Raw genomic sequence first — 144,179 nt, 5'->3', positions numbered from 1 at the left:
AGGTCTGTTCTGTTTTCTGATGGAAGCTGGTGCTGCCTCGGTGCCAGTGGTAGCCATGTGTTGGTTATATGCAACCAACCTGTCTGCATGCTAGACACGCCGGACCTGCACCTGGAGTTATGGTCTGGGGTGCGATTTCGTATGACAGCAGGAGCACTCTCGAGGCTATCCCACACACCGTGACCGCAAAACTGTGCGTCCTTCTGGTGAGGCAACCTGTAGTGCTGCCATTTCAAGAGGTGTTTTCCAACAGGATAACGCTTGCTCACATACTACTTTTCTAACCCAACATGCTGTACAGAATGCAGACATGTTGCTTTGGCCTGCTCGATTACCAGGTTGTCTCGAATCGAGAACATAAGGTACGTAGTCGCACGACAACTCCAGCGACATCCACACACACCTTTACCCGTCCACACATTGACCGACCAAGTGCAGCAGACATGGAACTCCTCCCACAAACTGACATCTGGTGCCTATACAACGCAATGCATGCGAGTTTGCATGCTTGCATTCAACGTTCTCCAATTACACCGGTTATTAATGTACCATCAATTCACATTTGCAATGACTTACTCCGCACTTACGTTAATCTACGGTCTTGTAAGGTTAACCATCTATATATATTACCTAGACAAATGTACTCCAGAAATTTCATTACACTGCATTAATTATTTTTTGGTGTCGCGATTTTTTCTCACCAGAGTAGTTCTATAACCAAAGTGTTTTTTCTCTCTAGTACTCTAACAGTGTCTGCTTTTTGAGGATTTGATAAATTTCATTTATTCTGTAACTGATAGGTCACTGGGCTAGCAGGACAGAGCGGATGCGGTTATATTTGTGGAAAGGGCCAAAATAGGTTACTGTCAGTTGCATTCAACATATAAACTTGATTTCTTAAAACACACAATCACACAAAAAATGGTTCAAATGGCTCTGAGCACTATGGGACTTAGCTGCTGTGGTCATCAGTCCCCTAGAACTTAGAACTACTTAAACCTAACTAACCTAAGGACGTTTCCAGAATGAGATTTTCACTCTGCAGCGGAGTGTGCGCTGATATGAAACTTCCTGGCAGATTAAAACTGTGTGACCGACCGAGACTCGAACTCGGGACCTTTGCCTTTCGCGGGCAAGTGCTCTACCATCTGAGCTTCGGTAGCTCAGATGGTAGAGCACTTGCCCGCGAAAGGCAAAGGTCCCGAGTTCGAGTCTCGGTCGGTCACACAGTTTTAATCTGCCAGGAAGTTTCATAACCTAAGGACGTCACACACATCCATGCCCGAGGCAGGATTCGAACTTGCGACCGTAGCGGTCGCGCGGTTCCAGACTGAAGCGCCTAGAACCGCTCGGCCACAACGGCCGGTACAATCACACAAGCAAGAATCAAAACTCTCAAGGATTTAACGAAAGACCTCCTTTGATTTAATTTAGATCGAAAATCCAAGGCATAAGGCCTAAGCAAGGAACTCAGGTACGGGAGTTCTTCTGGAGGTTTCAATTCTCCAGAATTTTTTTTTTTATCTTCAATATAAATAGGCTGAAAGCCTTAGCTTGAATTCTTCCCACAGAACTCGGCTGAAGGCCTCACATTAATCAAGAACAGTGTTACGGCTTAAGGTAGAGACAAAGATTTTGAATGTTTAATCTAAATACTCTGAAACCTCGGTTGAAGGCCGCATATCAGCAAAACAATTTAATGGCTTAAGGCCTAGGAAGAAGAACTTTCAATCTGGAAAGGCTGAAGGCCTTATCTTAAAATATTTCCTGTAAAACTCGGCTGAAGGTCTCATGTTAAAGAATAACAATCTTATGACTTAAGGGCAAGACATAGATTTTAAATTTTTAATTTAAGAGAGATTAAAACGCAGCCGAAGGCCACACACCATGCAGAATACAATTTTACAGCTTAACGCCTAAAGGGAAGAGCTTCTAAATTTCAACTAAAATAGGCTAAAGGCTTTATCCTAAAATGCTTCACATAACTCTCTGCTGAAGGCCACATACGAAACACAGACAATCTGATGGTTTAAAGCCCAGACAAAGAAATTTCAAATTTTTAATTTAAGCTGGAAAACTCGGCTGAGGGCCACATAAAAACTAGAAAATATTTCTTATGGCTTAAGGCCTGGACAAAATTTATTTAACTTTTGGTTTGAAGAAGCTGAAAACTCGGCTGAAGGCCACGTACCAACTTGAAACCAATTTACGGCTGAAGACCTAGGCACAAGGAATTTTCAGTTTTAATTTTGAAAGGCTGAAACTCGTCTGAAGGCCAGATACCAAACAAGAAACAATTTATTTACGGCTTAAGGCCTCAGAAGAAAAGCCTTGCAATTTTAATAAGTTAAAGCTCGATGAAGGCCACACGCAGTACTTAAGACTAAAAAGGAAATCACTATGTAAAACACAAGGAGCGGCGCTCAGAAGGTTCCAAGGATCGGCCTGGGAAAGTAACACTAAAGAACGTTTACGTGAGACGGGCAGCCAGACCGACAACCTCTTAATCAGAAGGCAACCCAACTGAAAGCCAGCTGACAAACCAACCAGCAAGATCAGTTCTGCTCCACCCGACTAGCAAAACGACAACAAGATGTCAATAGCACAACGTTCTGGATACTGGTGCCCGATCCAGCCAGGTCAGGATAAACGCCCAAAACTACCAACAACACCTCAGCTGTCAAACTACACGCCATGCTGGACAGCATCAACATGACAAGGAAAATACAATGCTAAAAACAATGTCAACAACCAGGGCAGGTCACCGGAATGTCAACGGCCACAACACAGAAGATACTGCTGGTACACTTCATTAATGAAGGAATGAATTAAGTTAAACACCACACAGGAAGACGGCTGCAATTCTAGCCGACTTCAATGCACACACGTTGTTGCTCGAGGAAATCTCCCAGAAAGCGACAACCAGGATCAAACGAAGAGATATGATAGCAGTTGAGGCTTGGTAGTAGGTTAAGTGAGCACTCAACTTTAGTGTCGAGGCTCGGTGGACGACGAACTTCACAACCCTCGCAAGATGCGCCTCACAACTCCAACCGCCATGCACGCCGCCAGCATCTCTGGTCTGACTACGCGCCACGGAGACTTCCTCGCTGCTCTGCCCCAACCGACCGACTGCCTCACACACGGAACGGTCAAAAGACCAAATACACGTCGGCCGATGAGACGACCGACCTTACGACCAACCAACGGTCGTTCCTGCTCCAGTCTCCTTCCGTCGGACAGTGCATGTGTGTCCCCAGCGGTCAGCAAGTACTGTCTGTCAGCACCTCACTGGTGCTCCGTCCCCGACTCTGCTCCGTCCCCGACTGCACTCCTGGTCCGTCTCCAACTGACTTCCAGACACACGACGGCCTGGAAATACTATCGGTCGCTCCAGAGATGGTACGACAGTGCGCTTATCGATAAGCGCTGCTACTGCCACTCATGGGCAAGTAAGGTCAAAGTTAGTGACGCCAGTAAATGGAAAAAGAAAACGAGGCGGCGGTACCGTAAAAGAAGATGACAAACAATAAATGGCATGAACACGAGCAGCGCACGGCTCAGTAACTTTGTGGTTGGATGCCCTTACTGCAGCCACAGTGTTCAAGGTGACATAAGAAAGGGAGGTAGACTGCGACCTCTGTCTGTGAATCGTGTAAACTTTGTTCTGTGTGTTGTAATTTAACTGTTTGTGGTGGGACCTATTCTCTGAGGCTGAAAGTGAGGACCACCTCAGAATTTGCCTAAACGAACGTGGCACACCGCCTAAAAACGACGCTCAGGTTGGCCGGTCTACCAATCCACGGTCGATGACCTGCGACGTTGGTTCGATCTAGATGTGGCTCTCATCCAAACCTCCAGATGTCAGACACTTATACCGGTACCAAACGTTGTGTGTCGATGGAGAATCAACCAAAACACCGATTTACTTTATGCTGTGTGCTGTCATCCAGTAGAAGATGCGTAAGCGGTAATTAAAAGTAACGTCAGAACTATGGATTATATGCAGACCGTATCATGTGAGTCATAAATGCGGAGAAGTTTGGTAGTTGAGTTGGTAGAGCATCAGATTGTTGTGCGAAAGGTCATGAGTTCGAAAAGCACTGCCTTTTCTTTCTTTCTTTCTTTTTTAACAGATTAAGCGTGAAATTGTTATATGGGAGAACCAAACAATGGAAAATCCAGGATTGAATGTAACAGTATTGTGAAATAGTGTGGTCTCAGTCGGCTGAGACTGCAGTCATGTGTGTGTGTGAATTGCGTTTGTGTGTGTGTGTGTGTGTATGTGTGTGTTTGCCGTCCAATTCTGAGGAAGGCCTTACTTGCTGAAGGCTAGTGTGTTGTGCCTATCTGCGACACAGCATCTCCGCTATATGTTGAGTAGCAACTTTCTTTAACAATATTGTTATAAGGGAGAATTTTTTTCTGTCACGTAAAAGGAAGTTTCTGAGTTTGTATCAATGTTCTATTGGCAGTCCGCTGTCGTTTCATTGGTTGAAAGTAGCAAACCTACGAAGGGAAAGCAGACTGCCAAAAGAACATTGCTACAAACTCTGAAACGCCCTTTTACATGGCAGAAAAATGTTCTCCGATGCAACATTTTCGCGCGTAATCTGTTAAAAAAAATCGCCATCTGTAGGTTTTGAATTCGTGACCTTAGTACTACGATCTGACGTTCTACCAACTCACCTACCATAGATCTCTATAGTCACAGCTCACAGATACGATTTGGATATACTACGTAGCTCTGGTGTTCCTTTGAATTACCGTTTACGCATCTCCTACTGAACGACAGAACACTGCACGAACTAAATCGGTGTTTTGGTTGATGCTCTGTCAACACACAATATTTGGTACCGATCTGGGTCTCTGACATCTGGAGGTTTGGGTGTCAGCTTCCGGTCTTTAGAAGTCCGCATGGTACGCGTTACGCTATACGAGCAGGTCAGTTACGTAACCATACTATAGCCTAATTAGTATTTATTTATGTCCCCTGGCCATCTTATCCTGATGAGGTTCTTTGAAGAGGGTGTTCGAATTGCACCCGATCGACCAACTCCAGACGTATTTCTCTCTTTTTATTTTCTCCACAGATTCAAATTTACTATCAATTTTGCTTCCTTTTAGCCATATTCTAAGTGTCGCAATCTCACGTATAGGCCGGCCGCGGTGGTCTAGCGGTTCTAGGCGCGCAGTCCGGAACCGCGCGACTGCTACGGTCGCAGGTTCGAATCCTGCCTCGGGCATGGATGTGTGTGATGTCCTTAGGTTAGTTAGGTTTAAGTAGTTCTAAGTTCTAGGGGACTGATGACCACAGATGTTAAGTCCCATAGTGCTCAGAGCCATTTGAACCATTTGAACCTCACGTATAGTAATATAACGCGCCACACAATTAAAGGAATACTTTTTCGCCGCGCGGGATTAGCCGAGTGGTCTTGGGCGCTGCAGTCGCGGACTGTGCGGCTGGTCCCGGCGGAGGTTCGAGTCCTCCCTCGGGCATGGGTGTGTGTGTTTGTTCTTAGGATAATTTAGGTTAAGTAGTGTGTAAACTTAAGGACTGATGACATTAGCAATTAAGTCCCATAAGATTTCACACACATTTGAACATTTTGAACAATACTTTTTCGAAACACCATACTTGTCTCCCATTGTGACGCAGAAGTTTGAAATTTGGCTCAAAGGTGCATACAACTTTCCCCTGTAGTGATACAAAAGTGTTGCGACATACGATTTCTCCTTCGAGCTCAGCGGCGCTTCAGACAGCAAGACGGTGACAGAGGCGAAAAAACGGCCAGAGCGCAGTAGTTAATGCGAGCTTTAAATGGGTAATGTTGTCACATTGACTCGAAATTCCATCACTATTCTGTTCAACGCAACCATGGACATATCACTCAACGGGGAGGTGGTCACTCTCCCTCTTCTCCACATTTCGCTCCTTCTTCTGACGCCTCTGTGATGGAGGTCAGAACCAGGATGCCGAACGTTGAAATCACGCTGTTCTGTTGTGGATAGCCGAAGAAAATATTTCAGACACACCGCTGCTCAGAATCTACAAGTCCGCAAAGTGATGAGGAACAGGGCGACGATCTTGACAATCTTTGACACAGAAAAATGAAATGACCCTATGGCATGTTTTGCGCCGTACACTTCTGTTCATCCGTAATAGAATCTATTGCCTGTACTTTTTTTGCAATTTGGATCTTATCATTAGCCAAATGGTTTTGTTCCACTATCATTGAGGTAACAACACCAACAATAGACTCTAGTTTAGATAATATATCTAGAATTTAACATTGTAAGAATTACGCAACAGAGAATTCATTTGTGATTTCAGGTTCTTTAGTTAATGTCTCATCAGCTTCGGACCTGTAAGTTCAGTTCGATTATGTACATTCATCTTAACATCAAGATAAGGTTCACATTTGAAAGAGAGATAATCCCTCGTACCCGTATTAATCACTAGGCAAAATCAATGAAGGGAGCTTTATGTTAATTAATATGTGCGTAAAACACTTACAGTTCAAATTGCACAAAAAGGGAAAAGAAAGAATCTGGAACCACCATTTTGAACAATCGAACATATGTGCTACACATTCCATTGGGATGAAAAATCTACAGTTAATAAAATTCTGCATTTAATTATTTCTGCTATTTGCTAACACCACTAAAGCAAAATTTCTAAAGCTAACCCTCAGTGCAAAATTTGCTGCGGTAAATTTCAAGAAAAATATTTTTTTTTGTAATGATCTTGCTTTTAGTATACATCGGAAGGTGCAATTAATTTTCATTTTCTTTCCGTCTGAATTTTTCATTCGGCTTGTCTTGTTTTTCGCCCACATTTTTGTTCCGTGCATCAAAAATTATGGTCATATGTTAGTGAACTAAAAAAATATTTCATAGTATAGTTCAACCGACTAACATTAATTTGCAGTCTAAGAAACATTTACATGTCCTTTCACTCACGTTGTCAGTATATAACATACCTTCTTTCTTTCTTCGCATGTTATTATTTGGTTCTTTTAATTCCTTCAATTAAACTTATCTTTATTCTCTCATGACCACGATGAAACCGTTTCTCTGGCTTGGAACGAGGAATATTATAAACAAATTTACATCGTCGAGGATAGGAGCTCGGGAACAAAAATCTGAATATGGATTAATAATGTACGGATGTCACTCAACAGATTTCAGTTATTATCTTTGGTTTATTATTTACCTCTCCTCACATGTATGTGATTAGATATTAATAATTTCTTATAAATATTTGCTCTTAATGGCGGGTTATTGTTTCCATTCATTAAATTACTATTACACTGCAAAATAAAATACTTGGTGCAGCCAAGCGAAATTCAGATGCCTTCCTAGCTACACAAAAAGCTGAGGAAAAGCATGTCAAGCCATAACAGTCATGTAGAATATCAACAAGGAGAGACTACTGATATCGCATTATTACCGACACATCACAGAGAGGGTTACTACACGCAATAATCAATTTGGGCACACAGAGGCGCCAAATTATGGACACAGCAGAAATACAGAGAATACAGGACTCCAGTGGCCGTATTTCTCCAGGCAGCAGCTCTGTTATGAGTCGAGGTGAAGAAACCAGTATGGCAGCATAACAAGCACAGGCCAGGCGCACATCAACAATGCTCATTTTTAGAGCAGAGGTATGCACAATCTGCCGGCGACCTACAACGAACAGAGACCTATGTTGGTCCACTGTAAACCCGTCTAGCTGTCTACAAGCTTCTATATTGCTGCAAGTCACACCCTGCAGACTTGGACGCTGTTGGCTGCAGCACCGCCATCTATGCTGAATCCGTGGGGTAGAACTTAGGCACCTTCGACTAGTGGGCCACATGATGGCCCAAGCAGAGCCTGGATGTGCAACAGCTGTTCCACCATTGCAAGGGCGAAGAGTCTCCCAGCTGCCCGCCTCTGCACATGTGGGCAGACTCCGCTGCTGCTGTCTGCCTTTCCTGTCCAGAGGCCACAGCATGAATCACCTTGTCATGGCGTGCCCTGTGCATTGCTGTCCATCTGCCACTGGCAGAGTAGCTGCCATGCAGTGGAGGAACCACCACCTCAGTGGCCTCAGTCACCTCTGCCACATTGCCGCAACAGTAGGGGCCACATGTTGACATTAGCGCCATCCTAGCTGGGTGTCCACTTCTACTACCCTGCTGCACCTCACTGCAATGTTGGACAATGAAAATTTGGTTCTTTAATGCTGTTTTACTAATGCACTTTGGGTATAAGACAGGCATCCACTCACCAAGCCATTACTCACCCATATGGTGGTCCATCAGCATCCTGATCTCGACATGCCCATAACCGTCGTCCAGTGTACACTGAGGTGACATAAGTCATGGGATAGCGGTATACGCATTTACAGATGGCGGTAGTATTGCGTACACATGGGATAAAATGGCAGTGCATCGGCGAAACTGACGTTTTTACTCAGGCGATTCATACGAAAGGTGCCCGACGTGATTATGGCTGTATAACAGAATTAACAGACTCTGAACGCGGAATGGTAGGTGGAGCTAGACGCATGGCACATTCGATTTCTAAAATCGTTGGGGAATTCAACATTCAGAGATCCGCAGTGTCAAGAGTGAGCCAAGAATAGTAAATTTCAGGCATTACCTCTCAATTCGGTCAATGGTAGTGGCCAACGGCCGTCGCTTAACGACAGAGAGCAGCAGCATTTGCATATAGTTGTCAGTGCCGACAGTAGCCGAGCGGTCTAGGGCGTCTTGCCACGGTCCGGGTGGCTGCCCCCGTCGGAGGTTCGAGTCCTCCCTCGGCCATGGGTGTGTGTGTCGTCCATAGTATCAGTCAGTTTAAGTTAGATTAAGTAGTGTGTAGGCTTAGGGAACGATGACCTCAGCAGTTTGGTCCCATAAGATTTTACCACAAATTTACAAATTTTTTCAGTGCTGACAGACAGGCAACACTGCGTGAAATAACGGCAGAAATCGATGTGGGGCATGTGACGAATGTATGCATTAGGACGGTACTGCGAAATATGACGTTTATGGGCTATGGAAGCAGACAGCCGACGCGAGTGCCTTTGCTAAGAGCACGACATCATCTGCAGCGCCTCTCCTGGGCGCATGGCCATATCAGTTGGACCCTAGACGACTGGAAAACCGTGGCTTGATCAGATGAGTCCCGATTTCAGATTGTAAGAGCTGATGGTAGGGTTCGAGTGTGGCGCAGACCCCATGAAACCATGGAGCCAAGTTGTCAACAAGGAACTCTGGAAGCTGGTAGTGGCTCTATAATGGTGTGGGCTGTGGTCCCCTGGTCCAACTGAACCTGTCATTGACGGGGCGTAGAATATAGCCGACGTCCCGCTGTGCTACAAGGCTGCCGCAGATGACAGCCGAAGTGGTCCTGGTGTGAAAGGAAATGGCAGACCAGACGATCACTCTGGTTGTGAGGTGGAATGACACCGCGATATAGAATTCAGACACACTTCCTGTCATTGCAAGAAGCCGAGATAAGCAGATCAAGCAGTAACAGATGGGCAGAATTTCAACTAGGAGAGTCCACTAGTAGCCAGGCCAGGCAGATCGAGGCTCGAAACTACAGACACAGCAGAAAGATGGCGTGTCCACAGCTCAGATTGCTTGATTTCTCCATACCCAGGCCGCAGCTCTGTTAAGAGTGTAAGTAAGGAACCAGTATGTTAGCATAACAAGCACAGGCCAGGCCAGTGAAAATATTACTCACTTCAGTAGAAGTATGCACAGCCTGCCAGCGAGCTGCAACGAGTGGGGGTCTATGTCTACTCGCCGTCTAGCCGTTCTAGCAGTTCACAAGCTTCCAGGTAGCTCCAAGTCACACCCTGGTCTTGGATGCTGAGCCCAATGTGGGGAGAGGGGGTGGGGTGGGAACTGGGCACCTTTGGCCAGCTGGCCGCTTGGCGGCCTCGAGCAAAAACCTGGACGTGCAGCCTCTCTTCCTCCCTCCTATGCTCCTGTGGGCACATTCTGCTGCTGCTGACTGACTTCTTCCATCCTCTGCTGCTGCTGGCTGCCTCTCCTGTCCAGAAGCCACATCGTGAATCTGCACACCACGGCGAGCTCTGTGCAATGATCTCTAGCTGCTGCTGGGCACGGTAGCTGACATTTTCCAGTTGAGCCGCCACCTCTGCGGTGCTGGCTGCACCTCCCGCAACAACATGGCCCTGTGTTGACTTCAGCACGTTCCTAGCTGCGTGCTACTGCCCTGCTGCCACAGGTGGCCTGGAACGTTGTCACATCATCTGTGTGTTGTTGGACAATAAATATTTGGTTCTTAACGTTGTTTTCATACCGCCCATCAGATGTCAGACAGGCATCCGCTCACCAAGCGACGCCTTTGTTGGTCGTTGTTGTTCAGTCAGAAACTGGGCTCATCACTGAAGACAACTCCACTCCAGACAATGAGATTCCAGATCGAAGACATGTCTGAAGACGCTCCAGACAGCCGGGGGGTACCAACCTGAGTTTCTCCCGCCATACGGCAGACAACCAAGAGTGATGGTCTGGTGTGCTATTTCTTTTCATAGTAGAACCTCTTTGGTTGTCATCCGTGGCACTCGACGATATTCAATCATCTCGTGGTTCTGACGATCTAACGCTCCAAATGTACAGAATTTGGCACAGTATCTCTCAGGAAGACATCCAACGACTGTATCAATGTCAAGCCGAAGGGTGATAGTCCATCAGTATCCTTACCACAACCTGCCCACAAGTGCCACCCAACATAACGTCCGAAGCCGCTGGTCTTTATATTCCTGTTAAAGGTGGACGAGTAGACAGATGCATCTTAACCGTTTGTATGGTGTACTAGGACTAAGTGTCTTCGTTCATGGTCCTCATCCTTGAAAAGAGGAACGTGTAAAAAAAGATACCCAAGTATGAACTATATCATGATGCGTGTCCTACGTAATCATAGATTGTATCCTAATCATTGCCAATAGCTTTATTTATTTCAAAATTTCTGATTTGATTCGTATCCAGTTCGGGGCAAAGTAAAGGTCAAATATGCTCATTGACATAGCTTTATTTATTTATGAATTAATGATTTGGTTCATAACCACGTCATCGACAGAAAGAAAAGAGATATTACATCACGTTTTTTTAGCTACCTCCATACAGAGGGTGTTCGACTGCGGCCGTGGCGAGAGCATTCTCCAGATATCCATTGAAAACACTGATCTGCGAAACACCTGCAGGCCACCACTCGCCAACCACTGCAACTGATGAACTGCGGTGGCGTGACGTATCTGTATCTGTCATTCAAGCTAAGTTTGATTTGATACCCGCCAACATTAGAGCCACTGTTGCTGCCATAGTTAGCAGAGTTGGCAGCCCTGTGTACAAAATTCCTCACCCTGTGTGCCCTGAAATCCCCAAAAAATTAATCAAGTATTCTTCCTATTGTACTGTACAACAAGTAAACATTCGTTTAGTGCTAACCTTCACTGTATGACAAGGCGCACTAATTTGTTGTATCGAATGTGATCCACTTCCATTATGCATTATTTCCTTTTATCTTCAACAAGTAGAATGATAATTTGCGTAAATATTTCATTTATATCATCTGCTTTTATCATGCCAGCAATTAAATACTTCAGTTTATGCAAGTCATTCTTCTCTATGGTACATCGGTATCTTGTGTATGTTTCGCTTTGTTCATTATCACATTACTACAGTGATACGTAATGCGCCAGTAATAAATATCACATCATTTTCTTATCGAAATGGCTTTATCGCGAGATATCATCACACAGAGTTTGATAGCGGTTATTCTGATCAGGTTTATGAAATCAGATGTTGTCTCCTAAGGCGCGCCACGTCACATAATCAAACACGTGCTTCATCGAGGAAGAAAGTGAAGTGTAACGATTAAAATCGCTATGAGCACTCTTTTTAAGGAAATAAATTAACTGAAATGTGCACTCAAGTTCGGCAGCTCCCGTAAGTCTGAAGATGAGACTGGGTGCACCAGTTGCGAGGAATGGAAAAGCTCGTATATCAGGCCCTGTTTTCACCAGCATGATTATTACGGCTTTTTGAATCACAGCAAAATGGATTTTATATTTTTATTAAGGTAATCGACCTACCAGTTCATGAGATTAGCAAGTATGCAGCAATTTAGAACATTATAAGCAAAAATAATATTGGAATGAGTTATCCATTTGTAATCTTACAAAACAGGACTACAACATTCTTATTTCCACCGCTTATACAGCTCGGTAATGACGGCAAAGAATGTGTATGTTGTACAGTTACTAATTTTCAGTGGACAAGAATTCCCGTTTCGTGATTATCTATCTTCTATGCTTCAACTAACGGTGTGGCGAAATTCATCCAATGCAAATCTCAGACTGTCCGTGGATTTGCCTGTTAGAAGTACGTGCTGTGCGAGTGTGCAAACACCAAAGGAAGAACTTCGCCTGACTGCGCTGTAGTCGAGTATTGTCATTTAATTGTTAAAAAATAAGACGTATTTTTATGTGTATTTAATTTCATTTCCTGTTTTGATTTTGAATTGCTTACAAGTTGCTTTCACTGTAAACGATCAGACTTGTTTGTCGAGTTCGCTGTTTGTTTTCTTTGGTTTGTCAAACAAGCGTGCAGACGTAGAAACGAATTTTATCGAACTTAACCTCACATTTGAGGCAACTCTTCCATTTTGTAGTGGTTGCATCACCAAGTATTTTGAGACAAGTGAAAATGACTACCAGCACAGACAAGTCATTTCTTACATTAACTTCAATGCCGTGTATAAATAACAAGAAAACAACATGCTGGTCCAGCGAATGATTGAAACTGTGAGATAAATGTGTTCATGAAAACCTAAAAGAAATATTATCCACAGAAATTAGTGACTGCATAAACTCTCACTGAACGGACAGTCAAACTTTTAATAATTTGTTAGAGTTTCTTCGTCCCTGTACTGTAAAAGACACACTCATGGAAATGTTATTCCACTGTATCAACGATTCTCTGCAATGTAAAGAATACTAAAATAAAAAAAAACAACCAAATCGCAACAAATTAATTCAAAATAACCAAAACAATACTGTAGCGGTTTTCGAACATGTAAAATTTTTCTCCTGAATTGCACTTTGTCCATTCAGTGACCTTATTATGGAAACACGAGAAGCAATTAACTAAGTATTTAAAAAAGCAATGGTTGTATGTCGTGAGTAGAATATTATTTTGTTTTAGGTTCCGTTGGGCCCACAGAAAAGTATTCGTCATTATAAGACACAATGAAAAAGAATGCTCCAAACCTAGCTGCAATGAAGTAATATATTTTATCAAATATTTTAAATGACAGGTCTGCTTCGGCTTATTGCCATTATGAAATGACGTCTAGTTGGAAGTGACGACCATATTGCATCTGTAGTAAATCTTTTGTGTCATGTCTTGGTAAGTATATTACTTATTGTAGTTATGAAACGTAAAAGTAGGTTTTTTGTCAGATATTTTGACAATTCAGTTTGGACAATTCTTTACTACGATGCTATACGCTAACTTTCAAAATTGAACTGTCAAAAGATCCGTCAAAAACTTATTTTTGCTTTTTGTAATTATAAAAAGTAATACACTAACCAAGACCTGATAGAAAAAAATATGCTGTAGATGCAATACGGCCGTCTTTTCCAACTAGATGTCACTTGATAATGGCAACAAGCCGAAACACGCCTGACGTGTAAAATATTTTAAAAAGTATATTAACGTATTGCAGCTACTTTTGGAACATTCGTTTTCACTATTGTTTCTCTTTGCATATTCCTCTGTTATACTGGGTTGGGTGAGACACCTACCATTTTCGTACTGGCCTTTTATCTTTTATTCCTGCGCCGGCCGGTGTGTCCGAGCGGTTCGAGGCGCTTCAGTCTGGTACCGCGCGACAGCTACGGTCGCAGGTTCGAATCCTGCCTCGGGCATGGATGTTTGATATCCTTAGGTTAGTTGGGTTTACGTAGTTCTAAGTTCTAGGGGACTGATGACCTCAGATGTTAAGTCCCATAGTGCTCAGAGCCATTTTTTATTCCTGCCCATGCCAATGGCCTTGTCACAGTGGTAACACAGGCTCCCGTCATCACCAAAAAGAAGCTCTGTCGGGGTAGGCTAGGACTTGGATGGGTGACCATTCGGTCTGCCGAGTGCTGTTGGCAAGCGGAGTACACTCAGCTCTTACGAGGCCAATTGAAGAGCTACTTGACTGAGAAGTGGCGGCTCGTTTCACGAAAACTTACAACGGATGGGAGAGCCATGTGCTGACCTCACACCCTTCCATATCCGCATCCAGTGACACCTATAGGCTGAGGATGACAATGCGCTTGGTCAGTACCGTTAGGGTCTTCTGAGACGTGTTTAGTATATATCCTTCCTCCCCTTCCCCCTCCTTCTCCCCCCTGTCCCTCCCCATACAGGTCACTTGGGCTGTTATTCAGTGTTTTTTCGAACTTTTATCGCCATAACATATCAGCCAAGACGACTGCCAGATATTTTTACAAGGTAGCCATAACATAATTGGTATAATCTATGACTCAATATGGCTGCCACAATAAAACATAGCTGACACTATGACGTCACATGGACATAGTCCAGTAGAAAAACGATGAGATGTTAAAAAAAATCCATGTGAGACAGCTTGCACATTGCATGGTCTATTTATGTAGGAACGTTTCTGAGCCTCTCCAGACATGTATGTAGCTGTATTGAGCTACAAACAGACTGCAGGCATCACCAGAAATGTCATAGCTATAAAATAGCACGAAGTTTAAAAAATGAAAAACTGTTTCCTTGTCAAAAATAATTTTTAGTGTTATTTGTCATGAGTCAGAAACTTTTTATATTCCTCAAAAAAACATAGCCGCCGTAAGGAGTTTGTGCTTGCTCCAGAACCAGGAGTGCAATATTTAACAATTTAAACCATTAAGCAAGCGTTTTGACACCTCAGGATACACCGCCACAGGGAGCTGAGAATGCACACTCTCCAGATGCATTTCGGAAGCTAAGTTAGACGTTATTATGGCAAGCCATTGCATTTGACCCACATACAGACAAAACTTCACGATATAACTGTAAGCAATTTAGACGTTATGCCAACAAGAATCGTACTGTCTCGCGCATTTCAACTTTGCAGTACATTTCCAGTTGCGGCACATTCAACTCCCACACTGTGTTTTGTCCGAACCGCAACAGAACTGTCTCTGCAGGAAAGCTCTCTTCTGACCATGCGCCACTCTTGTTGCACAATGGTCCTGGCGTCGGACGACGTGTATAACTTACTTTCTGTAGTGTGCTCCTACCAGTGTTCTCCAGTGCAAGTCACAAACATTCTGGAGCCGAGTGCATGCCTCAAATAGCCCAAGTCTGTGTTGAGCTATAACCAGTTACACCCACGCAATTCTCAATTTTTTTGTGTGTATCTGTTGTGATTATAATGCTCACACCGAATCTTGAGCATTGTGGCTAACACTCTTAAGAATTTCAATGTCAATACAATTTCACATCAATAATCACCTATTCCCAGCATGAAATGAAAATTGGTCACATCGTATTGCTATTTTGGCGCTTCATGGTATTTCGTGTATCTTGATGTCACTTCACTACTACCCGGTGTAGGTTTTAAATACTTCTGTACGTAAGGCAATGTTATATGTACAACAGTACGCTCTCATTCTCTGACAAATAGGTGTCTCGTGGATTCAGTTCGCAGCCAGGGGGTGTAGTATGTATTTTCTTCGCTGCTGAATGGAATATCTCTCAGATTCCATGCAGAATTTGCAGTTGACTTGGCCTCTCTTTTAACCATAATATAGCGTAGACTTCTTGAACAAAAGAAAGTGCCGAGTTGTTGGAAGAAAGCATAATGTAGAAAAAGTGATCCACAAAAGTACCGGTCGGTGTCATTAACATTCGTCAATTATCGAATTCAAAGACTGGAAACTAACTTTAAATATTCGGAAATGTAAAACTCAGAATACCTATAATTACAACGTCTATGAACCACAACGAATCACTCAACTCAAGCAAAAAACTGGCTGCAACATCTTTGTAGAGAGACGAAATGGAATGGTCCCATAACATAACTCATGTGTTTGAAATGTAAAATTGATAGGATACTGGTAAAATATAGTCAGTCTACAAATGAGACTGCTTACAACAATTTTTTGACCTTGAATTATGTAGAAGTGTGTGGTACCCATAGCAAATAGGATTAACATTGTCATACTGTTTTCTGGTATGTAATTTCGTCGCTCAAACGTTTTGTATTGAGTATGAACATGCGCTACGAGTTTATGACATTTGGAGAACTATTGTCGCTCACGAACTATGTCAATTTGACAGTCATGCGACTTGATGCTCCTTTACACACTTTGCTTAGTTGACATAGGAACATACTTCATATTATTAATATTGTTTTGAATAGATCCTGTTGCTTGTGAGGAACGTATTTCGTCAGTGGGATCTGATCTTCGGGATCTAAAGTGAAATTAAAATTTAACATTCCGGAGCTTCATTGTTATACACAGACAGAAGTGGTAGATCATGAAGTATCCGTCATATATCAAACATTTTGGAGATATTCTTCACGTAGCAGAATTAAATTACTGAACTATCATTCCATTAGGACCTCATGTCCGTCATCAACACCAGTATGAGTTGGAACTCCCAAGGACACGAATAAAGTCTAGTATTCGTTCTGGAAGTAAACAGCTTCTGAATGTCATTGAGAAATTTCTAACTAACAGACACTGTGTCAGGGCATAAGGCTGCTGGCTGAAGGATAGTATGAAAGTAAACGTCTTCCTATAACATAATGGATATGCTCTATGGGTAACAAATCAGGGGATCAGGTAGACCAGTCGAGGGTCCGTACATTCGAAAAGCATCTGTGATACGAACAGAGGGGTCTCACATTGTCTTACTGGATTATGCTACACTACTGTTTGGAAAAAGTGAAACCCAGAGGCAGAGAGATGTGACTGGAAATTCAGTACGGTGTAGCATCACCACGTGCTGCAATCAAAACCGCTAGAAATCTTGGTATGGTATGTATTCAAAGAGTGCTTGAACATGCTGCTGGGGAGTACTCCATCACACGGTTTGCAGGCTCATCCACAAAGCATCAACAGTGGCTGCAGGAGGACCTGAACGAACAACCTGCTAACCGACCATATCCCAGACATGTTCGATGGGTGACATGTCAGGCGAATGGACAGGCCAGGGAAGCAGTGGCATCCAACGTTCTTCGAAGAAGACTTGCACATTCCACGCCACATGCGGATAGGTGTTGTCCTGCTGAAATATCGCATGTGTTAATGCCTGCAGGAGCGGCAGTGCCTCGAGTAGTAAAACCTCCCTGATGTAGCGGCAGCTCTTCAGATTGCCCTCAAGCTGTAGGATTCGAGATGGCGTGTTATAAGCAATGGCACTCCAAATCATTGTACTTGGCGTTTGTCTGCTACACTGACCAACACTATAGTCTGCTCGACTGCGTTCATCATAGTGGCGTTGAAGGCGTAAGCAGCCGTTGAAACACGTATGTAACGTAGCAGCGATGGTGAGGCATGATAAAATCTTTGACCAGAGAGCCTTTTATCGTAGTTAGTCTGCGCTTGACCGCGCGAGAGTTGCGAGCAGCAGTCTGTCGATAACAGTAGCTCACTTCAGTTGCGTCCAGTAGTCGGTCAGTAGTCGTCGTGTAGTACAGTTGCGAGCAGTCTGTCAGTGGGCAGTCTGTGAGCAGGGCAGTATGTCCGTAGTAGCAGCCCAGTGCAGTTGTGTGTGAGGAGTCGGCGAGCGTCGACATGGCATTCTGGTCAAGATGCTGAATGAGGTATATTGTTAATTAAGGTAATCATCAGATAATGTAAAGTTTATTTATTGTAATTAATTTCCAACAAATGCCCCAATAATAATTTTGATTTCAAAGCAATTTTTTTACAAAAAAATATCATTTAATTAAACCAACGATTTCCTTCCATTTCCCTTAAAGAAAAGTTTCAGTTAAATTTAAAAAAAAAAAAAATATTATTTGCAATGCAGTTCCTCCAAGCCGTGGCTAACAATAAGAGCAGAAGTTTGACAAGCAGTTTCAATGAGGTAAGAAATTAATTCTGATTTTTGCACAAGGGCCAAAGACCGATATTTCGGTTTAATTGAATTTTCATTGTCACTGAAGTTTCATTAGCACTGAATTGTTTTTCATCATTTTCGTGACAGCTTATACTTTCAGTCAGATTACGATTGGGGAGGTTACACTTGGCTCCCATTTATTATTATATTTTTTATTTAAATATTTTTGTGAGGACAATATTGCTTCTTGGCTCCTATTCATTTTATATTTCTGTCTTTTTAAATTTTTGTGGGGAGGTTACACTTGGCGACCCTGGTCCAGGATCGTATTTCGTTGAGAGTCTTTTGAAAAACAGTCAGATATCTGCTCTTATTTGCTTAGATATAATTAGGATTTGGCGCAACACTTTTACTAATCTTGTGACTTTCTTTCTACAGGTCAACGGCAATTCGTTGTTCTGTTGTATTTGTGTGTTGCTTTTGCATTGTGCTTATTTCTGTTTTTGAACAATTGTGACTACTGTAAAAATGCCGCGAAAGACTGTGAATAGTGTATCGCGAGGTATTATGAATGAAATTACCGACTCAAACAACTTTACCGATAGGACATGTGACACGCAGTGTAATGATGACAATCCTGCGTTCACTAACAATCAGTGCATTACAACCACTAATGATGACTTTTATCTTAATGATGAACAAACGAACTCAATTGTCTCGTCTGTTAATTTGACGACAATTGATGACGCGGGACGCTCTATTGTAATGAGCGCTGCCGAGCTTAACACACCCGATTTGGAAAATTCAAGTAACGTACAGACAAATTTTTTTAATGAAAATGAACAAGGTACACAAAGTACGCCGGAGTTATTTAATTCCGAAATAGTGAATGAGAGTGTACATTTGACAGGGAAAGCTTTTTGTGAACCAAAGAATGACCAAATGGTCACACAAAACGTGACAATTGCATGTACTCCATCACAGAGTACTGAGAATGCAACAGCTACTTTAGGTTTGGATCAATTTATGACAATAATGCTACAGTTTAAGAACGAACTTGGTGTAGATATCAAACAACAGAGTGAGAAAACAGACAACAATTTCAGACAACAGAGTGAAGATTTCAGACAACTTAGGGAAGATAACAAACAAGATAACGAAAAACTCAAACAATACTTAAATGAAAAATTAGACGACAATTCCAGACAGTTAAATGAAAAATTAGACGACAATTCCAGACAGCTTAGTGAACAAATTAGAGCCGTTGCCGCGCAGTGTCATGACACTAAGGAACAGTTGCGCGAGGAAATTGAGGCTAGCTCAAAGAAAAGTAGCGAAGAAATTAGGTCTGTTGCGCAAGAATTAAGGGAAATGCAAACAGTCGCAACAGAAACACTTAGAGTGGAAATTAGTACAGTCGCTAAACAATGCTCTGAAAAAGCTACACAACTACGCGACGAGTTTAAAGCAATGACAGCAGAACTTTCGCGCACAATGGATGAAAAGATCGACGCGAAATTCGACCAACAGAACACTCAGATTGACGAACGCTTTAATCTTCACATACAAAACAGTGATACGCGTTTCCGCAAATTTATTCAGGATCAAAATAAAGTCAAACGTCAAGTCATGGAAACAATCACTGCTCAAAGACAAGAAGACAAACGTAAAATGTTTGCGAAGGCAAAAACGTATGTAGACAATAATATTGCTACAGTGTCAGACAAAATTAATACCATAGAACAGTTGAACGCGGAATTACGTGATGAAATTTCTGATCTTAAATCAAAAACAGATACACACACAGTAAATATTCAAACAGTGACAGACAGATTCGAACAATTAGAACTAACACAAGATTGCGATGTCATCAAAGCTGATGTTAAAAAACTGAGCGAAACTACGCGTAAGTTGCAAAAACAGATTAATGCGTACGATTCTAAAACCGATGAGCAGGTAAAAATACTGACTGAAAAATGTGATGAATTGGCCAGTCGTATTGACGTTATAGAAAGTAGTAATGACAATAAGTCAGATGATACTGCAGCGGTTTCATTTAACCAAACACCTGAATTTCAAAATTTACAGCAGACAATTAATGAGATCGATTCGTCTAATAACATGTTGCGCAAAAAATTGTCGAGTTTACAACAAGAAGTAACAGAGATGAAAAGTATTTCAGTTAATAACACATCACAGCAGACGCCACTTTGCGAACATTTGTCAGACTTACGCAGCGTGTATAATGTGAGCAATTTACAGCAACTACGCGACTTAAAATCCGAAAAGCCACGCGACTTAAAATCTGAAAAGCTACGCAACTTGAAATCCGAAATGACACAGACGAACAGATTCACACACAAACCTGAACGTGTTATCAAACTGAGTGACGAGAACGTAGATTTCGAGCAATTTGCATTTGTAAGAAAATCTGAGGAATTTAATAATGACAGAACACAGGTACACGCTTTGAGCTGTATACGACAATTTGTTTTTATGCTTTCACCGCTATTGCCTGTAATGCAGAAGCTAGCTTTGAACCAGATGCGACAATTTATTTTTGTATTTACAACAGCATTACCTATAATGAAGAAACTAGAATTAACTTGGATACAACTATTTGCTTTTGAATTTATACCGCAATTGCCTGTAACGCAAAAGCCAAAATTTATTTGCAGTGCGTAAAAGACCTCAGGGGATTCATTACGCTTTAATGAATATGTGCCGTAGCGAGCATAGGGCCCCGAGCTGTAGTAGTGCTGTTTCATCTTTAGTTTTCTGCACTGCCGCCTTTTCTTCTACTATCCTTTATATCTATCAAAACTGCTCTTTAACTATTGCTCTATCTAGGATTAAGAATATGTAAAGAAAACCCGATGTGACAAATTTTTAGCGAATGTGACAATTTTCATTAGGCACTCCAGAATCACGAGAACTTAAATAACAGATAAAAATCGTAATCATCAGTATGTGTAAAATTAACAGCAAACGCATTTTTTGGTAACAATAGACGTTTTCCACCACAATAACATCAAAACCAGCCGGTTAGCATACCTAACCAACAATGGAATGCACAAGGTCAACCTAACTTTAATGTTTCGCCGCGTTTCCAACAAATAGTAACGCACGGCAGCAAGGAAATAACTACGTACAAAGAAGACAGTATTTCAATTCCTATCGCAATGCACCGTATAGGAATGACTTTCACGACAGACGTAAAAACAATGAGCATAATTACCAACATACGTTTAATAACAGTCGGTCTTACCAGCAACAAAATAATCAACAAGAACATATTCTCATGAATGAACCCGACAGTAGATATCATCCAGAGCGTAACACGTCTGGAAGAAGTAATAGAACGGTTCAAATAGTAGAAATGCCGTAGAATCCTCCTAATAATAATAACACGTCAGATAGAATCTGACTAGATACTGTACAGGACGCATCTTCCAATAACACAAGCACTACCTTTGACACGCAAAATGTTGTTCACGAAAATGTAATTACTTTTGATGACATCAGAGACACTCTTTTGCAGGAAAGACCAGTTGTTCAGAAATCCATTTCACATCCTGTTATCGAAATTAAAATTGGATCATCGAAATTTTCAGCAGTAATCGATTCCGGATCACCTATATCAGTAATAAATGAAGAAACTTTTAACGAGTGTAACAAAGAGAATACGTATCCGACATTACCATTAGGCAAAACAAAAGTGAAAGGAGCAGTACCGAGTAAAGGAGTAGACGTTAAATTACAGACGCATTTATCATTTTGTATTGCAGGTCATACTTTTCACTCTAATTTTTGGATTGTTCCTTTATTGACAACAGACGTAATTTTAGGTACGAATTTTCTGGTACAACACGACGCAGTTATTGATTTTCAGAATTCTTATTTAATGGTGAAGGATGAAAATATACAATTTGCTATAGAATTTCAGCACTCACTATCTGCGGAAGAGCAAACAATTAATCGCACAGAGGTCATTTCCGCGTCACATAACATAGACTGTAATCCCACATTGTTCACGGATACGTACGTACACAACTATAATACTCCAGACGAAGCTGACTACGACGTTATACAGATGATTTCTGATAAGGTTAAAGAGAGCAGTGCAACTACACACAACGAACGAACGCAATTACACGAAATTCTTTTACAGCAAGCTCCAGTTTTCGACAACATTCCTGGTACTATGTCCGGATTTATGTATGAATTTCAAGTCAAACAGCACGACACATTTAAAGCAAAGCATTATCCCATTCCGTATATTCATAGAGAACAGGATAAAAAGGAATTGCAGGATATGCTTGACCAAGGAATTATAGAACCGGCAGTTAGTCCATACATAAACCCGCTACATATTGTTAAGAAAAAAGATGGCTCACTTCGCCTCGTACTTGATTCAAACAAATAGTAACGCATGGCAGCAAAGAAATAACTACGTACAGATAACAGACTATTTCAACTCGTATCGCAATGCGCCGTATAGAAATTACTATCATGACAGACGTAAAAAAAATGATGAGCACAATTTTCAGCGTACATTTAATAACAGTCGATCTCATGAGCAGCAACAACATCAGCAACAACAAATAATCATGAATGAAACAGACAATAGGTGTCATCCATAGCGTAACACGTCAGTAAGAAATAACAGAACAGTTCATATAGTGGATATGTCACAACATTCTCCCGTAAATAATAACACATACGATAGATTTTAACCAGATACAGCACAGATTGCATATTACAGTAACGCAAACATTACTTTTGACACGCAGAATTTTGTTCACGAGAATGTTATTTGAAACATGCTCTGTTGAATGCACCACTTTTATCGCACCCAGATCTTATTAGAAATTTTTCCATTGCCACCGACAGTTCCAACACCGCTTTAGGCGTACACATTTTCCAGGAAATTGAAGAAGATGGCTCTACAGTAATTAAAAACATCGCGTTTGCAAGTGCATTCTGTCACCTGCTGAACGAAATTATTCTGTTACAGAACTTGAAACATTATGTGTTGTATGGGCTTTTACGAGATTTCGGCACTTTCTTTATGGCAGACACACCACCGTTTACACAGACCACAGAGCGATACAATTTTTACTTTCGGCTAAATTCACTCACGACAGATTAAGCAGATGGAAACTTTATTTACAGGAATTTAATTTTACAATAGTTCACATTCCCGGCACACAAAATGTTATAGCAGACGCACTATCGCGTTCTCTCAGCAACAATCAGCAAGACGTAGCAACCAACTTCTGCAAAACAAATTTCAGTGTCATGTACATTCAGCAAGTTGCATTTGAAAATTTTATTTCATCGTCATTACAGGACATAGCACAAGAACAAAACAAAGACAACGTGTGGAAAGAAATTAAACACCTTTGGCAAGATAGGAATAATGTTACGATTAGAAACCATTACACTGTACGCAATGACATTCTGTTTCGCCGCTCTCATCCTGACAGCAACAATTGGTTATTATGCATTCCTGACGAACTGGTTAACAAATTAATATGGTACACTCATTTAAGTTACGCACATTACGGAGCACGAAAATGTTTTCTTATACTGAGACAGAACTGTTTTTTTACCAACATGGAGAAACGTATACGACGAGTTTTAGCGTCTTGTAAAATTTGCCAGAAAGCTAAATCAGACACCACTTCACATATTCCTCCATTATATCCCATTATACCTGTTAAATTAAGACATATGGCCGCAGTAGACATTTTTGGTCAAATTCCGAGAACTAACAGAGGTTTTTGCTACATCTTTGTCGCTGTTGAACTCACTTCGAAATTTGTTACTTTCACTCCATTACGCAAAGCTACTGCTAAAACTGTTTCGAAAGCATTTGTAAAACATTTTCTATTTCATGTAGGGCATGTGATGAAAGTAATTTCTGACAATGGATCTCAATTTCGTTCTGGCATATGGACACGTATGTTACGAGCTAGAAACATTTCTCCGATTTATATATCCAAGTACCATGCTTCTTCGAACCCGTGTGAAAGATTAATGAAAGAAATTGGTAAGCTGTGCCGAATATACTGCCACAAAAGACATATTGATTGGGATACACACATACTCTCATTCCAAGATGTAATTAATTCCATTCCAAATGAATCCACTATGCTATCTCCATCTGTTATACTGAAAAACGTTGAGCCACCAAACAAAATTAAAGAATTAGTAAACTTCCCTAAATGTCGTCGACTAAGACACCACGAAATAATTGACATTGCGCTGAACAACATCAAACGTGCCGCAGAGCGCCGGAGAAGACAGCATAAACAGGTTTGTACACGCCGCGCCTTTCACGTTGGACAGAAGATATTAGTGCGTACACACTATTTATCCAGCAAATTAAAAGGTAAGTGCAGTAAATTTGAACTACTATACGCAGGTCCATATCGGATTCGCAGCATTCCTCATCCCAATGTTGTACACGTCGAAACTTTGAGAACCAGAAAATCGAAAGGCAATCACCATATCTCAAACATTAAACCGTTTATTGAGTGAAACCACTTTACGATGTAACATGCTATGATGCCATTTACTTATGCAATTATATTCACATGACTAATTACTGATGATTATCGTATTTTTTCTTGGCAAGTGCCCGGCAAGGTAAGGTTAGCAGGTCGTTTTTCTTGTCGTTGCACATCAGACCGTGCACATTTTCCATTTTTTTGTGTATATGATTGTACTCCAGTTTTGTTTGTATGTATTGTGAAATAGTTAAGATATAACGCACACCAGTTGACTTTGACATTTGTTGCCCTATGACACCTCAAGATCGTGACTGTTTCACATTTTTGCTGCTGCATTGTGATATTCTCTGTACATTTTGGCTTTGAACAATGTCAATGTCTTTGACATATTACGTTTTCTGTCATGTTATGCTGTATGGTTAATTATGTTACCATAAACCAGTCATTATCTAGTGGGTATATGATTTAAATGCAAGACATTAATCTTTGTTCATCAATTTCAGAAAGAAATGATGCGTGTAAGAAATAAATCCAACAGAAATGGGAATTTCACCTACAGAATAAACGAAAGAAGATGCAATAACTTTATGAGGAAGAGTAAATGGATCAGGATTAACAAGCATTGACAAGAATATACTATGCTCATCGTAGAATAGCAGTCTTAACTAATTTTTTCTTTCAGAATACAAGGTGATTGATGCAGGCTGTCAGACAGAACTACACATCTTAGTTTTAGTGATGAAATATGCAAGAGATAAGGATTAGTTGTGTAATGAGTAATGAAGTGATTTTTTTTGCAGATGATAATGAATGCTGATGAATAATGATGAAGAATATGCTACTATGAATAATGAAGTTTTTCTTTACAGGTGATGATAATAATGAAGTTATGATGATATGGATAATGAAGTGATGGATAATGAAGTTTTTTTTTTCTCTTTACAGATGAGGATAATGTTGAAGTTATATTTAGGCTATGTAGTTATTTAAGTATTTGTTGCAGTTTGTTTTGACAGCAGGTGTTATATTGCATAGTAGGATGACGGAAAGTTTTGGAAAGGACAGCTATGGAACACATTTTTATACACATTTCACTACCTGTTAATTCGAAGTTCACTACTTTTCAGCATAGTGTGCATTTCTTCTTTCAGGTCAATAATCCATTTTGTATTTTTTCCAGGAGAAGCTTTTCATGATACTTACTAAACCTGTTACTTATTATACCTGTTCTAGTACTTGCATTTTTATTTTTTACCCATTTGTGTTTATCATTTATAAATGTGATCACATATACTGCCTTGTTACATAACCTTGCTACAGCTGACTCATGACGAATGACGTTAACTATCCTCATTTGCAGCAATAGGTCAAAAGCAAATAGTGTTATGCCTCAGCAATTAATTATCGATCCCAACGCAATGCATTGCTAACAAAAAAATGTATTACCAGTCCCAAATAGTGATACCAGTTTGAGAAAGTTCTGAGTAATGCTGAACAGCAATGAATAATATGTCACTTGGAAAATGATTGATTAATTATGCTATGCTTTGTAATTGGAAATGAATGCGATTGTTTCATAATGCTTTGTAATTAGGAAAAAGCTAATGATTCTTACTATATTGAAATGACAAATGATTAATTAACTATGCCATACTTTTTAACTGGAAAGGAATGTGATTGTTTAATAATGCTTGTAATTAGGAGAAGGCTAATGATTAATACCATATTGGAATGACAAATAATTAATTAACTATGCTATACTTTGTAACTGGAAAAGAATGTGATTCTTACTATATTGAAATGACAAATGATGCTATGCTTTGTAATTAGAAGAAGGCTAATGATTCTTAATTATGCTTTGTAACTGGAAAAGAATGCGACTGTTTAATAATGCTTTGTAATTAGGAGAAGGCTAGTGATTCTTACTATATATTGAAATGACAAATGATTAACTATGCTTTATAATTGGAAATGAATGCGATTGTTTAATAATGCTTTGTAATTAGGAAAAAGCTAATGATTCTTACTATATTGAAATGACAAATGATTAATTAACTATGCCATACTTTGTAACTGAAAAGGAATGTGATTGTTTAATAATGCTTGTAATTAGGAGAAGGCTAATGATTAATACTATATTGGAATGACAAATGATTAATTAACTATGCTATACTTTGTAACTGGAAAAGAATGCGATTATTTAATAATGCTTTGTAACTAGGAAAAGAAGGCTACTGATTCTATGTAAAACAATTAATGAACATTTTTCTGTAATACTACATACATGGTACAGAAATGTTCAATAACTGGGCTATGAATGCCGCAAACTACTAATGAAGAATGGTATGTGACTTAATGTCCTTCACCTTATGAGCTAACTACCCTGAATTACTGCAATGTCCATTTGTCCTGTCTATCCTAGTGATCATGGAGCACTATCTTTGGTTTTGCACTAATTCTACGTTGGTGTACCTTGTAAGAGCGTGGTGTTGACACGACATGCTGTCGACCACCGTGAGCGATGAAGACGTTATTATGGTCCCACTGTTTGGTGTACCTAATGTACTGCCAAAATGAAAACATGGAACATTACTACGACAGTTCAGTGTCTTGGCTACGCTGATAAATTCTGATGGGAAAAGAACTTCAAATTGTGTCACTTGGTGTTGTACTTCTGTGGAAAGATATGGACTTTCAGAACAGCTGTGTGCAATCTAAAGTGCTACAACCATGATGCAATCCTTCCCTTTCCTATCCTAATTCTTGTCACATAGTGAAAATAATTTTTTTGCTAACATCATTTATGTTCATGGGTTATACATTTTAGATTTGCTGAACTCCAGTGCGAGTACACTTATGTCACTTGTCGATATGATTTTTTTTTTGCCATTATGTTTATTTGTTGTGAAAATGCTAAAGACATTTTTCGATTTGTTCTGAAGTACAGTATATGTGCACTCTTGTCTTTTATTTTGATGATATGTTCTGAACTACAGTGCATGTGCACTAATGTTATGTGTTAATATGTTTTCTTCTGAACTTCAGTGCCTGTGCACTTTTCTCATTTTTCAATATGATTTGTACTCATTCTGTATATTCAATACTTCAGTGCGTATGCACTTATGTCATTTGTTACTCATTGTATATACATTTCGTCATTTGCTAATATGTTCTCAACTCCAGTGCGAGTACACTCATGTCACTTATCAACACGATTTTCTGCCATTCTGTTTATTTGTTCTGAAAATGCTAAAGAATTTTTTCAGTACATGTGCACTTTGTTTTCTGTCAAATAATTTGTATATACAGTTTTCTGATTTACTGCTATGTTTTGTACTCACATCCTGTCTTTGTCTGATATATTTTGTACTCGGTGCGTGTGCACCACATTTAATTTATGCACTACATTTGAATATTCTGTAAATTGTAAAAATTGATTAATTAAAAAACAAAAAATTTCTTGCGATGGCAAGTCCAAATGACTCACCATCGCTGCCAAATTTTTGCCCCCCCCCCCCCCCCCCCCCGCCCAGTGGAGGGTTATGAAACACGTATGTAACGTAGCAGCGATGGTGAGGCATGATAAAATCTTTGACCAGAGAGCCTTTTATCGTAGTTAGTCTGCGCTTGACCGCGCGAGAGTTGCGAGCAGCAGTCTGTCGATAACAGTAGCTCACTTCAGTTGCGTCCAGTAGTCGGTCAGTAGTCGTCGTGTAGTACAGTTGCGAGCAGTCTGTCAGTGGGCAGTCTGTGAGCAGGGCAGTATGTCCGTAGTAGCAGCCCAGTGCAGTTGTGTGTGAGGAGTCGGCGAGCGTCGACATGGCATTCTGGTCAAGATGCTGAATGAGGTATATTGTTAATTAAGGTAATCATCAGATAATGTAAAGTTTATTTATTGTAATTAATTTCCAACAAATGCCCCAATAATAATTTTGATTTCAAAGCAATTTTTTTACAAAAAAAATATCATTTAATTAAACCAACGATTTCCTTCCATTTCCCTTAAAGAAAAGTTTCAGTTAAATTAAAAAAAAAAAATATTATTTGCAATGCAGTTCCTCCAAGCCGTGGCTAACAATAAGAGCAGAAGTTTGACAAGCAGTTTCAATGAGGTAAGAAATTAATTCTGATTTTTGCACAAGGGCCAAAGACCGATATTTCGGTTTAATTGAATTTTCATTGTCACTGAAGTTTCATTAGCACTGAATTGTTTTTCATCATTTTCGTGACAGCTTATACTTTCAGTCAGATTACGATTGGGGAGGTTACACTTGGCTCCCATTTATTATTATATTTTTTATTTAAATATTTTTGTGAGGACAATATTGCTTCTTGGCTCCTATTCATTTTATATTTCTGTCTTTTTAAATTTTTGTGGGGAGGTTACACCGTCACTGTAAAACAAGTTGAAGTGGGATTCGTCCGAAAACACTACATTTTGCCACTCAGCACACTAGTGTTGGCGTTCACGTGCAATCTGCAGCGTTGGTGGGTTCTGGTCGATGGAAACTGACGCAATGGAATCCGTGCTCTCAGTACAGCCCACAGAAGGCAGCGTCGAACCGTCGACACAAACATGTCCACACCCGTTGCAGTGCTCCAACGTCGCGACAACTCTATGGGCGAAGCTGTTTTGTCCGTAATGACCAAGCGGACAAGATGGCGGTCATGTCGTGCTGTGGTCACACTATGTCGTCCAGTACCCTGCCGGCGCTGTGTACAGCTCTCTTCTGTCCACTAGGTCCACATACGTCTCACTGTAGAAGCAGCGTGCTCTGTACGAGCCATAACGTCACGGAACAACAGATCCGCCTCCCAGAGATCAATCACTCTACATCGTTTGAACGCACTCGCATGACTTAGTAGCGCTTGGTTACACGTTTTCACTTTGTATGACGGCTCTGCACTGCGTCTGAGAATTGCGTAACAATGACGTGCCCATGACGTGCCAATGACGTGAACGCCACCTGTCTGCCATTTAAATCACTTTTTATGGTTCCACTGTTCTACACGTCCTCTTAACGCGACGTGTTGCAGCGGACCATTGCTTCTGAGCGTTTCACTTATTACAAACAGTAATGCGTGCCATACCCTGGTCGTGTATGGTATGACAACAGAGTTTAACATACCTGCCATATACTGGCGAGTATTCAGTTTTCATGGAACAGTTACCAAATCAGTCATATCCATTAGCTTCCCACACTATGATTTAAGGAGTTAGAGTGGTAATGGTCTCGAGAACCGCTACTTCCCGTGACCTTTGACCAGGTCGTCCATGGACACGTTAGTGACAATCTGTCGGTAGCGAGGCTCACAGCTGTTCACTACAGAATGCCACTCAGTGTCCAGTTGACTCCGGCTGTACGACATACACATGTCTGTTATATGTGTTATAATATCAGCAGCAAATGACTCAGTGCAACTCTCGATACCAATCCCGGTTTGGTGGCGACATTATGCCAGTAACCTCTTTCCGATTTCAACCGCGTCGAGGTTGCGGGAAGTTGGTATGGAATGTATTCAAAGAGCACTTGAATATGCTACTGGGTAGTACTTTATCACACGCTTTGCAGGCGCATCCACAAAGCATCGACAATGGCTGCAGGAGGACCTGAACGAACAACCTGCTGTCCGATCATATCCCAGACATGTTCGACGGGTGACACGTCAGGCGAATGGGCAGGCCAGGGAAGCAGCGGCATTCAACGTTCCTCGAAGAAGGCTTGCACATTCATCACCACATTCAGTTGGGTGTTGTCCTGCTGAAATATGGCATGTGGAAATGCCCGCCGCAGGAGGAGCAGTGCCTCGGGCAGTAAAACCAGTAAAGAGGGTATTCAAATATTGCTCTGCTCTGCACGTTATGTAATCTCACAGCCCACGAATATATCTGGTGAGGGGCTGCCGAGAAACTGATATGCCACTCCTCTCTTGCCTCTGCGATAGCTCAACTATGACATGCAGTTGAAGCTCCATGGAATTTATCTCTACTACATGTAGTATTGAATGTCATGTAGTGAAATATTCCAATTTAAAGTACATAATACCGATAACTTAACGTTACTCAAGCGTAGCAGGAAATCTGATTTGTCATTGCATTATGACAATGATATGCAGTTCATTGGGAATAACATATCATTGCCATCATCTTGCCTTTATCGCGAGATAGAAACGCTTCTAGAAAAAATTATTGAACACTTTGTTGTCTCTTGACACACATTATATCAGATATACAGGGTGAATCACCTAAACTTCCACCGTAGATATTGCGAAAATGGAAAGTGCTATTGATGTGCGATTTTCATACAATGGATTGATACAGAAAAATATCTTTCGTGCAACACACATTTTGTAAATGGAACAATGCCAGTTGACGTAAACAGACTAAAAGTGGGATGGATTAGAAAGTCAGTGGTTTTTGTTGCATGATTCTAGTGCGAGTCCCTTACGAGGCATCGTATTTTGAAAATTGTCACACTGACACTTGCTTGTGCTATTCAACCTGCGTAGCTGTTAGGTACAGTGCTGCTATGTTCGCTTACTGTGTGCCTGTCTGAGTACATTGCGACTTTCTAGGCAGTTAGTGTGCGACAGGCCAAGTAGTAGGTCGTAAGCGGACGATGGGACTTACCAATGCAGAAAAGCCCAACATGCTCACAGAGTATGGAGAGTGTAGGAAAAATACAGTTCGTTCTTGTACGTTGTATGCAGCAAGCTATCCCAATAGATGTCAACTTTCTCGGCAATTATTTGTCAAGTTCTTCGACCAGGTACATGAAAGAGGTAACGTAACACCAACACACTGTAACAGAAGGAATGAAGTGACGACAGAAGAAGGGGGAATTAACGTTCTTGCTGCTGTTTCAGCTGATCCGCATGTTATCTCCTGCACAGTCCCATGAGGAAGTGACATGGGTCAGGCAAGTGTCCTTCGCATTCTCCATCGACATAGGGTCCAACCCTGTCACATGCCTCTCCATCAAGAGCTGCATGGAAAGGGCTATGAGACTCGTATTACCCTCTGTACATGGGCTTTAAAACAAAATACTCCAGATGCACCACGTATCTTGTTTATTGATGAAGGAACATTTACCAATCATGGCCAGGTAAACCACTATTGGTCTGCTGACAAGCCCCATTGGCTTCGACAGTTGGAAGGTCACCATCCCAGGAGCGTAAACGTGTGGTGTGGGATAGTGAACCATCAGTTCAAAGGCTTATTATAGATGGGCCCTGAACGTGCACAAATATCGCAGCCTACTCGGACATATCTTAGAAGACATTTCTCTGCAGACTAGGAGGAAACTGTTGTATCAACGCGATAGCTGTCCAGCCCACAGAGCACTAAGTACTACAGCATGTCTTCATGAATTGTTTCCAAATCGTTGTATTGGATGTAGAGGATCTGTACCTCGGCCAGACCATTCCCCGGGTTTGACACCTGCAGACTTTTTCTGTGGGAAAAGCTGAAAGACGCTGTCTACAAGGACATATCAACTACAACTGATGTTTTGCAACGACGTATTACTGCAGCCTGCTAGGACATCTCGGCAGAATTGCTAGCACATGTGCGGCAATCGTTCCATACCAAACTGGGAGCATGTATTACCTCTGCTGGTGGTCATTTTGAACACAACCTATAATGGTCAGTTGTCTCGTTACTGGTCAGAATCCACATAACTAGTGCATGCATTTGTGTTGTTCTTTAGTGTGTGCCAGCACAGGTATTGTACAAGCGTCGGTGTGATAGGTTTTCAAAATACGGTAGCTCATCAACTACTTACACTAGATTCCTGCAACAAACATGACTGACATTGTCATTTACCCTGCTTTCAGTTCGTTAACGTCAATAGGCATTGTTTCATTTAAAAAAGTATATGTTTGCACAAAAAATAACTTTCTAAGTGTTATTGATTGTTCATTGGCTAACAATACAAGTCCGTGACTACCAGTCCATTTTGTGAAAACCACACATCAATAGCACTTTCCATTTCAGCAAAATTTGCGGTGCAAATGTTAGATGATCCACCCTGTATACTGTATGCGTAATGAAGTATTTGAATTAAAGTTCAAGTGAACATGATTTGTAAGGTGGTGTACGAATCAAATGTTCACTAGAGTATGGCAACACTTTTTTTAAAGAGAAGGTTATGTGTTCAGATTACAAGGGAAAAAGTGTTCCATATTTATTCAGGTTACAGTACTTGTCAAAACGAGAAAGAAGAGATAGATATGACCAGAATCAAATACTTGTTGATATATCGACCGTTTTTTTCCTGTGATAGCCATGAAGTCCGTTGACGTTACAAGAGGTGCTCGGTGTTGTTACCACTCAGTCTTGCCGCGGGGGGTAGCCGCGCGGTCTGGGGCGTCTTGCCACGGTCCGGGCGGCTGCCCCCGTCGGAGGTCCGAGTCCTCCCTCGGGCATGGATGTGTGTGTTGTCCTTAGCGTAAGTTAGTTTAAGTGAGATTAAGTAGTGTGTAGGCTTAGGGACTGATGACCTCAGCAGTTTGGTCCCTTAAGAATTCACACACACACTCAGTCTTAGACATATTCCAGGTCTCCTTCTCAAGGATACACAAAATTATGCGAACAAACCCGGCTGCCCTCGGATTTGGTCACATCCAGGGGACACCCGCCGGCCGCGGTGGCCGAGCGGTTCTAGGCGCTTCAGTCCGGAACCGCGCGTCTGCTACGGTCGGAGGTTCGAATCCAGCCTCAGGCATGGATGTGTGCGATGGCCTTAGGTTGGTTAGGTTTAAGTAGTTCTAAGTTCTAGGGGATTATGACCTCAGATGTTAAGTCTCATAGTGCTCAGAGCCATTTGAACCATTTTTGGGATACTCGATGGATGTGGAATACACCAAAGTCTTTTCATGTCCCAACAGCCAGATATCTTCTATACTTATAATAAATCCGTAAAGCCGCCGTGTCTGCCTGTTTGTCCTTGAATAAACTAATCTCCAAAACTACTTGGCGAATTTTCAGGGCGTTTTCGCAGGTAACTTGAACATAGTTTGGGACACCGTATAGGCTTTAGTTCACCAAAATCGGATCACGAAAAAAAGATATCGTGATTTAAAGTTTTACTAAAACTTTCTTATCTGTCTGTCTGTCTGAACACTCTGATCTCTAAAACTACTAGACATTTTTATGGGGTTTTCTCTGATTAACTTCAGCCTAGTTAGGGGCTATATTTAATCAAAAGTCGGATCACGAAAATAAAGAGATATGCATACATATTATAAAAATGTGTCTAATGTATGTATGTATGTTCCACATCTCCTCCGCAAACAATGGTCCTATTTCAACCAGACATGATACAAATGGTTCAAATGGCTCTGAGCACTATGGGACTTAATATCTGAGGTCATCAGCCCCCTAGAACTTAGAACTACTTAAACCTAACTAACCTAAGGACATCACACACATCCATACCCGATGCAGGATTCGAACCTGCGACCGTAGACGTCGCACGGTTCCAGACTAATGCGCCTAGAACAGCTCGGCCACTCCAGCCGGCACATGGTACACTTGTTACTTATTGTCTGGAAAGAATCGCTGTGGGGGCAAGACCAACCTACCTATGAAAAAGGGGTGGGGTGAAAAAGGAGTGTAGGCCAAATCGCGCCAATACCCAGATTTTATTCAACCAGTATTTCAGAATGAGAGCACTTACAGACTTGCAACACACCTAACACATAATTTCAAACCTTTACGAAACTTTTCCCCCTGAATGTAGCTGCAAAATTATATCTATGTGCGAAATGTACTTCAGGATGAATGACGTCATAAACACTGAGATGTATGGAAAACTGCCATATCATGCATGACATTTAAATTTATTATTATTAAACTGCTGAACCGATTTCGATGGAATTTCGAAAGGAGACAGATTGTACCCTGATGTAGAACATAGGCTACTATAGATAGTGTGTAGTACAAGATAATTACCGATTTTAAGACTTTTACGAGAGTTAGGGTAAAATATTTACTCTTTGAAAAAGCTATTTGCTGTTTGATTTTTGAACTTTATCATTTTTGTGTATGGCGCGCAGTTAAAGATGTATGAGGGAAGGAGAAGATGGACAGAGAGAGGGGGAGGAGTTTGAGAAAAGGAAGAGGAAGTGTTGGAGAGAATCAGAGGGAGAAGGAGGTAGGCAGAGAAAGGGGGAGCAGCAGATGGAGAGAGAGATAGGGGCAGGCGGAGATGGCCAGATAGTTGGGGAGGGGGGTGCATAGAGAAAAGGGGAGAAGGAGATGAGCAGAGAAGGTTGCACAGGAGATTGTAATAGAGAGGGGGAAGCAGGAAATGGACAGATACAATTGAAATAAATACAGGGCAATGTCCAGTACTCAGCTAGTCAAAGGAATGAAACTAACTCACTCGTAAAATGAGCATACTATAAAGATTTCATGGAGTGGCATTGTCTCAACGCAGCACATTTGTCGCAAAATGAACGAAGAATTTCAGCAGGGAACCAACCAGAAAAGGGTTGTAAATTCGGAAACACTATTCTTCTCCCGGACATGGCCGACAGAGCTTCCTGGCGAACGTCACCGAGTGAATGTGGTACATTTTTTCTTCTATTAGTCGATCACAATATTATTGAATATAGGAGTGAGGATGCTTCAGTCAGTTTACTGTGAGTTTTTATCGTGATATTTCCTGGGAAGATGCTGAACCACTTCACAGTATATGCACAACTGTCTTGATATCATTCACAATTCTTTGCGCTTTCCTTTGTCACCACTGTAACTTGTTTACTATAACGTCTCTGCTTGTTTCTAGTAATGGCCACTGGAGGCCAAGTGCAATACTATCGTGGCCGGGTAGTGCTTGTCGGCTGGAAGTTGTCAACACAGACTAGGCTTCCTTCAGCTTAGTTGCTTGTTCCGACCACAGCCAGTTTCTGATGCTGCATGGTCGAACGAATAATATGTCGGAATTCTCAGGAGCTATTCGTGTGGGGTCATTGGGATCCTGTATAGTGTTGAGTACGGCCTTACTAAACAGATTCATGCCATAGTCGCATAAGAGTCGCGAGATCCTGACCAATATAGACAGCAAATCAAAGAACAATAAGCTAAATTTTAATAAGCTAAGTGTCCGTAGGCCATGAGCTTTTCTCTGACAGAGAAGACTTGCGCTAGTTGCCACTTTTCCTTCTTACACGAGGCATACCATGATCTCAAACAGCGTTCAGATGATTTTCCTTATATACAGTGCTATTAATAAGTATCTCGGGGGTCAGACGACGACTGCGTGAAAACCACAAGACACAAAGAAAAATGACTCTTTCCAGTAGGCAGCGCATCTCCCCACATTTCGATTCGTAATACAGGCAATGATGTAGTTGCAGATAGCAGCACTACGGGGCAGGCATTTCAGAACATGTACACTAATCATCCATATTGTTGCATCAAAATAGTTCGTGTTGTGTACAACTTCATACACGATAGTAAGGAGAGGAGGACTACAGAGTGCTGTGGCTACTGTTGTCAAAGGAAAGCTGGACAGGAGCAGAAATGGTTAGTGAGCAGGTTAACACAGCAAACAGAAGATTTACTTAACTTGTGTTTCTCCAAACGAACGAAGACTCATTACAAAAAAAAAAAGTTCAAATCTGTGTGAATTCCTAAGGGAACAAACTGCTGAGGCCACCCGTCCCTAGACTTGCACACTACTTAAACTAACTTAATGCTAAGAACAACACACACGCACCCATGCCCGAGGGCGGACTCGAACCTCCGGCAGAGCGGCCGCGCAATCCGTGTCATTGCGCCTCAAACCGTTCGGTCAGACTCATTGTAAGTAGGCTGTTTATGTTTTCTTATTGGCAACGTTACATAGCGCTCTGTGTGAGAATCACTGGCTGTGCTGTGTGCAGTCTGTGGCTAGTTTGCATTGTTGTCTGCCATTGTAGTGTTGGGCAGCGGCAGCTGGATGTGAACAGCGCGTAGCGTTGGGCAGTTGGAGGTGAGCCGCCAGCAGTGGTGGATGTGGGGAGAGAGATGGCGGAGTTTTGTAATTTGTCATGAACTGCTACATATATTATGACTATTAAGGTAAATACATTGTTTGTTCTCTATTAATATCTTTCATTTGCGAACTATCCCTATCAGTAGTTAGTGCCTTCCGTAGTTTGAATCTTTTATTTAGCTGGCAGTAGTGGCGCTCGCTGTATTGCAGTAGTTCGAGTAATGAAGATTTTTGTGAGGTAAGTGATTTCTGAAAGGTATAGTTTAATGTTAGTCAGGGCCATTCTTTTGTAGGGATTTTTGAAAGTCAGATTGCGTTGCGCTAAAAATATTGGGTATGTCAGTTTAAGCACAGTCTTGTATAATTGTATAAAGGGGACGTTTCATATCATCAAAAATAATACAGTAACAAACATCGCAGTGCAGAGCTGCTGGAAATGCGGCTCAGCGGGTGCGCACCACTGCGTCCGCCAGATCCTGCACAACCGCTGTTGATGGCTAACGGAAACGTGCGATTCTATAGAGGAGTCCAAACAAATGTATCCACTGTTTAAAAGTGCATAACTGGAAAACTAACTGACGGAGTTGTCTCTTTTTTGGTAGTGTAATAGTTTGTAGTTCCGGCAATCGCCACACAAGCGTTGTATTGCGTTGTTTTGTCAGATGACAGTCGCTAGATAGTCAGTGTTTTGTTCTTAGTTGCATCTGGTTACTCGAGTAAACATGGCTGGCGCAAGGCTTACATTCGATGAAAGGAAGTCAGTTTTGAAGTGGTATTTTAAGTACGAAAACATTAATGAGGTTCAATGGCAATGGCGAAATGAGTATCAAACAGAGCCATCGACACGTTTAACGAATCGTCGCATTCGAGACAAATTTGAAGCCGAAGGCTGTGTTAAAGATGTACGCAAACAACGATCTGGACGACCTGCAACAGTAACAAGTCCAGCTAACTCCCGTCGTGTGTTACGACAATTCACTCGCTCACCACAGACGTCTGTGAGACAGTGTGCCCGTGAAGCTGGAGTGAGTCGCTAAAGTGTTCGGCGAATTTTGAAGACAGCAAACTGGAAGTGCTACATCCCTCGATTGCTACGCGCAATGAACGAGGACGACCCAGATCGCAGAATGGAGTACTGTGAGTGGTTTACTAACATGGTGCGCAACGATGAAGAGTTTGCAGAGATGATTGTGTAGTCTGATGAGACACAGTTCAAACTCAATGGTACAGTAAATCGCCACAATTGCATCTACTGGGCCGCCGAAAAGCCGAACGTCCTAGTAGATAAAGCCGTGAATTTGCCAGGAGTAAATGTGTGGTGTGGGTTGTCTTATCGGGACTTGACTGGGCCATTTTTCTTTGACGGCACAGTTACCGGTGAGGTGTATCTTCAGGAGCTTCAGACATCCCATCCGAGACTTGTATGGAGATGGAAGAGTTCACTTTCAACAAGATGGTGCCCCAGCCCACTACCAAAATCGTGTTAGGGAGTGTCTCGACGAAGATCTACCAGGAAGATGGATAGGTCGTAGAGGTGCTGTGGAATATCCACCACGTTCCCCAGACCTAACTCCTCTGGACCTTTACCTGTGGGGAACACTAAAGGAAGTCGTTTATTGACAAAAGCTACTCACATTGGATGTAACTTCGAGAATCCATCGTACATTCATGTGCAAATATCCAACTGAACACGTTGCAGTCAGCAGTTAGTGCTGCAGTTCGGCGGCATCGTTTGTGTGTGGATGTTAATGGTGACCATTTCGAACACCCGCAGTGATATCTTTAAGTTGTACTTTAAGCTACACTTTCACCAAAAATCAGACAACTCCGTTAATTAGTTTACAAGTTATGGACTGTTAAACAGTGGATACACTTTTTTGGACCCCTCTGTATTATCAATTGTAGAACGCCAGTGGGGTGGTATCGACATATGATGCCACAGTTCACACCAGCTGAGAAGCTCTCAAGAACAGATTTTCAAATTCAGCTGCTGTTGTTGTGACTTCCCAGGCAGCAGCATCAGCGATTTCAGTGAATTGCAAACACGTACTGACTTGAAACTTCCTGGCAGATTAAAACTGTGTGCCCGACCGAGACTCGAACTCGGGACCTTTGCTTTTCGCGGGCAAGTGCTCTACCAACTGAGCTACCGAAGCACGACTCACGCCCGGTACTCACAGCTTTACTTCTGCCAGTATCTCGTCTCCCACCTTCCAAACTTCACACAAGCTCTCCTGTGAACCTTGCAGAACTAGCACTCCTGAAAGAAAGGATATTGCGGAGACATGGCTTAGCCACAGCCTGGGGGATGTTTCCAGAATGAGATTTTCACTCTGCAGCGGAGTGTTCGCTGATATGAAACTTCCTGGCAGATTAAAACTGTGTGCCCGACCGAGACTCGAACTGGGGACCTTTGCCTTTCGCGGGCACGTGCTCTACCAACTGAGTTACCGAAGCAGGAGAGCTTCTGAAAAGTTTGGAAGGTGGGAGACGAGATACTGGCAGAAGTAAAGCTGTGAGTAGAGGCCGTAAGTCGTGTTTCGGTAGCTCAGTTGGTAGAGCACTTGCCCGCGAAAGGCAAAGGTCCCGAGTTCGAGTCTCGGTCGGATACACAGTTTTAATCTGCCAGGAAGTTTCATATCAGCGCACACTCCGCTGCAGAGTGAAAATCTCATTCTGGAAACATACTGACTTTTTCACTGTCATAAACGATGCGTATATTGAGCACCTCAGTGTGCGCCAATAACTTGGAGAAATGCTCTATGCAGTAATATGTGTCTGTTTCCTGTATATGATGTAGTTTATGTGCAGTCATCTTCTGCAACCCTGGAGGTACTTACAGATTACCCTCCATGTAGACCATTAGTAATAAATGTTATATTTAACATATGACTAAAGTGTCCACAGTGTGTCTCTTCTCAAGATTCCTTTCCTGAGGCAAATTTTTACTGAAACTTATTTTGATATATCGCTTATTTTTCCATCTCAGTTGCACAATATTATTATTATTATTATTTTTACAGCATGTGGCTTCATCTTCAGATTTATTGAGTTGCGTCAGCAACCCGTTATGACTGTATCGGAGGTACACATTAGAATACACAGTGTCCTCTAGCAGAGATTCAGCTTTCATATGGTGAATGAGGGACACATCTCGTATTAACGTCCATTAATAGGTGTCCAGATACTTTTGACTAGATAGTGTATACAGTCGAGACACTCACTGCTGTGAAAGTTGCTGCCATCTGAAAGTTGAAGACACACCAGCGCTCCTAGGGGAAGAATGCCAGTCTTAACGACATATGTGCCATAAGATTAATATTTGTTTTTACATCTTTTCCTTCTTAATTTACGAAATAGTTTTTGTATCTATAGAGGGCGTGACAACGCCACGAACTATCACTGTTGGCACAAATATAAATATACTGTAAGCAGGCTGTTTAGGTTTTTATGTTGGTAACGCCATGTAGCGCTCTATATGAAAATCACTGACTGTGCTGTGTGAAGTCTGTGGCTGGTCTGCATTGTTGTAATATTGCTATTGTAGTGTTGGGCAGTTAGATGTGAACAGCGCGTAGCGTTGCGCAGTTGGAGGTGAGCCGCCAGCAGTGGTGGATGTGGGGAGAGAGATGGCGGAGTTTTGAGAGCGGATGATCTGGACGTGTGTCCATTAGAGACAGTAAATTAGTAAGAGTGTATGTCATGAACTGATATATATATATATATATATATATATATATATATATATATATATATATGACACGTTTTGACCCTGTGGCTTCATCTTCAGATCTATTGAGTTGCGTCAGCAACCCGTTATGACTATATCGGAGGTACACATTAGAATACACAGTGTCCTCTAGCAGAGTGTTCAAAAGTCATTATATATATATATATATATATATATATATATAATGACTTTTGAACACTATTAAGGTAAATACATTGTTTGTTCTCTATCAAAATCTTTCATTTGATAACTATGCCTATCAGTAGTTAGTGACTTCAGTAGTTAGAATCTTTTATTTAGTTGGCAGTATTGGCGCTCGCTGTATTGCAATAGTTCGAGTAACGAAGATTTTTGTGAGGTAAGTGATTCGTGAAAGGTATAGGTTATTGTTAGTCAGGGCCATTCTTTTGTAGGGATTATTGAAAGTCAGATTGCGTTGCGCTAAAAATATTGTGTGTCAGTTTAGTGATGATCAGAATAAGAAAAGAGAGAAATGTCTGAGTACGTTCAGTTTTGCTCATAACGTAAGAGGTTTATCAGCACAGTAATTCATTAATTTTTCTAAGGGGACGTTCAATACCAGCCGACAGTGGCTTGAATACAAAGCTGGGGAGGTGAACACCAGACGAGGAAACGGAACTCGACGAAAGAATCCGTTTACAGTGGAGCACAGAACTTGAAGTCAGGGTAAAGACGTGGAAGGAGGTAAACACCAAACGCAACCACTGTGAGCGACTTAACAACTAAGATGTCAGAAACAGAGCACACTGTGAAGCAAGAACCTGGTCCGAAGTAGTTGAAAATTCTACCAAGCACATACGCCATTCATTCCTTTCCCACTGTCCATTTTCTCTTTCAGTTTTTCTTATCGAATGAGTTGTCGCTGTGGTAAGACACGGGGTTTGTATTTGTGATGGTAATTCAAATCCCAATGCGCCATCTAGATTCATATTCCTGTTATTTCCCTAAATCACCTAACTCATACGTCAGGATGATTCCTTTGAAAGGAAATGGTCGATTTCCCTCCTGATACTTCTCCAATTCGAGCTTGTATTCGGTCTCTAATTTTTCTTCAGGGATGTTTAAAGTCACATTTGCAGGATGGGCACTGATATACTGCAAAAACGTAGATATAAGCTGAGGATATAAATAAAAAATTACTTAAGGTATTAATTAGTATAAGCGGTTGTATCAATTGTAGCGTACAACCGCTGAAACATTAGAATAATTACGTAGTTCAGTTGTCTTGCCAGCAGCTTTTTTATTGTTGGAGCGGCCCAAGTCGGGTGCCTATCTGCCATCACTGGAGATAATTAATTGATACACCGCCATTACTCTGTTTTATTGAGACGCAATCTCAGTAGGCGTACTCACAGTTACACACAGCAATGTAAGTGTATATGTAATTTAATTTAGTATAATATTTTGTGAATACAGTGATATTATTTAATCTTGTGTTTCATTTATGTTGCAAGCTATTGTTCCAGTTAAACGGCGTCTTGGTATGGCTGAAGGTTCCGTGTTACAAACTTTATGGATAGTCCAGCACGAGCCAAAACTTTGGAATTATTCAATCTGTGAAGTCCGATGAAGAAATATCTTCAGAAGAGTCACTCACGGTCAAACTTACAATGAGCGGACCTTACGCAAAAAGCTATTGTCAAGCTCCCAAAGTTTGTATTATGCACCGTTAAATAATTTATACTCTGATCACATACTACTATCATTATCTATTATTCTTTATCTGTTTTATGACATTCTCAAACCAGACCGGAAAAGTCGATAAACAAAACTGGCGACTTCGTGGCATGGTCTTTTATCGTATTTGCTACATTGTTTTTCTTTGTTGCATGGATAATGGGATCATATCTGACGAGCGACTGCCATTGAATATTTGTAAAGACGAAACAAAAAGACGAACTATTGAAAGTGTTGATGAAACCTAGAATCTACACTTCATACTTGGATCCAAGGTAAGACATCAAATTTTTACAATAGAATGCTAGTCCAATGGCTTTCAGTAATTGTAGCTTGATTCCTAGCTTTGTCAAAATTTTCCGTAACCGTAGCAGCCATTTTTGCGCAAGATCCTGTATTCGAAATTATTTTTGTCACACAGTTTATTACAAAAATACAGTCATACCATTCCACAAAATGGCCGAATTGTTTCATGAGCACTGTAAAATGGCAAGCAGCCATTAATGTTAATTATTTCACCATTATTGGAATTCTTGCCTCGTTAAGCTGACATTGGTGCTATAACAAATTCAAATTCTCAAACGTGTTTAAAATTTTTTATTGCAATATACATTACATATACCATGGTGGTAAAACGTAAACAATTAGCAAAAATGGAACACGACAGAAAACAGATGCAAACCGAATCGGACTTGGACATTGAACAAAATAGTGACAATGACTTAGAGTTGTCTCCAATCGTAACGAAAAATCAGCTGTTAACACGCCTAGTGAGGAAATTTCGTAAATATGCCGACCTCTAGTGAAGTAACTACATCCAGATGAAAGCCCATTCTTGTCCATGACGTCCTGTCAAACAACATGGCGAGGGCAGAGCAGTTTCGGTTGACAAATATTGCCAGTATGTCTGACGCTATTATCAAGCAAATGACTGAAAAAAAGACATTGACGAACGCATGACAATTTTAGAAACGCGACATGATGAGATTTAAGGCTGAATTAAGAGCACTAAAAACTTGTAATGACACTTTGTGTGAAAGAGTAAACGAGATTAACACGAGACTGAGCGGCCAAGTGCCCGAACTTGACTAAAAATTTTCCGAATAGAGCTATTCAAACTGAAGTCAAATATTTAAACGCAAATTGCGAAGCTGTTGCCACTCAAGTCGAATCTTATCCGTCAGTTCATGACTCAATAAAAAGACTCATTACTGTAATTGAAGGCAAAGTTAACATCATGGGTAAACAACTTACATGTAAACTGCAATTACACACTCACAACCATTTTGCTAACTTAAATAAAGAATTTCATGACTGGTTTGATCAGAAAAATAAATATTTTGACCAATGTATAGAGGAAACATTACCGATGGTTGTGCACGACGCCGTAGCCGAATTTGTCAAAAATACACTACTGGCCATTACAATTGCTACACCAAGAAGAATGCAGATGATAAACGGGTATTCATTACACAAAAATATTGTACGAGAACTGACATATCATTACATTTTCACGCAATTTGGGTGCATAGATCCTGAGAATTCAGTACCCAGAACAACCACCTCTGGCCGTAATAACGGCCTTGATACGCCTGGGCATTGAGTCAAACAGAGCTTGGATGCCGTGTACAGGTACAGCTTCCCAAGCAGATTCAACACGATATCACAGTTCATCAAGAATAGTGACTGGCGTATTGTGACGAGCCAGTTGCTCGGCCACCATTGGCCAGACGTTTTCAATTGGTGAGAGATCTGGAGAATGTGCTGGCCAGGGCAGCAGTCGAACATTTTCTGTATACAGAAAGGCCCGTACAGGACCTGCAACATGCGGTCGTGCATAATCCTGCTGAAATGTAGGGTTTCGCAGGGATCGAATGAAGGGTAGAGCCACGGGTCGTAACACATCTGAAATGTAACGTCCACTGTTCAAAGTGCCGTCAATGTGAACAAGAGGTGACCGAGACGTGTAACCAATGGCACCCCATACCACCACGCCGGGTGATACACCAGTATGGCGATGACGAATACACGCTTCCAATGTGCGTTCACCGCGATGTCGCCAAACACGGATGCGACCATCATGATGCTGTAAACAGAACCTGGATTCATCCGAAAACATGACGTTTTGCCATTCGTGCACCCAGGTTCGTCGTTGAGTTCACCATCGCAGGCGCTCCTGTCTGTGATGCAGCGTCAAGGGAAACCGCAGTCATGGTCTCCGAGCTGATAGTCCATGCTGCTGCAAACGTCGTCGAACTGTTCGTGCAGATGGTTGTTGTCTTGCAGACGTCCCCATCTGTTGACTCAGGGATCGACACGTGGCTGCACAATCCGTTACAGCCCTGCGGATAAGATGCCTGTCTTTTCGACTGCTAGTGATACGAGGCCGTTGGGATCCAGCACGGCGTTCCGTATTACCCTCCTGAACCCACCGATTCCATATTCTGCTAACAATCATTGGATCTCGACCAACGCGAGCAGCAATGTCGCGATACGATAAATCGCAATCGCAATAGGTTACAGTCCGACCTTTATCAAAGTCGGAAACGTGATGGTACGCATTTCTCCTCCGTACACTAGGCATCACAACAACGTTTCACCAGGCAACGGCGGCCCACTGCTGTTTGTGTATGAGAAATCGGTTCGAAACTTTCATGTCAGCACGTTGTAGGTGTCGCCACCGGTGCCAACCTTGTGTGAATGCTCTGAAAAGCTAATCATTTGCATATCACAGCATCTCCTTCCTGTCGGTTACATTTCGTGTCTGTAGCACGTCACCTTCGTGGTGTAGCAATTTTAATGGCCAGTAGTGTAACAAACATGTCGAAGCTTAGGCAGCTCAATCCATCACAGTACAAGACGAACAACTAAGAGATGACATACAACCGGAGTGTAGTAATGCTAATAATCAAAATGCTCGCTTTGGTAATGAAAACAGATACATGAATGACACGTATCCTCCGTACACAACACACACCTCACAGCAATAACAGTACACGCCAGTAAACCTAGTAATCGTGACATTTATGGACAGTGCATTCCTTTCCATTCACCAGCCGATCACTACACTAACTACAGTGAAAGCAATCGATATTATAATGACAATGAAGAAGGAAGTCTGATTAAACATCGGCAATTTCAATCTTTCATCCCAGAAAAATTGGAAATTTGTGCTAAGGTCGGATGGTACCAAACTACTGAGGTCATCGGTCCCTAAGCTTGCACACTACTTAATCTAACTTTAATTTACGCTAAGGACAACACACACGCCCATGCCCGAGGGAGGACTCGAACCTTCGACGAGGGGAGCCGCGCGGGCCGTGACGTGGCACCTGAGACCGCGCGGCTACCCCGCGCTGCTTTATCCCAGAAAAACGTACTGTACATCCTGTAATTTTTCTGAAAGCTCTTAGAAATGCGTTCCCGAGAGCATGGAGTGACCGAAAAAGAATTTCTTACGTTGTAGGTTACATCCAGGTTGACGCAGCTGTCTGGGCATATAGTGAAGCGTGACATACGAGCCATTTGAAAGAGCTTCCTTGGCCAAATTTTGGTCGCGGTCGGTACAACAACGTCATAGGCAACAGATTGTGGATCCAGGGCCTTTCAATGCAAAAAAAGGCAATTTGCACCGATGTTTTGAGAAATATTTGAATATGGGACACTTTCTTGAAGAACCTGTAAGTACGCGCGATATACTCCGCGCACTGAAAGCCAGATCGCCATTTAACATTAAAGAGAAGTTACTGCAAATTCCAGACAATGATGCAGAATATTTTCTGACTGTGCTTGGTTCTGTTGATATGTTATACGAAAAGCAACGTTCCGCACGGCAAAACAGCTGCCCCAATGTTAACGTCAGTGGCTAGCCAGCTTAACCCTCAGTTGGTAATATCCATCTCTTAGATGGGTATAAAAGCTCTGAATGTATTGTTGACAGACGTGCATTGTTACTTGGATCTGATATTTCAGCTATGCTTCATTGGTGAGTTGAACTTGCTACTGTGTGGACGTCATTGTCTCAGTACCACGATAGTATTGTTTTACTCGCACACAAACGTCATTCACATCGTCTCACAGGCGGATATTACTGTAGAGGTAAGATTTCTACTCCGTCTGACATACGGATATTACTCTAACCCAGTAAGTTTTTTTCTGTTATACTCTTTACTTTTCAAATATCTCATTACTTGTAGATGGCTACTAGTGGAGGGATACCCTGTGCGTCACAAAGAAGCAAAAGAATGGTGCATATGGCTTTAGAAGAGTTTGAAGAAAGCGATGATGATTATCATTCAGACGATTCGTATGTTCCTGAGGAAGATCACGTATCAGATTCAGACCATGACAGTGATTCTGAAATAGATGTGAATGATATTCTCTGCACGTCCGAGAATGAACAAGATGGTGTTGACCCTCTTTGGAGTAGGGAAAATGATGACACCGAAACTGACACAACTTATCATGGCAAGATGAACTACACTCCTGGAAATGGAAAAAAGAACACATTGACACCGGTGTGTCAGACCCACCATACTTGCTCCGGACACTGCGAGAGGGCTGTACAAGCAATGATCACACGCACGGCACAGCGGACACACCAGGAACCGCGGTGTTGGCCGTCGAATGGCGCTAGCTGCGCAGCATTTGTGCACCGCTACCGTCAGTGTCAGCCAGTTTGCCGTGGCATACGGAGCTCCATCGCAGTCTTTAACACTGGTAACATGCCGCGACAGCGTGGACGTGAACCGTATGTGCAGTTGACGGACTTTGAGCGAGGGCGTATAGTGGGCATGCGGGAGGCCGGGTGGACGTACCGCCGAATTGCTCAACACCTGGGGCGTGAGGTCTCCACAGTACATCGATGTTGTCGCCAGTGGTCGGCGGAAGGTGCACGTGCCCGTCGACCTGGGACCGGACCGCAGCGACGCACGGATGCACGCCAAGACCGTAGGATCCTACGCAGTGCCGTAGGGAACCGCACCGCCACTTCCCAGCAAATTAGGGACACTGTTGCTCCTGGGGTATCGGCGAGGACCATTCGCAACCGTCTCCATGAAGCTGGGCTACGGTCCCGCACACCGTTAGGCCGTCTTCCGCTCACGCCCCAACATCGTGCAGCCCGCCTCCAGTGGTGTCGCGACAGGCGTGAATGGACGGACGAATGGAGACGTGTCGTCTTCAGCGATGAGAGTCGCTTCTGCCTTGGTGCCAATGATGGTCGTATGCGTGTTTGGCGCCGTGCAGGTGAGCGCCACAATCAGGACTGCATACGGCCGAGGCACACAGGGCCAACACCCGGCATCATGGTGTAGGGAGCGTTCTCCTACACTGGCCGTACACCACTGGTGATCGTCGAGGGGACACTGAATAGTGCACGGTACATCCAAACCGTCATCGAACCCATCGTTCTACCATTCCTAGACCGGCAAGGGAACTTGCTGTTCCAACAGGACAATGCACGTCCGCATGTATCCCGTGCCACCCAACGTGCTCTAGAAGGTGTAAGTCAACTACCCTGGCCAGCAAGATCTCCGGATCTGTTCCCCATTGAGCATGTTTGGGACTGGATGAAGCGTCGTCTCACGCGGTCTGCACGTCCAGCACGAACGCTGGTCCAGCTGAGGCGCCAGGTGGAAATGGCATGGCAAGCCGTTCCACAGGACTACATCCAGCATCTCTACGATCGTCTCCATGGGAGAATAGCAGCCTGCATTGCTGCGAAAGGTGGATATACACTGTACTAGTGCTGACATTGTGCATGCTCTGTTGCCTGTGTCTATGTGCCTGTGGTTCTGTCAGTGTGATCATGTGATGTATCTGACCCCAGGAATGTGTCAATAAAGTTTCCCCTTCCTGGGACAATGAATTCACGGTGTTCTTATTTCAATTTCCAGGAGTGTATTTCTTTGCATGTATATCAAGATATTTGAGAAAACACATGTCAGGTTTAGAAACTATTTCATTTGAAACAGAAATATTAAATTTTGTGAATTTTGCAAAAGAATAATATCATTTATAAACTATTTATGTACAAACTAGTACTTAATTTTATAATTTTTTCGTATTGTATTGCAAAATGTGTTTGAAAGAAAATAAAAGTAGCAGTATTAACTTTTCATCAAGCTTTTAACTTGTTATTTATTTTCAGTATTCACTGCAGTGAAATTTTTTTGAAAAATTTGGTCACCTTAGTCTCCTAGACGCATGTTACTTTAAACGCCATTTTTTCACATGTTACCAACTGACGGTTAATCCTGGCGCGCTGGCTGCTGTCGGTTACGTAGCGCAGCAGAATCAACAGCTTCCTTCCGCAATACCAAAATCAGCACATACACCCCATTGTGAACAATAATCATAACATATCATACACAAAAAGCGGCAACCCACACAAGAGGCGCTGCAACAACAATAATGGAAATAACGGAAACGGAAACAATAAAAATAGAAACAATTATCAGCCTGTACAAAATCAATAGCAAAACTGGAACAGTAACTTCGGCAATGCGTACCAAAATACTGGTCCACCACCTCAGTACATCATCACAGGTGCGTGACAAATGCCGCCACAGCTTGTACAAAATCAAAATTGTACTTTATCCACCAATCAGTAAGTAAGTCAAGGTGCTCAGCCACAAATGCCACAACAGATTGGAGAGTGGAATACACCATACCCTAATGTAAACATAATAGAAGTGTCAAGTGAAGCTCCACTTCAGCCTGTATCATCACCTGCACCAATTACGACGACGTCAAATTAAAGACAGCCACTACTGTGCCCCAGGTCGAGGCTGAAGAAGGTTTCCGGGGCGACTTCAGTATGAAATCATTGTCTGATACACCCACTGATGAACAACACAATGATTATGTAGCAAATAGTTTTAAGCAAAAACTGTTATTTAAACGCTATAGTTTTCATGAGTGCTTATCTGATGAACTATTGCAGGAAAAAACACAGTGTCGTTCAACTAGAAATGCACTAGTTTTAGCTGGAACTACTGGTATAGTAGGAGGTATTCCAACCAGTATTGTTTTGGACACAGGAGCGGCTGTGAGTGTTTTGCCGTATAATTTCTATAAGAAAACGACTGAATTTGAACCCGTACCAGAGTTTCGAGTTCAAAAGTGTAAGATTTTGACGGCCGTAGGTAATAAGTCTAGCAGAGCTACAAAACAGGTTTTTGTCACCATTAAGATAGGTACTGGAACAGTGCAATGGCCATTCCTCGTGGTACAGAATCTAGTTACTAACTGAATTATAGGTTTAGATATGTTATGTGAGAAGTACAGTATTATTGACTTCTCGAAACGTAAATGTTTCCTTAGACATAAGGGCAGTGAAATCACGATTGACTTGGAAAGCAGTACTCTCAGACATGACAAGTATTGCACTAGATGCAAAATTAAATTTTTTCGTGAGAGTGAAAAACAAACTCGCACCTGATGCAGAACATGATGATTTGTAAACATGGGTTAGCCATATGTTAAGAGAAACCACTGCTATGACTGCCGATGAACGCAATGATCTTTAGCAAGTACTATCTAAGTATACACAGATCTTTGCTAAACGACCAGGTATTATTAAGACATATGTTTATACAACTGAAGTCAAGTCTCACCAAATTTTCTATCACAAAACATATAATGTACCACTATCTTAACGACCTGCAGTGTGCCAAGAACTTAAACGGATGTTACAGCAGAAGATCATCGAACCTTCCACATGTCCCTACTGTAGTCCATTCATTGTCAAGAAACCAAACGGAAATATTAGAGCGGTGTTGGACACACGTGTCACGAATGAAATTATATTACCTCTACACACTAAACCAGAAAATTTAGAGGAACAATTACAGAAATTTTTAGAAACTAAGTACTCTTCCACGATCGACTTGACAAATTCGTTTTGACAAGTGGCAATCCCTCCTGATTCCAGAAAATATACTACTTTCTTATTCGGTATACTGCTTTCGTATTCTGGGGGCGAACATACCAATTCTGTGTTCTTCCTTTCGGATTGAGCGTCAGTTCAGGCGTATATGTTACTGCTTTGGATACTGTGCTTGGTGACGAGTTGGTTGAGACTGTTACACCACATTATGTCGATGATCTTTTGGTAGCTACTAAGATTTGGAATGAATATCTTGATACCTTTGAACAGATTCTGGATAAATTTGCACAAGATGGTGTAACAGCTAACCGACAGAAGTCAAAATTTGCTTGTAGTGAGATTAGGTATCTTGGACACACGATTAATGCACAAGGTATACGCCCTGATCCAGGTAGGTTGGACGCTATTATGAATTTTCCTAGTCCTCGCACTAAAAAACAACTGAAGTCATTTCTAGGACTCTGTTCTTTCTTTCGACGTTCCATGTCACAACAACTATTGAACAGTAAGCATCTCCTAGTTTTACTGAAGAGGAATCAGATATGGAGATGGTCAGAGCCGTGCCAGCAAGATTTTGATAACATTAAGCACACATTGGTCAATGCAAACATTTTAGACCATACAGAGTTTAGTTTAGATTTTTGTATGACGTGTGGCGCGTCATGCAGCGGCTTGGGTTATTGCCTGTTTCAAGTAGCTAAGAACGGAGAAGAGGAACAGGTAAAAATCATTGGATTTGCAGGCTGTACTTTAAGTGAATGTGAATGTACTTATTCAGCCACTGAACTTGAAACTCTTTCTATCGTCTGGACTTTCAAAAAGTCTAACTGTTATTTGTATGATAAACAGACGAAAATTTATACAGATCACCAAGTTATGACATTTTTGTTAACATTTAAGTTAGTTCATTCTAGATTATCTCGCTGGGCTTTATCTCTGCAGAATTACTCTTTTCAGATTTTATACATTAAAGGCAGCTTCATTTCTAATGCTTTGTCTCGTCTTCCACAAGGTATGAATGATTGTAACACTGATCTTGATAACATGAGCAACTACAAAATACTCCTAATGCAGGAAAAACAATATTACCAATATTACATTAATTTGTGTAGAAATATGGCAGCTTCGCAAAAATCTGATCCGCACTGGAACTTCACTCATAGATCAACCTGACCATCCACTGTCTAGCCGTTATCTGATATATAATGATGTGGTATTGTATCGCCGTCATCCTGATGGCTCTAACTGATGTTTGTGTATTTCCAAGGATTTTGAACACAACTTAGTCTGGCACACACACCTAGTTTGGGGACATTGTGGTACGAAGAAGTGCCTTGCAAAACTTAGCACGTATTGTTATTTCGCCAATATGTGACGAAAGATTCACAATATATCTTGTCAGAAATCTAAACCTCAGAACATATCTTCATACATAGATCTACATTCCATAACACCTAGCAAACCTCTGGAGACCGTAATTATGGATATAAGTGGTCCATATCCAACAAGCAATGGTGGTGTGAAGTGTACTTTAGCATTTTATGACGTATTTTCTGAACATGTTAAGCTGTACGCCACAAAATTTGTAACTGCTAACGCAATAATCAGACGATTCTCACGTGACTGCATTCCTCACGTGGGAAAATCTAAGGCAATTTTATCTGACAACGCCACGTACTACACAAGGTACAAATGGCGTAAATTCTAAAGGACAATAGCATTAAGAGCATCTTTATCTCGAAGTTTAGCCCACAATCTAATCCTACTCAACGAATTTTCAGGAAACTGAACAGATTCATGAGGATATATATTCCTACACAGCATTCTAATTGGGTTTTGTCACTGTTTGAAGAAGTTCACAACAATCTGAATTTGTATGACACAACCTATACACCTAACGAGCTTATATTCGACCGCAAAGGAGCAAATGAGTGGAGCGATCCGTTGCCAAAATTTCATCTCAGCAGCTGTCGCATGATGAAAAAGTAAGAGAAGCACTAACCACGCTGATGCAGCATGCTAATGCAAGAAACAGATACTTCTCTAGTACTATTAAGGCGCTAGTCGCGTGAGTCAATTACATCTCTCACAGTTCGGTTGCCAGTCAATGCGAGGAGCCATATCGCAGAAACGTAAATTGCATTTTGGACTGGTCACTGTCCTGCAGCTCTTGAGCTAGCTGTAGGTTATAAAAATTACGCTATATGTTCAAAGACAAGTGTCTTTGTTCAAAGATTATTGAACGACATATGTATAAGACATCACATGATATACTTTCGGCATTTACGGATATTTATCCTTTATGGTACTGTATCATATACATTAAGGGTCTTCATTTATCTGTTACAGTAATATAAATAACTGATTATGTAAATGTCTGTTGTTGTTGTTGTTGTGGTCTTCAGTCCTGAGACTGGTTTGATGCAGCTCTCCATGCTACTCTATCCTGTGCAAGCTTTTTAATCTCCCAGTACCTACTGCAACCTACATCCTTCTGAATCTGCTTAGTGTATTCATCTCTTGGTCTCCCTCTACGATTTTTACCCTCCACGCTGCACTCCAATACTAAGTTGGTGATCCCTTGATGCCTCAGAACATGTCCTACCAACCGATCCCTTCTTCTGGTCAAATTGTGCCACAAACTTCTCTTCTCCCCAATCCTATTCAATACTTCCTCATTAGTTATGTGATCTACCCATCTAATCTTCAGCATTCTTCTGTAGCACCACATTTCGAAAGCTTCTATTCTCTTCTTGTCCAAACTATTTATCGTCCATGTTTCACTTCCATACATGGCTACACTCCATACAAATACTTTCAGAAACGACTTCCTGACACTTAAATCAATACTGGATGTTAACAAATTTCTCTTCTTCAGAAACGCTTTCCTTGCCATTGCCAGCCTACATTTTATATCCTCTCTACTTCGACCATCATCAGTTATTTTGCTCCCCAAATAGCAAAACTCCTTTACTACTTTAAGTGCCTCATTTCCTAATCTAATTCCCTCAGCATCACCCGACTTAATTAGACTACATTCCATTATCCTTGTTTTGCTTTTGTTGATGTTCATCTTATATCCTCCTTTCAAGACACTGTCCATTCCATTCAACTGCTCTTCCAAGTCCTTTGCTGTCTCTGACAGAATTACAATGTCATCGGCGAACCTCAAAGTTTTTATTTCTTCTCCATGAATTTTAATACCTACTCCGAATTTTTCTGTTGTTTCCTTTACTGCTTGCTCAATATACAGATTGAACAACATCGGGGAGAGGCTACAACCCTGTCTTACTCCCTTCCCAACCACTGCTTCCCTTTCATGTCCCTCGACTCTTATAACTGCCATCTGGTTTCTGTACAAATTGTAAATAGCCTTTCGCTCCCTGTATTTTACCCCTGCCACCTTTTGAATTTGAAAGAGAGTATTCCAGTCAGCATTGTCAAAAGCTTTCTCTAAGTCTACAAATGCTAGAAACGTAGGTTTGCCTTTCCTTAATCTTTCTTCTAAGATAAGTCGTAAGGTCAGTATTGCCTCACGTGTTCCAGTGTTTCTACGGAATCCAAACTGATCTTCCCCGAGGTTGGCTTCTACTAGTTTTTCCATTCGTCTGTAAAGGATTCGTGTTAGTATTTTGCAGCTGTGACTTATTAAACTGATAGTTCGGTAATTTTCACATCTGTCAACACCTGCTTTCTTTGGGATTGGAATTATTATATTATTCTTGAAGTCTGAGGGTATTTCGCCTGTCTCATACATCTCGCTCATCAGATGGTAGAGTTTTGTCAGGACTGGCTCTCCCACGGCCGTCAGTAGTTCCAATGGAATATTGTCTACTCCGGGGGCCTTGTTTCGACTCAGGTCTTTCAGTGCTTTGTCAAACTCTTCACGCAGTATCATATCTCCCATTTCATCTTCATCTACATCCTCTTCCATTTCCATAATATTGTCCTCAAGTACATCGCCCTTGTATAGACCCTCTATATACTCCTTCCACCTTTCTGCTTTCCCTTCTTTGCTTAGAACTGGGTTTCCATCTGAGCTCTTGATATTCATACAAGTCGTTCTCTTATCTCCAAAGGTCTCTTTAATTTTCCTGTAGGCGGTATCTATCTTACCTCTAGTGAGATAGGCCTCTACATCCTTACATTTGTCCTCTAGCCATCCCTGCTTAGCCATTTTGCACTGTCTGTCTGTCTGTACTGTCGAATAATTTTTCTATAAAGGCGATTTCATCCTAGGACGTACCTAAGAACACAATACCTTCCTGTTGGAAGAACAGGTTTAAATGGTGGAGGAACTTGCAGGTATAGTGTGTTAAGTTTTCTTAAATGTAGGTTTTTAAAGTGGAAGTTATCTAAAGATGTAACTTTTATTCAATGTAAGTTTTAGTTTGATTTTCGTAGAGAGTATTTACTTCAGCTTCTTAGCAGCCCCGGATCTACCTTATCTCCGAACCAGGGCAAAAACTTGATAGTGGCGCCCCCCCACCTCCCCCCACCCCTCCCCCTTGAGCGTTTATGATAGTAAGTCAAAAATTAAAAAAAGAAATTTATTTTCAGAAGGAATATTATGTAAGTGTCATACCAAAAGTCACGAATATCTCATGACGACATGAGGATCGAGGTAATCCTTCGGCATTCCCTCTCTCCTCATGGGAGGCGATCTGATATTTGCTATTTTTGGCTTCATTAAAAAAGCAAATAGTTAACAATTTCAGCTAGAAGGCGAATACTCGTTTATAAAGAATGATTAATGTATAATACGGCGTCGCATAGACGGTGGAATTTCCCAAATAATGTAATTCGTCGTCTTTGAGCGGCAATATAAACTGAGAAGAATACGGATCGATATGCGATCCTACACTATTTTGTTCACTGGAGAACAAATGAAGCCTTGAGCGCTAAACACTTGTACTGTTTTTCTTAAGCAAGACGGACGCAGATTTGTGGCGGTCTGATTTAATTTTTACTAAATGTATAAAAACGTGTTCCGTCTGAGTTTGAGTGAAGTGTAAAAAGAAGAACTGTTATAACTTATCGTGACGACGCACGGGCGACTCAAGAGGACAATGGGTATATAAAAGAGCGCTCAATGGACATGTAACGGACATAAAAATCTACCGTCATTGTAGTACTAAGCTTAAGGTACGCTATATGTTTTAGTTATAATAAATATTTGTTCTGGAAATAGTGAATCATTTATCAGTGCTCATTCCTATCATCTCCTCAGTATTATTTTCATTCTAATTATGCATTTTGCTAAGATTACAGACGCCAAGATCAGCAGTCTAATGCACGTGTTACATTAAAAAAACTGTTTTATCGTCTTCTTGCCTCAGCTTTAATACTGAATTCCCTTTTCGTGTGATATTACAATTGTTTTTTCGCCCTTAAGAGCTTTCTGGTCCTTTAGGAAATTATTTTGTCATAACAATAACTTCACAACCGGGTATAATCGTACCTACGATCATGAAGTAATTAGAAAGACGATAATGCAATTTCTTAATCAACAGCACGCTAGCTGTGACTGCCTCAAGCCACGCAAAACTGCAAGTTAAAGCTATTCACATTTCATAATGCAATATCTTATGACAATGGTCAATCCATAATTCTTTCGCTAGTTGTGACTGATAAAACAGTAAACGAAATCTCAAATTCCAGCTTTTCCATTGAATAACAAAATCACGTTTATTTTATTACATCGCATTCCTATATAGTGATGGTCGTATTTCAACTGTTCGTCTAATCCTACCTTCTTCGTCTATAGTGTACTGGAGTCTGTCTTCAGTTAGAAGGTCTGCATAATGTTTTTTCTATTCGCTTAAAGGAATTAAATTGTCTACTGCTTTGTTTACTAGTGTTTTCTTCATGCCAGTGGTTGTTATGCATACTTCTGTCGTTTGTGATTCACCTATTAAACTCTCAATTTCGATGCGTTTCTGTTCCCACACTTCCTTCTTTTCTGATTTAATTCTCTTTCTTAAGTCCTGATTTCTTGTCTTGTAATTTTATCTATTTTGAGGTGATTTAGTTGGTAATCATTTTTTGTGTAATTTTTTCTTTTCTCAAATAGCTTCTTAAGGTCACCTGACATCAATGCAGGATGCTGTTCGTCTACACGCTTAACCTCAATCCCTGGTGTCTAGAGAAATTTTCCTAATTGCTTGTTTGATATTCTCAGATTGGCTGTCAACATTGTCATCTTCTGGTACCATTTTTAGTTCACACTTTAAACTTAACTGAAAAAAATTATTTATGCTGGACTACTTTAGGAGAAATCTTGCTATTCCAGTATTTCTTCATCACTCTGGATAGTCACTTGTCCAGTTTTTGATGGTTTGCTTCCAAATGGATACGTCAGCTTTGATAAAACTAAGTGGTGATCACATCCATAATTGGCTCTCTGCATGGCTCTATATTCTTGAACTATTATTTTAGATCTTTGTTTAGTAATGATGTAATCATTTAACGATGTACACTGTAATGAGGGTCTTTCCTATGTATATATCTGAATACATTTATATGAAAAATGTGTCTTCAAAGTTCGTAAGTTATACTGATTACAGTATTCTGTTAGATTTTCTTCAAACATATTAACAACGCTTTCTCTGTACCTTCCTACCACTGCATCATTTACCTGCGAGCCTCCTCTTGCATTAAAATCTCCTACTATTATTATTGCTTGGTGGCCTTTTAACTTGGCTGAGCAAGTGGTCTAATTCCTGGTAGAAATGGTCTTTGGTTTGCTGTGGCACATCATTCGATGCATATACTCGTATTATAACCTCTTCAATTCCATATTACCTAATGGTGACAGTAAAATTTATCTCATATAAAAATGTGTAGTCCTGGATGTGAGTGCTCAGAGTTTTGTTAATTAGAACGGAAACCCTGTTTTTGCCCACTTAAGTCTATCAACTCAGGACCAAACGTGGATAAAATTTTCAAATTTCTTATTTCCTTATCCCTTAATTTTAGTTTCATACAAAACGATTATGTCCAGATTCAGTTTATACTGTTCATTCTCTATTTTAGTGTTATTTGTTATGCTCTGAACATTCCATGTACCAACTCTCAGTGTCTGCTTCTTCGCCAACAGTAAACATAATGTTTCTCTCTCCAAGTTCTGAGGTTTCACTTTAGATTCTCGAGCCTTAGAGAGATTTTATTGAGTGCTGGCCCATTGACCCAACTCCCAACCTGGAGGACAAGGATTTGATCTCAGGGTGTACTCCCCTAAGAGAGTTGGCTTCACTAAGCCAAAAGAGATCCTCCCTACCCTATGATAAGACCAGACAATGAAAATGAATGACACTTTTGGTCCTCACAACCTAATACTGCTGGGGTCAAAAGATCAACAGTTGGCCAAGGGAGGCCGACACGAAAGAAGACAGAAGAAGTCTGACAAACGTAAGTGGAAGAATGTCAGACTTAGCACAGGGCCCATGTGGTTGCTATGCACGTACTCCCAAGAAGGTAGCCCTCTGGGGGGCGCTACTCTTCACCTGGTCTTTCACCATCAGGCCATTCTGGCATGAGTGGCCCTACCAGGAGCATAGGTTCCAATGTATCATTTGAGGCACACAAACCACCTCACCATGATGACCACGATAAAGTGATAGTTCACCACTTCTGCATAAGGAAATATTAGGATCCAATGAGAAAAGCTTATCTGTTAAAGTATGTACATATTTAGTTTAGTAACTGGAATGTTGACTATTGTTATTCACACACACACACACACACACACACACACACACACACACACACACATATATATATATATATATATATATATATATATATATATATATATGTGTGTGTGTGTGTGTGTGTGTGTGTGTGTGTGTGTAAGGTTTACAAAGGAAATCCAGGTGGCAAAAGCAGTAAAGAGAGACCCTGGAAACGATGGCTGGAGGATGTGGAAAATGATATGAGAAAGATTGGAGTCAGGAGATGGAGGAAACGAGCAGAAAATCGTCAGGATTGGCTGCGATCATCAGACAGGCCAAGGCCCTACATGGGATGTAGCGCCAAGGAGTAAGTAAGTATGTGTATATACATTCATGCTCATAAATTAAGGATAGTTGCAGAATGTGGTGCCGCACAACATGGTATTACACAAAACTGGTGCTAATAGCATAGGCACATAGGAAACACACACGACACAGATCTGTAAGTCCACGGTATTGGTGATAAGTTGAGAAAACGGTCCCGAAACACATGTGCTACAAAATGCCACTGTTTCCTGCGCATGTACTCCGACATCAATATGCGATATGATCACCATGCACACGTGCAAAGGCCGCACAATGGGTTGGCATACTCTGGTCAGGTGGTTGAGCAGCTGCTGGGATATAGCCTCCCATTCTTGCACCAGTGCCTGTCCGAGCTCCTGAAGTGTCGTAGAAGTTTGAACACGTGCAGCGATATGTCGACCGAGAGCATCCCAGACGAGATCGATGGGGTTAGGTCTGGAGAACAAGCAGGCCACTCCATTCGCCTGGTATCTTCTGTTTCAAAGTACTCCTCCACGATGGCAGCTCGGTGGGGCCATGCGTTATCATCCATCAGGAGGAAGGTGTGACCCACAGCACCCCTGAAAAAGTTGGACATACTGGTGCAAAATGACATCCCGATACACCTGACCTGTTACAGTTCCTCTGTCAAAGACATGCAGGGTGTATGTGCACCAGTCATAATCCCACCCCACACCATCAAACCACGTCCTCCATACAGGTCCCTTTCAAGGACATTAAGGGAATGGTATCTGGTTCCTGGTTCACGCCAGATGAAAACCCGGCGAGAATCACTGTTCAGACTATACCTGGACTCGTCCGTGAACATAACCTGGGACCACTGTTCCAATAACCATGTACTGTGTTCTTGACACCAGGCTTTACGGGCTCTCCTGTGACCAGGTGTCAGTGGAGTGCACATTGCAGGTCTCTGGGCGAATAAACCATGTCCGTTCAGTCATCTGTTGACTGTGTGCCTGGAGACAACTATTCCAGTGGCTGCGGTAAGGTCCCGAGCAAGGCTACCTGCAGTACTCCGTTCGCCATCTCCGGGCACTGATGGTGAGATATCGGTCTTCTTGTGATGTTGTACAGTGTGGACGTCCCGTACTGTAGCGCCTGGATACGTTTCCTGTCTGCTGGAAACGTTGCCATAATCTTGAGATCACACTTTGTGGCACACGGAGGGCCTGTGCTGCTACCTGCTGTGTTTGACCAGCCTCCAGTCGCCCTAGTATTCTATCCCACATAACGTCATCAATACGGGTTCTTTGAGCCATTTTCAACACACAGTCACCATTATCAGGTCTGAAAACGTCTGCACACTTAACTCGCTGCACCGTACTCTGACATGCAGCAACACACCTGTGCGTATGTGGACTGCTAACAGCGCCACCGTGCGACGACTGCAGGTCAAATGCACCGCATGGTCATACCCCGAAGTGATTTAAACCCGCAAACCGCCCACCAGAGCGTTGTTTCACTATGTATCAGCATTATCCTTAATTTATGAGAATGAGTGTATATATGTTTGTTTTTTCGTTTGTTTAGCCATAGTTTGAAGTATTAAATACACTTCACAAATAATATGTTAACTAATGATTTATAAACTTCATTAGCAAGAAAATTGATTATTCCGATAAAAAGAGAGAAATGATTTTTTAAGTTGAGTTTTACTTGGGATAGTTATAGATTACTATTACCATGCGCTGTGATATGATTCTTGAGAAAATGCAGAATGAGATTAAAACACTGGCAACTAGGATGTAAGACCTGCCTCTTGAGCAAATAAAAAATATGTAATAAAAATGAAAGAATAAAAAACTGTGAGTAAAGCCATGAATATTTTACAGATAATCAATGACAAAAATCGAACTTAGAAGTTTTGCCTCCCATCTCCACAGACTCTATTTGCAATTTAATGCCAAGTCAGAAGCATACACTACAGCTTTTGTACGAACAGTGAATTTTAACACAAATGTTGATGCCAGTGGTATTCTGATTATGTAAATTCCTATTGTAATTTTCAGATGTAACTTATAAAAATCTAAAACTGTACTTACCTGGTGTTACTTGAACAGTATTCAAAAGTTTTCTCCAGCCTTTGGCTGTACGAAACTTTTGGGGATGTGTGAAATAGAACAGCTAGGACCTTTCTCCATCTTTTAAAGTTTGTTACGACAAATTTCACGCTCACATTAATTATTTGGAAAGTTAAAAACATGTCAAATGGTTCAAATGGCTCTGAGCACTATGCGACATAACTTCTGAGGTCATCAGTCGCCTAGAACATAGAACTAATTAAACCTAACTAACCTAAGGATATCACACACATCCATGCCCGAGGCAGGATTCGAACCTGCAACCGTAGCGGTCGCTCGGCTCCAAACTGCAGCGACTAGAACCGCACGGCCACTCCGGCCGGCTAAAAACATGTCAGCAGCAATACCAAGCGCTGAAAATTTGGGATATGTTAGTAATACTATACTTTGGGAACTGACATCATGAAATAAACCTGCACAGTGTTTTACCTGTGCCTCAAGTGTTTAAAAGGATTTTATTCCCTTAATATTTATATATCTCTGCTTTCATAATTGTTTATGAAATTTTGAAAACTGATGTACTTGGAAAGTAATTAACATCAGACCAAATTCATTCAAAATCCGCGTTGCTGATGTCCAGTTTAAAACTAACACAATTCAAAAAAACAAAGAACACAATCCAGTCAAAGTAGGTGTATATATATGAAATTACGAAACGAATCCTCTCTGTCAACGTACTTAATCCATATTTCCACACTAACACACTCTAACAAAAGAAAACGACGCACCACGAAGAAATTATCCGAAGAGACGAAAATCGGTAGATGTGATACACAGTCGTGGACAAAACGCGCGAGACCCCTCGCCTTTCGTTATGCTGATCACACAGCTTTAAAGTCTGCTACAAAGCATAACAGGCAAGGCGACGAAGTGCTATCAACATTCTATGCACAGATGTGAAATTGGAAAACTATCCGAACTTTGTCAGACTGTTTTCAGTCATGTGTAAGACTATATTAATGCTGATTAGTGTGTTCCACACAAAACCTAAATATAAGATATAAATGAATGAGGAAACGCTAATTAGTATGAACTGTACTAATAAAAATGAATTTCAGCTTATCCAGATAACATAACTGTTTTAGAAAGACAAAGTACCCCAGATCGTTAAGAATTTGCAAAATATTATGCGCGTTCCACCGCGAAACGGTCTGTGTCAGCGTTCAGACCAGTCATACTGGATTACCGTTGCTGACCTACCATGAAAGTGTGCAAATTTAGCAATGCGTGACGATTCATAACGAAATTCAGTTAAAAATCATTCAGTGTCACACGTAAGTCAATCCAATTATTCACAAAAGCGGAAAAAGTAGGCAGTAACAAGTATGAAATTCTACAATATTTTCATATTTACATCCACAGGACGCCGGTACAGAATAAAGGTAGCAATAAAACGTACTGGGTGCGCGAGAATTTCTTAAAATTGCTTTACTACTAGGCTATCTGCCTCCATCGAGATTAGAACCCAAAACAAACCAGACCTCCCTTGCAGTAGCAAACACCTTACACTACGCTAGTGGACAACCCAGGCAAACAGCCCTCTATTATTACCCCAGACATGAATAAGCCGGCAATGTCGCAGTGAAAATGGCAAAATGATTTGCCGGCAATTTCGCAGTGAAAATGGCAAAATGATCTGCAGTTTCTGTAGCATACAGCTTTCTGGACTAAAAAACATGAATTTTCTACCTTTGTGTCACCGCTTATGTGACTATCATTCGGGATGTTTAACGAAACAAAAAATGCTGTTATTAGCGATTAAATTTAGTAGGATAATTCTGCACCACCCCAGTAAATAAACGTTACATAGCTGCCAAACGTATTCTACGATGTTTCGAATTCTCCATTTGACTCGCCACAGCCAGAAAACGTTTATTATCCGAAGTGTTTCTTAAGCTAGCTAGCAATGGGAATGCTCGCACTTCTAAAACACGGTTGCATTAATACTGGAATCTGAATCACCACGTGTGTAGGCAAATGGATTTTATTTGCATTCCTTTAAACGTGATTTAGATCGAAAGCGTAGCTACGAGTAATATGCTGATGTATCGACTGCAACTAGAACATTTCGAATAAAGAGTAGGGGGAATTATTTATGTGGCCCTCATCTTCATTAACTGTCATAGCTATATTCGTTGTTATGATTTCGTCACCTAAATCGGTAAAAATGGAATGCTACTAGTCTCACTTTCTTGACCATCTATCTGTCTACCCAACCCTTAAACCCCGTTAACCTGGAGTACGGGTAGACATAATAAGCGCAAATGTATCGCACTTCCTGCGGTAGACGGTCCCTTGGTGATGTAAGAAAGTGAGCTTCTATGTCAACGCAATCTGAAGATACGGCCGTTTATGTAAAGAAAATTTACGCGAAAGGTCAAAAAATGGCTCTAATAACTATGCGACCAAACTGCTTAGGTCATCAGTCCCCTAGGCCTAGAGCTACATAAAACAGCCTAACCTAAGGACATCACACACATCCATGCCCGAGTTAGGATTCCAACCTGCGACTGAAACAGCCGCGCGGTCCGTGACTGAAGCGCTTAGAACCGCTCGGCCACCGTACCCGGCGAAACCCTTTTCACCTCATGTATAATGATAATGATAATATATACTGTCTAGTGAGGATAAACTGTATTCGCCAGCAACTCAGATCGTTTGATCACGGAACTTTTATGAAGCTACATTAGAATTTAGTTCGAAGCCGTGTGCAATATCCACTTATAAACACCCGAGGTACGAAGACGCTGGCAGCTACTGCAGTACCATAACAAGTAGTTAAGAATTTATTGTTATTAGTCCAATTATGACACTTTATTTCAGTATCAATTTAACGCACCTATGTGTCTGTCTATGGCTGAAAATAATGAACAAAAAATAAATAAACAGCAAACAACTTCGAAGCTCAAATCAAATGTAACTCACATGTCGCAATTACAACATAATTTCGTTGTTACATCTACATGACTACATCTACAGGATTACTTTGCAATACAGACTTACGTGCCTAGCAGAGGGTTCATCGAACCACCTTCGGACTATTTCTCTGCAGTCCCACTCCTTAACAGCGTGCGGGAAAAAGGACCACTTAAATCTTTTCTTACGAGCCCTGAATTACATTATTAGTATGGTCATTTCTTCCTGTGTAAGTTCCTGAGGAAATAATGTTTGGTTTTCAGAACACATGTTGGCGATTGAAATTTCGTGAAAAGATCTCGCGGCAACGTAAAACACTTTCATTTTCATGAATGTTACCCCCAACTCGCTTATCAAATCTGGGTCTCTCCCCTATTTCGTGACATTACAGATCGTATTACCGCTCCTTGGACGTTTTTGGCATGCACCATCAGAAAAATGTTCAAATGTGTGTGAAAACTTATGGGACTTAACTGCTACGGTCATCAGTCCCTAAGCTTACACACTAGTTAACCTTAATTATCCTAAGGACAAACACACATACACCCATGCCCGAGGGGGGACTCGAACCTCCGCCGGGACCAGCCGCACAGTCCATGACTGCAGCGCCGGAGACCGCTCGGCTAATCCCGCGCTGCTGCACCGTCAGTCACGTCTGTCAAGGATCCCACACCGTGTAGAAACGCTATAGCATTGGACGGACAAACGCAGTGTGGCAGTGTTTTCAGTAGACCTGTTACGTATTCTTAGTGTGCGGCTAATAAAAAGCAGTCTTTCGTTTTCCTTCCCCAAAAACATATCTTTGCGATCGTTGCCGGCCGAGGTGGCCGAGCGGTTCTAGGCGCTACAGTCTGGAACCGCGCGACCGCTACGGTCGCAGGTTCGAATCCTGCCTCGGGCATGGATGTGTGTGATGTCCTTAGGTTAGTTAGGTTTAAGTAGCTCCAAGTTCTAGGGGACTTATGACCACAGATGTTGAGTCCCATAGTGATCAGAGCCATTTGAACCATGACAGCTAAGAAACGGACTATCCAAATAAACAAACATTTCCGGTTCAAGTCGTTGCAGTAGGTCTACTACACAATAACTTTAACTAGGAGCAAAGTCCATTAGTAGGCCGTTATCTGGAAAACCAGCCTCCGTAATGCAGACTGCCACTACAGGAACGAAAATCTCTGAACATGTCAATGAGTAGTCGAGGAAAGTGGACGCATTCTGTCAACTGAATCGCAACGCACACCACTTACGAGGGGACCCGATCTTGCTGAAACTTCGTTCAGTGAAAAATGGGACACGTGTCTCGGCTTATCTGCATACATTCCACAGCTTCTGAGATAACGACGATCAAAGTTTTTAATGCGCAGTTGCTGCAGAGTAGATACCTTTTAGCGTGTAAGGATTCAATTGAACCGGCGCCTCAGCGGCTACTGTCGCGACTTCAGAACTTTGCGCTGCCAATTCGAAACCCGGTTGTTCCTTCAGGTTGTAAGGAGGTTCAAAAATATTTCACATAATTTTCTCATTCGTTTATTATTTTTTAATTCATTAATTACACAGAAAGTTAATTTACGAATAACGACAACATTGTTTCAACATAAATTGGAAAAAAAACATTCGTAGATAATTTCGATAGAGAGGGAGGAAAATATAACAATAAAGAAAAAACAATATGGTCTCGAACTCGGAAATCAAAGTTAAGGAGGAACGACGGTAGCCAAAGAGCTACCGCTTCAACTGCATTCTCGGGCGCAAAAGGTATCTACACTATAGCAACAGCGTGTTGATAACTTTGACCGTCGTTTTCTCGGAAACGGTCGAGTGTCTGCAGATAAGCCGAAATACATGTTCGCTTATTTTGTCCTCTCCTTCATTGAGCAAAGTTTCCGGACAATCAGCGTATGGCACCTAGAGAGTTCCCCTCGTTAGTCGAGTCGCTTCTTACGTCCGGCGAGAACTACACTCCTGGAAATGGAAAAAAGAACACATTGACACCGGTGTGTCAGACCCACCATACTTGCTCCGGACACTGCGAGAGGGCTGTACAAGCAATGATCACACGCACGGCACAGCGGACACACCAGGAACCGCGGTGTTGGCCGTCGAATGGCGCTAGCTGCGCAGCATTTGTGCACCGCCGCCGTCAGTGTCAGCCAGTTTGCCGTGGCATACGGTGCTCCATCGCAGTCTTTAACACTGGTAGCACGCCGCGACAGCGTGGACGTGAACCGTATGTGCAGTTGACGGACTTTGAGCGAGGGCGTATAGTGGACATGCGGGAGGCCGGGTGGACGTACCGCCGAATTGCTCAACACGTGGGGCGTGAGGTCTCCACAGTACATCGACGTTGTCGCCAGTGGTCGGCGGAAGGTGCACGTGCCCGTCGACCTGGGACCGGACCGCAGCGGCGCACGGATGCACGCCAAGACCGTAGGATCCTACGCAGTGCCGTAGGGGACCGCACCGCCACTTCCCAGCAAATTAGGGACACTGTTGCTCCTGGGGTATCGGCGAGGACCATTCACAACCGTCTCCATGAAGCTGGGCTACGGTCCCGCACACCGTTAGGCCGTCTTCCGCTCACGCCCCAACATCGTGCAGCCCGCCTCCAGTGGTGTCGCGACAGGCGTGAATGGAGGGACGAATGGAGACGTGTCGTCTTCAGCGATGAGAGTCGCCTCTGCCTTGGTGCCAATGATGGTCGTATGCGTGTTTGGCGCCGTGCAGGTGAGCGCCACAATCAGGACTGCATACGACCGAGGCACACAGGGCCAACACCCGGCATCATGGTGTGGGGAGCGATCTCCTACACTGGCCGTACACCACTGGTGATCGTCGAGGGGACACTGAATAGTGCACGGTACATCCAAACCGTCATCGAACCCATCGTTCTACCATTCCTAGACCGGCAAGGGAACTTGCTGTTCCAACAGGACAATGCACGTCCGCATGTATGCCGTGCCACCCAACGTGCTCTAGAAGGTGTAAGTCAACTACCCTGGCCAGCAAGATCTCCGGATCTGTCCCCCATTGAGCATGTTTGGGACTGGATGAAGCGTCGTCTCACGCGGTCTGCACGTCCAGCACGAACGCTGGTCCAACTGAGGCGCCAGGTGGAAATGGCATGGCAAGCCGTTCCACAGGACTACATCCAGCATCTCTACGATCGTCTCCATGGGAGAATAGCAGCCTGCATTGCTGCGAAAGGTGGATATACACTGTACTAGTGCCGACATTGTGCATGCTCTGTTGCCTGTGTCTATGTGCCTGTGGTTCTGTTAGTGTGATCATGTGATGTATCTGACCCCAGGAATGTGTCAATAAAGTTTCCCCTTCCTGGGACAATGAATTCACGGTGTTCTTATTTCAATTTCCAGGAGTGTATGTATGACTCAGAGTAACTTGGAAACAAGGCGAGCGAGGATAAACACGTTTTCCTTCTTATCAGGCAACCTTCTACAGCTAAAATTCACGGAGTGTTCTTCAGGTTGCCTCAGATATTTCAGAAATGTTTCTTGCGTTAGGCCTGCCGTATATGCCAAACCTAAACATTTCATTTCATGCAATATTTATCAGGATAAGACATGACATGAACGGACCAGTCGCTTCTGAGAAAAATTACAGATTCTAAGTTGCTCCTCTATGTAATGACACAGGTACGGGCTTGCGATTTCTCGTTAATGCCATCTATTTCCGTGTTACCACATACTTGGCCATTGCGCTGTGGCTGCAGTCGTGGAGGAGGCAGTCTGTTTCCTACTAGCTGTTTTCGCAGCAGATATTAATCGCGACGAATCATTCGTTCAACGCTAAATGGGCCATCTGGGTGAGGTAGACCAGGGCGCTATAATAGCACTCCATGCAGAGGGATTTTCAAATGGCTATATAGCAAGAACTATGGGTCTTCACAAGTCGACGGTAGCCAGGTGGATTAGACGAAAGGAAGAGGGTGGTAACCTGAATGGAAGGTCTCATGGCCGTCGCCGCAAAACAACAGCAGCTCAGGATCGGTAGATACGAAGTTTCAGCGAGAACCACACATTTGTCAACGCACGACAAATTCAGCAGCCTTTGGGTCTCAATGTCAGCAGTAAGACCGTCGCTCGTCGTCTAAGGGAAGGTGGACTGAGAGCAAGAAGCGCTGATGTGGAAGACATCAAGACATTGACTGTTTCCCACAGAGAAGCCCGCCTTGCTTTTGCTGCTGAAAATGTCGACAGACCTCTCCAGTTTTGGAGGCGAGTGATTTTCACGGACGAAAAAGTTTTCTCTACAGCGTCACCCGGGAAAGTACTTATTTCCCGACAAAAAGGTGTCCGGTATAATCCAAAATATTTACAGTTGCCGACGGAGTGTCAGGGAGTCGGTAACAGTATGGGCATGGATATCGGCCGGAGGGTGTGGGCTCCTGTGGGAAGTAGAAGGAAGACTCGATGCGCGCAATTACATATCAATTCTGGAGAATGTTATGTTGCCTTCTTTGACAGCAAGATTTGGCGATGATCAGATCATGTTCCAACAAGATCGCTCGCCTATTCATATGGCACGTGTGGTTAAGAGGTGGTTCGACGACAATAGTAATATTATTGTAATGGAATGGCCACCTAAAGTAACAGACATGAATCCCATTGAGAATATCTGGGCAGAAATGGTCAGAGTAATACGGGAAAAGGGACTGTCACTGTCGACTCGCCAACAGCATTCTGATGTGATTCATGACCCTTGGAATGAGTTAGTTGAATCTTCTATTCTTGTGGCTAGAGCTGTGGGCTCAGTGCCCAACAGACTTCGAGCCGTTGTGGAAGACGAAGGAGGCTATACGCGATACTAAGTAGCGTCAGCAGAGGTGGTTTTTTTTTCAGCCGTTAACCAATCAGCTGCAACAGATGTTTCAAGTTTTTTTTTACAGACGTATATTTCATATAATTTTAAGGAAACGTAAAAAGTGGAATCTGGACAAACAAATTAATTCACAACAAGATATGTAATATTTAGTGAGTAAAAATTTCTCGGTGTACATGCCGCGTCAAATCAGGATAAATCTCCAAGCTTTCGACCACTACCTCCATGGTCGTCGACGACCATGGAGGTAGTGGTCGAAAGCTTGGAGATTTATCCTGATTTGACGCGGCATGTACACCGAGAAATTTTTACTCAGGAAATACGTCGCGAAAGACTTCGTAGCCATATGTAATATTTAGTTTGCTAAGAGAAGAAATACGTTATACAGGGTGAGTCACCTAACGTTACCGCTGGATATATTTCGTAAACCACATCAAATACTGACGAATTGATTCCACAGACCGAACGTGAGGAGAGGGGCTACTGTAATTGGTTAATACAAACCATAAAAAAACGCACGGAAGTATGTTTTTTAACACAAACCTACGTTTTTTTAAAAGGAACCCCGTTAGTTTTGTTAGCACATATGAACATATAAACAAATACGTAATCAGTGCCGTTTGTTGCATTGTAAAATGTTAATTACATGCGGAGATATTGTGACCTAAAGTTGACGCTTGAGTACCACTCCTCCGCTGTTCGATCGTGTGTATCGGAGAGCATCGAATTACGTAGGGATCCAAAGCGAACGGTGATGGACCTTAGGTACAGAAGAGACTGGAACAGCACATTACGTCCACATCCTAAAACCTGTTTATTGGTCTTTTTCACTGACGCACATGTACATTACCATGAGGGGTGAGGTAAACGTACACACGTGGTTTCCGTTTTCAATTACGAAGTGGAATAGAGTGTGTCCCACTGGAAACGCGTCGACGTATGTGGTATCAGCATGATGCTGCACCTGCACATTCCGCAATTAACACTAGGCTGACCCTTGACAGGATGCTCGACAGGCGTTTCATAGGACGTGGAGGACGCATAAATTGCCCAGCCCGTTCTCCTGATCTTACACCTCTGGACTTCTTTCTGTGGGGTACGTTAAAGGAGAATGTGTACCTTGATGTGCCTACAACCCCAGAGGATATGAAACAACGTATTGTGGCAGCCTGCGGCGACATTACACCAGATGTACTGCGGCGTGTACGACATTCATTACGCCAGAGATTGCAATTGTGTGCAGCAAATGATGGCCACCACATTGAATATCTATTGGCCTGACATGTCGGGACACACTCTATTCCACTCCGTAATTGAAAACGGAAACCACGTGTGTACGTGTACCTCACCCCTCATGGTAATGTACATGTGCGTCAGTGAAAAAGACCAATAAAAAGGTGTTAGCATGTGGACGTAATGTGCTGTTCCAGTCTCTTCTGTACCTAAGGTACATCACCGTTCCCTTTGGATCCCTACGTAATCCGGTGCTCTCCGATACACACGATCGAACAGCGGAGGAGTGGTACTCAAGCGTCAACTTTAGGTTACAATATCTCCGGATGTAATTAACATTTTACAATGCAACAAACGGCACTGATTACGTATTTGTTTATATGTTCAGGTGTGCTAACAAAACTAACGGAGGTCCATTTAAAAAAAACGTAGGTTTGTGTTAAAAAACATACTTCCGTGCGTTTTTTTATAGTTTGTATTAACCAATTACACTAGCCCCTCTCCTCACGTTCGGTCTGTTGAATCGATTCGTCAGTATTTGATGTTGTTTACGAAATATATCCAGCGGTAATGTTAGGTGACTCACCCTGTGTATTCATGCAGTGTCTAAAAAATACATGACACACGTGTACATGCAAGAAGGGTAAAAAGTAATTCAGCACAAATGAAAAATATTGAGGAGAAACTCGCTGATGAAGTGAAGGTTGGGCTAGAAGGGGAGGTAAGGAGGCCCGAAGAAGAAGAGAGAAATCAACTACCCAATAGACTTCGAGTCGTTGTCGCAGCAGAGGGAGATTGGTATATGCGATTCGGAGCAACAGTAGAAGAATAGTTTTATTTACTGATTTTTGAGGCTTTATTTCGTGACAGCTAAACAGTGCCGCTTCATGAGACCCACTATTGGTCCACAGGTGGCTAAACATCAAAGGTGTAAAAAATTTTGAGAGGTGCCGAAATTCTCTGGAACAGTAACGTCTTTTAGACAAGAAGATGATTTTTAGTTCATTTTAACCATTTACAGTATGCTTGGAGATTATAATCTTTGATTTCATTTTATTATTATGAATCTTTTCTTCAGTGAAAGTGAACGGTAGTAAGTTTCAAGATATAAAGAATAACTGGAAGTTTATAATTTGTGGAATAGCGTATTTAACAATTTTTTCAACAAATCTGTAATTTTAGGACATATTAAGAAGCAAGTCAAAAATGGCATCTAAAGGGTGACGACGGTCAAATAGCAAATACGAAACTATGGGTACCAACTATTGTTGATGGTGAGGGGCCATAATCGATATGCCACTATTCTGTAATTGTATTTCTGAAGTTTATCGTCGATCCTAGGACTGAAACCGATACTATGTTTAACGTAAAGAATATAACCGTTAAAATTTACGTAGCAGCGCAGAATATTAATAGACAGTATATAGATCAGGAACCTAATCCCACTGCCTTTAATTTTATTCTCATGGATGACACTGAGACAGTAAATAACAAGAGGAATTACAAAACTCTCAGAATCAGTATAGAGAATTCAAGTGTCCAGTGGATTCAGAAGTTTGCTACTATAGCGAATAATTGCTTTCACTGCTTTCCTACGTTTTCTCAGTCAGACAATGTTTGGAACTAGGACTAGCAAGGTAAAACATTTTTCCACAAATTGTCAAATTGGAAGTCGAAGAGCAAGTTATATAAATTACGATGACAACAAACGTTTTTCAAGTAGACTGATCACTGTAGGCATAAAACGCTTTTATTGTGTGTTACTTGCGCATTATGTAAACTGGCAACGCCACCAACACACAGTTCCCGCGCGGGATTAGCCGAGCGGTCTTGGGGCGCTGCAGTCATGGACTGCGCGGCTGGTCCCGGCGGAGGTTCGAGTCCTCCCTCGGGCATGGGTGCGTGTGTTTGTTCTTAGGATAATTTAGGTTAAGTAGTGTGTAAGCTAAGGGACTGATGACCTTAGCAGCTAAGTCCCATAAGATTTCACACGCATTTGAACATTTGAACCAACACACAGTACCACTAAGCTATGAAACAACTGTAGCAAAACAGAGCATCCTCGCTGTCCATGTGATGGATAAGACGACTTATTCGCAACATAAAAATGTCAATGTAAGTAGCAATTTCTTCATGCGAATCATGTAGCAAATGTTATTTAAAGGACATAAAAAATATGGATTGGCTTTACTAACGTAATTATGAACCACTCAATAACGTAAATCGATGGTCACATAGTTGTCACACGTATGGTACGGTGTTGCCATTGTCCATTAGACTAGCAGCAGGAAGAAAACGTTCGCTCAGCTGATGTGCTGAGATAGCTAGCACTGGGGAAGCTCGCGCTTCGAAGACGCCACAGCATCGTCTGCCACCACTTCGTGGGAAACGAAATACCTCAGGTATAAGCCTATGTGCTGTATTCACATATCTGTGACTTGGTGCTAAAGTGGGTTTATGGATAGTACGAATCCTCAGATTGCGACTGTAACACTATAAATAAGGGCAAGGGGAAATGAATTAGGCGTCCTTCCTCTTCCGTAACATCAAATATATTTTAGTTATTCCGTCTTAAATGAAATGCGCAGAAAATCATTCACCAGAAGTGAATAACTTTTTAGCAACACTAGATGATATTAACAGCTTGCCGGCGCCTGCGCGGGTTAGCCGTGCGTTCAACGGCGTCATATCGCGGACCACGCGGCTGCTTGCGTCGTAAGTTCGAATCCTTCCCTGGGCATGGATGTGAGTTAGGTTAGGTAGGTTTAAGTAGTTCTAGGTCTAGGGGACTGATGACCTAAGCAGTTTGGTCCCATAGTTATTAGAGCCATTTTTTGACCTTTCGCGTAAATTTTCTTTACATAAACGGCTGTATCTTTAGATTGCGTTGACGTAGAAACACACTTTTTTACATCACCAAGGGACCGTATACCGCATGAAGTGCGATATATTTCCGCTTATTATGTCTACCCGTACTCCAGGTTAACGGGGTTTCAGAGTTGGGTAGACAGATAGACGGTCAAGAAAGTGAGACTAGTAGCGTCCATTTTTACCGATTTGGGTGACGAAATCCTAACACCGAATATAGCTATGACAGTTAATGAAGATGAGGGCCACATAAATAATTCCCCCTACTCTTTATTCGAAATGTTCTAGTTGCAGTCGATACATCAGCATATTACTCGTAGCTACGCTTTAGATCCAAATCGCCGTCCTGTGTGGCCGTGCGGTTCTAGGCTCTACAGTCTGGAACCGCGTGACCGCTACGGTCGCAGGTTCGAATCCTGCCTCGGGCACGGATGTGCGTGATGTCCTTAGGTTTAAGTAGTTCTAAGTTCTAGGGGACTGATGACCACAGATGTTAAGTCCCATAATGCTCAGAACCAACCAGATCCAAATCACGTTTACAGGAGCGCAAATAAAATCCATTTGCCTACACACGTGGTGATTCAGATTCCAGTATTAATGCAACCGCGTTTTAGAAGTGCGAGCATTCCCATTGCTAGCTAGCTTAAGAAACACTTCGGATAATAAACGTTTTCTGGCTGTGGCGAGTCAAATGGAGAATCCGAAACATTGTAGAATACTTTTGGCAGTTATGTAACCGTTTATTTCCTGGGGTGGTGCAGAATTATCCTACTAAAGTTACTCGCTAATAACAGTATTTTGTTCTTTCAATAAACATATCGAATGATAGCCACATGATCGGTGACATAAAGGTAGAAAATTCATGTTTTTTAGTTATTCCGTCTCCCTTACTCCACCTCTCACTTTTTTTACCACTGGAGTTAATTTTATTCGGCTTGTGGTTATGGGTGGGAGAGGGAATAAACACTTTTGTCATAAATGTGGCATATCTGCACTGGATAATCATGTAGGAAACATTTACTTGCTACTGTAACGTAATCAAGAAAGAAATAAAACTGTATCTGCATCGTATTCAGAAAAGTCAGTAATGAAATTCAAATGATCGTCACAGCACTGAATGTAGGTTACGTTATGCAGTGGATTTTTGAATACTGTTAATTAGAATAGGCGCGCGGCTAGCCCGCGTTCTCTTAATCTCAGGGAAAAAATGTAAAACATTGCTTTAGTTTCACAGAGCAGACCTTGCCACAAAATGTGAAAATGATAAAGTCATAACACAGTTATTCGTTATATTTTTTGCGGCCGCATGGAACATGTCGCACAGCACCTTCCAAATCAAACTGAGAAATGCACTGAACAATATGATATAGTGTGCCGGCACTGCTGGAAGCTGTAAGAAAATGTTAAATATTATTATGTTACCTCGCTTTACCGGCGAGGTGACTGCGATGCCTGAAATAAATATTTTTTAAATGTGCCGCGTCTGCGGCCGTTGCCCGCGCAGATTGGTACAGCGGCTTCCGCTAAATTAAATGCTAAAAATGTCTAAATTAATTACGGGACGAATGGGTGGCAACTTTACAAATTATTTTAAATACATATTTGCTCAAACTCTATATATTCAAACAAAAATGCATTAATTTTACACACCTTTTTACAACAACTCGCCTAATGGTGGATCTCAAGCTTCATGACCAAAAGACTCACGGCCAGCATATACATTTGCTTAACACGGGAGTGTTACTCGTAACGAACCGCAAAGAGAATAAAGAGATTGTTACAATGCTTTTTACTATTTGTACATATACTGAATTGTTCTTTTTATCTGAGGCACAGATCATAATCACTAATTCATTTAACAAGATTTTCAAAGATAATAATATGTCATGGATTCAAAGTTAAAAAATGCATAAAACGTCAAATAATTATGAATGTTCTACATACATACATCGTACATTCGTGAAATGTTGACACAGTCTTGCTTTATTGCTTCACTTGGTCGTGTTTATTCATGTTTAAATTATTTCTCTTTCGCCGTGTGCGTGGCACTATATCGATACATGTTAACTGGTCTTACACACACGGAAAAAATTCTATCACACGCTTTTTATGAGGACTGGCCAGGAGACGTTACATAGTCCAGAAAGCTGTATGCAACAGAAGCTGCAGATCATTTTGCCACTTTCATTGCGAAATTGCCGGCTTATTCATGTCTGGGGTAATAATAGAGGGCTGTTTGCCTGGGTTGTCTCCTAGCGCAGTGAAAGGTGTTAGCTACTGCAAGGGAGGTCTGGTTTGTTTTGGGTTCTAATCTCGATGCAGACTGATAGACTAGTAGTAAAGCAATTTTAAGAAATTCTCGCGCCCCCAATACGTTTTATTGCTACCTTTATTCTGTACCGGCGCCCTGTGGATGTAAATATGAAAATATTGTAGAATTTCATACTTGTTACTGCCTACTTTTTCCGCTTCTATGAATAACTGAATTGACTGACGTGTGACTGTACAAGTACAACAAACAAATGATAACAATCCCTGCAATTTGGATGAGTTATTCAAGAGAAAGAGCTTCACAATTTGAGGAAGTCAATAACGCATTGGTCCACGTCCACCCTTATGCAAGCAGATATTCGGCTTGGCGTTGATAGAGTTGTTGGATGTCCTGCTGGGGGATATTGTGCCAAATTCCGTGCAACTGGCGCGTTAGATCGTCAAAATCCTGAGATGGTAGGGGGCCCTGCCCAAGATGCTACGAACGTCTTCAGTTGGGGAGAGATTCGCCAACGTTGCTGGCCAAGGTAGGGCTTGGCATGCACGAAGAGAAGCAGTAGAAACTCTCACCGTCTGCGAGGGGCATTATGCTGCTGAAGTGTAACCCCAGGATGACTTACTATGAATGGCAACAAAACGGGGGGCAGAATATCGTCGACGTACTGCTGTAGTGTAAGCTTGCCACGGATGACAACCAAAGGAGTCAGCATGGAAAGTCATTGGCTGGTGTACAGCTGCCTTCAGTGATGAGTCCGCTTTGAGTTGCGGCTCAATGAAGGGTGAAACGGTGTCTGGAGACGCCTCGGGTAGCGTTGGGATACCATCCTGACTTGCTCGCCACATGGCTCGACAGGTAGGAGGTGCCATTTCACTTCACAGAAGGACCCCTGTGGTTGTCATCCGCCGCAACCTTACAGCACAGCGGTACATCGCCGATACTCTACATTTCAGCAACATAATGCCCACTCACACATGGCGAGAGTTTCCGCTGCTTGTCTTTGTGCCAGCCAAACCCTAACACGGCCAGCAAGGTAGCAGGATCGTACCCTACTGAGAAGGGTTGGAGCATTGTAAGCAGTTTACATCGCCCATCTCGGTGTTTTTACGATCTAACGGGCCAATTGGACAGAATTTGCCGTGATATTTCTCAGGAGGTTATAAAACAATCCTATCCGTCAATGTCAAGCTAAATAACGGCTTACATAAGGGACAGGGTGGACTAACATGTTACTGATTTGCTCAATTTGTGAAGCTCTTTCTCTTGAATAAATCACCAATTTTTTCTGAAACTGTAATCATTGTTTGTCTGTGCACGTACACCAAATCTGATTTCTGTCCCATTCAGATAATTCCTTCGTTGGGCATCCCTTTTGTAGTTTTAGAGTGTATTATGCATGGTCTACTCACAGTAATGTGCCTGTCACCTATGTTCGACGTCAACATGCAATAACCACTCACAGACGACAGGTGCAGCATTAGCAGTTGAGGGTATATTGAGCATGTCGGGAGGACGCGAAAAACAGCACAGTCATCGTCATAATGCGGAAACGGAACGATTTATTTGTCGTCCAAGAGAGCCTTCTCATTGGCTTTCAAGAAAAGGATGGAAGTATTTCCGAAAAAGCTAGGTTTGTAAACCGTTCGGGTGCCACCGTTGTTAATGCATACCTTTCATGCCAAAACAGCGCTATCCAAAACTGGCGCCAAGGCAACTGCGGTTCACAATGGGTCATAGTTAGCAGCAGTGAATGACTGCTGTAGAGATGTGTACGAGAGAATGGCGGGCAACTGTTGAGCAGCTGATCGCCCAGATGAACCATGGCGGATACCAATAGTATATCTTCAACGAACATCCAGTGAAAGTTGCTACGTATGGGCCTCTCCAGAAGGTCGCCTGGTTCATGCAGTCATGCTGACTGCTGTCCACCGGTAACGAAGGCTGTAATTTGCTCGCCAATACCGCAGCTAGACGTTCACTGTGTCGCGGCAGGTAGTAGCTTCAGAGGACTCACGTTTTATACTCCATTGGACAGATGGCCGTTGGCGTGTACGGTGTGAAACGTCTGAAAGCAAACACCCTGAAACAATCGTCGGAAGGGTGCTGGCCAGGAGGGAGCGTTATGGTCTACGGAATGTTTTCGTCATTCTGCAAGTCACAATGGATAAAATCAAGAATGCATCTATCATTTGGGACCATACGTCCCCTATATGCAGTTTGTTTTTCCTTGGGATGATGATCTCCACCAGCAGGAAAACGCAAGGTGTCACTCAGTTGCACTGTAAGTGCGTGGTTTGAAGAGCACGAGGATGAGTTTACCATACCTCCCCGGCCGCCTTTGTCCCCAAATTTAAACCCAATCGAGAATCTATGGGAAAACCTCAATCAAGCTGTTTGCACCATGGATTCTCAACCGAGAAACCCAGCGTAGATGGCCATGGCACTGGAGCTGCCATGTGTCCACATCCCTCTCACTACGTTCCAGAACCTTACTGACTCTCGTCCTGCACGTCTCGAAGCGTTCTGCCCTACAAAAGAGGTTATTCAGCCTTTTGACAGGTTGTCAGATTAATGTGACTGTACAGTGTAGGTGCCAACGGCCTTGTCGCAGTGGATAGAACGATTCCCGCGAGATCACCGAAGTTAAGCGCTGTCGGGCGTGGCTGGAACTTGGATGGGTGATCATCCGGGCCGCCATGCGCTGTTGCCATTTTTCGGAGCAAACTCAGCCTAGTGATGCCAATTGCGGAGCTACTCGACCTAATAGTAGCGGCTCCGATCAAAGAAAACCATCGAAAAGACCGGGAGAGCGGTCTGCTGACCACACGCCCATCCTATCCGCATCCTCATCTGAGGATGACACGGCGGTCAGATGGTCCTGATGGGCCGCTTGTGGCCTGAAGACGGAGTTAGACTAGACAGTGGGTAAAGTAACTCTGTTACGTTTTCACGACTAAATCACTGAACCCATCTCGATGAAATGTGGCGTGGAAGTAGCTTCAACGAAAAGAAGAACGAAGGCTACTTTAGGCAGTTACAGAAATGAACTCTTTCTTTTCTTCCCCCTGAGTCTCAGACATCAACTCTTGTGCCACACTCACAAGATATGTTTTTCACTTCGTATATTTTAGTGCACGATGACACTGTGTACGAGATCCACTAATCCCGGTTCTAGGCGTTTCAGTCCGGAACCGCGCTGTTGCTACGGTCGCAGGTTCGAATTCTGCCTCGGGCACGGATGTGTGTGATGTCCTTAGATTAGTTAGGTTTAAGTAGTTCTAATTCTAGGGGACTGATGACCTCAGATGTTCAGTCCCATAGTGCTTAGAGCCATTTGAACCATTTTTGAATCCACTAATCCTCTGTGATAAACTCCTTACCGTGTAATGTTGTAACTTTAATTTTCTTAGCTGCTGTGTAATGTTGTAACTTTAATTTGGTATGCTGATATCGGTGCTAATTGACAATGAAAGTGGGTTAAAAGCCGTGATCTGTCTGGGGACGTTAACCGTGGATTACTGGGCAACTGTTTCATCAGATATTTAGTCTAGGTTTACCAAGCAGACTAACATTAATGATAATCTTTTAATAGTCATACAAAACCGGTAATATATATATATAAAAGAAGAATTTAAATAAAAAGAAAGAAATCAGTTTATATTTGGAAATTTATTTTAAGATTGTTCATTGAAATTTCAGCATATTATACGTGAGTTATAACTGAGCTGGTGCCTTGTTTAAGGATTGTAAAAATGTGAGATTTTAATCTTACGGAACACATCAAATATGGAGCCAAGATTGGGAGTCTGCATACAACACTGCATTCATAAAACAACACACAAAGAACATTGAAACATAAGCAAGGAGAAATTAACCACAACCAACAGATTCAGTTTTCACCCAAAGAAATTACGTTCGTAACACAATCCTGTCCGTCATGTAATTACCACACACTGGTATACTAAATTCATATTAACTCTTTGTAAAATCTTCCCAAAAGGAATAGCTGAAGGCTACTTTGATGATTACACCACATGCTCCACGTGGTCAACTTGGTTTACAGAAAGCGTATAACTCCACAGTAATTTTGATAATTAAAATAAATTCGATCGAAAAGCAATTGACAAAAGAAAAACCTTGAACTGGTTACTAACGTCTTACTATTAACCTGATGGGTCAAACAGTTATATAAGCACGTGGTACTGGTCTCGCAAAGTAGACTCCACGTGGGTTGAACATAAAGAAAAGCATAAAGAAAAGTTGCTATATTGTAAAATATTGTCAAGACGAGACGTTATAATCACACAAGCATTCACATTTAAGATTGATGTTAGTTAGAGTTACTGATCAACACGTGGTTCCACTTTACTCACAAAGTAGTAACAAAGCAACAACCGGAAACTAATATGAACTTCACACGAGAATTACACTACGCTGCAATTTAAGATAATCTTAGATATTTTAGAGCTAAACCCGAAATAAAGATGATTAAATTTTCAGTTAGGCTGAACTTAACAAATCCATTGTCCTATGGACTTAGCAGACACGCGCTTAGCCGGAGATCTTACCACTTCAGACGCTCGCCACCGCCAGACTGCAACTGCCCTACTGCCGAGCGTGCTTCCTGAGGGTGGCTCACCAAGACAAACGGAAGGGGCCAGAGGGGCAGCGTCCTATACCAACATGACAACGGACGGACAGAACCATACTAAGGATAGAAACCTCTCTGCTTTAAGAAAGCGTAGCTACCTGTTCCGACGTTGGTCCTACTGTTCTCTAGCAGACAGCCTTGTCTGCTACCCTCAAGCATGCAACTACAAACACATTTGGTCATTCATCCTCTCACACAGAAGGGAAGGGGGATGAAAGTATCTTATCATATACAGTATATAACAGAAAGCGGATGTAGGTTCCGTATGAGACTGTGTGACACGAATTACATATAAACTGTGTTTTAAAGTGTAGTAGTGTGACAGATCGTTCTTGTTTACGTGTAAAGGTAACACGTTCCACTACTCAGTCTCCTCCCAGATAGTCAGAAACGCCACAGTAAATTTAGAAGAGGAATTTATTCCATAAATGACAACAGATTTAAGAAATCAAACATGAAAGGAATCCAACAGAGACCTTTCAACCGTCTTGCAGGGACTTCACATAATGTCCATGCGAACTATTTCTTTGGTTTCACAGATCCTCACTGTCGGTCGCCAGTTCCTTTACACATGCTGAACAGGTCCTACACCCCTCCATTTGTACAGATCTTGAATATTGCTAGTCGTGAGAAGTTGCCTACCAGGATACTTCACTTGAAAAATTTCTTTACATTCCTTGATGAATCCTTTCTTTAATACTCCACAATATCAATTTGCTATTCTAATGCAGGCTGCCCCGTTTCTGTAACAACTCAGCAAAAACGAGCTTCTCACAACTGACGCACGAACACAAAACTGCTCTCAGCTTTCCGACAAAATGCACCCAACTTTCGAGGCAGTGTTGCTACCACACAAGCAATCAGCTAGAAATGATTAACTGGTATGTACACTATGTGATCAAAAGTATCCGGACATCTGGCTGAAAATGATTTACAAATTCGTGGCGCCCTCCATCGGTAATGCTGGAATACAATATGGTGTTGGCCCACCCTTAGCCTTGATGACAGCTTCCATTCTCGCAGGCGTATATTCAAACAGGTGCTGGAAGGTTTCTTGGGGAATGGCAGCCCATTTTCTACGGAGTGCTGCACTTCGGAGAGGTATCGATGTCGGTCGGTGAGGCCTCACACGAAGTCGGCGATCCAAAACATCCCTAAAGTGTTATATAGGATTCAGGTCAGGACTCTGTGGAGGCCACTTCATTATAGGGACGTTATTGTCTTGTAACCACTCCACCATAGACTGTGCATTATGAACAGGTGCTCGATCCTGTTAAAAGATGCAATCGCCATCCCTGAATTCCTCTTCAACAGTGGGAAGCAAGAAGGTGCTTAAAACATCAGTGTAGGCATGTGCCGTAATGGTGCCACACAAAACAACAAGGGGTGCAAGTCCCCTTCATGAAAAACACGACCACACCATAACATCACCGTCTTCGAATTTTACTGTAGGCACTACACACGCTGGCAGATGACGTTCACCAAGTATTTGCCATGCCCATATCCTGCCATGGGATCGTCACATTGTGTTGCGTGATTCGTCACACCACACAACTTTTTCCACTATTCAGTCGTCCAATGTTTACGCTTCTGACACCAAGCGAGGCATCGCTTGGTATTTACCGGCGTGATGTGTGGCCGCTCGACCATGAAATCCAAGTTTTCTCACCTCCCGCCTAACTCTCATAGTACTTGCAGTATATCTTGATGCAGTTTGGAATTCCTGTGTGATGGTCTGGATAGATGTCTGCCTATTACACGTTACGACCCTCTTCAACTGTCGGCGGTCTCTGTCAGTCAATAGACGAGGTCGGCCTGTGCACTTTTTCATGCTGTACGTGTCCCTTTACGTTTCCACTTCACTATCACTTCGGAAACAGTGGACCTAGGGATGTTTAGGAGCGTGGAAATCTCTCGTATAGACATATGACACAAGTGACACCCAGTGGCTTGACCACGTTGTAAGTCCGTGAGTTCCCCAGAGCGCCCCATTCTGCTGTCTCACGATGTCTAATAACTACTGAGGTCGCTGATACGGAGTACCTAGCAGTAGGTGGCAGCACAATGCACCTAATATGAAAAACGTATGTTTTTCGGGGTTTCCGGATACTTTTGATCACATAGTGGAAGGTGTTCTGGCTTTGCGTGGGACACTGTGTCCTCCTTCGTCTATTCGTTATTCTTTTCCCCTTGTAGGATAGGCTCTGCAGTATTCAAGATTTTGTAAATTGAATTTATTTAATTTTGTGGCTTGACGCCTCTTGTGTTAGCTCAGTAGTTAGCTGCCTAAGGCAGGGAAGACATATGTGCCACCTATCTGAATTGTGTAAACTTTGTTCTGTGTATCATAATTTTTTAAATGTTTGTGAGACGGGAAGTTGGAACGAGGCCAGCATTTGCCTAAACGAGTGTGGGCAACAGCCTAGAAACTACATCTGGGTTGGCCGGTGTATCAGCCAGAGTATTAATCTGGCTCACGTCCCTGTGTGACAAACTAGTGCGCTGCCCTTTGCGCTATACGAACAGGTACCTGCAATCTGATATGAAACAAGCACAGTTAGTGCTTTATAGGTGATGCAAGTGTTTTATCAATCCAAATGTACATACAACAACAGAAGAAACGCTAAATAGTGTTTTTGAAAGTATTATTGAGCGGTTTTCTGCAAATGGTTTCATTCCCAATGGCAAAGAGACGCGACATATTCAGTTGTGTACGTTTAGAAGTACTCCACCACTAATAAATGTAACACACGTTGAAGAAATAGTTACTAAGACGGATACTTCAAAACTACACTCCTGGAAATGGAAAAAATAACACATTGACACCGGTGTGTCAGACCCACCATACTTGCTCCGGACACTGCGAGAGGGCTGTACAAGCAATGATCACACGCACGGCACAGCGGACACACCAGGAACCGCGGTGTTGGCCGTCGAATGGCGCTAGCTGCGCAGCATTTGTGCACCGCCGCGGTCAGTGTCAGCCAGTTTGCCGTGGCAAACGGAGCTCCATCGCAGTCTTTAACACTGGTAGCATGCCGCGACAGCGTGGACGTGAACCGTATGTGCAGTTGACGGACTTTGAGCGAGGGCGTATAGTGGGCATGCGGGAGGCCGGGTGGACGTACCGCCGAATTGCTCAACACGTGGGGCGTGAGGTCTCCACAGTACATCGATGTTGTCGCCAGTGGTCGGCGGAAGGTGCACGTGCCCGTCGACCTGGGACCGGACCGCAGCGACGCACGGATGCACGCCAAGACCGTAGGATCCTACGCAGTGCCGTAGGGACCGCACCGCCACTTCCCAGCAAATTAGGGACACTGTTGCTCCTGGGGTATCGGCGAGGACCATTCGCAACCGTCTCCATGAAGCTGGGCTACGGTCCCGCACACCGTTAGGCCGTCTTCCGCTCACGCCCCAACATCGTGCAGCCCGCCTCCAGTGGTGTCGCGACAGGCGTGAATGGAGGGACGAATGGAGACGTGTCGTCTTCAGCGATGAGAGTCGCTTCTGCCTTGGTGCCAATGATGGTCGTATGCGTGTTTGGCGCCGTGCAGGTGAGCGCCACAATCAGGACTGCATACGACCGAGGCACACAGGGCCAACACCCGTCATCATGGTGTGGGGAGCGATCTCCTACACTAGCCGTACACCACTGGTGATCGTCGAGGGGACACTGAATAGTGCACGGTACATCCAAACCGTCATCGAACCCATCGTTCTACCATTCCTAGACCCGCAAGGGAACTTGCTGTTCCAACAGGACAATGCACGTCCGCATGTATCCCGTGCCACCCAACGTGCTCTAGAAGGTGTAAGTCAACTACCTTGGCCAGCAAGATCTCCGGATCTGTCCCCCATCGAGCATGTTTGGGACTGGATGAAGCGTCGTCTCACGCGGTCTGCACGTCCAGCACGAACGCTGGTCCAACTGAGGCGCCAGGTGGAAATGGCATGGCAAGCCGTTCCACAGGACTACATCCAGCATCTCTATGATCGTCTCCATGGGAGAATAGCAGCCTGCATTGCTGCGAAAGGTGGATATACACTGTACTAGAGCCGACATTGTGCATGCTGTGTTACCTGTGTCTATGTGCCTGTGGTTCTGTCAGTGTGATCATGTGATGTATCTGACCCCAGGAATGTGTCAATAAAGTTTCCCCTTCCTGGGACAATGAATTCACGGTGTTCTTATTTCAATTTCCAGGAGTGTATTATATGTCCGTAATAATGAGAATGTATTTAAAAAAACCGTTGTTGAAGCGAGTATTTCGTTCATAAAGTGTGGCATCAAGGGTGCTGAGATCTGTTGCTAACAAGGGAAACTCATCATTGCCCCCCCCCCTCCCCAAATTTAGTGGTAAGGCGGCCCAATACATAGTGCGTCAAAATCCCAACACAGATCAAGCATGAAAACAAGAAGAAGATGTATTGAACTGTGAAAAGCAAGACAGGAACTGTGAGTAATCCAAGTTGAAGATGTACAATACCTAATACATTTGAATAGCAACGCCAACATGGTTTATGTGGACGCGGTGTTGGATTGCGAAGGAGGATGTCTGGGTTCAAATCTCTTTCGTGCCCCTTTTTCCACAAAATTACGAACTGTCTGTTCGCTGTATTCAAATATGTGTATGTGTCGCGGTGTAACGTACGTCTACAACATCGAGGTGTAAGGAAGGCACCTCCAGACGTAAGTACACCCTGTACGTTCTACATATGTGTCACAAATTTTGCCTCTTTTGTTTCGTTTTGGAAGTTTTGACTCTTGAATTTCTTTGTTGTAACATAATTCAGTCCCATTTGTTTGTTGTTTTCATTTCTGTAAGAGGTCCATGAGGCGTCACGCGTGCTCTGACTTTACATCACATCTACTTAGGACAGTAATATGTTCTTACCACGTGACTCATATTCTGTAAGACCGACACCTCGACCATACAAACACGACGCTGTGGCTCTAGCGATTCGCTCGATGTTGCATGTCTTGAACTAGGACCGTTCACTATTTCTATCCTTCTTCTTTTTCTTTTACCACAAAATCTGAGGGGCGTGCGATGGGGACTATCCGTAGTAAGTAAGAAAACTGTTTTATTTGTATTATTGAACCCCTAGAACAACTCAGTTGAGTGACATTTGCACTTCGAATCAAAGGAAGACTTAGAGAAAAACGAATTGGCAAGGTAACATTTTTGTTCATTACTGTCTTATAGAACAGTGTTCTGGGGAATTAATGTCAGAAAGAAAGTTTTCATTGGTCAGAAATGTACAGTGTGTGGTGCTCACCCACAATCATTTTGGAGACGTCTGTTAAGGAGTAACGCATTTCGACCTCTTCTTCACAGTACATGTATACCTCGACGAAAAATGTTGGAAATTAACCCACTGTAATTCAGAATGAACAATTATGTATGTAATTACAGCATTAGAAGAAAAAATGACGTTAATTATTTCACGTTAAGTCCAAAAAGGCATGCACAATTCTGCCACCAAAATTTTTGACCACCTACCTAATGATATATGTACAATATCTGACCTACAGAAAAGTTAAATTTGAGTACAGACTGGAGAAAATTCTCCTAGAAAACCCTTTCTATTCCGTAGCACAATTTCTACTTATGTAATATGTAAAAGGTGTTGGGCAGGGATCAATAATGTACATGTGATAAAAAGTGTTAGGTAGGATCACTAATTTACATCTGGAAAAAGGTAAAAAAAAGCCCTAAATGATCAGCACGCAGCTGTATTTACATATGAATTTGTTCTTCTCGTTCTTTCTCCGAATGTTAGGTTTGCCCTAATATCTTCTGTTCTTCAGTGCCGCTACTGTCTATCGTTATATCTTATTTGATCTCTGCACGTCTTTCTTGGTCTACTTGTTTAATATCGATGTAAAATGGGTTTTTCTACATCATTACGTTTAATAGCACAAGTGCCGCGCGGGACAAGCCGAGCGGTCTCAGGCGCTGCAGTCATGGAATGTGCGGCTGGTCCCGGCGGACGTTCGAGTCCTCCCTCGGGCATGGGTATGTGTGTTTGTCTTTAGGATAATTTAGGTTAAGTAGTGTGTAAGCTTAGGGACTGATGACCTTAGCAGTTAAGTCCCATAAGATTCCACACACATTTGAACATTTTGAACAGCACAAGTGAGTCATAGAGTGTGACACTAACTATCTAACGAGTCATATAAAATAAGGATGAGGTCACCGACAATGCGTCAATTGTGTAGTAGCTTCGATTTTGCCTTTGTCACTGTGACAGTGTACATTTTTCTGGTAATTACTGTTGACAACAAAAGATTCAGCAATTAGCTGCCACAGCGTAATCTCGACAACAGATAATGTGCTCCGTTATCAGACTTCTTATATGCAGATACCAAAGATAGATGCAACCAGTTGGAGACGAGGCAACCAGCGGGTGAGTGTGGCAGCGCTCTTCCTCTGTCTCGCTCTCTCTGTCTCCCCTCCCCTCCCTCCACCCCCCTCTCCCCCTTCCTACCCGACTCACTATTAGAAACTAATACAGCCTAAGAACATACCGCTAGCGCTCGACCTTCATCCTCACTGCGCATGCGCTATTGGTACCGCCGTCTCACTTGTTTAGCTGTTTTGAATGTACTGCCATTTTCTTATTCAATGGCGGGTGTGCGAATCATATGTAAAGGAGATGAGCGAATTTTCAAAAATAGTCTTCGTTTATAACGCTATTCTCAAGTAAGAACAACATGCTTTAAAAACTTCAGCGGGGAGACCATAAACAAATAATTCGTAAACGTCGGATTAATTTTCTATATCTTGGTTACGATCTCAGTATTTTCGACTGAATAATGACTACCCAGAGTCTGTGGCCAGTAGTATCAGAGCATGGAGGGCTACTGCAGTGGTTCGCTCCGTGATGTGTGTGTTGTGTTTAGTTTAGATGTTTCACTGCTTCATCTTTATACTCATGACGATGTGATATGTTTCAATTGAACAAATATTATATAATGTTTAATTAAAATAGTTTTATATAGCTACATATATACCTTTCCACCTGTCTGCAGTTGGTTGGTGTGGTGTCACCGCCAGACACACACTTGCTAGGTGGTAGCTTTTAAATCGGCCGCGGTCCGGTAGTATACGACGGACCCGCACGTCGCCACTGTCAGTGATCGCAGACCGAGCGCCACCACACGGCAGGTCTCGAGAGACTTACTAGCACTCGCCCCAGTTGTACGGACGACTTAGCTAGCGATGCAACACTGACGAAGCCTCGTTTATTTGCAGAGAAGATAGTAAGAATAGCCTTTGGCTAAGTCAATGGCTACGACCTAGCAAGGCGCCATTTATCCTTTGCTATGTAACTAATGAAGCATGTACAGTAACAAGACCAATGCTCACCAATTGTGGATTAAAGTTAAGTATTCCAGCAGCTACGTACTTTTCTTTATAGCATTCATTACGTATCCTGTTTCAGACCTCACGCCAGTCTGCGTGAGTTTAAGCGCGTGCCTTTCGGCTACCCGTCACTGTGGACTGGCTGTCTTGTCAGTCCACAACAGTTGGTGTAAGACGAACCGCATTAATGTGTAATGGTTATAATGGCTCGGAGCACTATGGGACTTAACTTCTGAGGTCATCAGTCCCCTAGAACTTAGAACTAAGTAAACCTAACTAACCTAAGGACATCACACACATCCATGCCCGAGACAGGATTCGAACCTGCGACCGTAGCGGTTGCGCGGTTCCAGACTGTAGTACCTAGAACCGCTCGGCCACCCCGGCCGGCATTAATGTGTAACTGAAATGCTGTTTCTTAGGCATGTTATTTGCAAGGGTAGATACTCCCCATTGTACTGACGTGATCACAGCTAGCCGTATTGTTAATAATTGTGACATTTAAATCTCACTTGGTTTCTTTCTGAACTATAGCATCTACAGATGGTATCTTTAATGCTTTTAATCATTATTTAATATTTGTTGATGTATTTGCGCACGACGGGTTTATTATTTGAATTTAATTAGAACTTGCATGTTATTGGAAAGAGTGACGTTATTGCCAGCACTACTTGTATGTTTCGTATTTCACTGTCTACGTTGTGCTTTATCCCAGAAACAACCTATTAAAATAACGCGTCACATCACGTGTCCAGGAGTGCACTGCTTAACTCGTATTTTGGAGCGAGGGCGTCGAGTTTTCTGGCAGGCGAATGTGAATTAGAGCTCGGACCATGAAGTGGAGACAGCTCAGGGGCGAATGTGCTGTAGGTAAGTGCTTCTAAACCACGAGGCGTGCACCCAGTCGCGTGCCAGTTGCTTGCTGCTATTTGTCCTGAGCGCGTCGTGCTGCATTCCCATCATTTACAATATTCGTTTATGACATAGCGTACGGTGATGGTCCAAGTGCTTCACAAGCAAGGAAGATGAATCTTGTTCTTCTACAAATGTATTATTAGACATTTGCCTGTAGCGATACTCAACTTTTACTCTAGCTATCTTGAGTTCTCCCTTCTATGTCGTATCATCTACATCTATAGTTTGCAAATCACCGTGAAGTGCGTGGCAGAGTGTACGTTTCACCGCATCAGTTATTAGGGTTTCTTCACCTTCTATTCACGTAAGGAGCGGGGAAGAATGATTGTTTAAATGCCTCTGTGCGAGCTGTAATTATTCTAATCTTGTCCTCAAGATCCCTAAGTGAGAGATACGTAGGGGGCTGTAGTATATTCCTAGACTCACCATTTAAAGTCGGTTCTTGAAACTTTATTAGTAGTCTTTCTCAGAATAGTTTACTTCTATCTTCAAGACTCTGCCAGTTCAGTTTCTACGGCATGTCCCATGAGTGATTTGTAATCAATATCCTTTGTAGACTGTTTGAATTTCCCCAGTGTTCTACCAATAAATCGAAGTCAGTCAGCTGCTTTACCCACGATTGAGCCCATGTGATCGTTTCATTTCATATCCCTACAAAGTGTTACAACTAGGTAGTTGGATGAGTTTGCCAATTCCAACTGAGACTCATTGAGATTATAGTCATAGAACTCTACGGTTTTTTCGATTTGTGAAGTGCACAGTTTTACGTTTATGAACGATTAAGGCAAATTACTAATCTTCGCACCACTTTGAAATTTTATCGAGATCTGAGTAAATATCTTTGCAGCTTCTTTCAGACTGTACATCTTTTTAGATAACTACGTCATCTGCAAAGGGTCTGAGGCGACTATTAATTTGTCCACAAGGTCATTAAACTACAACATGAAGATGACAAAATAGAGCCTGAAGATGAAGCACTGAAGCGTTGAAACTGGTAGCGACAAAATAAAACAAAATCACAAGGACGTCTGTAGGTGTTTCTATTTACTTGTCGTGAACAGCAAGAGTCCCAAAACACTACCCTGGGGCACATCCAAAGTTACTTCTGCAGCGTAATACTCTCAGTGATAATATTTGGATACACATTCTGTTAATGTGTACAGCGTTTCGATGTGTTTGTACAGATTTTATTTTGGAGAGTGTAGATGTCTAATTCCTTCCTAAAGTGATCATTCTTAAGTGTCTTATTTTAAATTGCGGGCAACTGCAGCCGGATTTCCACATTTTGAATGAAGTGATCCGCAATGGTTGTAATATACTTTTATTCAATGTCACGACTGTTCTCGCATCAGTTGAAGGCGCATCATCAGGTAATTCGCACAAAAATCAATAAAGAAAAAAAATTTTAACAAAGAATTTTTTTATAATGTCTGAAGTGTAGTGCAGTATAACAATACTTGGAAAGTACACACCCAGATTCTGTTTAACAAATCGTAGCGGAAAGGTAAATGCCTTAAAGCCGCTCCTCTTCGTTCATGTCAAGTTATAAACACACAGCTCATTAAAAGCTGTACACAGTATTAAAAATGAAAAGGATAGCGTAGAACTTGTTGTATCCTGCCTAGTTGTCAAAGATGGGGTGTTAGGAAACCTGCTTCTCGGCTCGCTTGACAACAATTCAAGCAAATCGTGTTAAAGAGTTTTATCACGGAATGAATCAATGGCAATACTTAACTTTGAGAAATACATAGATGTGTCGCAAGCAAGGGCGACATGCAATATAATCAATGTCCTTGAATATAACGATGCCAATACATGTGAAGAAATACAGTGGATGCTTCTATCCAGGTCGCTGGTCTTGACGCTTCTGTAGAATTGGCAGAAATTGGCCACTGCCAGTCGGCGCAGCGCTTACGTTGTGTTCGTGTAGAGGCTGCTGCCGTCGCGTTCTCGTCCTAGAGAGGGGTCGGTCAGCGTACTATATGTTGAGGTCTTCTTCACAGCCTTCTATGCTCTAACGTTCCCGACTGGCGTGCCGGCGCTGATCCCGGCGGAGGTTCGAGTCCTCCCTCGGGCATGGGCGTGTGTGTGTGTCCTTAGGATAATTTAGGTTAAGTAGTGTGTAAGATTAGGGACTGATGACCTTAGCAGTTAAGTCCCATAAGATTTCACACACATGTGAACATCATGTGAAGAATGTTCACGAAATGTAGTCCATCGACAAATTACTTACCAAACACTCGTTCAACTAATACCTGAATGTTGCTCGTCAGTCTGGGATCCATATCAGGTAACACTGATAGAGGAAATAAAGAAGATTCGAGGAAGAGCAGCACGTTTCGCTACTGTTTCATTCAGTAAGCGCGAAAGCGTCACGGATATACTGAGCAAACTCCAGTGGAGGACGCTGCTAGAGAGGCTTTCGGCACCACAGTGTGGTCTCCTGTTAAAGTTCCAAGAATGTAAGTTCCTGGAAGAGCCAACAATTACACTAAGTCCTCCTGCATATATCTCTATGAAGGACCATGATGATAAGATTACAGAGTTTAGAGCTCATACAAACGCTTCCCATGAGCCATTCGCGACTGGAACAGGTAAAGGGTAAATGATAATGGCACACAAAATACCCTCCGCCACATATCGTGAAGTGGCTTGCGCAGTATAGAAGAAGATGTGGATTTAACGCTTCTACCCTTGGCAATGGCCCCCATTCGGCGAGTAGGAGTGTCCATACCTTTCTTTAGATATGCCATACACAGCTAAACTGACGCCTTCCTAGTGAAATCTGATAGAGGTACCAAATTAAGGGGATGCTGATTGCAACGTTGCACTCACTATCCAAAAAAGTCAGAGGCATTTCCTGCGGGATTAAGTTGGGGTGCTTTAGCGGGCCATTAACGCCTAACAGAGTGCATGAGTATTCATCAAGCTAGGAATATATACGTGCGGTCCTGTAAACAGGTCTGTTGTCATCTTGGAAGATGGTAATATACACAGCATACTCATGGAGAAGATATATACTGAGGTAACAACAGTCATAGGATAGCGATATGCAAATATACAGATGGCAGTAGTATTGCGCACACAAAGTACAAAAGGCCAGTGAATTGGCGGAGCTGTCATTTGTATTCAGGCGATTCGTGTAAAAAGGTTTCCGGCATGATAAGGGTTGCACGACGGAAATTAATATACGCTGAACGCGGAAGCCAGCCGGGGTGGCCGAGCGGTTCTAGGCGCTACGGTCTGGAACCGCGCGACCGCTACGGTCGCAGGTTCGAATCCTGCCTCGGGCATGGATGTGTGCGATGTCCTTAGGTTAGTTAGGTTTAAGTCGTTCTAAGTTCTAGGGGACTGATGACCTTAGAAGTTAAGTCCGATAGTGCCCAGAGCCATTTGAACCATTTTGAACGTGGAATGACAGTTGAAGCTAGCATGGGAGATTCCATTTGGGTAATCGTTAGGGAATTCACCACGGACAGCGAAGTGGCAGACGGCCGTTACTTAACGACCGAGCACAGCGGCGTTTTGCGTAGAGTTGCCAGTGCTAACAAACAAGCAAGACTGCGTGAAATAACGACACTATTCAATCTGGGACGTACGACCAACGTATACTTTAGGACAGGGCGGCGAAATTCGGCGTTGATGGGCTATGGTAGTAGACGAAGGACACGAGTGCCTTCGCTACCGATACGACATCTCGTGGGCTCGTGACCGTATCGGTTGACCCTTCTCGAAGACAGTGACCTGCTCAGATGTGTCCTGATTCCAATTGATAAGAGCTGATGCTAGGGTCCGAGAGTGAGGCTGAGCCATGAATCCAGGTTGTCAACAAGACACAACGCAAGCTGGTGGTGTCTGCGTAATGGTGTGGGCTGTGTTTATTACATGGAATTGAGTGGGTCCTCTGGTCCAACTGAACTGTTCATTGACGGAAATAGTTCTGATCGGCTACTTGGAGACCATTTGCAGCAGATCATAGACTTCATGTTCCCAAACAACGATGGAAGTTTTGTGGATGACAATGCGCCATGTCACTGCTCCACAGAAGTTCAAGATTAGTTTGAAGAACATTTTGGACAGTTCGAGCGAATGATTTGGCCACTTAGATAGCCACTTAGATAGACAGAACATTTATGCAGCATAATCGAGAGGTCAGCGCCTGCACCGGCAACACTGCCGCTGTTACGGTCGGCTGTAGAGGCAGCATGGCTCAATGTACACTCCTGGAAATTGAAATAAGAACACCGTGAATTCATTGTCCCAGGAAGGGGAAACTTTATTGACACATTCCTGGGGTCAGATACATCACATGATCACACTGACAGAACCACAGGCACATAGACACAGGCAACAGAGCATGCACAATGTCGGCACTAGTACAGTGTATATCCACCTTTCGCAGCAATGCAGGCTGCTATTCTCCCATGGAGACGATCGTAGAGATGGTGGATGTAGTCCTGTGGAACGGCTTGCCATGCCATTTCCACCTGGCGCCTCAGCTGGACCAGCGTTCGTGCTGGACGTGCAGACCGCGTGAGACGACGCTTCATCCAGTCCCAAACATGCTCAATGGGGGACAGATCCGGAGATCTTGCTGGCCAGGGTAGTTGACTTACACCTTCTAGAGCACGTTGGGTGGCACGGGATACATGCGGACGTGCATTGTCCTGTTGGAACAGCAAGTTCCCTTGCCGGTCTAGGAATGGTAGAACGATGGGTTCGATGACGGTTTGGATGTACCGTGCACTATTCAGTGTCCCCTCGACGATCACCAGTGGTGTACGGCCAGTGTAGGAGATCGCTCCCCACACCATGATGCCGGGTGTTGGCCCTGTGTGCCTCGGTCGTATGCAGTCCTGATTGTGGCGCTCACCTGCACGGCGCCAAACACGCATACGACCATCATTGGCACCAAGGCAGAAGCGACTCTCATCGCTGAAGACGACACGTCTCCATTCGTCCCTCCATTCACGCCTGTCGCGACACCACTGGAGGCGGGCTGCACGATGTTGGGGCGTGAGCGGAAGACGGCCTAACGGTGTGCGGGACCGTAGCCCAGCTTCATGGAGACGGTTGCGAATGGTCCTCGCCGATACCCCAGGAGCAACAGTGTCCCTAATTTGCTGGGAAGTGGCGGTGCGGTCCCCTACGGCACTGCGTAGGATCCTACGGTCTTGGCGTGCATCCGTGCGTCGCTGCGGTCCGGTCCCAGGTCGACGGGCACGTGCACCTTCCGCCGACCACTGGCGACAACATCGATGTACTGTGGAGACCTCACGCCCCACGTGTTGAACAATTCGGCGGTACGTCCACCCGGCCTCCTGCATGCCCACTATACGCCCTCGCTCAAAGTCCGTCAACTGCACATACGGTTCACGTCCACGCTGTCGCGGCATGCTACCAGTGTTAAAGACTGCGATGGAGCTCCGTATGCCACGGCAAACTGGCTGACACTGACGGCGGCGGTGCACAAATGCTGCGCAGCTAGCGCCATTCGACGGCCAACACCGCGGTTCCTGGTGTGTCCGCTGTGCCGTGCGTGTGATCATTGCTTGTACAGCCCTCTCGCAGTGTCCCGAGCAAGTGTGGTGGGTCTGACACACCGGTGTCAATGTGTTCTTTTTTCCATTTCCAGGAGTGTATATGCAAGGGAGTTCCTACGACGCCATGTCGAGTTGCTACACTGCGCCGGGCAAAAGGAGGTCCGACATGATATTAGGAGGTATTACATGACTTTTGTCTCCTCAGTGTAGAAGAAAGGGTAACATTTGGTCCATGAGGACGTTGAAGTAAACATCCCATTTCGTGTTCATCGTAACTTGAATGAGTTTTGCCAAGCCCAAAAGATGACAGAACAAACTCTGGCCTGAAATACACTCTCCACATACTTGGTGTTATAAGCCTCGTTGGGCCATTGAGGCACTCGTAGCTTTGCATCACTTGATAATGGGTAAAAGCCCGACTCGTCAGACCAAACTACACGTCTCCTGCTAGCTACCGCCCAATTTATGTGCTGATCGACTCGTTGACTTCAAGTGGCTTTATCTCCCGCCGTGAACAATGGCCTTTTGCGAGGTACCTGACTCCAACTGTTCAAGACTCCAGTTTCTTCGCAATCTTCGCATGGAAGCTGATTGTGATGCACCTACCTTCAATGACAGGAGCAATCCCAGTTGTGTTAGAAACGATTGTCACTCACAGAGTGTAGCACTTATCTCTGGTCCGTGTCAGGAAGGCTCCAGACACTATATCACATTTCTGCCATTCTACCATGTGTCCACTTGGCCTGTCTTACTGCGCTGATTCCATACACTGACAGACATGTACGCCACTTCACTGCCATGATTTCTGTCACTGATGACGGGTCGTATGATCATCTGGTGCCAGTTGTAGACCGCCTACAGCGATCCGAAGAGACCAGTGTGTTCATTTAAGGGGGTGACACGTAGTTCGTCCAGTGAGCTTATTTTTCTACCAAGTTAGCAGGGGCAGGGTCCGCCCCAGTAGCTGAGTGGTCAGCGTGACGGATTGCCGTCCTCTGGGCCCGGGTTCGATTCCCGGCTGGGTCGGAGATTTTCTCCGCTCAGGGACTGGGTGTTGTGTTGTGTTCATCATCATTTCATCCCCATCCGGCGTGCAGGTCGCCCAATGTGGCGCCGACTGTAATAAGACCTGCGATATGGCGGCCGGACCTGCCCCGCGAGGGGCCTCCCGGCCAATGATGCCAAACGCTCATCATCATCATCAGCAGGGGCAGGGGGACATGAAAAGATAACGTGCTATTTGGTAGAAAGATTCCAGAATGTGATTTTCACTCTGCAGCGGAGTGTGCGCTGATATGAAACTTCCTGGCAGATTAAAACTGTGTGCCAGACCGAGACTCGAACTCGGGACCTTTGGAAGGTAAGAGACGAGGTACTGGCGGAATTAAAGCTGTGAGGACGGGTCGTGAGTCGTGCTTGTGTAGCTCAGGTGGTAGAGCACTTGCCCGCGAAAGGCAAAGGTCCCGAGTTCGAGTCTCGGTCGGCACACAGTTTTAATCTGCCAGGAAGTTTCATATCAGCGAACACTTCGCTGCAGAGTGAAAATCTCATTCTGGTAGAAAGATGTTGATGATGACGATTGTTTCCTTTACAACTGCGGTAAAAGCTTCTTTCACACATGGGAGCAGTGGCCTTAATGGCTACGAACACCAATCCCATTTCTTTACTACACACGCTCATGAGGCATACGTCTGTTGTTCGACAGCGACTAATTGTTTTGCTTCATAGAAAAAGAAAGAGCGGTGCGATTAGACAGACAAGTAAGAAAACTCAAGTCAGCTACTTCTGGTTCTGTTTCAGAGTTTTCAGCATGGCCTTCTACGCTGAGTCGTGGCTCACCGAGCTGTTGGTAGGCGTGTCGCTGGTGGTGGTGGCAGTGTATGTGTGGTTCTCCCACTCGTACAAGTACTGGAAGAAGAGGGGCGCACCTTACCAGGAACCGCAGTTCCCTTTCGGCACTGCCAAAGATATTATTTTGGGCAAGCTGTCGTTCGCAATGGGCTCGTCTGACATATACCGGCAATTCAAAGGTAAGATGAAATGAAAGCATTTCTTAAATCCATTGTGATCTCCATGATAAGTCATTGAGGTAATGTATTTCCTTTCAGTTAAACCCCACCACGGAATAGGTATTCGTCATTCGTCTTTACTGGAAATGCTCTGCAACATAGTATCAACTGAGATGTATGCATTTTATCCAACAAGAGTGCGACTCTTCTTATTTCAGAAACCTCTCTATAACAGTCATTTATATCACATCCAGTCCACTTGACGGACGAAAATTTCTTAACCCCAAGCAGTATTTTAGGTTAGGAGAGGTGGAGGAGGGGTAAACGGTAACACTTCTTCCAGGTGTTGCAACTACGACGGATGTTTGAGAAGCTATTTCTGCTTCACTTCACTATGATAACGGTTGTACTCGTATAAAGTTGATAGTGCTTCAGCATTTCATGGAATGAGGCCACTGGAGAGACGAAGCATGTGACCTTTGTAATGGATTGCATTTTAGAAATCGATATCTAGGTCATGTGTTAGTTGAAAAAACTTTACGGCTGATTTTTGGCTTTGCAGCCTTCATTAGATTCAATGACACAATGGCATATAGCCACCACACGTTTTATGTTAATAAAGTGTTCTGTATTGACTATGCTTGTACTCAAATACATCACTGCTGTACTCATTGGATGCGTTGATGGTTGCAAAGTTGAAACAAGTCTTGAATTTTAATACATTAATATGTGGCTAAGTCCTTGAGTCCTACAGGTTAGTGCTATGACATTTTATAAACAACTGCTTGTGACCATTGTTTCGAGTGCAGCTTTGTATTCACGGTATTCATTGGCTTGCAGATCCGCCTAGTATCCTATAAAGATGCCAGTAGCCCTTCATATTATACTACAATATTTCTGAAAAGTTTTGAAAAGTTTTCCGTATAGTGTTTGATTATGGTCTGCAGCTGCAGAGGTATGGAGGCTACGTGGGCCGAGATCAGAGCGGTCCCCACTCCAGTGTTGAGTTGTTATCTGTAGACGGTGGCACCTTTGGGTCTCAGTGACTGGCAGACACTGTGAGCACTAAAAACACCACGTCCACAGAAGAGAGGGCAGCTAAGCCTATGCTCTGGCACATGGTCGGAAGAACCCAGGCGCTCCTGCCATTGGCGGAGAACGTGGAGATGGCAACCGCCATGGCTGACCTCAGTGACCAGCATAAATATTAATAAAACAAATTTCAATGAAAACTGAACTAGCAAGTTATAGAAACTTAATAACATAGTTATAAAGAGGAAAACGAGTATGTAGGTGAAAACGTGTTTTCGACCTGAAAAGAGTTCTTAAGTTATTGAATTTCAGAGCGTTTGTAACTGTACTGAACTCTGAAAATTAGTATCTCGTCAACGCCTTGTGCGATTTTCACAAACTAAATGTGTACAGATAGGTCTTATTGAATACTATTGGAATGTAATTGTAGATTTTTAGTAAGCATTATATACTTAAAAATATTATAAATAATAATAATAATAATAAATAATAATAAAAAATATTAAAAAATATTAAAAATAATATGCATTCTCCAGATAAAAATGTGGATCTATAGGTAAATAATTAATAAAATGCGAGGCATATCCGGAAAGCAAGTACTATTTTGGGAAAAAAACTCTTAAAACCATTTTATCTAAATCAAAATTTATACATTATTTTAGATGGCATTGTTTGGATCAGCTAGATATCAGTAAAGTAAATTTAGTTAAAAAAAATACTCTGGATTGCACATTCGTGTGTTAAAACAGGGCTTCCCAACTTGTGGTCCGCCGGCTCTTTCTAGGCGGTCCGCGGCCACCTTCCACCAAATCGTGTAAAATCATGAGTAAATTTATTGAAAAAAGATGTGCAAATCAAATTCATAACTTTTTTTCGTGTGAAAAACGTGTACTTTTACTTCAGGTCGTATTCCCAAGCAGCCTTTGTGGTTCCTAAGTGAGAACGCATACACAATTTAGTGCCAGATAATGCGGCTTCTCTGATAGACGGTCGTTTGTGCCCCGGCTCACGACGCTAGATGCGCTGAAACCTTTTACGCATGCTCGGAGCGAGCTTTGTCGACCAATCACAGCGCTCGCTGGCACGTATGCGGCCCCAGGCATCGTTGAATGTTAAACTTGCTTTGTCAGTGCACTACCTATTTCATAAGTCGATTTTTGACCAGTTTATTACTTCTAACACGGATCCGTAGCTGAAGTCGGGATCATTGAAGAAGGGTGCGGTTTCTCCATCGTCTTCACAACGAGGGAAGTTTCCAGTTGAAATGAATGAGGAGGGAGGACGACCAAAGGAAGAACAAGACTATTGATACTTAGGGGGGGGGGGGGGGGTGCATTGGAAACATGGCACTTGCATTAAGAAGCTTTCAATTCAGTTCCCATGGGTTTCGCTCTGAAATTTAAAGTTACTATGCTCTTGACTGACTAGGGGTCCGCCATGTATTTTCGACTGTAGAAGGGGTCCGCCAGCTGAAAAGGTTGGGAAGCGCTGTATTAAAATGTCACCGGTTTTGGTCTCTAGTAGTAGGCCATCTTCAGATAATGCACTATGCAGCTGATGATGCTTGGAACAGCTCTGCTGACTTTAGTCACAAAACTGCGTTGTGTGGAACATTAATTTAAAACTTACGCTGAATGAACTTTGATTTGTTTTCATTTTTACTAGAGGTTTACGCATTACTTAGCATGAGATACTGCTATTCTTTGCTTTGAGCTGTCACACCGTGGCACTTTGATTCCATAATAAACGATTACTAAGCTGACACAATGTTAAAGAAACAATGAACGAACTCAGTTTTGTTGACTCAGACAATACTGTGAGTTGTGAACACTATTTTTCACCGTGTATTCCTCACCAAGATCATCCATACAACAGTTTGTGGAGGGTGGGACAGGTAACCTGTGAGCGTGGGGCGTTTTTAACTTTTCTGGAGGTAAATGGTGACATGTAAGTATCCACAAGAAAGTTTCAGTTACGACCCAGTTAAAAAACTACATAATACCAGCTTTTTAATCATAGCTACACTATAATTTTTCCTTACCCTGAAGGGTAAGGTGTTCATGGCTTCCCTTGTTCCCAGATTTGGACTCCCTTATACCTCAGCTAATGCAGTTTCACCCATACTATGAAGTGAAGCTTGGGATGACATCTTATGGCACTAACGCCAGAAATGCCACAGTAGCCCCGACCAAAGACTGCCATAGTGGGTTTGATCATGCTGGTGACCCTGAGCAGAAGTGTCAGCTCCCGACAGCAGAGGTAGGCAGCGGGGAATTTGCCTGCACAGGTGATGGTGGATGAGCGACTGCACGCCTTGCAAAGGAACAGAGACCACCAGAGTGGAAGGCGGCAGAAGCTGGAGTATGACGCCCATGATGACTAAAGTGGCTGCATATGTGAGCCCTTAAGGTACCACACCAGATTCCCTACTTTTAGAAGGCGTCTAATTCCTCCACACCAGACTGAGCACGGGTGGTGGTGCTGCGTCCAAGGCCCCAGGGTGGAACTACCTGTTCCATAGAAGTGCGTAGACAGCAAGAGAGGCAGATGGGAGTCCGACATAGGTCCCCCCTCCAGGCTGCTCGGCTGCACACTAAAATACCTCCACTGAAAAACGAGCAATATTTATACGAGAGTAGCTTGTTCTTGTTGTGCCGCCATACTACACTCCTGGAAATTGAAATAAGAACACCGTGAATTCATTGTCCCAGGAAGGGGAAACTTTATTGACACATTCCTGGGGTCAGATACATCACATGATCACACTGACAGAACCACAGGCACATAGACACAGGCAACAGAGCATGCACAATGTCGGCACTAGTACAGCGTATATCCACCTTTCGCAGCAATGCAGGCTGCTATTCTCCCATGGAGACGATCGTAGAGATGCTGGATGTAGTCCTGTGGAACGGCTTGCCATGCCATTTCCACCTGGCGCCTCAGTTGGACCAGCGTTCGTGCTGGACGTGCAGACCGCGTGAGACGACGCTTCATCCAGTCCCAAACATGCTCAATGGGGGACAGATCCGGAGATCTTGCTGGCCAGGGTAGTTGACTTACACCTTCTAGAGCACGTTGGGTGGCACGGGATACATGCGGACGTGTATTGTCCTGCTGGAACAGCAAGTTCCATTGCCAGTCTAGGAATGGTAGAACGATGGGTTCGATGACGGTTTGGATGTACCGTGCACTATTCAGTGTCCCCTCGACGATCACCAGTGGTGTACGGCCAGTGTAGGAGATCGCTCCCCACACCATGATGCCGGGTGTTGGCCCTGTGTGCCTCGGTCGTATGCAATCCTGATTGTGGCGCTCACCTGCACGACGCCAAACACGCATACGACCATCATTGGCACCAAGGCAGAAGCGACTCTCATCGCTGAAGACGACACGTCTCCATTCGTCCCTCCATTCACGCCTGTCGCGACACCACTGGAGGCGGGCTGCACGATGTTGGGGCGTGAGCGGAAGACGGCCTAACGGTGTGCGGGACCGTAGCCCAGCTTCATGGAGACGGTTGCGAATGGTCCTCGCCGATACCCCAGGAGCAACAGTGTCCCTAATTTGCTGGGAAGTGGCGGTGCGGTCCCCTACGGCACTGCGTAGGATCCTACGGTCTTGGCGTGCATCCGTGCGTCGCTGCGGTCCGGTCCCAGGTCGACGGGCACGTGCACCTTCCGCCGACCACTGGCGACAACATCGATGTACTGTGGAGACCTCACGCCCCACGTGTTGAGCAATTCGGCGGTACGTCCACCCGGCCTCCCGCATGCCCACTATACGCCCTCGCTCAAAGTCCGTCAACTGCACATACGGTTCACGTCCACGCTGTCGCGGCATGCAACCGGTGTTAAAGACTGCGATGGAGCTCCGTATGCCACGGCAAACTGGCTGACACTGACGGCGGCGGTGCACAAATGCTGCGCAGCTAGCGCCATTCGACGGCCAACACCGCGGTTCCTGGTGTGTCCGCTGTGCCGTGCGTGTGATCATTGCTTGTACAGCCCTCTCGCAGTGTCCGGAGCAAGTATGGTGGGTCTGACGCACCGGTGTCAATGTGTTCTTTTTTCCATTTCCAGGAGTGTAGTTTCTGCGCCCCAAGTCATAACACTGCTGCGGCCTGGATGTGGTGAAATTGGACCATCTTAGTCGTAGCTGTTCAATCTCTATGCTGCATTCGTGATTTCGCAGTTCAGGTTGCCCAGCTTGGCTATGGTGTGAGATAACTGGCTAGTGAACCGACTGTAATACTTGCATTTTCTTTGCTTCATTCGTCGCAAAGGAAAGTGTCTGAATTTTTACATGGCTGCACCCAATATGTTAATTGGTGATCCAAGAGCTAAGAACAATGATGAAAATGAGATGAGTGGATCATATAATAAATGATTATGAATCAAATTAGGGAGAAAACAGGTTTGCGACACTGAAACGCGTACGTAATTATTTTAAAAGATGTACGGAGTTGTTTGTACGACGTTCCGTCTTTGTCAACGATACCATTCTGATAGAGAACAGATAAAACAGAAAATTGATCAGAATAATAACTACTCATCTCACGAATTATAAACAAATCAATACTTAACCATATGACTGCGAGTTTTTAAAATGTCCTGCAACGTCTCCTAACAACAGTTCTGCAGAGCTTTTACATGCAACAGACAACTTACCTCGCCCTGCCGCGGCAACTGTGTCATCAGAAACATGAAAAAGTATTTCAAATAGCAATACTGCGAGCCATGCAGGGTGCCATGCATGACTAATTTCAATAAATACTACCATACTTTTATACACGGAAACTGAATGATCAGGAGGGGTTTGGTCAACTAACGTTAAGCGATGTGAAGAAAAATGAAAGAAACCAATAAAAACTTTTAATTTTCCTATACTCAGATAATTCATGATTTAAATGCTGACAAACATTTCAAAGTCTTTTAATTACTGCACAATACTAAATACATTTCTGCCCACAGCAAATATACGAATATTAATTTCAGTGTATGCATGCATAAATCTGACAAAATCCCTCCAGTGTGCAAGCAAACAACAACTGCGAGCAGCGGAAAGGCAGATTACCAAAAATAAAAAAAAACCTTCGATTAATACCAAACTCTCCTCCGGAGCTACTAGAACGATCACGGCAGGCTGCGACCTCGCAGCTTCACTCCACTGCACCCTGGGTCCGAACACTTCCGACTCCCCTCGACAACTGCCCGCTCGCTAATACTTGCTATAATAATTATCTCAGACTCATTAGAGTTTGTGTATGCACACACCAGAGTCATAGACATCCAACATTCAACACAGCTTGTCTAAAGGAAGAGAATGGTTGATAGACTTTATCCTGAGGCATCAAATTATCGTCACTTTTGTAATAGAAGCAAGGATATTTGTGTGTGTGTGTGGCGGGGGGTGCGACAAGGGAGTGTTACAAAGGACGATTCAGTAAATGTTTACAAGCTGACGTGGCACATTGGGTTTACAACAAGGATCAGTAACACATAGGAACCGGGGTCACAAAGGCCAACTGCGGGCACTACATGGTGTTGAAGTTAAACTTCGGTTACACGATAAATCGGTCTAATCTAAAAAACGTAAATTCAACTAAATACCTAGGTATTACAATTACGAACAACTTAAATTGGAAGGAACACATAGAAAATGTTGTGAGGAAGGCTAATCAGAGACTGCGTTTTATTGGCAGGACACTTAGAAAATGTAAGAGACCTACTAAGGAGACTGCCTACACTACGCTTGTCCGTCCTCTTTTAGAATACTGCTGCTCTGTGTGGGACTCTTACCAGATAGGACTGGACGGAGTACATCGAAAAAGTTCAAAAAAAGGCAGCACGTTTTGTATTATCGCGAAATATGGGAGAGAGTGTCACAGAAATGATGCAAGATTTGGGCTGGACATCATTAAAAGAAATGCGTTTTTCGTTACGACGGAATCTTCTCACGAAATTCCAATCACCAACTTTCTCCTCCGAATGTGAAAATATTTTGTTGACACCGACCTACATACGGAGGAACGATCACCACGATAAAATAAGAGAAAACAGAGCTCGTACGGAAAGATATAGGTGTTCATTCTTTCCTCGCGCTATACGAGATTGGAAGAATAGAGAATTGTGAAGGTGGTTCGATGAACCCTCTGCCAGGCACTTAAATGTGATTTGCACAGTATCCATGTGTTTTTTTTTCTCCAGGCAATCGTTTCGTCGGAACGTACTTCTTCCACCGACCAGGCCTGGTGCTAATGGACCCAGATTTGATCCGCAGCATCCTCGTCAAAGATTTCTGGACCTTCCAAGACAGAGCAGTGCCAATAAATGAAAATGAGCCCCTGAACCACCATCTTTTCGTGTTACGAGGGGACAAATGGCGGAGGCTACGAGTGAAGCTGACGCCCACATTTACATCTGGGAAAATGAAGATGATGTTCCAGGTGAGTCAGCTGGCAGTTTTCATATTCTGTGTTCAACAGTACAGAAGCGTTGACGCGAGGTGGCTTCCATGCTATTTGACTGCAAGTCCTAATCTTCCTCAGGAGGCATGTTAAGCAGCTGGCGTTGCACTCCTGTGTTTGTGCTACCAGAAGCTATTGTCCACAGTAACTGTTAGTAGGGCTATGAGAACTATAGTGTATTTTGTTTACATTTGTGAAGTCACGTGACATAGGTCTTTGATCTTGAGATGAGGTCATTGACTTTTGATGGCGTCACAAGCCACATCCCTTTTTCGATGAAGTCATACTGATGACATCACGAGCCACACGCCATTGATTAAGACATCATGAAGAGATCAATGTGTGGTATTTGTTAAATGGGTAGGAAAATGAAGAGATGAATGTGTGGTATTTGTTAAATGGGTAGGAAAATAAAATAATGAAAGATGGTGGTGGGTGGTAAATTGAAAAACATGCACACACACACACACACACACACACACACACACACACACACAGGAATTTTATGTTCAAAAGTGTGGAACAAGTATATTTCACAGCTCTCTGTTTATGTAGAATACTGTACTGCGTAACGATCAGAAAATCTTATTTCTGGCTTTGTGGTATGTTACAGAAGAATGAAATGGTAAGTATAAAAATGACTAAACTCCTAATAATTAACGGTGCTCTTTTATTTTCATCAGAATATCTGTATTACAGGCTGTACAATTCAGTTTGATAGGAGGTAGACCATCAATCGGAAATCTCACATTCATGTTGTAAAGCTCATAACAGCATTGATATTAAGAGACGGAATCACTGGTCTGAGAGACTAAAGGTACCTGTGAAAGCTGTGTGTAATATATTGCATAAATATGGCGATAATTATTCGGGAAACAGTTAGCACTCAATTGCATTCAAATTATGACAGCCTTCTCTAAATTTCTTATAATCTGCAAGAAGTAATTTACGTATATTTTTAATTTGACTCACTCGAAAAAGAAATATACAGCATTAGAATCTACAGCAGCTTCGGCCTTTCCATTAGCAATTTTGATTCCATAGTCCTTCAGCTGAGCTATTTTGTTAGAGAATTAGTTTCTGAATGTTGAAAACATTTTGGCAAAGCAACTTTAGTGAAAATACCAGCGTTTTACAGCCCACATTAGCTTTTAACAATAAGTGAATGGAAGAATTTAATGCTTTCAAAGACGCATCTGACTTCAGAGCTTGCAATATCACATAATATTTGTCAGAAGTAGCTGAAATTATTATAATTTTGTTCGTTTTTCTCAGACAAGATAGAACCATCAATAACGTGCTCGTGGGTTAATATACATCCTCCTGCAGGTTATGTTTTTACCTGCAAGATTAAGAACAAAATTTCCAAAATACTCTGGTATTAGAAGATACATATAAAATTGGAACTATTGTCAGAAATATCTTTAATACGTACATGTTTAATGTGAAAATGCTCGTCTATGTCTGTAGCCAAAATCTCTCGATGACACACACACACACACACACACACACACACACACACACACACACACACACACAAAGAACAGCAGCAACACCATGACCTACTTTCTGCTGGTAGTTGTCTCGTATTTATACATTGTTTTTCTGCTGAGGCATCAATTGCCAACATGCTCCGACAGGAAAGAGTATGCTGTCAGCAAGTAAGTACTTTCGTAATCTCTCTTGTATCACTGGCTCTGTAAAAAATGCATATGTTCTTTTCTCAGACAAGTTTGCGAGTCACTGCATAAATTTCGTATTTCACTGACCTCAGAAATTTTAGACAAGTTGAAGGCTGCACATGATTTGTGAGTGAGTTTAGGCTTACTGCTGCCTCGTCAATACGCGTGTTTCCTATTACACAAAACCGAGAATCAAATGCAGTCTTACTAGAACATCCAATAAATAGTTCCCTAATTCATGCAAATTTTTTTGGGACGTAGACTTTGAAGAGATTAATGCAAGGATAAGAAAAGAAAGGCTTCGGAGTGTTTTACTGTACTTTATTGTATTTCCAAGTATCCATGTGTGTAGATATTGCAGTTGTGACATTTCGCAATGGTTTTGTAGTACGCGAAACTGGAAATGATGCAATTTACTTCAGTGATGAAGTCTAGTGAGCTGCCAATTACTCACGAGGGAAAAATAATCGATCACTTACTTAGTGAGGTAGTATGAGTTTGCATGAGATGCACGAAGCGCAGTCTGCAATTGTTATAACTCACCAGACACCATGTGAGGTGCCAGCCTTTCAAAGGAAAGTAATCAGCAGACATATCAGGTAACACTCAGTGCAACAACACACATTGCACAGACAACCTGCTCTTGCAATAGTTAAGCCTCTTAACCCTTAGTGTCCTGAACTATCAAAAACACGTATATTTTCTGTTTTTTATTGAACACAGCAGCAAGTAGTAATAAAATAACAGAGATTGATTTTCAAAATTTTTATCTATTATTTTACAAAGTACCAACTGGCTGTCCAGTGACTCACTGACCTACAATTCCCAGTACAGCACGTATTGTAACTAACAAAACAGAATGTGATAGTATACACAAAGGCTACAAATTTATGAATATTAGGAAGGTAGTAACACTGTTACTAAATGGAATTCAGCAAAACATTTTTTTCGGAATGGTCCACAGCTCCTGTGTAACAATTATTGTAGTACCTTAGTACAATTATGCACTGAATGTTGGTTTTGGTGTCATACCTTTGATTTCTGGGCACGAATATTACTTCAGTGCCATGGTAATTGCAAGCCAAATACACAGCTTTGTTGTCTTTACAGAAAAATACCCCAATTCCAGAGGTTGACACCTCGTAATCAAAGTCACCTCTTTTCATTTCCTTAGAAATCGAAAGGCCTGATGGGAAACCTTTTCTATTGATCCTCATCGTCCTATAAGCCGAAGTTTTCTTTAGATTTAGCCTTTCAAGCAGCGCAATGGAAGTAAAATGTTATCAAAGTACTGTCTCCTGTTTTTTCTCCAAAACTTTTTTGATAATCCTGAAGCTACCTTTTCTCCTAATTCATAGTTTTCAAATTCTCTCTCTAGAGCTGCATTTCTCCCTTGATAAATATCAAAGGCAAGAATTTAGTCTTTCTGGTCTGGAACACACCACAGTTTTAACTGCGTTCCACTGGCGTCAGTGGGTTGGAGTGTTTCGCCGAATTCTCCCTATGAAGAAAGTAATTGACTCATCTACACTCAATGCTTCTGTTCCGTCATACAATATTGCGGAACGATTATCTGTAAAACAAATCATAGGACTCACTTTACTAGCTTTGTCAGTGTTATTTGGTGGAATGCAAGGGAGATATCATTCCAATGTAAATTCGAGAGCACTGTATCGAGCTCGTCACAAGTCATTGTGTTTATTTACCAATTGAACAGCAAGGTCATCACTAGACGACCAACAGTGTTTCCATTCGGGAAATTTATGGTAGCCCATGAAAAATTTACTTCTAATGAAAGATATCAGCTCTTTCTTCTTGAGGCTCAATATTTTGTTCTTCTGAGTTGCACAGAGGTTACTCTGGTACACTACATCCCCTAAGACTAAAGCAGTACCAGCATCACATCTGTAGCTGTTTCACACACTCCCAGGTTTCCTCCATTGGGTCCAGAAAGAAATACATGAGCATTATTTCCAGAATTAACATCTACACAAACATCAACTGCCATAAAACTACTTACCATCAGGGCTACTGTAGACTTGGGTGTTAGTATCAACTGATCGTTGTCTCTACCTCCTGTCAATTTCGCGCTCAGATATCTTTTCACTTTTTCAGAAGTTTTCATGCAAGCAACCCTTGTGTTTCAGAATCCTCTACAATTTCAGGTAAACTGATTTCGAACACCACTGCTGCACAGTCTACCAAATCTTTCAAAAATCGCTCTAAAACCTAAAACATTTTCAGAAATCGCACCAGAACCTAAAACAGCCGAATTATTAAAGCCACTTGCATCAGTATAATAATCTTCATCATCCTCTCTATCTGTAACATAATTATCTTCGAGAAGAATTTAGTCATCTCTTATTATTTTCGGTTTTCGAAAAATGGCACGTCTCTGAAAAACATTACAAAAATTATAATCATGCGACCACTAAAAGTAGTCTGACCTTTACGCAAATACATCTACAAAACTAGTAAAATACAACGAAAAACGTAAAAGAAAGCAATAAGCTACGCTTGTGCACCAGTATGCGAAATATGGCCAGACGGTACTTCAAAGTACCACGTGATTTTTTGCTTACATCGTAGATAAAAAACTACAGATTTAACAAAAGAGGTACACCAGAAGAATACAGAAGCCAATCTTCATCATACCTATACTGATAAACATAAGAAGTTCATAGAACTGAACGACAGCATAAATAAGAAATACTCTCTCTCCAATGGCAGTCTGCTGTCTCCAAGGTCTACACAACTACACTTTTTGGACAGCAAATGAGATCTAGAAGGCAGTGAAGTTTTGCTGACTCAAGAAAAACATGAACTTAAACCTTACGTCACCAAAGGGTATGGGAAATACGTGTGCATTCGGGGAAAATAAGGACTGAAAGAGGTGGTATTTAGGACTACCAACAGGCAACGAAGAGTTAAGATGTGCTACCTATCGTATCTATTTTATGATGTAGTCCAGAACTATTTCAATCAAATAAGCAATAGTCTGAGTATTAAAGACATATCACTTCTCCTGTGAGATTTTAGATCGAATAAACAAATTAGACTCTCTGGAGACGGGAGAGAATCGCTGGCACTGGATTGTTGAGCTGATAATTTTGAAGTGAGACGTTACTAACCATATGTCGTATTGTTTGAAGCGTAAGTGGATAAATATCAGCGTAGAACTACTGCTGCATCAGATTTTTAAAATGTTCGCAGCTATACTAACTTCAGTTAGCAGAATTTCCTCAATGATGACGGAAATCTACCGATGCCGCCGATGCGAGCTTAGCTTTAACATGGCGGAGCAGATACAGATTATCAGCAACAAAAAACCTACTAGATTAGAGAATAATCAGAATATGCTAGATTGTCAAACACAAAGTATGAATTTCGTGACTGTGCTATACAAGTAGGTAATTATTCGATAATTCTTAAGATATTTCAAGATCTATTTTCTTCATATTTATCGTTTGCAGTGGATTAACCAAGTTGTCGGTCTTTCCGATTTCAAAATAACAAGGATCTGCTGTAGTACTGAATGGAGACATCAGGGCAATGACTTAAAGAGATCAGTGTTGTTGTCAACAGTAGGTACTGTCAGCGAACAAGACACACAGTGTGTGGTGTGCATACTGTAAGATGTTCAGTACACAGACCATCAGATTATTTGACTTGACGCTCTAACGATGTAGGTGAGTGTCAGCTATAAGTCTCGTGGTCTTATCGTGGCGTGTTTATCTTCTACCGTTAGGTCAGACGATAGAGATGCCACTTGCACGCTTAGAGTAGCAGATTGACAGTGACCAACTTTAAACAGAACTTGATTAATTTTACACACATTTATTAAAATAATAAAAAGCATAGACATTACGTAACTTGATTCTGGATGCTGTTTACAATTGACAATCTGAAGTTCCTTTGGTCTTGGTATGTTAATCTTATTCTCATATATCTCTGATACTTGACAAAGTGTCTATACATTTATCTTCATGACTCTGTACAGGAATGTGGTAATCTTATTAGGCGCAGGCTGAAACTTGACTATAGACTGGTACAGATGAATGCAGACTGGTGCAGATAAATGCAGACTGGTGCAGATAAATGCAGACTGATGCAGATAAATGCAGACTGACTGATCGGAGGTCTGTACACTCGTTATAATACCTCGTGCGTTCAGGTATCACTGCGCGAGTGTGATCCGTGATGAGAAAAGGTTCTACGTTACATATTAATACGCGGATCGGCGGAAGCAGAATTCGGTCCTTCTCTAAGGCAGCGCCATCTCGTACCTCGTACTGTGGAGACGGACGAGCGCTGCGCCTGCGCTGTTGTGCTTAGCGGGGCGCGCTCTAGTGGGAAAGTTGTGTACACACTGACTATGCAGAACTATGTACACAACACAGTGCATGCCCTCGACATTTGCACTGTTGTGCGTTATTTTCCATGCAACATGTCTTCAAAGTAATCCGGACGAGAAACCAAGCGAATTGCAGTAGCCCTGTAACAACCCACTGGAGATGATGGTTCCTTACACCAAAATACTCAGAAGGTATCCCTGAATAAGGGTTGGTGGAGTTCTTGTTGACCCTGTGTAGGCCTCCTGGTGAAACAGGCTTTGCGGAAAAAAGTAACCTACCTTCAAAAATATATTGAACTGATGACCGACAACAGTTTAGTATACAGTACGTTTTGTGTACATTTCGTCAAATTTAGTGACTGGAGCACAGTTCATCTTCAAATGCAGCGATTCAGTGGTATGAAAAATGGCAACTTTTCGTGGAGAAATTTCTGCCGACGGCCAGAGGCACATAAGTCGATGTCAGCTAAGATGTCCACCTATGTCTTCGCAGACGATAGCGGACTGCGGCCGCGAGATGGCGGAGGTGCTGGAGGGTGCGGCGACGCGCGGGGAGGCGCTGGAGATGCGGGAGCTGAGCGCCCGCTACACCACCGACGTCATCGCCTCCGTCGCCTTCGGGGTACAAGTCAACTGCCAGCGGGACCCGGAGAACGAGTTCCGCCAGTGGGGGCGGCGCATCTTCTCGCAGGGTGTGCTGGACATCCTCACCATAATCATCTCCTCCATACATCCTAAACTGCCGACTTTACTAAGGTAATCACCAGAATGGCTGCGACCCGTACCGGTTCCATTCATTATGCACTGACTGAACAGTTAAGTGCTCTCTGTTCGATATTTGTCAAACTCATCGCATGAAGAGTATTAAATGATTAAACGTCCATTTCATTCAGAACTGCTGCCCATCGTCAGAATCAGTGTGAGGCGTGACCCTCATGGGGATGAATGCACTCAAGTATCAAGCTGCTTCATCTCGCAGCACGTACTGCAGCCTACATCCTTCTGAACCTGCTTAGTGTATTCATCTCTTGGTCTCCCTCTACGATTTTTACCCTCCACGCTGCCCTCCAGTACTAAACTGGTGATCCCTTGATGCGTCAGAATGTGTCCTACCAACCGATCCCTTCTTCTAGTCAAGTTGTGCCACAAACTCCTCTTCTCCCCAACTATATTCAATACCTCCTCATTAGTTACATGATCTACCCATCTAATCATCAGCATTTTTCTGTAGCACCACATTTCGAAAGGTTCTATTCTCTTCTTGTCCAAACTACTTATCGTCCATGTTTCACTTCCATACATGGCTACACTCCATACAAATACTTTCAGAAACGACTTCCTGACACTTAAATCTATACTCGATGTTAACAAATTTCTCTTCTTCAGAAACGCTTTCCTTGCCATTGCCAGTCTACATTTGATACCCTCTCTTCTTCGACCATCATCAGTTATTTTGCTCCCCAAATAGCAAAACTCCTTTACTACTTGAAGTGTCTCATTTCCTAATCTAATTCCCTCAGCATCACCCGACTTAACTCGACTACATTCCATTATCCTCGTTTTGCTTTTGTTGATGTTGGAACATGTGAAGCAATACTGACCATACGGCTTATCTTAGAAGCTAGATTAAGAAAAGCTTAACCTCCGTTTCTAGCATTTGTAGACTCAGAGAAAGCTTTTGACAATGTTGACTGGAATACCCTATTTCAAATTGTGAAGGTGGCAGGGGTAAAATACAGGGAGCAAAAGGCTATTTACAATTTGTACAGAAACCAGATGGCAGTTATAAGAGTCGAGGGACATGGAAGAGAAGCAGTGGTTGGGAAGGGAGTGAGACAGGGTTGTAGCCTCTCCCCGATGTTATTCAATCTGTATATTGAGCAAGCAGTAAAGGAAACAAAAGAAAAATTCGGAGTAGGTATTAAAATCCGTGGAGAAGAAATTAAAAATTTAAGGTTCGCCAATGACATTGTCATTCTGTCAGAGAAAGCAAAGGACTTGGAAGAGCAGTTGAATGGAAGACCAGACATGCAGTATGAGTGACGAATTAGGGGACCAGGTAGGTCAGTCAAGGATCCATGGCCAGTTCTAGACCATTTTTCCACACAAGCGACTTATCATTTGGCAACCCCCCTTCCTCCCTTTTCCCTTGTACGCTTTCTCCCATATCAATCTTCGCTTCTAATTGTGATATGCACTCTATGCAAATCTTGCACTTGTGCGCCCATCTCAGCTTGGCACCTGAAGTGGGCACTATTAAATTGTGACACATTCTGCGTACCAATCTTATAATTGTGATACCTCTGCCTTTCCTACCAGCGTAGCGCCCCGACCGGCGGCTTGGTTTGCTTGGCCCTTAAACCAGATTTTGGGTTTTGAACTGCAGAGTGGTATCTGGCCTTAACTAGCGCAGTATGTCGTTTGGTACTGTGGGGGTCATCCACTCCCAGACTCGAAACCGCTAATGTTTTGTCAGGATGAAGTCTGAGGAACCTGCGTGGTCTCAACAGACGCAAAAAAAAATATTATTAGAAACTTGCTAGTAGATTAAAACTGTATGCCAGAACGAGACTCGAATTCAGGATCTTTGCCTTTCGAGGGCAAGTGCTCTACCATCTGAGCTATCCAAGCACCTTACGACCTGCCCTCACAGCTTCGATTCCGCCAGTACCTCGTCCCCCACCTTCCAAAATTCATAGAAGCTCTTCTGCAGACGTTGCAGAACTAGCAGTACTGGAAGAAAGGATATTGCCGACAATGTACTAATCATTACGAAGTTATACAATCTGTACTAGATATTTCTGTTATGCGTCAAACACTTCAGTCTGTGTTAGAATGCAATCCTAATCTGATCTCTGTCAACACCATGCTCTAAATTTTCAGTGACTTCTTGAGATAAACCATATCAAAGTGTTTAACTGCGAAATGGATTCTGCGTTCGTCAATAAATGCACTGCAAGGGCATTCTGGAATAGATTAGCCACACACGTGGAGTATGTGCATCTCTAAACGAATTCAATATGCTATGAGAACTGCCTCAAGACAATTCATGGAGAGAACAACACAAAACAGATAGGGGAAAGTCCTGCGGCAATTCACTAATTGGACCAAGAAAGAATTAAACATACTTTTGCAGTCTTGAGTGGTACTGTACGTCGCCTATACTGCTTTCTACAGACTCGTAGCTGGACATTTACGGATGTTTAGTACCATGGGAAGATCCAGCAACATCCACCATGTATGGAAGAAGAGTAGGCAGACGTCTGTACAGGAGAAGCAAACGAAGAGTAGAACTTTTAAACTGATTCTGACGAATAGCCGAATGACAACAGCTGAAAATCGGACAGAAATTGCTGAGAGAGCGCCACACCATTAACTGTCAGGTTGCGTTCGATGCGACCTCACAACAGAGTCCTTCTGATCGGACATCAAGGGGATGACGTGAAAGGGACAGAATACTTCCAGAACGGTGTGTGAGATGCAACACACACGGGTCGTGGCCACTGCCATCTCTACACAGAGTGTGTGGTGGCGCGCGTCTTCCACACCTGCTTTCTAGAAGTCACCAGCTTGAGCACGTGACTGATGCAGCGTACTACGGCAGCCTGAGCCAGCCCTTGGGTTCAGAAGATACTTCAGGAGCTTACTAAGCCACCTGCTGACACCAAAGATATAGCAACAAGTTTATACAGAGAAATAAATGAAGTCATATTTACAGAATGAAATTTTCACTCTTCAGTGAAGTGTGTGCTGATATGAAACTTCATCATAGTTTTGGTGATATTTCAAAATTACTTAAGCTACTGCAAGAAAGTGGAATAGTTCACAATGAAAACTAGAAGTCGCTATGAATTTGTGTTTGGTGTTTATTAGGTCATCTGCTGCTGCATACGAAATGTAGTTAACATATTAAACTATTATTTAAACTTGGGATGTGATATATAACTCACTCCGTTCTCGAGAAAATGGATTGTATATAGAACAGTCCATTCTGCTCGCGTTCCCAGATGACAAAGCGAGAATGAAATATTCAGAACGCCTTTGTATCTCATAAATAGTTTGAAATATCGAAACAAAAATTTGGCAAATGATGGAAATGATGGCACACAAATAGGAGAGTCATAGTTACTGTGTGTAATTTTCTTATCTAGTGCGATAAAATAAAGCAACTACAGATTTTGTCAATGGAATAATATATTTTTAAGGATCTTCAATAGCTGGTGAAACGAAAATTTTTCGTTCACAATAGGATTCACAATCATTGTAATAATTGTGTAGTTCACTACCAGAGTGTTGTGGACTTGCCATGTGGCGGTGCTTCCTGTAAATAATTTTCTAAATACTGTAGATAATTTATATGATATACAGAACTTTTCAAATGCAGTCAGTGATGTTAACAGAAAACACATTTGTGTAAAATGCTCAGAAAAATTTGGTACAATATTCTATAGTTATTAACATATTCATACAAAACTTCCTGGCAGATTAAAACTGTGTGCCCGACCGAGACTCGAACTCGGGACCTTTGCCTTTCGCGGGCAAGTGCTCTACCAACTTTTTTTTATATTTTTTTAGACGCTACCCTCCCTTTTTTTTCTTTTTTTTTCTTTTTTTAAATTTTTTTTTATTACGCTACCCCTTTTTTTTTTAAATGGAACTAAAAAAACAAGTGCCACCGCCACTTTTCATCCTATAACAAAAAAAAAAAAAATAATCTGGTCCACTTCAGGCGTTGGCTCCTGACTAAACCTACCCCAGAGAGCTGCCTATATACCAGGGGAAATATGGGAAATCAAGGTTAGGGCTATCCTTACAAACAAAACAAAATCTACCTTTTTCTGAAGTTTATTTTAATATTTTTTTGTTTTATATTCATTTATTTATTTTATTTTATTTTATTTTATTTATTTATTTATTTATTTATTTATTTTTTTTGTGTAATTGATCAGAGGCCTTCTGCGCCCCGCTGGTAATATGTTGAGTCACGTCTTCTCGAAATTGATGTGTTCCGTTCAATTGTTCAGAAATGTTCATTGGTTCAAACAGGAAACCTTCTCCTCTCTTGGCTTAACACATTCCAGCTGCAAGGCGGCTCGTGGAAAGCACTCCCAAGGAAGTTCGAGAAAAATTGTCTGTATTTTGGGTGACGGACAACGACATAATGACGGTCATTGAGGTATGTCCAAAAATCGAGTACAGAGTCTACAGTTTGTCCAAATAAGTAGTGAATGGCATGTCCACGAATCCAATTCACAGCATTGGTCTTTGTCCGAGGAAAATAGTCACGTTCCGGAAATAATAATGAAAGGGGAGTAATCCGATCCGGACTGTCCCGCGTTAGAAAAGCCACAATACGTCGAACCAAGTGCCAAACCTCCGCCGCCGGTCCGCAAACAAACCGATGTTCATCATTGTCTGGCACTCCACACGTGGAGCATAGAGGTGATTGGGCGAGGTGGATACGATGAAGGCGAAATTGGTTGATTTGCTTACCATTGACAGTTATGTACCAGACAGATTGAACATTCGTGTCAAGGTAACAGGCGAACACCGCGCGCCATACATGACGCCAGTCAACCTGTGGGAACTTTAGTTCAATCGGGTTGGGTGGACGACCTAATTGGAGGACATTGTATACTGCCTTTGTCTTGAGTAAAAGCTGTCTTGGTAAGGTGAGGCGTAGATAACTGAGTTCCAGAAAGAAGTACCGTATATAATGGAACTGGGCCGGAACATCCGAGATCATCACTGGGGCTGACAGTGAGACCGGCGAGTATGCCGACAGGAGGAGACCAGTGAGGCTCGTTGGGCAACGTGTCCATACCGTCATCTGGGAGCTGACAAATAGGGCGCGAGCTCTATCCGGCACGTGAAACAGACCTATTCCACCTCGTTCACAGGGAAGAGTAAGGGTCGCATAGTTAACTTTGAACAACATCCCAGAGCTGACGAAAGATGCCATCGCTGCCAACATGCGACGTGCCACAGTAAGCGGGAAAGGTAGAACTTGCGCTACATGGGGAACTCGGGATGCGATATATGTATTGACATATCGAGCTCGTTGGAGAATATCTAGGGATCGAAGGCGATGGTCCATAAGACCTGCTCTGATCATTAAAAGGAGGCGTCGGCAGTTGATGGTGGCTGAACGCCGGAGATCAGATGAAAAATCTATTCCCAAACAACGAATGGTATCAACGGTGGTGAGAGGTGTAACGCACTCCACGGGAAGTCCCGTGCCAATGAACATAACTTGTGACTTACGTACGTTTAAAGAGCTACCCGACGCCTCACCATAAGTCGCTACCCACGTCAAAACAGCTCGAACTTCGTCGGCATTACGTAAACAGATGACGACATCGTCAGCATAGGCCGTGCAACAGAATCGGAAGCGATCTATGGACAACCCTACCAAACGTTGTCTTAGTCCACATAGCAAGGATTCCAAGGAAAAGGCGTACAAAATTGCTGATAGAGGGCAACCTTGACGTACGGATCGACCTATTATTATCGGTGGAGTGAGTCTGCCATTGTACATAATCCTGGATGAGGCACCCCGTAGAAGGCGCATCACTACCGTGATAACGGCGACCGGGAAACCCATATGGTGGAGAACGGCCGTAAGGAAAGAATGGTCAACCCTATCAAAAGCTTGACTGAAGTCCAAAGACGCAAGTGCCCCAGAGAGGCGTTGTGCCTGGGTAACGGCGATCATATCCCTGTAGCGGCATAAAGCCGTGCGAATATTGTTGTCGCCTCCCAAAGAGGCTTGGTCTGGCGACACAACATATCGGGCAACGTTTTTAAGTCGTGCTGCCAAAAGGCGAGTGAAGATTTTCATATCACTGTTAAGGAGGGTGAGGGGCCGATAATCACTGATATTGTTGCCACCGTGCGGTTTATGTACAGGAATAACAATTCCTTCCATGAAAGCGTCCGGCACAGGTACTTCCGGAGACATCAGTTCCCGACAGATGGAGGTGAAGGTGGACTCTAACAAATCACGGAAGGTGCGATAAAATTCGAGGGGAAGACCGTCGGGGCCCGGGGAGCGATTGATGGTTCCTGCCCGGATCGCATCGCGGACTTCCTCATCAGTCACCTCCGACATCAATTCAATCGCCGCATCTCCTGGGATACCACCGAAGTTGAGCTGTGAGACTTCCTCGATCAACTCTGGGGAATGTGGAACTGCGGCGTAGAGCTGCCGGTAGTGGGCGTGAAGCACATTCCCTATGGCAGATTGGGTTACGTAGCGACGCCCTTCTTGATCCGTTAGGACGTGAATCAATTTTCGGCGTCGATTTTGTCGTTCTTGGATGATATGGTACATCGACGGATGTTCATGAGGCATGCGATCAGCAGTACGAGATCGTACTATCGCCCCTTCCAAATGCCGTCGCATGAGATTGGAGATTTGGGCCTTAGCTTGGTTCATCCTTGTATGGCGATCAGGGGAGGCTGGCATCGTGGAGCATTCTCGTAGGATCCTGTAGTAAAAGTCCATAGTGCTCTTCCTCCAGGCGACAACATCTTTGCCATACCGGATTAAAGTTTTTCGAAGAGCAGGTTTTGCACACTGGATCCACCAGGATATGGTAGACGGATACGTGGGTCGGCGTCTATTACATGTGATCCAAGTGTCTTCTATTAGAAGTCGACAGTCAGGTGAATTAAGAAGTGCCGTGTTCAGTTTCCATAAACCACGTCCGTGCCATACTGCCTGTCTTGTGAGAACAACATCACAGAAGTAAGCCTCATGGTCTGAGAAAGCAACAGGCCAGATTTCAGCCTGTCGAGTGTGTTGAATTAGGGATCGCGAGATGTAGATGCAATCCAGTCGGCTAGAGGAGTGCGCAGTGTGGTACGTAAAGCCCAAAAGATCACCGTGAACATGTCTCCACGTGTCGACAAATTGTAGCCGCGTGACGACTGTTTCCAGAGCTGCGCATGGTGAGTGACGCGGCAATTGATCCTGAGGTCGCTGAGTGCAGTTGAAGTCTCCACCCATGATCCAGTCATCGTGTGGTCCCATAAAAAGGGGTGTGACTTCATTCGCGAAGAAGGCATTGCGTTCACGACGGTAGCTGGAGCCCGACGGCGCATAAATATTGATGATGCGTACACTAAAGAGAGTAAGGGCCATACCTCTGCCGCTGGGAAGGTATAGGACATCTTCGGCAGGAAGACCTTCGCGTAAGATGATGGCAACACCACTACCGGTGTCCGAAGCGGGAGAAAGATGCACCGTGAAGCCATGTGGTGGTGAAAAATCGGCGACATGCACTTCCTGAAAAAGCGCAATATCTATGTCCGCATCATAAATCATATCGCGGAGCAGCGCTAATTTGTGGGGCGCACGAATGGTCGCGAGGTTAATCGTTGCGACACGATAATGCTGGTGTTGGAGTCCCACAGGCACAGGCGGGGCTTCTTCTTCAGGAGCGAGAGGTCGTCGATCTTGCCGGTCCGCTGAAGAGGCTGCTATTGTGGAGAGTTTGCGGGCGCGGGCGCAACTGATGGGGGTGCCCCATCATCAGCAGCATCCACCCCAGTCCCTTCGATCTCCACGTCGTCTGCCCAGGAGACTGATGCTGCGGTAGGGCATCGGCTGTGCACGGCATCCGCGTGGAGAAGAGACGTAGTTTTTGTCTCATCGGATAGGCTCTCTTCAACGTCGACCTGTGGGGGCGACGGCGTCAGTAATGAGGGGTGTTCGTTGCCAGTGGTCGCCTGTGGCGGGTCTGTCGCATCAGCCTTTCGGTCATCAGAGATCGGTTTGTCGTCCATCTTCGGGTCTGCATCCCCGGTATCCATCCGTAGAATGGATTCATCAGGGGGTGTACGGCTACGTTTCTTTCTCTTTCGTGTCGACCCTTGTTTTCGAACAAGTCGTTCAGAGTCCGATGGCGGGTGGCTTTCGTCTGACTCCGGACCAGTCTGAAGGAAAGCAGAAGTAGGTACCACTCCCGGATCAACGTCCATCTCAGTAGCATTTTCAGTCACAGTGCTGCGATGATTCGGCAGGTTAGGATCTGGCGTCTGGGGCACCTCAGAAGGAATCTCAGGAGCGGTTGCATCTACCTGATCAGACGACGTCAACGGAGCAGGAAGACTCTGTGTAGAGGTGCTACCTTCCTGGGCAACCTTGGCGTATGTGACAGGGATCTGAGTCATCACCGCTGGGGACGCTTCCTCGCCGACCGGCGTCTGGATCAGGCGGCGTCGCATGCAGGCGGATCTGACGTGGCCTTCTTGTCCACAACCCGCACATGTTCGGGGTTGGCCGTCGTACATGACAATGGCTCGCACCCCGCCAATGGTCAGGTATGATGGTATATGCTTTTTCAGTTCAATTTTGACCTGACGCACACCATTAAGGACATGGTAGGTCGTGAAGGTTTGCCATTTTTCCTCTACGTAACCGATGACGTTACCGTATGGTTGTAATGCAGAGACAACTTCGTCCTTCGGCACTTCAAAAGGTAGTTCAAACACCCTAATCGTGCGTTGACCGTACTCTGCGAGTTCAAGTGTTACAGCTCCGACGTGACCATCAGAGTATTTGAACTTAAGTCCATTGGCATGGCGGCGAATAACATCTTCACACACCTCGGTGTTTGTCATTTTAATATGAACGACACTACTCGTGATCGAAAAATGGATTCCGATAACGTGGTTAGGATCTAAACGAACTTCTTCACGTATGAACGTTTCAACTTCATGTGCACGAGGTCGCGCATGTTCAGCTGGGAAGGAAACTTTAAGGGTCGCACGGCGGTAAGCGCTCGACATGTTGTTCACGGTGGACGGACGCAAGCCTGGAAGCTACGACGCGGAAGTAAACAACGCCTGCAGCGGAGCACTGGCCGGCGCGCGGGGCCGTCCGCACACTGCCACGGCTGAGAGCCGACTTACCAACTGAGCTACCGAAGCACGACTCAGGCCCGGTACTCACAGCTTTACTTCTGCCAGTACCTCGTCTCCTACATTCCAAACTTTACAGAAGCTCTCCTGCGAACCTTGCAGAACTAGCACTCCTGAAAGAAAGGATATGCGAAGACATGGCTTAGCCACAGCCTGGGGGATGTTTCCAGAATGAGATTTTCACTCTGCAGCGGAGTGTGCGCTGATATGAAACTTCCTGGCAGATTAAAACTGTGAGTGCCGAGTGTGAGTCGTGCTTCGGTAGCTCAGTTGGTAGAGCACTTGCCCGCGAAAGACAGAGGTCTCGAGTTCGAGTCTCGGTCGGGCACACAGTTTTAATCTGCCCGGAAGTTTCATATCAGCGCACACTCCGCTGCAGAGTGAAAAATCTCATTCTGGTATATTAATACAATCTTACCACAAGCAGGTGCAGATCATCACGGGAAATTCATTGGAATCAGTGTTTGGGCATACCGGAAGGAAAGCAAAAGTGGTAGATTTCATTCTTCTAGTATACTCGTAAATCGCTTGATGCAAGAAGTGAGCTTAATATACTGCCAGACTCACCACTATGAGAAACATCAGTTGTTGGCCTTTTGTTTTCATCGGAGACTAGGCAGTTTCTGTCAAGGCATTTTATCAAATATTAACCACGGAAAGAATATTTCAACAACCACTTTTCCATACCATGGCGATTAACTGAATTTGATTTTCAAATATCGAGTTCTAAGTGAGGTATATTTTGGAAGCCAACAGAAACTTCACCAGAATTTGCTGATGGTACTGTGAAATGTATTAGTTCTCCACAACACTATCATCGACCTAGAAAGATCCCTGAGTGTCGATAAGTACAATACAGTAGAAATCAAGCGTTCTATGCATGGCAATTATCACACAGGATGAAACTTAAATAGAGCTTCAGATGAAGCTGTCAAAATAAGACTGTTTTGAAGACTTTTTCTCACACAATCAAAAATAATTTCGAGTGTTTATCAGCTGTGCTACTGCAAATTTATTATCGCATCGCTAGTCTGCGTTCGGCAGGGCTGCAGTGCGCACCACGCTCGGCCGTCCACGCCGCTGCGCGCGCGGAGTGTTTTGTTTACTTCCTCGTCACAGCGCTTCTCAGTCGAACAAGCTGTAATGGCCAACTCTTACAGGAAGAACACTCTTAAGTTCACCTTCTCAAACGAATACGCACGACCCAAAGCACTGGCCGTCGAACGCTTCCTATGCGAAGACGTGAAGATCCCGCGTGACGAACTCATCGGCATACACCTATCGATCAATAGCAGCGTCGTTTATGTTAAGATGACTTCCGACGCTGCCTGCAACGAGATCATTCACAGGACGCGACATGGACTAAAATTTCGGCACTCCGACGGAAACGTCGGGCCTGTGGATGTCGACCGTGCAGGACTTGGCCTTCGGACGATCCGTGTATTCGAACTGCCTTTCGAGGTGACTGAAGATGAAGTCATCGCGGCGCTAAGCCCGTTCGGAAAAGTCCAGAGCCACGTAGCCGAGACATGGGCACAGTTTACGACGTATCCGGTGCTTAATGGTGTGAGACAAGTCCGAATCGATCTCAAACGGCACGTTCCATCGTACATTTCTATCGGCGGCTGCCGTGCGGTGGTCATTTACGACGGACAACCTCGAACATGTTCCGGTTGTGGTAAAGAAGGCCACGTCCGTAATGAATGCCTGCAACGCCGCATCACACAACTAAGGCCCGACGATACGAACACCGACAGAACCACGACCACCCTTCCAGTCACCTATGCGGCGACACTGCACGTCCAGCCCTCACAAGGCGCCGTTCATGAACGTCTCTCTGGTCCGATACACCCGGAGGCGTCCCAGCACCTTGACACCGGCGATGCCGCCCGTGAACATGTCCAACAGCCGGACACACCCACGCTAGAAGATCACAAGGTTACCAATGAGAGTGTTCTGGAGAATGAAGACCGCATCATAGCACCCGCGGCTTTTGTACCGGAACGACGTGAATCTCTTCCTTCCTCAGACACCGAAACTCATTGCCGAAAGCAGAAGTCGCCCAAACGACGAAAAAAACGCCGCAAGACATCAGACTCGACCATTGAGCCCCCTCCGCAGGACGAAGAGATGCCACATCACTCCGACGGAGAACACGATAACACTTTCTCCTCTGCCACGGAGACGCGTCATCCACAAGACGGTGAACCGTCCAACAGAGATCGTGCGCAAGCCCCGCGCCCAGAAACCATGGAACATAGTACGCCTGTTATCACCGACGCCATTGAGCCGACTCGGCCAGCGCTGCCACCTCTCGCCGATGTCAAACCTGTCGGACACCTTTCATGGGCGGATGACACGGATTTCCCACCTCCATCTGATGCGGAAATGAGATCTGTTTCTCCGTTAGACCAAAACTAAAATGGGGGAAGTTTCTACGGCGAATCCTGCGACTTCTATGGACTTCCAGCATCCACCACAACAATCTTCACCAGCTACGACCCTATCAGCAGCACGGATCTCCCATCAGGCGTACCGAATAGCTACTATCAATACTAATAATATCAGCTCCCACGCTAAACTTCAACTGCTCCGTGACACGCTACGAGCAGCGGACATCGACGTCGCCCTGTTACAAGAACTGAGGACAGCAACTTGGACTGGGTGTTATGGATATGAGACGTACGCCGCCCCTGCAGCTATGGAACACACAGGCGCAGCCATCCTCCTCCGAGAAGGAATTGCAGTTTCCGATGTCGCATACCTCCCAACAGCGCGAGGGGTGGCCATAACAGTTGACGGACTCAAAATCATAAATCTCTACGCCCCATCGGGCACTGATAAACGGAGGGATCGCTCCCAGTTCTACGCAGAAGATATCACGCCTTTATTCCTCGGTCGATACGATCATCTCACCGTAGGTGGAGATTTCAACTGTGTTTTCGAGCGCACAGACCAATACCCCCATTTCACCACATGTCCCGAACTTCGCTTCCTCGTCCGCCGCCTTCGTCTCCTCGACACTTGGCGAGTGGTACACGGCGACCGCCCGGGGTATACACACATCACGAGCCACTCCGCCAGCCGACTTGATAGAATATACATCTCTCACGCTCTAAAATCAGTTCTCCTCGACGCGGAACGTTGGACGTCGGATCATGACATCTATATCTGTACCATGAACCTACGTCGACAATCTATATGGCGCAGTGCAGGACCTTGGAAACTCAATGTCGCGCTACTACGGGACCCTGAATGTCGACAACAGGTCACCGACACGTGGCACACCTGTGTTCACCGCATTATGCGTTACGAGACCACACTGCAGTGGTGGTTGCTGTGCGCCAAACCGGCCATCCGACGCACATTGACACACTATGGCAGAGCCAAAGCCAGGTGGAATCACCATACAACTGATTTCTACTATAGCGCTCTACGTGAACTCATGGATCATCCTCCATCCCCGGATCGCCTCAAAGAAGCTCAACGCATCAAGGCAAAGATTTTATCCTTGACCAGATGCCGTCTAGAGGGAGCCATTGTACGAGCCCGCAGCCAAGACAGAATTAATGGTGAAGAACCTTCTATGCATCATATTGTTCAAAATGTTCGTCGACGCCGACAGGCTTTAATGGCAACTTTAGACTTACCTGATGGACGACGGCTGACTTCGCAAGCTACCATTGCAGATGCATTCACAACGCACTATAGACTTTTCTATCAAGAAGTACCTGCCGGTGCAGAGCCCATTGCTGAGGTTGCCCATGAGACACTTGGTACTCTAAACGCAGCAGCTGCAACCCTCCTGACTGCTGAAGTGACCACCGACGACGTCCAAGGCGCTGTGGCCAAGGGGTCTCTGAATCGATCTCCCGGCCCGGATGGTTTACCTCTCGAATTTTACAGAACCTTCCAAGATTTGATGATGCCACGATGGAGGGACATGTACTGGGAACTTTTGTCCGGCGCGGCGAACCCGCCAGCAATGTTCATGGAAGGCTTACTTGTACCAGTCCCGAAACCCGCAGGAGGAACGCGACTCGACAGTTATCGGCCAATCACGTTACTCAATTCGGACTTCAAGATTTTCACACGCCTTCTGGCAGTGCGACTCAAACATGTCTTACGGGACATTGTTTCCCACGAACAAACATCCTTAGGCGGCGATCGTAATATACAGACGGCCCTCAGTGAATATCGAGATGTGATCGCTGTGGCAACACACTCGCGACTGCCAGGCGCTTTAATCTCCATCGACTTCAAACAAGCGTTTGACCGCGTCAATCATGCATTCCTCAACGCAGTGATGGACCGAATGGCAATTCCCCCGACGTTCACGCAAGTGATTATGCGGCTCCTTCGTGGAGCAACGTCCAGACTTCTCGTCAACGGCTGACTTACAGAACCTATACGGATTGAACGCTCAGTACGGCAGGGTTGCCCTTTGTCGACGGTACTTTATGCCATTGCGATGGAACCACTCATTTGCGGATTACGGCGACGTTTGACAGGTATTCCACTCCGGGATCATATGTTCCGCTGCCGAGCTTACGCGGACGACTTGGCCCTCGTCGTACGTTCAGCGGCTGAAGTACAAGCTGCGATGCAGTGGATTACCCGTTACAGTGCAGGGGCAGGGAGCGCTATGAACGTGGCAAAATCATGCGCCATGAAGATCGGCCGCGGCCTTCCCGCAGACAGCGTAGTTCCATTTCAACTGGTGGACACCATTCGTTGTCTCGGATTGGTGTACACGCGAGACATTCGCCGCACCTCGGCGATCAATTTTCGGGCGCTGCTGCAACGCATCCGGGCCAACATACAAAATCACATACTACGCCCGCTGAATATGTGCCAGAGAGTCACCTTCGTCAATACCCATCTGGCAGCTCGGATACCCCATATAGCGCAGATTCTGCCCATCACTGCGACATTGGCGGCCAGGTTACAGGCGGCATTCGGCTATTTCATTTGTTCTGGACACATCTTCAAAGTCCAGTATGAAGCTCTCACCTTACCGAAGCGGGATGGTGGCCTCGATCTGGTTAATGTGAGAGCCAGGACAACGGCACTTTACACCAATACTATGCTCCGGTTATGGAAAAGCCAAAATGCTAGTTTTACTGGAATGTTGACCACCGAGCTCGCGCCTGTTTCGAGACGCCCACCGACGTCTTTGGCACACATCCCACCTCCGATGTCACATATCGGCCGTTTCTTTTTGGAGTACAGCTACATATGCACCGAGCTCCCCAGGACCAGGAAGACGACCATCCGCGACATCTACCGCCTTCTCCGAAAGTCTCCACCCCGCAACCCCGTCGAAACACGTCACCCCCAGGTTTCATGGCCTACAGTTTGGAAAACGATCCACCAACCATATCACACCACTGACACCACCTCTATGTGGTACCTTCTCGTCAACGGCAAGTATACTACAAGACAGAAACTGCATCGCATCGCACTAGTGGACTCACCCCTGTGCCTCAAGTGCAATGTCGAAGATACAGATTTACATCGTTTTGAGTGTGGGCCAGCAGCAGCTGTCTGGACCCTCGTACAGAAGATTGTGGCTTTCTACCTCCGAGTACCACCACATCACGTTTCTCCTACCATGATGATATATCCCGACACGACATACTTTCCGTCGGCTAAGTGGCACGCCATCACATGGATCAGTGGCATGGCTGTCAACTACCTCTTCCGGGACGACATCGTCGATCCGGCGGACTTTTGGACACGCCTCCAAGTACATCACCACACCCTTCGCCGGCATCCACACTATCGGGCCACTTTCGCGAACTATTTACAGAGCATTTTCACCAACCCGCCTCAAAGCTGGAATCTCAACGAACCGTGCCAGCCAAGGCTGGACGATCCCACGTTCCCCTTCAATGGTCAATGATAGAATGCATTTTGTTCTGCTGGCGCGCCAAAGTGGAGCATGGCGCGGAAAGTATTCCTATATTATTTCAGTTCTCTTTTCTCCTCCTCTTCTAAATTTTTTTTCTCCTTACACACGTTTATCCTTTTCACACATAGCTCTCTATCTGCAGCCTATTTGTTTTCTTTCTCTTGTGCTCCCCCCCCCCCCCCACCCAAAAAAAAAAAAAAAAAAAAAACAAAACAAAAATTGCTGCCGATGGTGAGACTGTACACTCATTTATGTTAACAAAAACCATACAAATACAAAAGAAGGCCGTTTCGGAAATATGGCTACCTTTTATGTTCTACGTTTTCAAAGGATATTGTGTTATTTATGAAGAACGTCGTGTTTTATTTTCATACCCAAGAGGTTTTTATTTGTTTTCTTAAAAAAAAAAAAAAAAAAAAAAGTTGGTAGAGCACTTGCCCGCGAAAGGTAAAGGTCTCGAGTTCGAGTCTCGGTCGGGCACACAGTTTTAATCTGCCCGGAAGTTTCATATCAGCGCACACTCCGCTGCAGAGTGAAAAATCTCATTCTGGTATATTAATACAATCTTACCACAAGCAGGTGCAGATCATCACGGGAAATTCATTGGAATCAGTGTTTGGGCATACCGGAAGGAAAGCAAAAGTGGTAGATTTCATTCTTCTAGTATACTCGTAAATCGCTTGATGCAAGAAGTGAGCTTAATATACTGCCAGACTCACCACTATGAGAAACATCAGTTGTTGGCCTTTTGCTTTCATCGGAGATTAGGCAGTTTCTGTCAAGGCATTTTATCAAATATTATCCACGGAAAGAATATTTCAACAACCACTTTTCCGTACCATGGCGATTAACTGAATTTGCTTTTCAAATATCGAGTTCTAAGTGAGGTATATTTTGGAAGCCAACAGAAACTTCACCAGAATTTGCTGATGGTACTGTGAAATGTATTAGTTCTCCACAACACTATCATCGACCTAGAAAGATCCCTGAGTGTCGATAAGTACAATACAGTAGAAATCAAGCGTTCTATGCATGGCAATTATCACACAGGATGAAACTTAAATAGAGCTTCAGATGAAGCTGTCAAAATAAGACTGTTTTGAAGACTTTTTCTCACACAATCAAAAATAATTTCGAGTGTTTATCAGCTGTGCTACTGCAAATTTATTATCGCATGTCGTTTTAAGACAACGAAAGAAATAAGAAATTACGGAAATGTGTGTGCTTGTAATTTGTAATTCTGCTGGCATTCATCAGGAAACTTGTTCAAAATGAATCAGTTGTGATGATAGCTGTTTCACTGGTCCCATAAAGAATAAGGAATGAAAACAGCTGCTAATAAGGCTTCTGGTGATACCACTTTCTCAACAATACAACGAAAGAAACGCAAGTGCAAGCAACAGCACTGACTGCTACTTGCAACAACAGCTTACTGCTGCCCAGCGAGGGCTATTCCGATAAAAGTATTGCTGGCTGCGCTCGCATTACGTCACCCGGCAAAAAGCCGAACCTGCGTCAGACAGCGCGCATTACAAAAGCAGTGTTGTCGTTTTGTAAATGAATTACCAACTTTTCAGGCACGTTAGAGACACATATACATACACATACACTCAAAACTAAACCTAAAAAAATACGTAACTAACATACACTCCTGGAAATTGAAATAAGAACACCGTGAATTCATTGTCCCAGGAAGGGGAAACTTTATTGACACATTCCTGGGGTCAGATACATCACATGATCACACTGACAGAACCACAGGCACATAGACACAGGCAACAGAGCATGCACAATGTCGGCACTAGTACAGTGTATATCCACCTTTCGCAGCAATGCAGGCTGCTATTCTCCCATGGAGACGATCGTAGAGATGCTGGATGTAGTCCTGTGGAACGGCTTGCCATGCCATTTCCACCTGGCGCCTCAGTTGGACCAGCGTTCGTGCTGGACGTGCAGACCGCGTGAGACGACGCTTCATCCAGTCCCAAAAATGCTCAATGGGGGACAGATCCGGAGATCTTGCTGGCCAGGGTAGTTGACTTACACCTTCTAGAGCACGTTGGGTGGCACGGGATACATGCGGACGTGCATTGTCCTGTTGGAACAGCAAGTTCCCTTGCCGGTCTAGGAATGGTAGAACGATGGGTTCGATGACGGTTTGGATGTACCGTGCAGTATTCAGTGTCCCCTCGACGATCACCAGTGGTGTACGGCCAGTGTAGGAGATCGCTCCCCACACCATGATGCCGGGTGTTGGCCCTGTGTGCCTCGGTCGTACGCAGTCCTGATTGTGGCGCTCACCTGCACGGCGCCAAACACGCATACGACCATCATTGACACCAAGGCAGAAGTGACGACACGTCTCCATTCGTCCCTCCATTCACGCCCTTCGCGACACCACTGGAGGCGGGCTGCACGATGTTGGGGCGTGAGCGGAAGACGGCCTAACGGTGTGCGGGACCGTAGCCCAGCTTCATGGAGACGGTTGCGAATGGTCCTCGCCGATACCCCAGGAGCAACAGTGTCCCTAATTTGCTGGGAAGTGGCGGTGCGGTCCCCTACGGCACTGCGTAGGATCCTACGGTCTTGGCGTGCATCCGTGCGTCGCTGCGGTCCGGTCCCAGGTCGACGGGCACGTGCACCTTCCGCCGACCACTGGCGACAACATCGATGTACTGTGGAGACCTCACGCCCCACGTGTTGAGCAATTCGGCGGTACGTCCACCCGGCCTCCCGCATGCCCACTATACGCCCTCGCTCAAAGTCCGTCAACTGCACATACGGTTCACGTCCACGCTGTCGCGGCATGCTACCAGTGTTAAAGACTGCGATGGAGCTCCGTATGCCAAGGCAAACTGGCTGACACTGACGGCGGCGGTGCACAAATTCTGCGCAGCTAGCGTCATTCGACGGCCAACACCGCGGTTCCTGGTGTGTCCGCTGTGCCGTGCGTGTGATCATTGCTTGTACAGCCCTCTCGCAGTGTCCGGAGCAAGTATGGTGGGTCTGACACACCGGTGTCAATGTGTTCTTTTTTCCATTTCCAGGAGTGTAGTTCGGCATAGGAGGTAATAAAGAATGCGTAAAACAAACTTACCACCATTCCGTAATTTTCAAGTGCATTGATCAGCTGTAGTTACAGACGACTAGTGGCTCTTCACTTCTTACATGGGTTAGATGCCGTCCACATGGGATTGTTCCTTGTGCCACTCTTCTTTCTTGCTTCTACTAGTCTTTCTTTATTTAAATGCCTGAAACATATAAAAGTTCGCGTTCTATCATACAAACTAATCATGTTTTCGTGTACATGAGGAAACTCTGTTTTGATAATCGAAGTTAAACTTTTTGTTACGTTGTTACATTTCGAAATTTTCACTAAAAATAACTCATTTGAGAAGATAAAACTTAACGAATTAGTACCTTAATCTAATTGATCAGTATAACACAGCAGCTTGCTTACCTCATTGTCAGGTTCAGTGCAGTTTTCAGCAGTACATAAACCTCCGTGCCGGTTGGGTAAATGTTGAGATGGAACTGCATCTGCTTTAAGTTTCTTCTTTTGCGGCAACTCCAGGAGTTCGTTCTTTAAATACCGCTCGTAATCCTCAGGAAGAAAATGAATGGAGCAGATACGGACATTAATAACATTAATTTCGTCAGTTCAAATGGTTCAAATGGCTCTGAGCACTATGGGACAACTGCGGTGGTCATCAGTCCCCTAGAACTTAGAACTACTTAAACCTAACTAACCTAAGGACATCACACACATCCATGCCTGAGGCAGGATTCGAGCCTGCGACCATTGCGGTCGCGCGGTTCCAGACTGTAGCGCCTAGAACCGCTCGGCCACACCGGCTGGCGCTTCGTCAGTTCGCTTGCACCGAGATATCCATTCTCTTTGTAGGGAATTCTTGGGAAAACGATGATACACTATACCACTAGTCATAGTTCCATAATTTTTACAGTTTGCATCTGCACAGTTACTCTTATTTCTATTCATAATTCGGTCCTCTCGCAACACGCGCCAGTAATAAACCAAGCCCCTACCACGCCGTAGCGGAGAAGCGAGGCAACTTTCCCCCAATTGAAGTAGCTGATCGCCGCCATTTGCAGGGATGAATCCTAGTACTGGGGTTGTGATTTGAAGTATATGAGACGCAACAAGAGCAAATTGAAGCACAAATTAAACACATGTTTGTTTAAATAATACGGAGTATTCGAGTCTATTTTAAAAGTATACTTAAACGAATGAAGTTTCCTAATTGCCGAAATACGTCTGCATAGAGACGCGAAATTTAAGAATGTAAGGCTCTTTCCTGACAAGGTGGAGCGAGTTTACATCGAGTTATTTGCATTAGATAATTACATGAAACTTTTAAAGTAGCAGACAGTACGATTATATTTGCCCCTAAGTCCTTTGCCATTGCAATATTAGTGGAAAGTCCATCACAAGTAACGGCTAACACACTGACATTTACACATACAACATTGTTATGGCCATCTCCAATAACATGTCACTGTGAGTAGCGTTAATGAGCGAGATTACTGTATCGTTTACTAAGTTTGTAGCTTTTAGTTCTTCTAAAATATTTGCTAATTTGCAAATCTTCTGCGTCTGTCTTTTGCTCTTTTTGTTCACTGTATTTAACTTAGTCTTATATTGCACAACTTTTGCTTCCTTCCTTTTTTCAATTTTTTCGAACTTTTCCTTCAGCTTACTTGGACTTGATGGTGAATAATTGTGGTCTCCAGTGTAACCAGAAACGTGCACATCGACACACACGTTTTCTGCTGTCTCAACATTTCTTGGCTTTGGCTTTGGAGGTTTCCTTGCCTTGGTAACCAGGAAAAGGAACGTTCAAAATTATACACACTGGCAGTATTTCCACACTATTTAACCTGGGCCTACATTGCACGATTTCCAGGACACTATGGATTGAGATGAAGGGCAACAAAACGGGGCGTAGAATATCGTCGACGTACCGCTGTGCTGTACGGATGCCGCGGATGACAACAAAACGGGTCCTGCTATGAAAAGAAATGGCACTTCAGACCATTTACAAATGATTTGGAAATCCAGATACTGTCGGTATAGCATCGTCCTTCAGTTGACGTCTATTTACATAATTTTCCATGTAACAATTCTCTTCAAAATGATTTCCTGTCGGTTGGAAGTTCTCTCTCCGAGTAGCAACTATCCATTTCCGATTTAGAAAATCATTTGTAAGGGGAAACTTAAACAAAAACAAACGCTCATGATGTATTATTTCTCCATGAAAATACTATATACAAGTAATAGACAGTAACAAACAACCAGAAATGACTGTCCTGTGAAATGTAACATTGTTTCCGTCTTCGTCTTTGCTTCCATTCTTACTGTTACAATTAAAACTACCACACGAACGAACCATGTTTACGCACTGTTTCCCTGCAAATGGCGGCTTCTAACACGTTCAATGTGGGGACGCGGCACTAGCGCCAATGCGCGGTCTAGTTTTTATTTAGTAAGTCTATGTAATAAACACACTGCTGCTGTACTCAGTGCTCTCTGCCCAGTGACGTCACAGCGCGAAGGGTACTGTGGGTAAATTGTTAGCGGACACTGCCGGAATGGCCTACCTTATATGTCTAGCTACCTTGACTGCTGCCTTTGTTGCCACTAACGGCGCCGGAGTCACTCGAATGCCCTGATGGCAAGTGTCAGAAACAAGCATGTCTAACTTGCTCAGCGCCGCTCTGCCTGCAGCGCCACTATAATCACGAGCACTGAACAGCACTGGTTTGTGTCGCCAGCGCTGCTCGGCTCGCCACATGGCGCTGTTCTGTTCCTGCCACGCTGCTCCACTACAGATGCGGCCCTGGCCATCCTCAAGAGCGAACATATACTCACGCCGTTCTTCGTCTATAGGAACTGCTTTTTTGTACTGAAAATAAGCTCACACACGGATGAAATTTTAATCGACTTATTCCACAGTTAGTGAACTGCTGGATTATCATTTTGGTAGCTTTATAGCCAAGGTATTGATGGTGTAACGTACTCCGATTCCGTCAGTGCAGGTACATGACGCGTTGCGAGATGCAATTGTACTATAGCCTAGTGTCGGGTGAGATGTGCCACCTCCAACAAGAATCATAATCCCCAGCAACCACAGTAGTTAGTTGTGCCTACATCACTGACGCGCCTTTATAAACCGAAGCCAGCAGTCGCTGTCGGAGGAGAATAGATACCATTAACACGAAAGTCATTGTGTAGGCTTGGTATAGCTGTATTCTACAGAAATTATAATTAACCTCTGTATGATGCTCGATTTATTACCACATAGCGCGGCCGCAGCAGTTCCAAGAACAAAACACACAGAAAAAAATAAACTAGTACAATCCACAATAGCCGTTAACTATGGGCGAGACTACAAAGTGAACTAAGCTCTCGCTATACCAAAACAGTGAATATGTTGCAATGTTAGATTGTCCATCAGGCTTGGTCATCTTCGCCTAGAGCGCACATGTTCCACTGGTTCAATTCCAAAACGCTACTAGCAAACTGTACATCAAAACATGAATCGTTCTCTTTAGAGCCGCAGAATGTTTACTCACGGGTTTCTTTAGTAAACACGAGAGCATTACAGAGATGCTCTTCAAACTCCATTGGTAGGCGCTACAGAACAGTCATTGTGCATCACTGAGAGGTCTGCTGAGCTGCAGGCTCGTTTCATGCAGCTCTCTGTGCCTTCACGTCTTCAGGGAAAGTAACGGCTGTAGTTTTCCACTGCTTTCAGACGGCAATTATTACTATACTTCGATTTTTCTTAAGAAGGGTGGTTCCTCATAACCTCATTTGCGCCGTTCAGATGTCGAACTGCACACAGTGCAGCTCTCGCAGAACATGTAAATTTACCACTGGCTTGTAAAGCAAGAACGACCACTCGTGACGGGCGAGACTCAGCTCGGCAATAAAACGCATGGGGGCGCTGCTGTAGACTCAACTTCCAGGAGTAATAGATCGAGAACTGAAAGTCGCCCGCAGAAATGGGTCTTAACACCAGTGCAGACTGGCAGTCCAAGCAAACAAGTGATCAGGCCAAAGTCTGACAGCCCATCGTGGCCCTCTCCCCATGCCCTCTCACCGCACTTCTCGCGTCGCTGTGCATGTCGGGAGTTTTTTTTTTGGTTGATATTTGGTTTGTGGGGCGCTCAACTGCTTGGTTATCAGCACCCATACAAATTCCCAACCTTTCCACTGTCCAGTCCCGCCACTTTCCCGAATGATGATGAAATGATGAGGACAACGGAAGCACCAAGTCCCAGGGCGGACAGAATCCCCTACCAGGCCAGGAATCTAACTCGAATCCAGGCGGGGTAATGTGTCAGCCGGCCGGTGTGGCCGTGCGATTCTAGGCGCTTCAGTCTGGAACCGTGTGACCGCTACGGTCGCAGGTTCGACTCCTGCCTCGTTCATGGATGTGTGTGATGTCCTTAGGTTAGTTAGGTTTAAGTAGTTCTAAGTTCTAGGGGACTGATGACCACAGAAGTTAAGTCCCACAGTGCTCATAGCCATTTTTTGATAATGTGTCTTCAAAACTGTCTGGCAGATTGAGTCTGTGTGCTGAACAGGCGTTCAAACTTGAAATTTCACTTCTGAGAGTACTGGTCCAGCAAGCCGTACTGGAGAGCGTCTGTGAATTAGAGAATATTGCCGGAAGTGAAGTCATTGGGGCGGCCTGTGAGTAGTATGTAGCTCAGGTGGTAAAAGCATTGCCTGGGAAGACGATGATCAGTGTTGAAGTCCTGGTCTTGCACACAGTTTTAATCTGCCAGGACGTTTCGCAAAAGCACGCAGTGCGCTAGAAAGTGAAAGATTCTTGCTGGAGTAATGGAGTTTGTCTCTGAAAGAGTATAGTGACTAGTGTACCTCACGCTGCAGGTTGCCACAGTTTGAACAGATCCGTGCATCTCCCTGTATTAACCTCTGGTAAACAATGAGACGTAGCAGCTCTTGGGACACGTTGCCATGACAGCGCTGTATGGCGGTAAATGTTTTCCCCGAGTGCGAGGCGGCCGTACATTAGTGGCGCCGCACTTTTGTCCATCGTTGTCTACGTCAAACGCTTGTAAGACGTGGCAACAATGAACGTTTTTGTCCGATCATTGCCACTATGCGGAAGCAAACAACCTCGCCATTCTACCCTATTGCTCTTTCTCTGTCGCTCTTGCTGCTCTCAGACGAGCCTTCACGCGTGACTCACACCACAGAAATATACAGTCAGAGGCATGTGGACTATTTGCTGTTCATATGTTGTAATCTCATAGTCACTCTAGGAAACCTGATCAGTTATTTAGTGATGACGAGTAGGTCCTTAACTGGAACTCGTTTACTATTTCCGCAGGATGAAAAGTAGTTCTTCACTCGTCTCGGAGTACTTCCGCAGCATGGTGAGAGAGACAGTGAAGTACAGGGAGGAGAACAACATAACGAGGAACGACTTCTTGCAACTGATGATCCAACTGAAGAACAAGGGAAGCGTCGACGGCAGCAAGGGTGGAGAGCTGAAGGATGCGGAAGCAGATGTCTGGAGTAAGTAACGACTTCTGTTTGTTCATTTATTCAGTCTATTGTACCTCTATGTGCTGCAGTGCAAACAAATGTTGGAGCATTGGGTTGACATTGACGAAGAAGAAATATTTTTGCTTTGACCTGGGAAGTTTGTCCAGTTCTCACACTTTCTTTTATACAACATTTCCGTCATTCTACTTTGGTAACTACTCAGTGCAAAGCACAACCGAGCGGAAGAAATATATACAAATGGGCGTTGGCAGAAATTTTTCCAGCGGAGTCAGGGCTCTAAAATTGCCATTTTCTTATATAAAACATTTGGTCAGTTTCGAGACATGGCATTAACTAAAATTTATAGATGACACAAAAAACTTCTTATATCCTAGGGACTGAATTCTGTACTCCAGATTTCAGGGAGGAGAAAAGGAGGGGGGAGGGGTGGTTACATGCCCCCTGTTGCCTGTTGCCTCCCCTCCCCCCCTCTTGCGGACGTCTACGTACATACATGGAAAATTTGATACCCCAAAGAAGCAACATGTCTGACTGCATCCTGTACAGATTGAGCTGAGGAATGTCATTGAGAAACATACTTCCTAGAATAGCTTCCCGTGATGGATCGTGGTCATAGCCTCCCATAAACTAGTCAGGAATATTCCGTAGTATGCTCCTGTGACAATGTGTCGTTATGAGCGTAGCCTGTTAGCACCACGTCATGGCAGTCCCAGACAATCAGCATGACCTTGCCTATTGAGAGTTAGCTTTCCGCCTTCTTCTGCGATGATAAATCCACACGTTTCCACTGCGTTGTTTGCTCTTTTGTATTGGAGTCACAGTGATACACACAGCACCTGTTCATGGTGATTAGGTGAGACGAGGCCTCTACTTTTCTACTGCTGCTGTTTGGAGGGTTTTTTATTTCTATTTATTTTTTAATGAGTGTGAACTTCTCAGCCACCACTGCAGCCATCTTCTGCTCTCGCACGCCTATAGAGTAGAAAGCATGGTTCGCATTTGCACGTGAGCGCAAAGTCTTTTACTTCGCATCAGGTTTTTTTTTGTGCTGACCTAATTTTCACAGACAGCTAGCTTCACTTACCATGCGCTTTGACGAGAGAATTGGTGTTCGTTCATACTTTTCCAGGATCACTCTTTAACTCTTTAATTTTTTCGCAGTCATTGGAAATTTTCATGGTGCAGTTTTATATTGTTTCTTTCATGTATCCATCCACCTGTGCCGAGGCTATAATACATATTTTTAATCCCTTGTTCACTTAATAATTGGGTGTATTCCTGATTCGGTGGGTGATACATTTTTGATGTCTTTTAGTACTAGGTTTGACTATTACAGTGACTATTGGTTTCCTTTTATAATCTGATGGCTCTTGTTATCAATATGTCAGTGTGAAGTGCGGTACCCATACTTTCATGCTTAACTGGACCACTCCTAGTAATTTTCATTAAGTAAGCGACTTTGTTTTCTTTTTATTCGCGTGAACTTGTGGTGAGCTTCTATCACTCTAGTAACTTAGCTACACTGAAGAGCCAAAGAAACTGGTACATTTGCCTAATATCGTGTAGGGCCCCCGCGAGCACGCAGAAATGGCACAACACGATTTGGCATGGACTCAACTAACGTCTGAAATAGTGCTGGAGGGAATTGACGCCATGAATCCTAGAGGGTGGTTCATAAATCAGTGAGACTACGTGGAGGTGGAGATCTCTTCTGAAGAGCACATTGCAAGGTATCCCAGATATGCTCAATAATGTTCATGCCCGGGGAGTTTGATGGGCGGCGGAAGTGTTTAAACTCAGAAGAGTGTTCCTGTAGCCACTCTGTAGCCATTCTGGAAGTATGGCGTGTCGCATTGCCCTGCTGGAATAGCCCAAGTCCGTCGGAATGCACAATGGACATGAATGGATGCAGATGATCAGACAAGATACTTACATACGTGTCACCTGTCGGAGTGGTATCTAGACGTACCAGAGGTCACATATCACTCCAACTGCACACGCCCCACGCAATTACAGCTCGAATAGTTCCCTGTTGACATGGAGAGACCATGGATTCATGAGGTCGTCTCCGTACCCGTACGCGTCCATCTGCTTGGTACAATTTGCAACGAGACTCGTCCGACCGGGCAACACGTTTGCAGTCATCAGCAGTCCCATGTCGGTGTTGACGGGCGCAGATCAGGTGTAAAGCTTTGTCTCGTGCAGTCATCAAGGGTACACGAGTAGGCCTTCGACTTCGAAAGCCCATATCGACGATTTTTCGATGAATGGTTCGCACGCTGACACTTGTTTATGGCCCAGCACTGAAATCTGGTGCACTTTGCAGAAGGGTTGTACGTTGTCACGTTGAACGATTCTCTTCAGTCGTCCTTGGTCCCGTTCTTGCAAAATCTTTTTCCAGCCGCAGCGAAGCCGGAGATTTGATGTTTCACCGGATTGCTCAAATTCACGGTACACTCCTGAAACGGTGCTACGGAAAATCCCCACTTCATCGCTGCCTCGGAGTTGCTGTGTCCCATCGCTCGTGCGCCAACTATAAAACCACGCTCAGACACACATAAATCTTAATAGCCTGCCGTTGTAGCAGCAGTAACTGAACTAACAACCGCACCAGTCACTTGTTGTCTTATATAGGCGTTGTCGACCGCAGCGCCGTATTCTTCCTGTTTACATATCTCTGTATTTGAATACGCATACCTATAGCAGTTTCTTTGGCGCTTCGGTGTATAATTCACTGCCGCTGTGATTGCAGACAGTTCAGGTCGCCCTTTACAAGATAAGCATAAATCACTTTTCTATTGGCGGCACAATTTGCAGATGCTCACCCACATGACATTACGATGAATGCTACATAAGTAAACATTGCGAGGCCCAGACATGTGTTTGTCATAAGGAATGTTCCATTCCCAACGTAAAGCACAATAAATTACACGTCAACATAACTAATCCTGAGATAACAAAAAAAAAAAAGAACTATAAAAATAAGACGATCGAAACTTATTCACTTTCACTATCAGTCTGTTATTGCCCATTTTGCTTTTCAAGGGAATTACCCAGAAGTTAAATGAGGCCTTTACTTACTACTTTTGCTACATTGTTGCAAGTCCGACCTATATAACTGTATTCGATCGTTATTGCACGATTGTAAGGACTAAAAAGTCTACCTATTACGCCTCCAAGACATTACTCTAACTGGTCAAGTTACCCATCTAACTAAACGACTCGTAACTCTCGTGTTCATATTTTCACTTAAACACACAATAAGAGGCGAGGAAAAATCTTACATATAAACACAGAAATTTTAAAAAGATAGGTATGCTACACAGTAGCTTATCATATTACATATGTTACATAAGAAACATAATCCGCCCACGGTAGCTGAGTGGTCAGCGCGACAGACTGTCAATCCTAACAGCCCGGGTTCGATTCCCAGCTGGGTCGGAGATTTTCTCCGCTCAGGGACTGGGTGTTGTGTTGTCCTAATCATCATCATCATTTCATCCCCATCAACGCGCTAGTCGCCGAAGTGGCGTCAAATCGAAAGACTACCAGACGAGAGGCCCTCGTCACACGCCATTATTATAAGAAATATATATTCAGTTACGCTACACAATAGCTTATAAAACTGTGAAATTGATGAGGTTACCCCGCATTACTCCATTGTAGCCAAACACCTGTTGCAACGGTGCAAGGCCACACCAGTAGTGAACATCATTAATGATACAAAACTCACCAAGTGGTAAAAAATAAAATGCATAACCAGACGAGTACTCGAATGCACAAATACACTTTCAGTCAGCCAGCAATGAAGTTTTGAACTCATAGTCCCATAGTAGGACGTACATTAAATCAAAAGTAATATTGCATACACTCAGTTGAATAAATGAAATTTGCAGACGGAACATCAGTAGAGACCCCGACACCCCTCTGTCACATGTAAATGGTCCTCCAAACGACATCTAAAAATTTGTTTAACAGCAAACTTCGTAATTATATCTATTCATATGTGTATGTAACACAAGAAACAGTTCCAATCATTAATGTCAAAGATTGCAGAAAGATATAATTAAAATAAAAGTTTCTCATTAGTATATCTTTATTGTTTACTAATTATCTATAATTAATATGAAAGTTGATCAGTATTAACAAACTTAACAGACATAGCTTCTATTTCCCTCTAATGCGTCACAAGAAAAAATGATAACTACTACTCTCGTGTTACTAAAACATCCGAAGTTCGCTACTTTATATCCAGAGAAAAAGGAAGTCACCTGTGAAACACAGTCATCTTGTAAAAGAATTATGAGAAGTAAGCATGTATGATGTGGACGCGAGGCAGTTCATCCATTAATCAACAGATATGACATAATCGATCCCGTCATACGTGCCTGAAGGTGAAGTCTTGTGGTTTCTAAATCGATTGCAATTAAAGTGGATAAAACAGCTACAGATGTTCGGACATGGAAATATAAAAGGGAGTGCACAGTAGTTCCTTTCTGATGTGAACAGTTCAGCAGCAGAGCAGACGTCCACACATGTTACAAGAGTTCATAAATATTACACTCATACTTTGGTTCTGGAAACGTTTACAATTAGGGGGACAAACGTAAAACTTGCCATTCTCTTTCAGAGTTATCGATCGACGACGTCGCAGCCCAGGCGTTCGTGTTCTTCATCGCGGGTTTCGAGACCTCGTCAACCACCATGAGCTTCGCCCTTCACGAGCTAGCTCACCACCCAGACATCCAAGCGCGTCTGCAGGACGAGATTGACTCAGTCCTTAAGCAGCACGATGGCCAAGTCACCTACGAAGCAATCAACAGTATGTCCTACCTCGACAAAGTAGTCGCAGGTATGTATGAGCGTTTATGTTCTCTCAAAAGTTCGTCATAATTTAAATGTGCTGCAGAGCTGTGAATAATTCCACATTTTATGTCATCATAAACTAAAGGCTATGCATTGTCGATTTAGCCACGTTCCTCTCTCCATTGTCTTCCTCCTCAATTCTTCATACGATTTTATCCCAATATCTTCTTTGATGTTATTAAAATACGTTGCTCTTTGCCTGCCTCTTGGTTTTTTCCCTAAAACTTTTCCTTCAAATACATTCTTTAGGAACTGGTTGTGTCTCATGATGTGCCCTACCAAGTACTTAGCTTAACCACATACATAGAAGCTGGGTTCCAACAAACATTTATAACAGCAGTGGCTTTTATTGATCTTACAGCTGCCTATGACACAGTATGGAAGAAATTTCTCGCACGTGCTGTAATTGCCGAACCTTAATGTGTCTCAAAAACAACGTGTTATCTGAGAGACACTTCCAAGTAGCGCTCGCCAGTCGATTAAGCAGACAGAAGAATCTCAATAATAGTTTTCCTCATGGTACTGTTTTGGCACCAGTTCTGTTGGACTCAGGAATATCTGATCTCTCTGGAACGGAGTTGAGGAAGTTTATTCATGCTTACGTTCAGGCTTTGGCCACTCAATAGAGAAGTCTTGAAGCTTGTGAAGAGATACTCTCTGCACACCTAATTACAGTGCAAGAATATTTCAAACAGTGGAGATTAACATCATATAGAACGAAGACGGGAGTTAGCTTTTCTCTTTCTTAACAAAGATCAATGTAAAGCTAAATGTCACCATTAACGGTCGAATCCTCCACCACCAACTTCCCAAAATATTTCTGAGCAACTCTTGAGGGAACCTCGTACTACAAGAACGACATAGAAAACACCGAAGGAGAGCTGAGATTGTGCAATAGCCTCGTGCAGGCACTGAGTGGTACCTCATGGGACGATAGAACATTACTATGTTATCTCTTAGAACTTGTTAGTCTACTGCTGTATACTGTGTTCCATTGTGGGTTAATAATCCACATGTGAAAAAAAAAAATCGACGAATTCAGTAATGAGGGCAGTAGTAGGTTTTATCAGATCTAGTCCTCTTCACTAATTACCAACTCTAAGCCACAGTGCACCACCAAATATTCGCTGTCAGATTGCTCTTTTCAAGGATATTAAGCATTTCGATGGGAGCAGGAAACTATTGTTCCTCTATCTTACTAAACTTAGTTTCTAACCAGACATTAACACTGCTAACCACAATCTAGTGTACAATTAATTTGCTAGTAAATTTCGAACATGTATATCAACCGTTAGAAAACATTTACACCTAAATGAAATGTAGAATCGTTTATTACAGCGCCGTCTAAAGCGAATGAAAAAAAATGGATTGATAAAATCGTTCGTATTTTTGGGCGTACAATCAGAACATGCAGTAAAAATGGGGGACACCAACTTGAAAGTACTGTTACAAAGTTGACCCCGCCTACGCAGAAGGGGTGGTCAGGAGGTGGCCAGTTGTAGTACAGAAGATGTTCCCCCTTTAGCAACATTCACTTTTCATCTACAACATTTTTTTCTACGATACGACGTTTTCGAGATAGTTGTCTCAAGCTAAAACAAACACACTGTAAGCTAATGGTATCCAAGATGCCTACAGCACACATATCGAAGAAGAGGACGAGATGTGACTGTTCTAAAATTGCAGAAGAACTCGAAGGTTCAAATGGGCACGAGAGAAACGTGATACGTTCACTAGGATATGTAACATGTTAACGACAGGGCCATGTACATCCCATTGAGACCTCCAACAATTAAGCTTTCCTCATGTGTGGTATTAAAGTCGTTATTTTCTTATCAGTGTTATACACGATAGTTACAGGAATGTTGACAGATTGCTTGATAATTTGGTAAACGGGCAGTATCTTGTCTCAGCGATCCAGGGATGTAAGCTCAAGTTGCAGAGTTTCATTTCTTCGTGTCGCTAATGTCTGAAACTTTGGCTCATAATTTACAGCAATCTGTTTTAGGCTATTTTTGAAATTTATTTGCAACTGCGGAATCTTTCTGACATCAGCTGCATTAGGTACGAAGATAGTACCGTACGATGACACACGAAAATTTCTGCCTGACCGGAACTCGAACCCAGATTTCCTTCTTCTCGTGAGTGATCACTATCTAAGCACGCTTCCAGGCTCAATCTTCCATATCTCATACTGTCTACGATTTCATCGGTCGCAACTTTACTTGGATTCCCGCCACAGTGTTTCAAGGAGACAAACGCATTCAACATTAGTATCATGGTCGTAATTTTGGCCACCGAGGCTTGTATACCTATCTCAAACAGTGTCTGAAGAAACAGAGACTGCTGACGATCTTGTAGCTGTACTAAATTATTAAATTTATTTGAAATTTTAAAATTTTTGGTACAGTTGCAAGATCGTCAACAACGTCTATTTCGTCAGACATTGCTAAAAATTAGTATTAGAAGCTTTGTTAGGCAAAATTACATTCGTGATATTAACGTTGAATGCCTTTATCTCCTTAAAACCCTGTGGCCGGAATCCTAGTAAAGTTAACAGCGAGCGATGGGCTCGTAGACAGCGTGAGATATGGAAGTTTGGGACGATCGTGGAAGCGTGCTTGGACAGGAAAAGTCTTTAAGGCGACCGCTCGCGACAAACGGGAAATCCGGGTTCGAGTCCCGAGCCCAAAAATTTTTCAAGTCTCACAAATGAGATGTCTTCGTACCTAAAGCAGATAATGTCAACAACATTCCTCAATCGCGAACGAATGTTATGAACTTACCACAGCTGCAATATCACCACCAGTTTCAGTTTCTTCAGACACTGATAAAAATAAGTGCTAATTTACTGTGTTGTTTCTGTTACAGAGACCCTGAGATTATATCCGCCAATTGGAGGGCTGACCAGGGAATGTAATGCTGAGTACAAGATCCCTGACAGCGAGGTAGTCCTGGACAAAGGAATCTCTGTCACGATACCTGTGTACGACCTGCACCACGACCCCCAGTTTTACCCGGACCCTGAGCGCTTCGACCCCGAGAGGTTCTCTGAGGAGCAGAAGGCCCAGAGACACCCCTACGTCTACCTGCCGTTCGGAGAGGGCCCACGCAACTGCATAGGTGGGTCCCGTAACAGGCTGCACTCAGCAACCTGACGGCAGTTCACTGAATCCTAACTCCGTGACGCCATCCAAAAATTAGAGATACACGACACACAAACGATTCCGTTGTCATATTGCGTCACAATATGTGCCAGAGGGAGAAAGACGTCTTACACCGAAAGGAACGACATTTGGAATTTTCCTTGCCCTGTCATGTTCACTTGATCTGTAGACGAGAAAATATCCATGGAAAGGGTAGACGGAATACGTTTAAGAAATCAGAGGAAATTTACAACTGTGGGGGCTACGCGTTATGCGAACATGTCACCAGTGGGGAATCTGAATCCATGCGTCTACTTTAGTCGCAGCACCAGCTGGCGGCACTTCTACGCTGTGGCAGCGAAACTCCCATACCTCACGTCACGGTTCTCGCTGTTACCTACTGGTGGGTCCTGCAGTTACAAGTCAGTCTCACCCAGTATTACTGTACTGCGTTTCCCTGGTCGATGACCACTTTTTTTACTGGTTCGGAATAGTCTGTCTGAGATAGACCCAACCACCTCTCACTCTGGTCCAGTTTTGTAATCAATATTTAATTTGAGGACCCATTTGTAGAAAAACATGTATTTAAGCCGCCCTTCGTCTCTTTCACGTGTTGATCTGTGTTTGGAATACTGAAGAAGCTTTCAAAGGACGCTTTTATCTTCGCACAAAATTTTCCTTTCAATATTTTTTGTTAACTCCAGATTAATGCCATGATCCTCGCTACATGTGCATACGATTCCCTAGCAGATCTGGTTATTCACTCCGAAGCTTAATTTGTTACACCGTAAATCCGAATAAATTCTATTATTTCCGATTGTATCATACAGCATGACTGTTCCTGAAACAGATTTTCACTCTGCAGCGGAGTGTGCGCTGATATGAAACTTCCTGTCAGATTAAAACTGTGTGCCGGACCGAGACTCAAAATCGGGACCTTTGCCTTTCGCGGGCAAGCGCTCTACCAACTGAGGTACCCAAGCACGACTCACGCCCCGTCATCACAGCTTTACTTCTGCCAGTACCTCGTCTCCTACCTTCCAAACATTCGCAGGGGAGCTTCTGTAAAGTTTGGAAGGTAGGAGACGAGGTACTTGCAGAAGTAAAGCTGTGAGGACGGGGCGTGAGTCGTGCTTGGGTAGCTCAGTTCGTAGAGCACTTGCCCGCGAAAGGCAGAGGTCCCGATTTCGAGTCCCGGTTCGGCACACAGTTTTAATCTGCCAGGAAGTTTCATGACTGTTCCTGTTTCGTATTTCTTTAAGGTTTAACCGTTTTTCTCCATTATTCTTTCTCTCGTCTCGACCCGCCCAGAGAGCGGCGCGCCTTAGTACGCCGTTGCAGGGAATCAAGGAGACGCGTCGCTCAAGAATCAAACCGCCCGGTGAATTAACGACGAAGGCCGGTGTGTCGGCACTTCCCCACGACCGACTAGCTGAATACCGGGCTGCCTTAATGTAAAAGGCGAAACGCACCTGAACCATAAATAAACGTAAATTGCAGCTAGGAAAAGGCATTACAGTTTATAAAAAACAAAGTGAAGACAGTATTTCTATATTGGATTTCCTCTGACTAGCCTAATAATTTCTTCAGGAAATCGAATATTTCACCGTTTCAAAAATATATTTCACCACTTTCAGCCACTTGTGCAATGCAGCGAAAACAGGATTACGATATAATTGATACTCGATTTAGCACAGAGACACATTTGAATCGATTCTTTTCTATCTTTAAAAATACATACGAGTACATAGAAGCATACATATACAGGGTGGTCCATTGATAGTGACTGGGCCAAATATCTAACGAAATAAGCATCAAACGAAAAAACTACAAAGAACGAAACTCGTCTAGCTTGAAGGGGGAAACCAGATGGCGCTATGGTTGGCCCGCTAGATGGCGCTGCCATAGGTCAAACGGATATCAAATGCGTTTTTTTTTTTTAAATAGGAACTCCCATTTTTATTACATATTCGTGTAGTACGTAAAGAAATATGAATGTTTTAGTTGGACCACTTTTTCGCTTTGTGATAGATTAATATTTTCTAATTGTTCCAGGTATGCGATTTGGATTATTACAAACGAAGGTCGGCCTTACGAACATACTCTCAAACTATAAGGCAGAACCATGTGAGAAGACCGTTCGTCATTTGTCCTTTGAACCCAGATCTATCATCCTCACACCGGAAAGTGGTATACAGCTGAGATTGAGCAAGAGAAACAAAGTATAGTGCTTGTTACGTATTATTGGATGCTTTATAAAAGACAATGCCTTAAAATTATTATAATTGTAGCTGAAGTAATAGAGATATTGTACCTGGTTCATTGTTTGTGCTGAAGATATCCACCTGCTGGTAACAGTTCCCATATTTTCCACAACTTAATGGGCAGAAGCCATTTACAGTGAGTGTCGTCGCTTAATGTGCCTGTATAGCACTGGCAGTAAGTGTTCTATATAAAACATGGCATGTAGAAATTCAACGGCATTTTCCTTCACAATCCGTACAACGGACAGTGAATATAGGTGCGACTATTTGTAATTATACCTAAGCTTAATTAGAATAAAACACTGTTGCATGATATTTGTGTATGGTATCATAATTGTTTAGACCGTACGTCTAAGGAAGAATTCTCCTTCAAGCGTGTGTTTTACTTTTCCTTATTCAGACATTAACTAGCTTTTGGTTAGACAATGTACCTCGTAAAAGTAAGGACATTTTGTACATGACATATTGGTAACACGCATTACACTATTACCTTGCAAATTACGTAGTGTCGCAACGTGGAATATAATCACCTACCGACTACAACAAAACATCGATCTGATCAGTGACACCAAAGCAGCACTATTGTCGTGTTATTTGGAACGTTACTGAATCGAACACCATTCCTACATGGCTGTGTAGGCTCTCTAGCTAATAGGTAGAGTTGTGTGTAGAAAAAGCATGCTGACGTCAGCAACCGACATTTTGCGCCCATCGTGCTGCTTGTCATACATTGACCATTCTGGTATATTTAGCCGCTTCTAATAAGCGAGCTCAACAGAATCACTTATTGCTAATTTACAGTACTATCTTGAAACAGAACGTCTTGAATCCTAAACCACAAGAATGTAACCAAATATGCCGATCAGTAGACTGTCTTTTATGACGAGCATAAATCCCCGGGTTTCGTGCTGCTCTCACTCATTAACAGTTTCAGGGATAGATCTCTCAATTCCTGTTACTGCACAGAGCTCAAATAAGTAGTGCTGTAAAGAGTAGTTTTAAACTGATCATCTCAAGTCATCAGAACCAGAAAAGAAAAACTAACATTTGGACGTAAACAAGGTTTTTACGAGGAAAAATCATATGTCGGACAGACAGCTAAACACTGGAGTGGTTTTCGTTAACTTAATGTAAAATAAATTAACTAAAACAAGCCATCTACCTATACACAAACCATGCTCCTCCAGCAGCATCCATTTCATGACAAAATTAATGAAAATTTCTTGTATTTCTGTTTTAGGAATAGATACTGAGACAGGCCATGATTTTAAATTTCGATTGTTGTTTGTAGTTTTATGATG

General features: G+C 43.4%; 1 protein-coding gene and 1 non-coding gene across 2 annotated transcripts; both read left to right on the top strand.

Moving 5' to 3' along the window:
• Window positions 1-39,143: 39,143 nt before the first annotated feature.
• On the top strand, window positions 39,144-39,218 carry Trnas-cga. The gene has a single exon. It is a non-coding gene; the product is annotated as a tRNA-Ser (tRNA).
• A 46,010-nt stretch (window positions 39,219-85,228) lies between these two features.
• LOC124616067 (probable cytochrome P450 6a14) lies at window positions 85,229-143,119 on the top strand. The gene is made up of 8 exons (XM_047144302.1): window positions 85,229-85,235; window positions 94,453-94,682; window positions 101,903-102,141; window positions 108,692-108,954; window positions 132,424-132,611; window positions 137,233-137,454; window positions 140,340-140,591; window positions 142,670-143,119. The coding sequence occupies exons 2-8, from the start codon at window positions 94,463-94,465 to the stop codon at window positions 142,840-142,842; spliced, it is 1,557 nt and encodes a 518-aa protein (XP_047000258.1). The 5' UTR covers window positions 85,229-85,235; window positions 94,453-94,462; the 3' UTR covers window positions 142,843-143,119.
• Window positions 143,120-144,179: the final 1,060 nt, after the last annotated feature.

Source organism: Schistocerca americana, chromosome 5 (assembly GCF_021461395.2).
Source record: "Schistocerca americana isolate TAMUIC-IGC-003095 chromosome 5, iqSchAmer2.1, whole genome shotgun sequence".
In the NCBI taxonomy this organism is placed as follows: Eukaryota; Metazoa; Arthropoda; class Insecta; order Orthoptera; family Acrididae; genus Schistocerca; species Schistocerca americana.
This window is presented reverse-complemented; position numbering and strand designations above follow the sequence as displayed.

Excerpts from the sequence above, each read along its gene's own strand:
- LOC124616067 (XM_047144302.1), top strand. The coding sequence starts at position 94,463 with ATGGCCTTCTACGCTGAGTCGTGGCTCACCGAGCTGTTGGTAGGCGTG. Across the intron at positions 132,612-137,232 it reads TGCGGAAGCAGATGTCTGGA|AGTTATCGATCGACGACGTC; the intron begins GTAAGTAACGAC and ends ATTCTCTTTCAG. Across the intron at positions 137,455-140,339 it reads CCTCGACAAAGTAGTCGCAG|AGACCCTGAGATTATATCCG; the intron begins GTATGTATGAGC and ends TTTCTGTTACAG.